This window comes from Balaenoptera ricei, chromosome 11 (genome assembly GCF_028023285.1).
Source record: "Balaenoptera ricei isolate mBalRic1 chromosome 11, mBalRic1.hap2, whole genome shotgun sequence".
In the NCBI taxonomy this organism is placed as follows: Eukaryota; Metazoa; Chordata; class Mammalia; order Artiodactyla; family Balaenopteridae; genus Balaenoptera; species Balaenoptera ricei.
In genome coordinates this window covers 39,502,807-39,626,355 of record NC_082649.1, presented here as the reverse complement: position 1 = coordinate 39,626,355, position 123,549 = coordinate 39,502,807, and the positions used below count along the sequence as shown (strand labels likewise).

Here is a 123,549-nt window from a genome sequence, read left to right as displayed (position 1 = left end):
GCTCCCCAGCCTCTCTGTGGCAGAGAGGCTGGGGAGCAACCTTGTACATACTGGGGATTGGGTGTAATTTGTTTTATTTTTTTTAATTCCATTTTGATAATTTTTTTTCCTGCTCTGGATGGTGGTGGCAAACGGGTGAATGAGTATTTAATAAAAGTTCCAAGTTTCCACCTGGGCCCCTCCCTCCTCCTCCCTCCTTTCAGCTTCGGGCCCTGGTGGCAGGGCTGGTCAAATCAGGCTCTTGGCCCTGTATCCCGGGCACAGACCTCACTCAGCCTCTGTGCCCGACTGGTGGGCCTGCCCTCCCAGAGACACGGGGAAGGAAGCCCTGGTATGAGAGAAGCCCTGAGGAGCTGCCGGTGGCTTCCTGCCCACAGCTGAGCAAGTAGGCTCCCGGTAGCCAAGCAAGACCAGTGTGAGCACTGCTCCCAGGCTCCGGTTGGGTCTCAGGCCTCAAGATGGGTGGGCTGGAGGAACTCTGTTTTCTCTACCTTACCTTGTGTTATGTCATCAGAGCCCCTCCACACACAGCACACAATCCACTGCTCCAAGTGGGCAAAGCCCCATGGGGGGGGGGGGCGGTGCCTTTGCCAAGGTACCCAGGGTCTCTGATGCCTCTGCTGCCTGGTGCTGAAGTCCTAGCTTTGGTACCCAGCTCTGGGGGTACCCACCTAGGTGTCTGGGGCCATGGAATTCCAAAGCCACAGTCAGACCCCACTGAAAACTACATGGTAGGACCAGACCAGCCCTGGTGGGAAGGAAGGGATGCAGGGAAAGGGACTTGATGGAAAGAACTCTTGGCTTTGACCCCTCCTGCATGGGAACATTGCAGGGATTGCAGGTGCCTCTTTTCCTCTCTCCCTTGTCATGGATGTGCCCCACCCTCTCCCCCAACGCAGACATCCTCTCCTAGGATGCCTAGCACACTCTTTTACTCTTGCCACCAGCTCCTTGGAAGCAGGGGGAGCTGGGACATACCCCCAGGGAGGGGAGTCTCAATTGCCTGAGCAGGCTCCTTCAACATCCAAGGCCACTGTTCGTGGCAGGAATATGCCCCAGCCCTCACAGGTATTGGATCTAAAGAAACGGAAGCACTGATGCGGAGGGCCCTGAATCGCCAGCCTCCTGCTCCCAGGCACCCCTGAAGCTGGGCCCCACCATGAGCCTCACCCCCATGAGCTTCAGAATCTTTAGGTCAGGGCCAGTGGGGCCCCAGAGTGGGCAATGCTTGGGGTGCCTTTTAGAACCAAAGCCTAGGGGATGGGGAGGCAGCCGATGATGTGCCAAGTCCTCCTGACCTGGAGAGGTGCCCTGGCCCAGTTCCTCCTCCAAGTTTGTATTGTTGCCTTTTGTTTTCTTCCACTTGGGAGGAGCCCTACCACCACAGTAATGTTAGATGGTCCTAAAAGAAATGTTTTATCCAATGCCTACTCTGTGCTTTTCATCCATTCTCAGACCTCTTTACAATCTATGAGGTGAGTATTTCTCCTGCTTTACCAATGAGAAACTGCTCAAGGAGGTTAAGTTATTTATCCAAAGCCTCCTACCTGGTAAGTGTGGAACTGGTACAGGACCTGCCCCCTTTTATCTGACTCCAAAGTCGGGATGGGCTTGCTTTTCCCTCATCAAGCTGCCTCTGGGAGCCCAGAAGGCTCCAGGAGGCTCTGGGGCTGAGGAGGCTTCTAAAGGGCCTCACACCCAGGGAACCAGGCTGATCAGAGTTGTGGCTCTAGCTCCCCAGGGCTTGGTCCCCAGTTCCCATGCAGGGAGTGGTGCCGCTGAGCACTGCAAGAGCAACAGGCTGGGTCCTGCCAGTGTGGGGAGCCCGCGAGAGCAGGCAGGTGGAGCTGTTGCTCCGCACCATGGCCCTTCTGCGGTCTCTGCAGCCGTTTGCATTTCCTGAAACCGGATCTTGGTGTCAGAGCCGCCCCTGGGCCGGGCGGGTGCCTCAGCCATGGCCCTGCGCAAGGAGCTGCTTAAGTCCGTCTGGTACGCTTTCACCGCGCTGGACGTGGAGAAGAGCGGCAAGGTCTCCAAGTCCCAGCTCAAGGTGAGGGGCACCCGGGGTGCAGGGGAGGCCGGCAGACACGTCTCATCAGCCCCTGCTGCCTGAAGCTAGACTTGAGCCCTGTGCTCCTCCTGGGGCACCCAGCTAGCCAGGGACCCAGGAGGGGCGGGAGGGCCCGTGCTGGGGAACTGGGGCAACATGGCCTAGTGGATGCTGCTGCCCCCTGTCCAGAGGCCCCAGTGAGGTGTGTGCAGGGCCATTGCCCAGAGCCCTGGCCCCCAACTCTCGGGAGAGTAGAGGTGCCATCATGGGGTTGTGAGGGCCACGGGCCAAGCTACATCCCAGACTCCATGTGATGAGCACACGTCTCCCCAGAGTCAAGCTTGGGCACACACCCTACTCCTTCCTGCCGCTTCCTCCTGGCTTTGAAGAGAGACAGTTAGCTAGTACTTGTCAGCCACTTCCTCTCGGAGCTGAGAGAGAGGGTTAGAGCCTCTCGCAGTCCCAAACCAGGCCAGCTCAGCCATCCTTCGCAGGAGAGCTGCTCCTCTGGACCTTGCCTCCCAGGTGGGACAGAGGTGGGAAGGGGCAAGGACTGAAGACCCCGTTATACTGCTGCCTGGCTCACCACCCTCCTCACACCTACACGCCAGGTTGGGAAACTTACCTTAGACCTTGAGAACTCGAGTAGGGAAGGGGTGGAATCTGAACCCAGGGAGGAGCCCCATCAGTGATTGCCCTGAAATTCATGCTTGGTCCTAGATAATTCCTGGGGGGCCGAAAAGTTTCTCTCCTTCTTTCCTGTAGCCCCGCATTAGTGCTGCCTTCACCCTAGTTAGTGGGGAAGAAACAAGGCCCTAGGCCATTGGAGCCAGGGAACGCAGGGAGTCAGGAGCAGGGTGGGCGTCAGCCCTCTGGGATGAACCTAGGGGTTCATTCATTCACTCTACAAATGTTTACTGAGTGCCAGCTATGTGCCTGGCATGAGGCTAGGCCATAGTATCCTGGCATCTCCCCTGCCACCCACCCCCCACAGAGGAGAAGTGCAGTCTCAAGGAAACCTCCATTCTAATTGATCGAGCTAGGAGGTGCCTGGAAACCTGGGAGAGACGGATGGGACAGATTAGGCATTGTACCCCACCCCGATTCCATCCCCCTACTTTTGAACTTGGACACGATGAACTTGGATGTCCCAAACTGGTCCTATCCCATAATCGACCCCTTAGCCAGACTTGTGAGCATCCAGTAAATGATTCTTGGCTCCCCCAGGAAGGAGAGTCCACTACCACTTTTGATCATCTGAGAGAATCTCCCAACAGACAGGTTCTTCCTTACGTTCTACTTAAATTGTCTTATTGCAGGTTATGTAATCTAGTGAGGTCTTCAGTATCGATAGAGGAAAAGCAGATCATCCAACATCCATGCTTGAGGAAACTCCATGTCCTACATCCACCTCCCACTCTGCCCCTTTAATATCTTTCAGGAACAATCCCAACCTCCATGGTTTGTTGTCTCCAAGGTTCCATTTTCTACCACTCCATTACCTGTGGCCCTGTGACACCTCCAGGCTCTCTAAGCCTTTCATACAGGGAAGATACAGCACTCCGTGGCTCTCTGTTTCCTGGGCCAATCAGGCAGTAAGCCTTCTTAGTTTAAGCCTCTGTCTTGGCCTCTAACTGGGCGGATGCCTGTTCCCCACCCCCACAGGTTGAGTATTTGCAAGGAAGATCGCCTGGGGAGCTTGCATACTTGAACCATCTGCTGTCTTTGTACCACGTCGCAGCTCACTTTGAGCCCACTGCCAGCAGCCTCTGTGGTCCCACAGGATCAATGGTAGATTTCAATCCACTCCACAGAAAACTTGTCCACTCTGGGAATCTGAGCTAGCAGTGGGAGCCTCAGGCCCGGCGGCAGGTGGGACAGAAATGGCAGGGCCCATGTCATAGGAGAGGAAGATAAGGAAGGCAATTCTCCCTCAAGCCCATGGTGCTAGATACTGGAATGGGAGGAAGTAGTGATAGTGTTGGGGGTGGGGATGCCGGAAAGGCAAAAGAGCAATAGAGAAGTGGCCAGAAGGCAGAGGAAGAAGCAGATGAGAGAGACAGACCCGCAGGGCACACTCCTTCCACTGAAAGACTTGGTGAGAAGGGAAGAGATCGTGGGGTTAGCCTGTCCTTGCTAAAACTGTCTCTGGCCTTGGCGTCCTCAGTTGGGAAGAGGCAGGAGACCTGCACCAGCCCAGAGCAGGCTATGTCTGTCTGCAACAGTCACCACTTCTCCCTTGATGTGTTGGTAGAAAGGCTGCCACCAGCTGTCCTGGGCAAAGCCGTGATGAGGCCAGAAGGAGGAGGAGGAACAGCAAGTCCTCTGAGAAGTACCCCCAAGGAGTCAGGATTGTTTTCTCTGAAGAAGAGTAGGCTTGGGGGAGAGATGAGATGAGTTTTCTTCTCTGAATTCTTATAGAAAGTACAGTAGCCTTTGTCCAGGTGGGTTGAGAAAAATAAAAATAGATCAATAAGAATGGCACTTCTGCCCAGAACGGATTTAGGTTGAACACAAAGTTTCTCAGGACTGTGAGCTTTTGCAGGGTCCTCAGAATCTCCCTCTCTAAAGAGCTTTAGGAGTGAGTTCCCATCCTGACAGAGGGCTGCAGGGAGGGGAGCCTTGGGAATGATGGGTTTCCTAATGGCCATACCATCTTCCCTCTGGGAGCAGCTTTGGCTTTAGGCTTCATGGATGATCAGCTAAGAATTTGGCTTCCTCACTCCCTGACTGCCAGGGCTGGGGTGAGGGGCCTGAGATTGGGCTCATGGTTGGAGCAGTGTGTCTCAATGAGGATCCTAGGAGGCTTACCACTTCCCCTTGACAGGCAGGAGAAGGGGGAAGGCAGGGAGGGTGAACTAGGGCCTTCCCTACTTGGCTCTGTCAGGTCTCCCAGGCTCCTGAGCCTCTCATTGGCACTCAGGGCAGTCCTGGGGCCCAGGGAGGGTCTCTTGCCCACCGAGAGCCTCTGAGCTTTGGGCTGTGTCTCCTCTGGAGAGGGACAACAACCTTCTCCTCGGAGAAGGAGAGGAGAAGTTAATAACAACTCTAGTCCAGGAATCTGATGAGTGGGGTCTTCAGCTTTGCCCTGACCCCTGCCTGCTGTTGGTCTCCTCAGTCTAGAGTGTGGAGGAAGGGGAGGATGATTCAATGATGTGCAGAGCACTTGACTCAAGAGCTGTATAAGCTGAGGCCTATGTTGCTGCCCAGTAGGGTGACCTTAGGCAAGTCACTGCCCATCTCTGAACCTCTGGTTTCTCATCTGTAAAGCCTGAGGGCTGAACTGGGGATCACCAAGCTCTCTGGCTAGCCTCTGAAAATAAATTTTAACAAAGTACCTCAGGTAGGTGAAATTGATCCTTGATGCAGCCTCTCCTCTCCCTTTTCTGAGCCTCTGTCTTTCCTTTGATGCTGACAGCCAACCCCTCCAAGCCCCTTCTTGCTCTCAGCAGGCACACAGCTAATCCAGAGATTCCCACCTTTTAAAATTCCTGGTGCTACTTCCTCATGATAGTTTTGCTTTAGTACCCCACTGGTTGAGAAAAATACATTCAGTGACTCTTAAAAAGGATCTGTATATTTTAAAAGAATCACTTAGCACCTAGATACATTTAAAGACTATAGGCCATCTAAAAAAGAGAGAGAGAGAGAAAGAAAGAAAGAAAGAAGGAAGGAAGAAAAGGAAGGAAAGGAAGGAAGGAAGGGAGGAAGGGGGGAGGGAAGGAGGGAGGAAGAAAGACTATATAGGCCATATAGGAGAAAGAAATTAGTCATTCTTTTTGCAGTTAGTGCTTGGTACTTTTATAGATTCCCAAACCCTCTGTATCTGCGTCTACTCCTGAAGTCTGCAAACTACAGGACCATGGGCCTGGCGCCCATCGCATCGCTGCACCGGAGTTTTTAGGGAACTCCCAAGCCCCCAGGGGAGAACCACACCCCCACATGCCTCCAGAGGAAACAGTGAATAAATGAAGCCTCTCAAAGGTCAATGGCTGCCAACCCAGAGGTCAGGGACTGCTTGGGTGGGTGGGGGAGACAGAGAATCCCCTCTGGGGGAGCCCAAATGGCAGCTTGTGAAAACTACAGACACCTGGACCCCACCCCTGGAAACTCTGAGTCAGTAGGTCTGGGCGGGCCCCAGCAGATTTCAGTTTCAGCCAGCTCCCCAGGTGATTCTGATGCTTAACCTGAGCCAATGTAGCAGAGATCTAGCGCAGGGCTTTAGAGTCAGACTCTGAGCAAGAGGACACTCCACCTCTCTGAGCCTTGGTTTCCTCCTCTGTAAAAGGAGGATAATGAGAGCCCTGCCTCCAGGGCTAAGGATTGATTGAAATCAGCAGGTGGGTTCCGCAAGCCAGCGTCCACTCCTGCCATTTCCTTTCCAGCATGACCCTCCTCTGGTCACACTCTCTCCCCACCCCCGGCCCTTACCCGCACCCAGGCACAGGAAACCTGGCAGTCTGAGGTCAGCTGAGCTCTCTGGGGGGAGGCCCTGAGCCCTCAGTGTCTGGAGCCTTTAATTCCTCTTTGTCCTGACACCTGATGGCTAACAGGGTCAGAGCCTCTCTGCCCTGGGCTCGTCAGATTCCCCTGGCAAAAGGTACAGGTGAGGAAAGTCTTAGAGGACAGCGTGGGCCAATGAACCAAAGAGAGGAACAGCTCAGCTAACTGTATGCTGCTGGGTGGCAGGTTCTATCCTGGGGTGGGAGGGGATTTGTACATTATCTCCTTGAACTCCATTTTTAGAAATGTGAAAACTCAGCCCCAGCGAGGTTCATGTGCTCAGAGAGATTCAGTTCATGTCCTTCTGACTTTTGTATTTTTCCTACTTTTCCCCTTGAAGCACTTCGGTTCATTCAGTAGATATTTATTGAGTATCCATTATATGCCAGATCCAGTGATACAGCAGTGAGTAAAACAGACAAGACACCGCACACTTGTGTTGCTAACGTTCTAGTCAGAAAACACAGATGATAAAATAAGTAAAAGTGCGTGATGCATGACATGGAGGAAAATAAAGCAGAAGATATCCCTATCCTTACTGTGGGGGGTAGAGGGGATAGGATTACAGATTTAAATAAGGTGGTCAGAGAAGCCCTCCCTGAGAAGGTGACATCTAAGTAAAGATCAGAAGGAGGAGAGGGTGTGAGCCATGCCGTGACCTGGGCGAAGAATGTTTCAGGTTGAAGAAATATCAAGTGCCGAGGCCCTGAGGCAAGAGTGTGCCTGGTGTGTTTGAGGAATGTCAAAGGGGCCAGAGGGGCTGGAGAGAAGTGAGCAAGAGGGATGAGGTCAGAGAAGGTACAGAGTAAAATCTCTGGAAAGACTCTGAGATTTTACTCTGAGAACCTTGGGAAACCACTGCAGCATTTAAGTTAGACTTGAGGAGTTAGTCAAAAACATTGATTAACACAATGTGGGAGACATTGTGTTGAGCTCTGGAGTCAGGGTTGAGATTAGAGTCCTTGCTGCCCTCAAGGAATGTGGAACACCCAGAAATGCTCACACCAACAGGGAACAGCAAAAGAACATTATTACAGAGCAACTTAATAGCAGGGTACATTAATAACAGTGGTTAATGGCACCCTTTGTTTTTTAGCTCTATAGTTTAAAAATTTTGTCATGTAAACAATATATGCTCCTAGTTGAGAAGAATATAATTTTAAAGAAGTTGAAATTTACTAGAAAAGTAAAACATGTTTTACTGGTTAAAAAAATTGAAAGACAAAAATAGTGTTAAAGAAGGTGAAATTTCCTCCCCTCCTTGGGGAAGAGTGGTAGGGTGATAGCTGTTAACAGTTTGCTGAGTCTTCTAAATTTTTTCTATGTACAAATAAACTTATTAGGTTGAACTATATGAAATTGCTGATGTTTGATTGTTTTGACCTACTAAAATAGCAGTTTAATATGGTTCAGCATAATCTTTGCACACATATTATTTTACAAATATTTCATTCTACAGCTTGCTTTTTTCCACCTGCCAGTATAGTATGCATATCTTTCCATGTCTGTTCATACAAATATAATAATAAAAATAGCTCACAACTTTTATTAAGCAATTTCTATTATTCTACTATGTACCCGGTGCTGTGCTAAGCTCTTTGTTCTAAAACACCCTGTGGAGCAGGCGCCTTATTTTCCTCAAAGAGGAGGAGACTGAGGTCTTGGAGAAGTTAAATCACTTGCCCATAAGTACACGTGGCAGAAGTAAAATTTTCAACCACACACAGGTCCATGACTTAGGTGTACCTGTCCCCTCTTTTTTTTTTTTTTTAAATATTTTACTCTTTTTTTTAAAAATAATTTTTTATTTTATTTATTTTTATTTTTGGCTGTGTTGGGTCTTCGTATCTGTGCGAGGGCTTTCTCCAGTTGCGGCAAGCGGGGGCTGCTCTTCAACGCGGTGCGCGGGCCTCTCACTATCGCGGCCTCTCTTGTTGCGGAGCACAGGCTCCAGACGCGCGGGCTCAGCAATTGTGGCTCACGGGCCTAGTTGCTCCGCGGCATGTGGGATCTTCCCAGACCAGGGCTCGAACCCGTGTTCCCTGCATTGGCAGGCAGATTCTCAACCACTGCACCACCAGGGAAGCCCCTACCTGTCCCCTCTTGAAGGAGCCTTGGGCTGTCTCCAATGCCTCATTTATTCTCTCTCTCTTTCTTTCTTTCTTCCTTCCTTCCTTCCTTCCTTCCTTCCTTCCTTTCTTCTTTCCTTCTTTCCTTCCTTTCTTTCTCTCTTCCTTTCTTCCTTCCTTCCTCCCTCCCTTCCTTCCTTCCTTTCTTCCTTCCTTCCTTTCTTCCTCCCTCCCTCCCTTCCTTCCTTGCTTCCTTTCTTTCTTCCTCCCTGCCTCCCTCCCTTCCTCCCTTCCTTCCTTCCTTCCCTCCTTCCCGCCTTCCTTCCTTTCTTTCTTCCTTTCTTCCTTTCTTTCTTCCTCCCTCCCTCTCTCCCTCTCTCCCTTCCTCCCTTCCTTCCTTTCTTCCTTCCTCCCTCCCTCCCTCCCTTCCTTCCTTCCTTCCTTTCTTTCTTTCTTCCTTTCTTCCTTTCTTCCTTCCGCCCTCCCTCCCTCCCTCCCTTCCTCCCTTCCTTCCTTACTTCCTTTCTTCCTTTCTTCCTTTCTTTTTCTTCCTCCCTCCCTCCCTCCCTTCCTCCCTCCCTTCTTTCTTTCCTCCCTTCCTTCCTTCCTTTCTTCCTTCCTTTCTTTCTTCCTTTCTTTCTTCCTCCCTCCCTCCCTCCCTTCCTTCCTCCCTTCCTTCCTTTCACCATGCCGCAGCTTGCGAGATCTTAGTTCTGGGACCAGGAATCAGCCTGTGTCCCCCACAGTGGAAGCGCAGAGCCCCAACCACTGGACTGCCAGGGAATTTCCCAATGCCTTTTATTCTAAACTATGCTTCAGTGAGCATTCTTGTACAGGTAACTGTTCTCTTGAGCATCTATAGATTGGATGATTAAAAATGCTGGGGTCATGCCCAATTTTATGTTTGATACAGTCTTGCCCTCCAGAAAGACTACCAATTCACATCTCAACAGTGGGGCATTTGAGTCCCCATTTCTCCACAACCTCCTCAATACTTGATAGTATCAGTCTTTTGCATCTTTGCTAATTTGTTAGGTAAAAAATTGCACTTTCTATATGAGAAGGGAACTTATATTTGTTCTGTGCAGAGCTAACTCTCACTCTCTCTATATATATATATCTCACTCCATCCTCATGGCCCCTCTGCGTGGTGGATATTATCCCCTGTTTTACTGATAATGATACTGAGGCTCAGGGGGTGAAGGAGTTTATCCAAGGTCTCATAACTAGAAAGCGAAGGTTCCTGGCCTTCCATGTCCCCCCGCACGCTTCACTGGAGTGTAGCCATTTGGCTGGGCTATGCAGGAAGCTTCCTCAAAGAGGTGCTTTAGGAGGCTTGAAAAAAGATAAAGACATGGGTAATTTGAAAAGAGGCCAGGAGGCAACAGGTAGAAATATGTGAAACTCTTAGGATAACACCTATCTCTTCAGAAGTGGGTATTTCTCTTGTGTTGGTCACCCTGAATTTTAAGTGCTAAGCATTGAGTGGTGGCACCTCTTAAGAGTGTGGATTAGTATCCTATGACCACAGATGTATTAATCATGTCTTCTCTGGATATAGGTGGTAGAAACCAAACTCAAAATAACTTAAAGGAGATGTTATAGATTGGCTCACATAACCAAAACTCCAAGCATAGTATTGGCTTCAGGCATGGCTGGATCTAGGTCCTCAAATGATGACTTTTTATACCTTGACTCTGCTTTTTTTCACTGATAGCTTTATTCTTAAGCAGGTACTTCCCACACATGGACAAAAATGTCAGCTACATCTATCTTCTAACAGCTTAACTCTTTCCATGTATACCCATGGGAAAGAGTACACCTCTTCTCCACTAGAGGAGGCAAAAATCCCAGGGCTGATTCTCATTGGTCTAGATTTGGTCATGTGCATCCTTGAACCAAACACCACGACTCCAATGTGCCCACCCCTGCAGCCAGCTGGGGTAGGGGTGCAAATGGCCAATACCACAGATATTGAAAATGGGGGAGAGTAACTTCTCAAAGGAAAATCAAGGCTCTATTACCAAAATAAGGGAGGGGGGCAGAGTTCATCAGGAAGAAACTTCAGATGTCCTTTAGAACAAGAGTAGGCAAAACCAAAGATGGCACATGAGATAATTTGAAGATCATGAGAATGAGGATTGGGGTGGGGATCAGAGATGGCTGTCCAGAGGGAAAGGAGGGAAAAGAGAAACACCAACCCCTTGCTGGGCCCTCCAACTTCCCACTTTGCTGAGTTGAACCTGAGGCCCAGGAGAACATTGGGAAGAAGTCTCAAGCCCTTCTCCCCCTCCTCTCACAAAAGAGAATAAAGAAATGAAGACTTGGTATACACGCCATCTCTAGGATGTTGCCAGCTTCTGCCTCAGAGCAGCTGATTCCAAGGTGGACTGCTGGTGGTGGAAGCAGCCCTTAAATACAGCATTTATTGACTGCCTTTGGTGCGCAGAAGAGGACATAGGTGCTGTGAAACATAAAGATGAACAGAGACCTTGCCTCCAGAGTTCACTATATAGTTGGGGAATGAGGCTCAGGGTCAATATATATATATTTTTTTTTGGTTATAAATTATTTATTTATTTATTTTTGGCTGCATTGGGTCTTCATTGCTGCGCGCAGGCTTTCTGTAGTTGTGGCGAGCGGGGGGCTACTCTTTGTTGCAGTGCGTGGGCGTCGCATTGCGGTGGCTTCTCTTGTTGTGGAGCACGGGCTCTAGGTGTGCGAGCTTCAGTAGTTGTGTCTCGTGGGCTCTAGAGCACAGGCTCAGTAGTTGTGGCTCATGGGCTTAGTTGCTCCACGGCATGTGGGATCTTCCCGGACCAGGGCTCAAACCCGTGTCCCCTGCATTGGCAGGCGGATTCTTAATCACTGCGCCACCAGGGAAGCCCCAGAATCAATATTTTAATGGGGAAGCAGCCTTCAGAGCCGGGAACAACCAGTTGCAACCTCAACTCTGCCACTTACTCTTAACCTCTCCAAGCCTCAGCATCTTCATCTGAAAAACAGAGATAATAATGTCTGTATGTCACAGTTGCAGACATTAGATGTGGGGTATAGAAAGCACCTCAAACAGTGGCTGGCACATAGTAGGTGACAATTTTTAATCATTCACGCTGTCTTTGATAAGTGCTATAACAGAATTACCCCAAGACAATTTTATTTTTTTCCTGATCTCCTTGTTCAAGCTTCAGCCTCTTTGTTCTAATATCATGGGTTTGTTAACCAACCCATTTCCCCTCTGTACTCTCATGGCCGCCATCCCTTTTAGCCTTGTCCTCCACATCCCACAGACCATTTTTCGTGCCCCTTCTTTGCTCCCTCTCCAGCTCCCTTCCATCTTTAAAATTTATTTATTTATTTATTTATGGCTGTGTTGGGTCTTCATTTCTGTGCGAGGGCTTTCTCTAGTTGTGGCAAGCAGGGGCCACTCTTCATCGCGGTGCGCGGGCCTCTCACTATCGTGGCCTCTCTTGTTGCGGAGCACAGGCTCCAGAATGCGCAGGCTCAGTAATTGTGGCTCACGGGCCTAGTTGCTCCGTGGCATGTGGGATCTTCCCAGACCAGGGCTCGAACCCATGTCCCCTGCATTGGCAGGCGGATTCTCAACCACTGCGCCACCAGGGAAGCCCCCCTTCCATCTTTAGAAGAGCAGTGACTGGAACTGCACATGCCCTCCCTGGAGCAGACACACTGGACTCTAGGCACACTGCAGCCTGAGTCTCTGATGGTAGATGTCAGGCTTCTGCCCTTGAGCTTTGGGATCTGCAGAGCTGGATTTGAATCCTAGGCTCTTGCTCAGGGTGGGTCCTTGGGCAAGTTATTGAGTCGGTTGAGCCGCGGTGTGCGGTGTCCTTGTCTGCAGAAAGGGCACATACCTGCCTGACAAAGAGCATGGCTGCCTTGGTTTGAATCCCAGCTCTGTCAGCCCTGTGCCCTTGGGTGAGTTACTTAACGTCTCAGAGCCTAGAGGTTTTTTTCATCTGTGAAATGAGGATATAAACGCTTGTTATGTGGGTTAAGTGAAGTATATGTAAAGTGCTGAGCACAGTGCTTGGTGCATAGCAAGTGTACAAGTTTTAGTTTTTTGGATTTTATTGAGGTATAATTGACATTTTAATTTCAGGTTTACAACGTAATGATCCTGTATTTATATATATTTTGTGAAATGATCACCACAGTAAGTCTAGTTAACATCTGTCACCATACATGGTTACGCAAAATGTTTTTTCTTGTGATGAGAATTTTTAAGACCTACTCTCTTAGCTACTTTCAAATATGCAATACGATATTGTTAATTATAGTTACCGTGCTATATATTATATCCCCCCCAGGACTTTTTAAAATTTATTTATTGTATTTATTTATTTAGCTGTGCCAGGTCTTAGTTGCTGCACGCCGGATCTAGTTCCCTGACCAGGGATCAAACCCATGCCCCCTTCATTGGGAGCTCAGAGTCTTAACCACTGGACCACCAGGGAAGTCCCCTCATGACTTACCCAAAGTTTGTACCTTTTGAGCAACTTCACACATTTCACCTCCCCACTCCACACCTCTTTCAACAGTCTGTTCTCTGTATCTGTGAACACCTTTTTTTCCCTTTTTAAAATATTCTACGTATAAGTGAGGTCGTATGGTATTTGTCTTTCTCTATCAGACTTATTTCACTTAGCATAATGCCCTCAAGGTCTATCCATGTTGTCAAAAATGGCAAGATTTCATTCCTTTTTTAATGACTGAATAACATTCCATTGTGTCTATATATACAGAAGCTTTAGTTATGATTGAATTGAATAATGTATGCAGAAGACTCAGCCAGGATGGGGGTGGGGACAAGTGGGGAGGTGGGAGCCGCCCTTTGGCCCAGTTTTGGTTGGGGTTCAGGAAGGCAAATTGCCCTCTGTCTCAGGTGCTGTCCCACAACCTGTACACTGTCCTGCACATCCCTCACGACCCTGTGGCCCTGGAGGAGCACTTCCGAGATGACGACGATGGCCCTGTGTCCAGCCAGGGGTACATGCCCTACCTCAACAAGTACATCCTGGACAAGGTGGGGCCCCTCTAACCTCTCCCCACTTCCCAACCTGACCAGCACCCTAATACATTGCCACCCCAACTCCTCCCCCTATGAACCCCATTTCTGTCCCCTCTGTCCATCCCTGCTCTCCCATCTCCATCCTTCACCTCCCAGCCACTTGCCCCCTCCTGGCTCCCCTTAACTCACTCTCAAGCTTCCTCCTCTCTATCCTAGCCTCCACCTTTCCCACAACCTTCCACCCCGTCCCTGCCTAGGTTCCAGCTGTCAATTTTACAAAAGACTCTCCAGTTTCCCCCAAGTGCCGTCTCCCCTGCTCCTCCCAGCTGTCGCTGTCTTCTCAGGTTCTCCTTGACTGTCCACTCCCTCCTGGGCTTCCCCTTCTTTCTCCCTGGGCTGAGGGACCTGAGTGAGTTTCTCTGTGTGCAGGGGATTTGGGGGCAGTGGCTGTGAGGGAGTGGTGGCAGTAGCAGGGCTGGGGGCTGGGGTCAGGCTGGTTGGTCAGCTAGTTACCTGATCATCAGCTCAGGGATTCCTCAAGTTAGAGCCCCAACATAGCAGGGTAGGGAGCAGGGGAATAGATGACCCTAAGAAGCCAGCTGGAGCCTAGTTGGGTGGTAGAGCAGGGACGGGGCAGCCTTCTCAGCTGACTTGCCGGCCTGGTGGCAGGTGGAGGAGGGGGCTTTCGTTAAGGAGCACTTTGATGAGCTATGCTGGACCCTGACGGCCAAGAAGAACTATCGAGTGGATAGCAACGGGAACAGCATGCTCTCCAATCAGGATGCCTTCCGCCTCTGGTGCCTCTTCAACTTCCTGTCTGAGGACAAGTACCCTCTGATCATGGTTCCTGATGAGGTAAGCCCCAGGGACTTTATCACTTGGGGACAGACCTTAGCAGAACCATGAAGGAGGCCAAATTGCCTCCGTACTTTCCCACATCCCCTTTCTTCTTTATCTCCCCACCCTGGGACCTGTTCACACCCATCTGTCTCCAGATGCTTAGAAGTGTCCATATCAGAACAATTATGCCTTCTCCCAGGAGGTCAAAAACTACACTTCCTTCAAGACTCTGCTAGCCCTCACAGTAGGGAAATGATCTGCAAATTCTATTTACACAGAGATGTGAATGCCTGATACATTACTGGGCATTTAAAAATGAGAACATTTAAAATCAAATGGCAGGATTTTAGGCACTGTGGCAATCTGAGAAGGATGCTATTATTAGGGGAATAGAGACCTTCCTGGGATATCTCTCCAGTTACTCCAAGTGGGCAACCAAGTCTGCCCCTGGTTTCAGATTTTCTCTTCCTATCTTCTACAATATAGGGGAGAGCCAGGGAAGACTCAGCTCAGGGCCCCAGAGAAGGCATGCTGGGAGTAGAGGCCTAGAATCCAGCCTCTACCTCCTCAACTCATGGGTGAAGCCAGGGCAGATGCCCCCCCTTTTCCAGTCACCCTGCACCCTCCCTCTACTCCCCCTCCTCTCTCCCCTGTCTGTTCAGCCTTCTCCTGACCCTTTAGACCTTTTGGTGGTTGTGAAGATACCAGGGCGAATTTAGGTCTTTAGAGTAGGGTACGTGGGGGAGAGATCCACCGTATTTGCAAGAAGTCCTGGCACATCTAACTGTGCTCAGATTCGTGCCCTTGCCTCTGTTTGTGGGAAGAGTGAGGGGTGCCCCGCCCCACTCCCAGCGGAGACCCAGTAGCCCCCAGAGTGAAAGTCCTGGAGAGAGTTTCCCAAGAAGCTGCTGGGGCAGTCGAGGAACACGTGTCCATCTGTATAGACACCTGGCTGGCTGGGCATCTTTGTCAGACACCTGCCAGTCAGGGCGAGGTGGCCTCTCAGAGGTCAGAAAGCTGCTTGCTACTGTGATCAACATGCAGTGTGAACCAAGTGCAGCAGGAGGTACCCCAACCACCACTTCCTTTTCCTCTGTAACGGGTTTCCTGTCCCTGCTCTGCTTACTCCACCTCCAATCCCCTTGCCCTCCCATAGGGGAAGGATCCCTAAGGTTCGGGCTTGGGGCTTGGAATAAGGACTCATGGGATGCGGATCTGAATTGAGTTCTGGCTGCTACCAACTTGCTGTATGATTCAGAACAAGTCACTTCCCCCTTTGAGCCTCAGTTTTGTCACCTGCAAAGTGAGGATATTGGATGAGAGGGCCCTTGTTCCCCTGTTGACATTTTCTATGACTTGCTGTCTCGACCTGGCCCTTGGCCCCCTCAGCTCCCACCTCGCCCTGCCCTTAAGTCAAGGCAGGAAGGAGTGGGACTGGAGCTTGGGGAGGGGATGCCTGAATTGAAGTTGGGGTTCCAGGATCCCCTCCTACGTCTCTACTCAGGTGTCCTCCAGCGTTTAGTTGTTTTGTCCTCTGACCCTACTCCCCATCCTGTCCCTGGTCACTTCTGCCCAGGCTCCGGGTGCCTGATGGGAGCGCCCCCTGGTGTTGGCACCAGCGCCACAGCCTGCTGCAGCCACCAAACCTTCCCTCCCCCCCTCCAGGTGGAATACCTGCTGAAGAAGGTGCTCAGCAGCATGAGCTTGGAGGTGGGCTTGGGTGAGCTGGAGGAGCTGCTGGCCCAGGAGGCCCAGGCAGCCCAGAGCACCAGCGGGCTCAGCGTCTGGCAGTTCCTGGAGCTCTTCAACTCAGGCCGCTGTCTGCGAGGCGTGGGGCGAGACACCCTCAGCATGGCCATCCACGAGGTCTACCAGGAACTCATCCAGGACGTCCTGAAGCAGGTCAGGCCCGGCTGGGAACTAGGGGAGGACCCCGAGGAGGGTGAAGTGGGTGGGGGGGGCGCCAGTGATGCCTCTGACTTTGCTCTGGCTGGCAGGGCTACCTGTGGAAGCGAGGGCACCTGAGGAGGAACTGGACAGAACGCTGGTTCCAGCTGCAGCCCAACTGCCTCTGCTATTTCGGGAGTGAAGAGTGCAAGGAGAAAAGGGGTACAATCCTGCTGGATGCGCAGTGCTGCGTGGAGGTGAGGGGGACAGTTGAGGGGGTAGAGCACATCTCAAGGCTCAGAGGGGCTCCAGTGCAGTGTGAAGGCAAGGGGGTCAGGAGGAGGGTAAATGGGAAAAGCCACAGTGACAAATTCCCGCTTAGATGAGTGCAACCCAAATACAGTTCACCCTTGAACAACACAAGTTGGAACTTATATGTGAATTTTTTTCAATAAATAAATTCAGGAGTACAGCGCCATCAGCAGTTGGTTGAATTCGCAGATGTGAAACCAGGATACTGAGGGCTGACTTTAAAGTTATATGTGGATTTTTGACTGGGCAGAGGCTTGGCACCCCTAACCCCTGCATTGTTCAAGGGTCAGTTGCATACCTGGGTACCTCAAGGCTATTCTCAGCCATGGCAGCAATTTTTTTTTTCTTTTAGAAAAGTAACACACTTTATTTTTTCTTCCAATTTTATTGAGCTATAATTGACATACAGCACTGTATAAGCTTAAGGTGTACAGCATAATGATTTGACTTACATACATCATAAAGTGATAAGCACATAAGTTTAGTGAACATCCCTCATCTCATATAGATACAAAATTAAATAGAATAAAATTGTCTTGTGATGAGAACTCTTAGGATTTACTCTCTCAGCAACTTTCCTGTATAACATACAGCAGTGTTAAATTAATTTATCATGTTGTACATTACATCCCTAGTACTTATATATCTTATATCTGGAAGTTTGTACCTTTTTTTCTTTTTTCTAATTTATTTTATTTATTTTTTGGCTGCGTTGGGTCTTCATTGCTGTGCGCGGGCTTTCTCTAGTTGCGGCAAGCGGGGGCTACTCTTCGTTGTGGTGCGCGGCCTTCTCATTGCAGTGGCTTCTCTTGTTGTGGAGCACGGGCTCTAGGGCGTGTGGGCTTCAGTAGTTGTGGCACACGGGCTCAGTAGTTGTGGCTCGCAGGCTCTAGAGCGCACGCTCAGTAGTTGTGGTGCATGGGCTTAGTTGCTCCGCGGCATGCAGGATCTTCCCGGACCAGGGCTCGAACCCGTGTCCCCTGCATTGGCAGGCAGATTCTTAACCACTGTGCTACCAGGGAAGCCCTGGAAGTTTGTACCTTTTGATGACCTTCATCCAATTACCTTCCCCCCATCCCCACAAAAACCTCCCTCCCCACCTCTGGTAACCACAAATCTGATCTCTTTTTCTATGGATTTGTTTGTTTGTTTTTGAAGTGTAATTGACCTACAATACTATGTTAGTTCCTGTTACAAAACATAATGGTTCGGTATTTCTATATATTTCAAACTGACCTCCACAATAGGTCTAGTTATGATAGGTCACCATACAAAGATAACTATGTAATCACAGTTATTGACTATATTCCCCACACTATTCATTTTACACCCATGACTCACTTATTTTGCACCTGGAAATTTGTACCTCTTAATCTTCCTCAACTTTTTCCTTCCTCTCACTACGCCCCCTACCCTCTGGCAAACACACCTGTTTGTTCTCTGTATCTATAACTCTGTTTATGTTTTGTTATGTTTGTTCATTTGTTTTGTCTTTTTTAGATTCCATATGTCAGCACTTTTTAAAAAAAAAACAAACTGCAAATCAAATACTAAAGTCATTGGTGAATAATGTGGACTTTGCTAAAGATTTTTCAGAGGAGATGGCTTATGTCTCACTCTACCCAGCAAAACTTTCTAAAAATCCTCTTTGAAGTTCTTTCTCCTTCACCCAAATTCCATTCCCTTTGGCAACTCTCTTCCTCCCTATTCTTTCTCCCTTCCCATCCCTTTTCCTGCCTTGACTCTGTCCATTATTTTAGAGGCTTAAAACAACAATTTTAAAAACTGTAGTGAAAAAATATACATAACATGAAATTTGCCATTTTAATTCATTTTGTGTTACAATTTTGTGTTACAATTCAGTAGCATTAAGTATATTTTGTGTTACAATTTTGTAACAATTTTGTGTTACAATTCAGTAGCATTAAGTACATTCACATGTAACCATCACAATTATCTATTTCCAAAACTTTTTTATCATCCCAAACAGAAACTCTGTACCCATTAAGCAATAACTCATCCGCCCTTCCCTCCAGCCCCTGGTAACCTCTATTCTGCTTTCTATCTCCATGAATTTGCCTGTTCTAGGTGCCTCATATAAGTGGAATCATATACTATTTGTCCTTTTATGTCTGGCTTCTTTCACTTAGCATAATGTTCTCAAGCATGTTGTGGCATGAATCAGGACTTCATTCCTTTTTATGGCTTAATCATATTCCATTGTAAGGATGTACCACATTTTGTTTATCCATTCTTTGATGGGTATTGGGTTGTTTCCATCTTTTTGCTATTGTGAATAATGCTATTATGAACATCCAGGTACAAGTTTCTGGGTGGATATATATTTTTTCTCAGGGTACGTACCTAGGAGTAGAGTTGTTGAACCATACATTAATCCTATGTTTAATTTTTGAGGAACAGCCAGACTTTTCTACAGTGGCTGCACCATCTTCCATTCTTACCAGCAGTGTATGAAAGTTCCAATGTCTCACCAACACTTGTTATTTTACATTTAAAAATGTTATTATTATAGTCATCCTAGGCTCTGTCCATTTTTGTCACATAGGGAAACAGCTGTCAATGTGGAAACAGCACAGATCTAGGCAGAAATCCAGCTCCACCACTAATAGGCAGTGTGAATTGGGCGAGTTCCTGGACCTCTTAGAGCCTCAGTTTCTTTCTCTGTAAAGTGGAGCTAATAATCCATGCCTGGTACAGACTCTAGAACACATGAAGCTCAGTAGGTGGTAGCTATTATTTTCCACTAGAATGTAAGCTTAGGGAAGGCAGGGATTTGGTCTGTTAGGCACATCTCAGTATCCCAAATGCCCAGAGCAATGAGTGGCACTCAGTAGACACTACAAAATATCTGTGGAATGAATGAATGGAGAACTTTCTCAACAGGCAGGGCTTTGTGGAAATGAACGGTCTCGATAGTGAGGACCCTGTCATGGGAGATGTTCCAGCGTGACCTGCATAAACACTGAGTGATCGCTCTGTGCTAGGCCCCATGGGGAGATACCAAGAGAACAGTCCCAACTTCAAAGAGCTGTAGGCACACAAGTATCCCCATAACTAACCTTCAAACCGGGCCACGCAGGCTCCTGGCAGAGTGGGAGGGGTGCCCGGGGAGGATGGTCAGCCAGCGGGGGTAGGGGCTGGAGCTGCAGCACCCCTGGGGCAGGTGTGGCCCTGACTCCAGTGAAGCCAGCCTGTCTGGGGCCATCCACCCTCTCCCAGGTGCTGCCCGACCGAGAAGGGAAGCGCTGCATGTTCTGTGTGAAGACTGCCTCCCGCACGTACGAGATGAGCGCCTCAGACACGCGCCAGCGCCAGGAGTGGACGGCTGGTGAGTGCTCGCTGGGTGGCCTGGACCTGGCTGGGCCTCAGTCGCCTCATCTGTGAAAAGGGGGTGATAGCACTTTGCCCAGCGGGAGGCAGGGCACTGGACACGGGCAACTCCTAAGGCCCCTTTCTGGCGGTGGGTCACCTCGAGGCTGCCCTGCCCCCGGCCAGCCCCTCCCGCTCCCTCCGCAGCCATCCAGACGGCGATCCGGCTGCAGGCCGAGGGGAAGATGTCGCTGCACAAGGACCTGAAGCAGAAGCGGCGCGAGCAGCGGGAGCATCGGGAGCGGCGCCGGGCGGCCAAGGAGGAGGAGATGCTGCGGCTGCAGCAGCTACAGGAGGAGAAGGAGCGGAAGCTGCAGGAGCTGGAGCTGCTGCAGGAGGCGCAGCGGCAGGCCGAGCGCCTGCTGCAGGAGGAGGAGGAGCGGCGCCGCAGCCAGCACCGCGAGCTGCAACAGGCGCTCGAGGGCCAACTGCGCGAGGCTGAGCAGGTGGGGCCGCACAGCTCTGGAGGCGGTGGGCTGAGGGGTGTGTTGCGGTCAGGCCTGGGAGCTGAGCACTGGGGGCGGGGCATGGGGCGGAGCCTTGGTCGAGGGCGGAGCCACGCATTGAGGGATGCAAGTGGAGGCGGGGCTTGTCTTGAGGGATTTTGGGGACAGAGCCTGTGGGCTTGAAGGATGGGTATGGGACGGGGACTGTGCCAGGAACAGGGCCTGTGGGATAAGGAACCTGGCCGAGGGATGGCTTGAGAGGAGAGACGGTAGGGGGCGGGGCCTGAGCCTACGAAATGGGAGGGTCGGACCTGAGTGCTAGGTGTAGAGTGGGACCTGGTTCAGAAACCTTGGCTGGGGGCGGGACTTGGACAGAGGAGCTGCTAAAGACGGTGTGATTGGGGATGAATTTGGACCAAGCAAGGCTGGACTAGGTTGGACTAGACTTGATCTGAGTTTATAATGAAACCAGTTTGGGGAATGCAGGATGGGAGGAAGGCAGGATGAATGTGGAGGCAGATTAAGCCTGTAGAGGCAATTAGATTTAGGATTTAAGAGATCTAGATCTGGAGTCGGACACTGTGGATTCAATCCCAGCTCTGCCTCTTAGGAACCCTGTGATCCCAGGCAAGTTACTGAGCCTTTCTGTGCCTCAGTTACCTGTGACATGTTGATGCCAATAGAACTTGGCTTATAGAGTTATGGAAAGGAGGATCAACTAAGGAAACACTTTGAGTTATAATTGTTATAACAATTATAATTATAGTCATTCCCTTCCAAGCACTACCCTAATTATAATTATAAAACGTTATATTATAATGTATAATAATAACTATTAAGGCTGGTGCTGAAAAGGGGATGACTTGAGCCCCTTTCCACCATGTAGTTCACCGATCATTATCTGAGTTAGTCAGGCTTGCTGAGGAGATCAGATCAGGAAATGTTGACATGAAGGAACTCCCCAGACCCTCACCCAGAGATAAGCAGTTGGGCTGGCCTAGCAAAGCCCTGGGGGAAGGAGCAGCATACTTGCTGCCTCTCTCCCCCATGCCCCCATTGACCTGGCTCCATTTCCCGAGCAGGCAAGGGCCTCCATGCAGGCTGAGATGGAGCTGAAGAAGGAGGAGGCTGCCCGCCAGCGGCAGCGCATCGAGGAGCTGGAGGAGATGCAGCAGAGGCTTCAGGAGGCCCTGCAACTGGAGGTGAAAGCTCGGCGGGACGAGGAGGCCGTGCGCCTAGCCCAGACCAGGTAGAACTGAAGGGGCCCCTTCTGCTTCCCCTCCCTGACTTCCCGACCCCCCACCCCCGACCCCGCACCACTTGCCGAACACCTGCGAGGTGCCTTGGCTCTGGAGGTGACACAGTGGATGCCTGGCAGACTGCTGGAGGAGGAGGAGGAGAAGTTGAAGCAGCTGCTGCAGCTGAAGGAGGAACAGGAGCGCTACATTGAGCGAGCACAGCAGGAGAAGCAGGAACTGCAGCAGGAGATGGCCCTGCAGAGCCGCTCCCTGCAGCAGGCCCAGCAGCAGTTGGAGGAGGTGCGGCAGAACCGGCAGCGGGCCGACGAGGACGTGGAGGTGAGGCCCAGGTTGGAGCAGGTTGGAGGCTGCCAGGTGAACGGGGGTGAGTGCGTTAACGCACAGGCTCTGGAAACTTCCCTCAAGCTCTATCCCTCAGGCCCCATCATTGCCTGGCTATGTGACCTCTGACAAGTTGCCTAACCTCTCTGAGTTCCAAGTCCCTTATCTGAGAAAGGGGACTGCTAAAAGCATTGCTATGAAGATTAAATGAGATAACACGTGAAATTAAGTATGTAGTAAGCACTGAAGAAACCTTAGCTACGACTTTTACCATTGTTATTAATCTGGGCAAAAATTTTTCCTCCTACTCTTCCAGCCCCTACTTTGCTATCCCTGTACTTTGGCTCCACTCTTTGGAGCCTGAATCTCCATAGAAGAAGATTTTTTTTTAAACTTTTGATTTTTTTTTTTTTTTAATATTTATTTATTTATTTATTTATTTATTTATGGCTGTGTTGGGTCTTCGTTTCTGTGTGAGGGCTTTCTCTAGTTGTGGCAAGCGGGAGCCACTCTTCATCGCGGTGCACGGGCCTCTCACTATCGCGGCCTCTCTTGTTGCGGAGCACAGGCTCCAGACGCGCAAGCTCAGTAATTGTGGCCCACGGGCTCAGCCGCTCCGCGGCATGTGGGATCTTCCCAGACCAGGGCTCGAACCCGTGTGCCCTGCATTGGCAGGCAGACTCTCAACCACTGCGCCACCAGGGAAGCCCTGATGTTTTGTTTTTATTAATGTTAATTATTTTATTTTGCTTTGTTGGCCTACATGGTCATTGTAAAAAATTCAAACACAGAAATAAGTATCAAAGAAAGGGAAAGTTCCTCTATGATTCCCCACCCCACAACCACTGCTAACGGCTGGGTGAACACTGGAGCAGAGGCTTTTGCATTAGGTCTTGGGAAGGTGGTGTAATGCAGTGGTTCAGAGCTCCATGTATGTCCCTGGGCAAGGCACTTAACCGCTTTTGAATTTGTTTGTTGTTAACTTCTGCTCTGGAAGTTAAATAAGATGTTAGTGCATCTTAGCTGCTTAATAAGTGGAAACTATGATTATTTCTGACCCTTTGAGGGCCTGTGAGTCCCCTGAAATTGGATGCCAACTCTGTTCACATACATAACTCTTTATGAACATACATGAGTTTTTCTGGGAAGATGATCAATAGCCTATGTCAGATCCTAAGGGGCGTGTGAACCTGAAAAAGGTCAAGACTCTCTGTCTTGGAGGGTGGCTCTGACCCACTCCTCCCTGGTCCTGCCCCGACAGGCTGCACAGCGGAAGTTGCGCCAGGCCAGTACCAACGTGAAACACTGGAATGTCCAGATGAACCGGCTCATGCATCCAATTGAACCTGGAGGTGAGAAGGGTTAGACCCTGGAGCTTTCCCTGGAGTGAGGAGGGAGAAGGGAGGGTGGAAGGGATACCCCCAGATCTACAGAACCAGCACAGAACTGAAGGTCAGCGGGTTCTCCTTTCCCCCAAGGGCTGAGGCAAGGCCCCTCAACTTCTTCCCTTTGCATGCACCTTGCTCCTTCCTCATACCTGCTTTTTTTCTGCCAGACAAGCGTCCCACCACCAGCAGCTCCTTCACAGGCTTCCAGGCCCCTCTACTCGCCCGCCGTGACTCCTCCCTAAAACGCCTGACTCACTGGGGATCCCACGACAACAAGACCCCCTCACCCAGCAGCAGTGAGCAGCAGAAGTCCCTCAGTTGTGGGGAAGAGGCGCCCATCTCAGCTTCCGCCCCTCAGGAAGATAAAGTGGACCCAGCACCAGAAAACTAACCTCTGCTAGCCTCTTTCCCCCAACCTCATGCCTACTAGGACCTGGCCACAGCTGGCCTGTGGGTGACACCAGCCCCTGCAGAAGAAGGAGCTACAGTCCTGGTGCCAAGGGCCCAGGCCCTCCAACCACGAAACAGTCCAGAATGGAACCTGGTTCATTTTTTTTGCACCAGCCCCAGGCCCCAGACCACTGAGGCTGTCAGGGACGTTGATCCTTGAGAACTTGACCCTGTGCCTTAACCCCAAGGACTCTATGCCCTAGGCTGGGAAAGAGAGTCAACAAGCAAGCCAGGGGCCATCTGTCCCCAGACTGCCACCAAGTTGTGGAGGCACATTTCCAAATAAAATCAGCTCTTGGGATAAATTATGCATCAGGTCTATAGTCTGTCTCTTCTACCATTTTCTCTCTTCTTCCCTCAAGTCCAGTTATATGTCCCAGAAAGAGTAAGGTATAATGCAGTGGCTAGGGAAGTACACTCTGCCACTTTCCAACTGGGTGACTTTGGTCAAGTTTCTTCACCTCTCTGTGCTTCAGTTCCCATGTTGGCAAAATAGGGATAGTATAGTACCTACCTTACAGGGTTGTTCTGAGGATTAAGTGTTCAGCACGTGAGCAAGCACTATTATTGGTATCACCCCAAAGTGTTTATTGAATGTATATTCTATGCCCTTGCAATTTCCCAGTTTATTTAATTCTCGTGGCAATGCTGAGAGGTGGATATTATTATTCTCATTTTACATGTGGGGAAACTGAGGCTCAGAGAAGTCAGGTAACTTGCCCAAAGCATTTCAAACTTGCTTCTCTTCCCATATTGTCTGACTTACCTACCTTGTTACCTAAGACAGAGATCTGGGAATCTAGGATGACTTGCTCCCTCCCTGCCATCCCCCTCATGAAAAACCCATCATTAAATCCAGTAGATTCTCTCTCCTTCATGCTCTCATATCTACTGCTCCATCTCTATCCCCATGGCTAGTGCCATGGCTAAGGCCAAAATTTTATCCTCCACCTGCATGCTCACCTTTGACTCCTTCACCATCTTGCCCCATATCTAATCAGTCTCCAAGTCCAACTGATTGGATTTCCTTGGTCACTCTCAAATCCACCCCCTTGGGGCCATGTCTCATGGCTACTGCCTTACTCTGGCCCTTGTCACCTCCCAACTGGACTAGAACAGTAACCAAGTCTCCTTGCTAACCCTTCTCCCCACAGCTGCCTGGATAGGCTTTTTTTTTTTTTTTTTTTTTTTTAATATTTATTTATTTGGCTCTGGGTCTTAGTTGTGGCACTCAGGATCTTCGCTGGGCCATGAGAGATCTTCAGTTGCAGCATGCAGGATCTTTTAGTTTGGCATGCAGTATCGAACCCGGGCCCCCCTGCATTGAGAAAGCAGAGTCTTAACCACTGGACCAACAGGAGAGTCCCTGGATAGGCTTTCTAAAATGCATATCTATCCTAGATTCTTTCCACTTTCCAGTCTCTCAGTGGTACCCTGGATAGTCAAGTTCACATTCCCATATGGGGCATACAAGGCCCTTGACGATCTGGCCCCGGAGAGCCTCCTATGCCTCTGCTTTATAGATCTACTAGCAGCTCCCTCCTTTTTCTTCTTCTGAGCCTGCACACTGGCTGTTCTTTCCATCTTACTTCATGTAACAGCCTCCATAACTAGATGCTTGAGATCCTTGAGGGCAGGGACATATTTTCTTCAACTTATGTCCCCAGTGCCTAGAACAATGCTCTACTCTTAGTAGGCATGCAGCAAATGTTTGTTGAATAAATTCATGAATGAATAAATTCTAATATGAATGACTGGGTGTCACCCAGCTTAAAAGTGATGAAGTAGCTGAGATTCCAACTCAACGCCATTCCTTTATTCAACAAATTTTTTTTTTTTTTTTTTTTGGCTGCACGACATGTGGATCCTATTTCCCTGACCAGAGATTAAACCCGCGCCCCCTGCAGTGGAAGCCGGGAGTCTTAACAACTGGACCACCAGGGAAGTCCTATTTAACAAATTATTTAATAAGCTTTTATTATAAGCCAGGTATGGGGCTAGGTGCTGGCTATATGGCACAGAACAAAATGAACAGAATCCCTGCCCTCCTGGAGCTTATATGTTATCTGGTATCAAAGTTCATGTCTTTTGCAAGTACACCAAACTCTACTGCAATGAACTTCACTACAGTCTATTTAAAGTGTCATGAAGCTGCCAGGATAACATGATGCACATTTCAGGGATGGAAAGTAAGGTTCAAATTCTAAGTGTGGTAGGAATTCAGAAAAAAGGAAGTGTTAGGTATGAGGTGGGATTTGATATGGCCCTTAAAAACTTTTTTTTTTTTTTTTTTGGCCATGCGGCTTGCAGGATCCTAGTTCCCCAACCAGGGATTGAACTCGGGCCCTGGCAGTGATAGCACTGAGTCCTAACCACTGGACCGACAGGGAATTCCCTTATTAAAAGGGAAGGAGAGTAGAGAACATGGGAACAATGCAAGTATTGATAGAAAGAAGCATAGCACTTTTAGGGGCACAAGAAGTCTGGATTCTGGATATTGAATGGGAAGATCAAGGGTTCTCTAATTGGAGTGGGGTATCTCTAAGGTATGAGGAGTTTTAAGAAAATCAATTCACAGATCCTCAACTTCCAAGTGTTCTCTTTACCAAAACTGCTTTCTTCCTTCACAGTTCCACCTCCTCTACTTGCAGTGGCAAGCAAGGTTCACCACTCACGCATCCAGTATCTTTTAGGAGTGGACAATCCAGAGGGGTCAAATTCCTGAAACACTAAACATAGCAACGATTCGAAATGCTAGTGTAGGACTATGGGTGCTGAGAAAGTGAATGGCTCAAAAGTTAGACAAAAAATTCCTTTCGTTTTCAAGTCAGCAGGTTTCCAAATCTTTGCTTCCAAAACCTGGAAGGAGGGGCTTCCCTGGTGGCTCAGTGGTTAAGAATATGCCTGCCAGTGCAGGGTCACGGGTGCGAGCCCTGGTCGGGGAAGATCCCACATGCTGCGGAGCAACTAAGCCCGTGTGCCACAACTACTGAAGCCTGTGCACCTAGAACCCGTGCTCCGCAACAAGAGAAGCCACCGCTATGAGAAGCCCGCACACCGCAAGGAAGGGTAGCCCCCGCTCACCACAACTAGAGAAAGCCCGCGCGCAGCAACGAAGACCCAATGCAGCCAAAAATAAATAAATGAAAATTAAAAAAAAAATTGAAGTATAATTAATTTACAATGTTGTATTACTTTCAGGTGTACAGCAAAGTGATTCAGTTATATATATTCTTTTTCAGATTATTTACCATTATTTAGGCTATTACAAGATATTGAATATAGTTCCCTGTGCTATACAGTAGGTCTATTAGTAGGTTTATCTATTTGTTCATGTATTTTTTAATACATTTATTTATTTATTTTTATTTATTTATCTTTGGCTGCACTGGGTTTTCGTTGTTGTGCGTGGGGTTTCTCTAGTTGCGGCGAGCAGGGGCTAGTCTTCGTTGCGGTGCGTGGGCTTCTCATTGTGGTGTCTTCTCTTGTTGCGGAGCACAGGCTCTAGGCACGTGGGCTTCAGTAGTTGCAGCACGCAGGCTCAATAGTTGTGGTGCTCGGGCTTAGTTGCTCCGCGGCATGTGGGATCTTCCTGGACCAGGGCTCACACCCGTGTCCCCTGCATTGGCAGGTGGATTCTTAACCACTGCGCCACCAGGGAAGCCCTGTTCATGTATTTTTAAGATGGATGATGGTTAGCATCAAATTGCTATGTGTGCTGAGTCTTAGTCAATACATTTAAAAGGGTAATATAGTAGTTTTATATTAAAATATTAATGTTTATAAAATAGTAGAAATAACATCCATACTCTGCAACTACTAAGTTTTAAACTAATATGAAATATATTAGATGTCACCTTAAAAATGTACAAGGAGCTGCATTAGTTCTTATATATTCTTTTAGGGGTAGCGGGGCAAAATTTTTGAGGACTACTAACTATGAGGTAGAATGAGGCCTGATTAGAGACATTCTTGGAAGCCAGGTAGTGTTTAAACTTGAGGTGGCAAGCCAATTCCTAAGTCTCGGTTTCCTCATCTGTAAATGGGGTCCATTCCAGGTTTTTTAACATTCTATGATGGGACACAGGTGGTGTTGCTGGTTGCAGTATGACAGTGAAAGGAAGATCACCCTGAATCCACATCGGGACTGGCATGAGAAGCTGTCAGTCTGGTGGGACATTATTGGGGGCAGAAGAAGGTATTTTGCAGTCTTTTAATTCCAGGGTTAGAAAAGAACTCCTTTGTCCTTACAAACATCCTGGACAAAGGAGAGTGTATCCAATCTCTGATGCCTTCAGAGATACCTATAAACTCTGGGGGCCATGTGGAAAATACAGCCACTGTGGCCTCAGGTCACCCCTGAGGGTTGGGGAGGTCGGGCAACTGGCTGGAATGTAAGTGGTTTGTTGCAAACTGTTGCCAGGATATGCAAGGCGCCTCTTCCTCAAGCCCAGTGTCTACCCAGGCCGAAGAGGTGCCAGCTGAAAGTTGCCTCTCTGGCCCGTGCTGTAGGTGAGAGGGGGAGGAAGAGGAACACTGAGGAGGCCGTTTTCAGGAGGCTAAGGAGGCCTCCACCTGCTGGCTGGAGCTTGAAATGGCTGTGGAGGAGACCGGATCTAATTCAAAGCAGGTCTAGCCTTATTCCACACTGTAGGTTATTGTTCAGTTACACTGTAATTGGGCATCCGAGCAGGTTTTGGTAGGTGAGCTCTCTGGCTGGTCTGAAAAGGGTTGCAGAGGCTTGGCAGGGACCAACTTTTCCCACTGTGAGCTGTGCCTGTGGGCAACTCTAGTCAAAATGAAGACTTGGGGAAGCTATGTTAGTCTGTTTTAGATTCAAGTAACAGAAACTAACTGATTTAAGTTTAAAATATATGTATATATTTTTATATATCCTTTTAATATGAAAATGAAATGAGCTGAAAAATGTAGTATTTTAACAGTGCTCCCAGAATTTCCTTTAGGGAAGGAGCTGTCTTTATTAGGGGAAATGAGACTTTTAGGGGGGAGAAAGTGAAATCTCCAGGGCATGAGTGTTGGCAGGAACTCTAGCAATGAAGAGATGTGCCTGGAAAGTGGGAAGGATTTGTTTTCTCTCTGGAGAGAATGGGATAGAGGAGAGAATGGTGGGGCAGGGAGGAGAGGTAGTAATTTGGGAAAAGACCAGGCTCTAAGGAGTGAACAGACAGTCAGAAAACCTCAACGCCGCCAGTGCAGAAAGGACTTTTAAAAAATGTCAGCTGTGTGAGTTTAAACTGTTTGCAATGCATCACGTGACCCTTCCCCAGGGCCCACAGCATCATAACATCTATACCCATGAATGTTTTGTGTGGGAAGAAGTGTGGGCAGTCCTCAGGAAGGGCTGAGTTTCACCTCTACATTTCTGAACTGTGTGACTGCAACAGCCTGGCAGAAGCTGGAGCCTGGAGGCAGAGAGATTTAGGAGAATATAAATCCCCGAGAAATTTGCAGAAATCTTAGGGATGGCTTTGACTTCCACAACCCATTCTTTCTTCCATCTCAGAGGCAAGGAGGTTGACATCTGAATTACAAAAGTACTGCGCAGGGAATTCCCTGTCGGTCCAGTAGTTAGGACTCTGTCACTGCAGGGGTTACGGTCCCTGGTAGGGGAATTAAGATCCACACATGCTGCAGCAAAAAAAAAAAAAAAAAAAAGTACTGCACATTCATTTCAAAAAGTAGAAAAAAAAAGAGAAGCAGAAAGAAAAAAAAAAAAGCACTCATAGTTCTACTATCCAGATATCTAGGAGTGTAAGAGAGGGGGAGAGGTAATCTTTATTTTAAAGATGTTGGAAAGGAGGAAGTTACCCATTGATCATACACCTATAGAGTCAAGTTTTGTTCATTGCCAGATGGCAAACCCATCTTCTTCTCCCATACTGCCCCCCAGCTGCTGGGTACCTTTTCATGGTATATCTGAAGGTTGGGATAACACGTCCCCTCCAGGTCCTAAAGACCTGGGTTAAGAAGCGAGAACAGAATTTTCTACAACAGTAAGGAGGGTGCTCCCCATTTAGGTGGGCAAGTGTATTAGATAAATAGGAAGATAGGTAAGAAATCCAAAACCATAAATTTCTAGTTGCAGAAGCCTCTTGAGGGAGCAAAGCCCTTTTGTGAAAATTACAGGGAGCACAGTCTTCTCCAGTGGAATTTGGATATCCAGGTTCTAGCCTCAGCATTGCTTCTCACTGCAAGTCACGCACCTTTTCTGGGACTGTTTCTTCACTGGAAGTTTGAGGAGACTGTACGAGATGATCTCTAAGTTCCCTTCCAGCTTTAAATTCTCTTTTGTGATACTTGCCAGATTTGCTTCACTGGCCCTGGAGCTTCCTCCTCAGCTCCTCCTTGAGCTGCCGCGTCCTCGTCCCGCACCAGAGGGCGCTGCAGGCGGGCCCGGGGCAGCGTGCTGGTGGGCGGAGGGGCAGAATCAGGGGCGACTCCAGGAGGCGCGGTGATTGGCCGCAACCGGGGCGGAAGGGGGCGTGGAGAGAGGGGCGTGGCGGGGCGTGACTGCGGGTGACGTCACTCTGGCGGGGGCGGGGCCAGGCCGCGCAGCGTGTGACGCCGCGGCCGCCGCGGCCGCCGCGGATCTGGGGATTAATGGGAAAAGTTTTGGCAGGAGCCGGAGGATCTTACGGAGCCTGCGGGACGGCGGCGGTGGCGCGGAGGGCAGCTAGCACAGGTCAGTCCGGGTCCGGGGAAGCGGGTAGGCAAGCAGCGGAGGGAAGCAGCGGGCCCGGGCTGAGGCGGGCAACGCGGCTGGGGCGGAAGGCCCGGCGGGGAGTGGAGTGGGGAGAGTCGCAGGGGTCGGCGGACCGAGCGGCTGCCGCTTCCTGTCGCTCTGGCCCGGGCGGGTCGCGGTCGTCCGTTGCTCTCCTGGCACCCCGCCCCGCTTCCCCTGCGCCCCCAGCCTTTGGACGCCCATCAATATTTGAGCCCGAACCACGGGCCTCCCCGCAACCCCCAGACTCTGTGCCCCCTTTTGGGCCTCGTGTCTCCGTCTCCTCCCAGTTCTGTGTTCTGAGAGCCCGATCTCAGGCTCTAGGTCCTCTCCCACTACCCACCCTTGCCTCTGATCTCTTCTTTCATATCTTTTCTGGTGTCCCCAAATTCATTGCCCTCTCTACCCAGGGTCTCCTTGGAGATCTTCTCTGTCCCCCTCGTTATCCTTGTCTCCTGTCTTCGTCCTCCCATCCTTGCCCTGTGTCTTCTCTCTCTTTTCCCATCCCTGTCCTCTCCTTCCCCCGTTGCCTGGCCCCTCTCAGTATCACCCCTCCGCATCATCTTCCTCGCGATGTTACTGGGCTTTTTCAGCCCGTGCCTGCAATCCCTGTCTACCTAAGCCCCTCCTACCCAGGTTCCCCCCAGAAGCCCTGTTTTTGCCCCACTCTCTGATTTCTTTCCAATCAGCCATGTCCTCTGCATTCCTGTCATCCACCTCCCCTTCCTTCCCAGTTCCTTGCCTCTGCTTCTGGGAGAAGCATTAGCTGCAGACACTACTTTGCTTTCCCATGACCCGCAGTTGAGATACCCGTGGAGTGGGCGTGTGGGTGGTCAGCCCCTGACTGAAGTAAGGCGCTGAATGTCTGAGGTAAATAGCAGGTAATGTTTGTGTGGGAGAATTTACTGGGGTGTTGCATCAGGGATAATGTCCAATTTGTAGACCATTCTTCCAATCTCAGCTTTAGTACTTCCCCTTTATGGGTCTGTTGACTTCCAGGAACCTTTGAGAAGAGACCAGCCGCTGAATTGGGTGTATGCCAGGGGTAGCTGGAGGCCTCATCCAACTCTTTTCCCCTTCCAGGAAACAGGGCTTTGTGGCTTTACACTCTGGATGTACTGTACACATTTAAACCATGATACCCCAGCCTATCTCTGCCCTGATTCCCACCCTCCACCCTATGTCCTATCCCAGAGAGCTAAGAGAAGTCTCCAGAATCTATGCCCCAGAGAATGCCTGTGGTCCTCAACCTTTTCCTCTCTACTGGCTCCAGAACCTTTTTTTCCTGTTTGAGTTTTGAAATAGATTGCCAGCCTGATAGCCCTGGGGCTGGCAGGTACCTGTCCCTTTTGTTATTGGTGGCTCGAACCACCTGCTGATTTTTCCCTCACGCATCTCTGAATGTGTCTGGGGCTTCTGATGTCGATCACTGAGCAGGTTCTCTTGAAGGTTCTTCTCCCTCTGTTTTCCTTGGGAGCTTCATTTCCTGTGGCTCTAAGAGAGAGAGGCTAACACTGAAGTCCTGTTCCCTTTGCCCAGGAGTAGCCAGTCAGTATCTGCCTGGACAGGTTGTGGGGCTGCATTAGGAAGATGGTGTCAGGAACTTGAGTTGCTTCCAGTCACAGAGAGGGATCATCCTCTCTGCGGCTAGAGAACCCACCACCTTCACGGTGCGTCTGGATTTTTAACCTTCTTGCCAGGCTGAAAGTTCTTTACAGATGCGTTCAATTTGAGCTCCTTTATTTGGCGTTGGTCCCCTAGAGAGATCTTCAGGAAATAACATATCCTCTGTTTCTGCCCAATCTGATTTTGGAGGATTCTGAAAGCGTGACCCACTCTCAGTTCAGAAATGAAGGCCTGTTGTTTCACCGGGCTCCGGGTTTCTAGGTCTCCTCTTTTGAGGATCGTGCTCTCTGTCTTTGAGCCAGAATTGGACACAGAATTGGCAGCCTTCAGGAACTGTGGTAGAGAGCCAACTGAAACAGCCAGACCAGACTTTAAAGTTTTGGAACCCTCTTGTGCACAGACCCTTTTCTGTGAAAGGAGTAGGGTCGTGGATGGCTGAGCCAGTGCCCTCTCCACTAACCCTTTGAGCCCTCTCCTAAGCAGCACTTGGGTGGTGGGGGGAGTAGGGCAGACTGGACCAAAAGGGGTTCCTTGTTCCAATGGAAAACATCCCTTTGGGGCTTTAATGGGTCATTCTGATGAAGTTGGGGTTGTGTATTTGGTGGTAATTTAGTCCAGCCTCTGGCTCCCCAGGACTGTACCTGACTCTTTTGAGCCGTTTGCTACTCCTCTGTCTGCTTACCCATTGATAGTGTTCTCTACTGAGGCAGCAGGTGAAAAGGGCTTGAGAGGACGTCAGGACCAGTCCTTGGGGAGCAGCTTGGGCACCAGAAGCTCTGGCCAGATAGCTTCTGCAGTTTGTCCACCACGTCATCTTCCCCGTGGGTAGTCATGATCATCAATTACCAAGTGCCCATTCGGTGACTTTTGCAGAGCTTGGGTCGGCCTGCCTCTCTTTTTCAAAGGGGTGGGCAGACAGGCCCCTGACATTATCCTACAGATGGTGTAGCCCATTAACTCCTTAGTTTAATGAACCGCTCGTTTGTTTGGCTGCCTTTCTCCTTGCTTTCCTCCTTCTTTGTTGTGTGCCTCCACCCACTCAGGAAGAATTGCCCTCACTCAGCCTTCCAGCCTCACCTGTGGTCCCTCAGACCCCATCCCCCTGGGCCTGGTGAGAGGACAGCCATTGTTGGGCGCTGGCCTGGGAAGCTGGTAGGCCTCTTCTTTGGATAGAATGCAGATGTCCTGGCTGTTGTGCAAACTGTCCTCAGGGCCTGTGGCTCCTGGCATGTCCTGGGATGGCGCAGCTTCTCTCAGGAGGGGCTGGCCCTGTCGCTTCTAAAGGTTTCAACTGTATTCTGTCACCAAATACAGAGGCCCACCTCCTAGGGTGTTACCTGCGGACTGGGAAGCTAAACTACAGGCCCTCCTCTGTGCCTTTGGATCCAGAGGGAGGAGCTACTTGCAGCTGAGTTCTGTGGTGTCAGGAGAGCTAGGCACTTGCTTGAGCCTGGCAGGGAGGAAATGGCCCCTTGTATCAGGTTTCACATATGTGGGTCTTCTTCCTAGGCATATGGTTCTTGGCCTTCACAGCTCAGAGGCTGGTGATTAGGATGTGACTCCAGTGCCGTCTCCACTGGGCTTTGGTCAAAGAACAAGCATGACTCAGGGCGTCTCCATTTAGGAGCTGCCACCTGTGGGGGGGTGTTGGGCTCCGGCTTCTTCTTCACCTTGCCAGCTCCTCCTGCCCCACGCTGATAGAATCAGCAAAGCCGGTGTCTGCTTACTTGGAAATGAGCAGACTACTTCCAGGGTTGGGAAATATTTGCTGACTCAGGCTCAGAATCACAACATCTCTGGGGGGTGGGGGGTGTGGGGGTGAGGGACAGAGGAGGAGCCAGCTTGCCTTAGGAGCACTCTCTGAGCCCTGATGTTTAATTATAGTGTATCAGAGCTGCTTTTCTGACCCCTGGTGCCTCTCAGCTAAAGTTGTTGGGTTTCTTTCTATCCCGCAGCGTTGTGTGGTGTTTTGGGGTATGCACGTGGTACTCACACAGTGGCTTCTGTTCACCGACAGATGAGGACAGATGCACCAAAGAGGTAATCCCATTTTCCTTACCCAGGGGCCTCTGACAACTGACGGACACATCTCAGATGAAATGGTTTCACTAGCGCTGAGTCCCAGATCCCAGGAGCCTGTCACTGCATCTGGTACTTGCACATAGTGGGCACTTATTAAATAATTATTGAATCTATGGCTTATGTGGTTTTTTTTGAGGAGCATTAAGATTTTCACCTTTACACCCACTGAAACATAGACTCCATAATGGCGGGGACTTATTTTGTTTCCTGTTGTGTCTAGGACAGTGTCTGGCACAGAGGAGATGCTAAGTATTTGTTGAATGAATAAATGTACAAACTTTCTTCTCTGCCCATATTATTCAGGTGCCAGGCCTCAAAGATAGTGTCCATTATTTTCTTTCATTTGTGTAACAAACATTTTTGAGTGCCTGCTATGTGCCAGGTACATTACTAGGCACTTGGAAAATGATGATAGTGAAAAACCAGATTCTGTCCCTGTCTCATGGGTCTGTAGTTTGCTGGCATGTATGAGAGAGAGCTGGGCATGATACACGGAATTGTTTCTTCCATCTCTGCTGGGATATTGGGTCCTCACGAGAGTCAGAACAATGCTCTGTGCTTTGCGTTGCTGTTTCCCTGTTTGCTCTCAGGATGCCTGGCAGGTTTTGTAAACTCTCAGAAGGGGCACTCCAGGGAATTTGATTTTCGTTGTCCCAACTATCTGGGAAGCCAGGCCATGGTGGGGTACCTGCTGGGGGCCAGGGGAAACGTGGGGCTCCTCTCTGATTTGCTTTAGTCTCTGAAGCTCAGTGGTTCTACTAGCTGTTTATGGGCTTCACTTCCCTTTCTCTGCCTTTAACACCCCGTGAGTTTTCCTGTTGCCAAACAGGGTGCTGAGCCCATGTGTCTGTCAGTCTGCGGGGGTCGGGTTGTTTGTGGATCTTGCAGGAAGGCCTGAGGCGGGGGCCCCTCCTGTTCTCAAACCCATACCAAGTCCTTTCCTCTGAAGGAAATGTGAAGGCGGAAGAAGGAGGGTTTGGGAGGCTTCTGAGGTTCTCTGAGAGGAGACGAGAGAGAAGTTCCCCCTTAGCAGGGAGAGCTGCTGCGTTGACTCGATTCGCTTTGTCATTTGTTTGAGCAGCAGCTAGCCACAGTGGCACCTATGTCCATGTCCAGGGTTGGTTGTCCAGTTCATCCCTTAGCTTTGAGCTCCCAGCCCCAGCTAGAAGTTTTCTTTCTTAGTTTCCACTGGCAAAGATGAGGCTATAGCTTTATCAGATTTTTTCAGTGTTAATCTCAAAAAACTGGTGTTGTCATCTTAGTCTTTCCCATCTGAGGCACTTTTGTGGGCCAGGTGCTGTGACAGATGGTTTCAGACGTAGTCCTTGGCTGTCCCCATGGCCCAAGTAAGTGGAACCTAGTTGGTGAGAGAAGACATATGCACAGAAAGATTTTTTAGACATTAGAGACTCAGTGGGTACTAAAAACATGGTGCTGTACAAGGATACTCATTTATAGGAGCAAGTCATCCCTGAGGATTGGCTTTGTCCCTGAAGAAACTGGGTGTCAGATTGGCCACCTTGAAAGAAAGCTGGTTTATTTTGAAGTCAACTTTATGCTCTTAAAAATTGTTAAGTGGGCTTCCCTGGAGGCACAGTGGTTAAGCATCCGCCTGCCAATGCAGGGGATACGGGTTCGAGCCCTGGTCCGGGAAGATCCCATGTACTGTGGAGCAACTAAGCCCGTGCGCCACAACTACTGAGCCTGTGCTCTAGAGCCCGAGAGTCACAACTACTGAGCCTGCACACCTAAGGCCCATGTTCTACAGCAAGAGAAGCCACCGCAATGAGAAGCCCGCGCACCGCAACAAAGAGTAGCCCCCGCTCCCCGCAACTAGAGAAAGCCCGCATGCGGCAACAAAGACCCAACGCAGCCAAAAATAAATAAATAAATAAAATAAATTTGTTTAAAAAAACTATTAAAAAAAGATTGTTAAGGACCTCAAGAACTTTTGTTTACCGTATTAGAAATTAAAACTGAGGCAGTTTTAAAAATTACAAATTTATGAATTCATTTGATATAATAATAAATCCATTACATTTATCATAAATGACATTTTTAATGAAAAATAGCTATTTTCCAAAACAAAAATGTTGAGAGGAGTGACATTGTTTTACATTTTTACTAATGTCTGGTTTAATAGAAGAGAACTGGATTCTCATAACTGTTTCTGTGTTCAGTCTCTTGAAGTACATTGTTTTAGCTGAAGGATATGAAGAAAATCTGGCTGCACACAGATATGTAATTGAGAAGGAGAGGGATATTTTAATAGCTTTTGCAGATAATTGTGGATATTCTTCTTTGTTACTATACCAAAACTGGATGAGTGGTAGTTTCTTAAAGGTTAGTTGGAATGTGGAGTCTGAAATCTTACCAACAAACTTTTCATACTTTGTGGCATTATAATCCATTGGCCCATCTTGCACTTTGAATGGATCTTTTACTTTGAATTGGTCATTGAGAAATAATTGGTTTACTGAGTTATATAGATCTAAATGTTGACATGCTTCATTTTACAATGTCAGTAAATCATATTAAGACCACTGATCTCATCAGAAAAGCCTTCAAGTATTGGGAAGCTGTGGAGCTCACAGTGGTGGATACAAGTTTTCCATAATTTGAATTTTCTCTTGAAAGCTTGATTTTTATTGTTGGTAACATACTGTCAGTTTCTTTTCTTGAACTGACAGTCTCACTTCATTCATTTTCAAGAGAAAGTTTGTCAAATACCCGATCTAAGTAATCATAATTTATTTGTCTGTTATTCTTTTCTTTCAAGTAAAAATGGTGTTTCATGAAAAAACGTGGCTAGTTTAGCTTGCAACTCAAACAACTGCACAATTGCTTTTTCTTGAAACAATCATGGAACTCCTGTTTTGTTACATAGGATATTTAAAAGACATGTACTCCGGGGACTTCCCTGGTGGTCCAGTGGTTAAGACTCTGGGCTTCCACTGCAGGGGGCACAGGTTCAATCCCTGGTTGGGAAACTAAGATCCTGCATGCTGTGTGGCATGGCCTAAAAAAAATAAATAAATAAAATAAAAATAAAAGACATGTACTCAAGGGTCATGATTTTTTTTTTTTTTTTTTTTAAATATTTTATTTATTTATTTATTTGGTTGCACTGGGTCTTAGTTGTGGCATGCTGGCCCCTTAGTTGCAGCTCCCTGGCTCCTTCGTTGTGGCATGCAAACCCTTAGCTGAAGGGTCATGATTTAATAAAGTTAGTTTTTATTGGCTCATCTAGGACATTCTTAAGTGGAATTGGCCCTTTATTATTTTTCATGATTCTGTGGGTTGACTGGGCTCAGCTGGGCAGTTCTCACTTGGGGTCTCTCATGTTGTTGTAGTCAAGTGGAGGCCAGGGCAGGAGTCATCTGAAGGCTCAGCTGGGCTGGATATCCACACTGGCTCCCTCAAATGGCTGGCACTGATGCTGGCTGTTGACTAGGGTGCCTACATGTGGCCTCTCCATGTGCCTTGTGCCTCTCACAGCATGGCAGCTGTTCTGAGCAGAAATATCCCAAGAGGGGGTGTATTGAGAGATCCAGGCATGAATAGCAAGGTTTCTTATGACCTAATCTTGGAAGTCACACAATGTCACTTTGTGTTTTCTTGGTCATAGGACCGGCTCAGATTCAGGAGAGGGCTACACAAGGGTATGAACAACAAGAGGCACGGTTCACTGGGAGGGAGAGAGGCCTCCTTGGAGACCAGCTACTACTTCTTTTTTGCATCCCTTATGTGAGATAACCTGGCCTGTATATGGATACTTCCAGGAGAAAAGTGTTTTCTCACAATTTCCATTCCTGGAAACCACTGTTAGGAAATTCCTAGTAGGTTGATAGAAGCCATTTAATGCCAGGTGAGGGAATTTGTACTCTGTGTTCTTTGGGCAGTGGGTAGCCATTGATGGTTTTAGAGCAAGGAGTGATTATGTTAATAGTGCAAAAAGGTGGATTAAATGGAGAAAGAATGAAGGTAGAGAGATTAGGTAGGAGATTACTGCAGTAGTCTAAGTATGAGGAAATTCTTCCTCATATATAATCTGAGTTCCTCTGGTTGCTGTTAAAATTAATTGATTTTGAGCTGTCAGCCACACTGATTAAGTACCCAGAGCATGGGTGGAGTGACACACACACGCGTTATTTAGGGATGCCGCTACACCAGAGGGCTCACAAAAATAAAAGGGCTCACAAAAATTAAAAGGCAACTAGGGGCTTCCCTGGTGGCGCAGTGGTTGAGAATCTGCCTGCTAATGCAGGGGACACGGGTTCGAGCCCTGGTCTGGGAAGATCCCACATGCCGTGGAGCACCTAGGCCCGTGAGCCACAATTACTGAGCCTGCATGTCTGGAGCCTGTGCTCCGCAACAAGAGAGGCCGCGATAATGAGAGGCCCGCGCACCGCGATGAAGAGTGGCCCCCACTTGCTGCAACTAGAGAAAGCCCTTGCACAGAAACGAAGACCCAACACAGCCATAAATAAATAAATAAATAAACCCAAAGTTTAAAAAAAAAAAAAAAAAGGCAACTAAATTTAGGTTTTATTGTCAAGACACATTAAAAAGTCAATCATAATTTATCAAATAAAAAGTAGGAAAAATAAAGCTTCATGTAACACCACTGACAGTGTTTCAAAAACACTTCAGTTTCAGTATCATAGACCATGAGGAAGTGAGGAGAAGAGTGAGAAGAAAGAAGGGGACAAATGAGAGGATGGTGGGGAGAGGGATAAAGAGGAGGAAAGAAGGGGGTCGAGGGGGAAAACAGCAAAAAGAGTGATGGAAGATGAGGCTGGAGGAGCTGCTTGAGACCCAGCAAAGCCTCTGCTCTCCGCGGGTCTCCAGCCTTAGCGTGCGGCTGGCTGCTCCTGCGGTTCCCGGGGCCCTGCCTGCCGGGTTTTAGCACCTCGTGCTCCTGCCTTGTCTCTGTGACTCTTTTTGTCTGAGAAGATGCCTGGGGAAGCGCAGGAGCTGCATTGCTGTTGGGCAGACCTGGGTGTGACTCTTAGCGCTCAGTGAGTGGGGTCGTGACTTAGAGATCTAGGCACCTCGGTAAGTGCTGGTTTCACGGAGCCGAGGCTCTGGGGTGCTGAGCTCAGGAGGAAGTGCCTTCCTGCACTGGTGCCCTCCCTGGTTGACACCGGGCCATGGCACTGGAAGCCCAGCCTGAGCACGGGGAGTCTTCATCTGCTGCTCAACAGTTCCTGGGGTTCCAGGCAGTGCGTGGCCCTTCTTTTTCTTTCAAGTCCCGTCTGCCAAGCCTGACTTCTCCCGGGCCTTGGCGTCATCTCAGCAGCTCTCCCGAGACCATCACTGAATTATCCACAGCTCATAGCCACGCAGCTTCGAAAGAGTTCTTCCATGGGGAGGATCCTGAAGGGAGAGGCTCCCAGGTGTTATGGGGAAACTACCTCATGTTTAAGTTCATTTCTATATTATTATATTGATAGGTACCTAAAAACAGATTTTCGTTTCTTTCATTTGTAATCTGCTGTAACTCTTTGATCCTTGTCACTGCTTTTGGCACTTCCCTCATCCAAGAATTGTGACCTCAGCGGCGTGGAGTTTCTTGGTCACCGCTCTGATGGAAGTACAAGCCAGCTCTGCTCTCCTGGTGGCAGCAGGAGCCAGGCAGGCTGCCCTGCAGACACAGTCGTCTGCGGGCCCACTCGCCTCACAAACAGGCTGTCCTTGAACTTGCCAGAACCCAGAGCTCACTGATCATCCCTTTTTCCAAACAAGCAGGCAACCCAGATGGGTTCTCAGAACCCTCCACCCCAGGCAGGTCTCATGGGAAAAAGCTTACCTGCCATCCCTGAAACCGAGCTTGTTCGTCTGACCCACACCATTTCTTTGCAGCTTCCTCTCCTTAAAAGCCTTCAGGACAGTCCAGAGATCCTGCTGGGTTCCCCTTGACCCTCAGCATGTGCATCCCGGGATGGATTTCTGAGTGGTCCATTGGGGACATCAGGTTGGAGAAGAGAAAACTACCCTTCTCTTCTAAGGAGGCCTTCCAAGGACCAAAATGCTCAGTTGCATGAAAATAACTCCCTGCTCCCTAGTTACAGCAAAAGAAAGACTCTGGCCCAGGACCTTGCCAAGGCTCCCGATCTGACTCTTCTTTCCAGTGGACCAGAGGTCTGAACTGTGTTTCTCCCAGACTCTTGGCTCCTGTCTTTCATGGTGGTGGACTGGGTAATGGCCCCCAAAGATATCCAGGCCGTAAGCCCTGGGCCCTGTGGATGCTGCCTTGTATGGCAAAATGGACTTTGCAGATGCAACTAAGTTAAGGAACTTGAGGTGGGAAGATTATCCTGGATTATCCTAGTGGGCCCTAAGTGCAATCACAATTGCCCTTTGAAGAGGGAGGCAAAGGGAGATCTGATACAGAAGAAGGCAGAGTGGCTACTGCAGCAAGATCTTCTGGCTTTGAAGATGGGGGAAGAGGCCAAGGAATGCAAGGAATGCAGCTCTGTACGCTGGAAAAGGCAAGGAAACAAATGCTCCCCTAGAACCTCTGGAGGAAGTGCGGCCCTGCCAATACCTTGATTTTGGTCCGGTGAAACTAATTTTGGATTTTGACCTTCAGAATTCTAAGGGGATAAATGTTTTGTTTTAAGCCACTAAGTTTGTGGTAATTTGTTACAGTGGCAACAGGAAACTACTACAGGGGTCATCCGCCTCCAAGCACAGGTGGTGACTTGGCTGATCCTTGTTCTTATTTTAAGGCAGTCTTAGAGCATCCCTTTCATGGCTATGTTGGAGATTCTAGGTCCAGACTTTCTGCAAACTAATATTTAAGACAATATGCTCTCTGGGGGAACCTTTTCGGGAGTTCTCGGGAGCAAAAGAGAAGGCTCAGATAGCATCTGCTCCTTGCTTTTGGAACTCCCCCACACCTTCACTCAGATGGTAATAGTTTCTTTCAGATTGTTGAGGATCCAGGATTAGCTTAAATCTGACTCCAACTCCATCTTTCTCTCCACTCTCCTTCCTTCCATTCATTCAGTGGCTATTTATTGGGTACTTCCTACATGCTAGGCTCTGTTCTAGGCACTAGGGATGCAGGAATGAACAAAGCAGATAAACAGATCTGCTCTCATGGTAGTTGTGCTGGGGAAAGGGGAGGGAACCAGAATTAAGTAAATAGCATGTCAGATGGTGAGAAATGCTGTATGGAAAAATAAAGTAGGAAAGAGGTCATGGCAGTTTTATTTATTTATTTATTTATAAAAATTTTTATTTAGTTATTTTCATTTACTTTTGGCTGCGTTGGGTCTTCGTTGCTGTGCACGGGCTTTCTCTAGTTGTGGTGAGCGGGGGCTGCTCTTCGTTGAGGTGCACGGGTTTTTCATTGCGGTGGCTTCTCTCGTTGCGGAGCACGGGCTCTAGGCGCGCGGGCTTCAGTAGTTGCGGCGCACGGGCTTAGTTGCTCCGCGGCACGTGGGATCTTTCTGGACCCGGGCTCGAACCCGTGTCCCCTACATTGGCAGGCGGGTTCTTAACCACTGCGCCACCAGGGAAGTCCAGTTGCAGTTTTAAATAGAGGGCTTGAGGAAGGCCTCGCTGAGAAGGTTATATTTGAGCTGAAAGAGGAGAGTGAGCCATGTGTGGGAAGAATCTTAGAGGCAGAGGGAAAGCAAGTGCAAAGGCCCTGAGGCAGGAACATGGCTGGTGTGTTGGAGGAAGAGTCAGGAAGTCAGGTGGCTGGAGCAGTGAGGGAGGAAGAGAATGGGAGATGAGGTCAGAAACGTGATTGGGGACCAGATCGCCATTGACCCTGAAATGCTGTAAAATCTCTCTACATGGCCCATCCTTCCTTCTTCCCTCCCTCCCTCCCTCCCTTGCTTCCTTTCTTCCTTCCCCTCTCCCTCCTTCCCTCCCTCCTCTCACCACCCTTCTGCCTTTATGTTTGTGTTCATCAATCCCTTTCTGTAGAATATTTGTCACGTGGTACCTATGGGGTATCAGCAGGTAAACATAGGCAGCTTAAAACATTAGAAGAGGGGAAAAAAAAGCACCCTCCTTTTTCTGATAATAAAAGCAGTTCCACTGTCAGTGCAGGTATGGAGCTGTGTGCCTAGAAAGACAGCTCTGGGGTGGTTTCTGGGGGTCCTCACTTCCCTCCCCCTCCTCCTCAGCCCCATGAGGATCTCCAGGCCTCGAGGCTGCCCCCGCCCCCCTCCCACCGTCTACCCAGTGTGGCGCCCACTGTTGCCCACCTAAAATGCTTTCTTAACAGCCCCCTCGTCTCCCTGCCCTTCCCTGCCCGGAGCAGCACCACAGCTTGCCTTCATCCCTACACTCAGCCAGGTGCCTGGGGACTGCCCGAGAAAGGAGGAGCACGTGAACCGGTGCCACTGCACGTTTGTGGCCGTCACCTAGGCTCCCAGCATTCATAGGCCCCCCACGTCCCTGAGCCACTGATTCTCTCATTCCTGGGAGTGACCCTTCCAAACCTCAGGACTCTTGCTCTTCTAGGTCCTCACAGTATGGCTGGGATTTCTAAGAAACAGATTCCAAAAGGTCAAGTAAGTCCAGCTTGAAAAGCCACTCTCCCTGGATAGTGACCCCATGACAGTTCAGGTGCTCTGGCAAGCTTCCAAAATGACACTTTGTCAGCTTCATTGTCATCTAGGGGCCAGGTACAGATTGTCTCCATGGATTAAATCCTCCATGCCTATGTCTCCAATTTTATAGTTAGTCCTAGGTGACTCTGTCCAGAGCTTGTTTTAAATAATGGCACCAAATAGATTGTCATTGAAAACATGAAAAATCTTTGGTAATAAACAAAATGACCAATAATAATTTCGATCTCCCAAGTGAAAATCACTAGGTAAATAAATTCCCAAACTGCAGACTGCATCCAATCAACATTGTATTAATCTAGCCCTGCTTATATTCTATTATAGTGTGTGATTGCTGTGACTTCTTTTTGGCCTCTTAACACCCCAGTGTATTTACAGCACCTACTTACAGTTTGCCTTTCATAATCCTTGCAGTGTGTCACCTTTTAGAAAAATATTTTGTCTGTTTTCTAGCCCATTCCCTGATCCAGTAAGCATATCTGCACTCAGGCCCAGGCCTGCCTCTGTCCCTGGCAAGCCTAGGGTGGCCTCGTCCTCTGCACTACCAGGACCCTGTGTTTTGGACTCACTTTTGTATCCTCAACCTGGCACCTTGTAGATAGCCAGGGGGTACCTCTCATGAGCTGGTTCCAGCTCTCCCAGGGCTTCTGCCCATGTGCTGCTTCCTCTCCGTGGACTGAAGCCTAAACCTTGCCTTCCTTTCTGCTTCCTGCTTCCGTCTTGAGAAAGAACCAGTCCATCCATCCAGTGTTCTCTATGAGTCAGAGACCTTGCTGAGTCACAGGGGAGCAGCCTGCCTTGCACAGTCACGTCCTCAGTCCTGAGGGGTGTTCATTAGCCACCATCAAAGTTCTTCTCCCTAGAAACTGGCTCCTTGAGGGGCAAGTACCTTGTGCAGAGAGGCTCGCCAAGCACTTGTTGGATGGAAGGGTGGCTAGATGGCCAGCCTGAGTGGCCCTCTTCCCACAGAGTGGCCCTGGCACTAGCCTACCCCAGAGCCATCTGGGAAGTTGTTTCATGGGGAACAGTCAGAAAGCTGACGTGTTCCCTCTAGGACCCCTTCCTCAGTTGTTGCCCCTCCCTTTGGTTGAAGCTCAGTGGAGACAACTGAGATTTTTGGCTTTGGCAGTTTTTCTCAATTGCCTCCTTCTCCCTGCTTCCTCCACTGGGGGTCTAGTAAGGCTCCCTTCTCACACCTCTGGCTTGGCACCTGCTGTGGTATATTATGGTGTAGTTACTGCCTGCATGCTAGCCTCCGACATCAGACTGTGGCTTCTTCAGGAGCTGGGCTCACCTGTATCTAATCCCCTTTCCATCCCCTGCAGAAGTCAGTAGACACCAGTAGCTGAGTAGAATATGGCTCTCATGTGTTGAATGCACTGTGCTAATCACTTTACATGCATCACTTTGTTTAATCCACACACCCTGAGAGGTAGGAATCATCGTACCCCTTCCACAGATGAGAATGCTAAGGCTCAGACTGGTTAGGAAAGTCGCCTGAAGCTGCACAGCTAGTAAGTGGCAGAGCTAAGATTTGAACCCAGGTGAGTGAAGCCCGCTTCTTTGATCGCCATACAGCAGGGCCTCCCCACAAAGGGGTGGCTGGCCAAATCCAGTTCTTCCAGCTTCGAAAGTACCTGCTTGACTGGCCAGACTAATGTTGGCTTCAGAGAACACTCCCTGCTTTCAAGCACAGCGGAGTCTCTTGTTGGCCACTGGGCAGAAGCAAAGTGTTGGCAGGCTTTGGGACCCCCTGCAGAGCCTCATTCCAGGTCAGGAGGCAGAGGAGGCCCTGAGAATGACTGTGCTTAGTGGCTCCCTGGATCTGCTCCAAGGCAGTGAGCAAACCCCCTAGAACCGTAAGAAAAAACCAGCCAACTGGTGGGCCAGGCATGTAGGGTGGGAGGGACTTGTAGGAGCAGAAAACAATCACTGCTCCAAGTGATTAATCAGCCCGCTTCCAGCCTGGTGAAGGGAGAGGAGAAAGAGAAGATGGCCCAGGTGTGCACATATGGAGAGAAGGGGGGAAGGGAAATTGCCTTTATTCACATTCTCCGTTGGGCCAGGCATTACCCCATGGAGGAGCTCACTCGCCCTCACACCAGCCTGCAAGATGTGGGTATTGGATGAGGAGGTATAGGATCAGAGTTGAACAATTTGCTCAAGTCACACAGCTGACAAATGACGGAGCTGGGGTTGAGCCCTTTGGAGCCCTTGTTCGTCTCAATTCAGTGACTCTGCTCTCCCTGCTCATGTCCCCTTAGCCTGGGCTTTCCAGGCATGTACGAATGGGTGCAAGTAGGCATCCGCAGGCTGTGAGCAGAGGCAGTAGGAGAGTCGGGGCTCTTGGCACCTGTCCTGTTCAGACGGGCCCTACCTAGACCAGCAGGACTTACTGGGCTGAAACCAGCAGTGGCATTACATTTTTCTCCTTTCTTGTACCTTGTCATCCCTGGGTTATTTTTGGAGAGCTGTATTTATTTCTGCTCCCACTTCCTCACTGGAGGCAGGGGTTGGGGTGCAGAGAAGGTATTGGGAATCAGAAGAGGTAGGCATAAGGGACATCTCAGTGGGGGCCTTGCCTGGGCTCTGGGGGCGGTTATGGCCTCTCCTCCGCCCAGCTGTAGGCGCAGGGGCCCTGTGCCAGGATTGTGGAAATCTGGGAAACTCTCTTTTCTGGGATGTGGATCTGGTACTTGAGCACAAGAATTTCCCTGTGTGTGGTTTTTAATTTATTTTAATATGTTTTAATTTTATGAATAGTGGTTATTCATTATAGACAATTGGAAAATACAGATAAGCACTGAGAAGAAAATAAGTCATACGCCCAGGTACCTGAGGTCAATTAATCCACGACAAAGGAGGCAAGAATGTACAATGGAGCAAAGACAATCTCTTCAACAAGTAGTGTTGGGAAAACTGGACAGCCACATGTAAAACAATGAGATTAGAACATTCACTCACACCATATTCAAAAATAAACTCAAAATGGTTTAAAGACCTAAATGTAAGACCTGAAATCGTAAAACTTATAGAAGAGAACATAGGCAGAATACGCTTTGACGTCAATCATACCAGTATGTTTTTGGAATAGTCTCCTAAGGCAAAAAATAATAAAAGCAAGAATAAACAAACAGGGCCTAATTAAACAGCAGAGGAAACCATCAACAAAACGAAAATATAACCTACGGAATGGGAGAAAATATTTGCAAATGATATGACTGACAAGGGTTAATACTCAGAATATATAAACAGCACATACACCTCAATATCAAAAAACAAACAACCCAATCAAAAAATGGGCAGAAGACCTGAATAGACATTTTTCTAAAGAAGACATACAGATGGCCAACAGGCACATGAGAAGATGCTCAACATCGCTGATTATTGGAGAAATGCAAATCAAACTACAATGAGATGTCACCTCATGCCTGTCAGAATGACTATCATTAAAAAGTCTACAAATAACAAATGTTGGAGAGGAGGTGGAGAAAAGGGAATCTTCCTACACTGTTGGTGGGAGTGTAAATTGGTGCAGCCACTGTGGAAAACAGTATGGAGGTTCCTCAAAAAACTAAAAATAGAACTACCACATGATCCAGCAATTCCACTCCTGGGAATATATCCAGAAAAGACAAAAGCACTAATTCAAAAAGATACATGCACCTCAATATTCATAGCAGCATCGTTTGCAATAGCCAAAACATGGAAGTGCCCATCAACAGACAAATTCATTAAGAAGAATGGTATACATTTACAATGGAATATTGCCCAGCCATAAAAAAGAATGAAATTCTTCCATTTGGAGCAATGTGGATGGACCTAGAGAATCTTATGCTTCGTGAAATAAGTCAGACAGAGAAAGACAGATACTGTGTGACATCACTTATGTTTGGAATCTGAAAAATAATACAAATGAATGTATATGTAGAACAGAAACAGACTCACAGATATAGAAGACAAATTTGTAGTTACCAAAGGGAAGAAGGAAGGGAGAAAGGACAAATCAGGGGTATGGGACTAAAAGATACAAGCTACTGTGTATAAAATAGATAAGCAACAAGGGTATATTGTATAGCATGGGGAATTATAGCCATTATCTTGTAATAAATTATAATGGAATATAATCTGTAAAAATACTGAATCATTGTGCTGTACACACGAAACTAGTACAATATTGTAAATCAACTATACTTCAATTAAAAAAATAAATTTTAAAAGTCATACATAGGGAATTCCCTGGCAGTCCAGTGGTTAGGACTTGGCGCTTTCACTGCCATGGCGTGGGCTTAATCCCTGGTCAGGAAACTAAGACCCCGCAAGCCACGTGGCATGGCCAAAAAAAAAAAAAAAAAAAAAAATCATACATAATCAACGCCATCTATAAGCGACTGCTATAAATTTTGATCTGTGTTCATTCATTCATTTATCTATCAATTAATTGATTATTATTTTTTGGTGAAGAATGTGGATAACGATCTCACAAGCCAAGGACTCTGTTCTTTTAGATTTTACTATGACTGTGTATACCTATTCTTTTTCTTTCAAAAATGGTATATTTTTTAGTTTTGTGACCTGCCTTTCCCAGTTTTCAGGTGGTTTCATTATGTCTCTGTTTACTCTCTGACCTTCCTTGCCTTTTGTGAGTGAGCAAAGAAAGGCATTTTGCCCAAAGAGAGGCATTTGGGAAGAGCCATCTGGTTATTTCTTGGTGTAGTTTCTTAAAGGGTGGACGGCAGAGAGGTGCATGAAGTGTGTGTCCGCCTCTCCCCTTCCATGTTTCTCGCTACCTGTCTTCCATCTGCTCTCCCTACCCACCCCTCTGCCTTTTTTTTTCCTTCCATACAAACCCAGGAAAGGATACTGCCTCCAGTCTGAAGGTTTCTTTTCATGGCTTTTAGAGAAAAACCTCTCAGGAGCTCAGAAAAAAAGGTACACAGAGTGGAGATGGGAAAGGTCGTGCCTAAGCTGGGGTGGGGTCTTGGGAAGGGTGACTAAGAGGAGGGCCCAGGTCCCTGGCTCTGTCTTGAAGCAGTGAGAAGAAACTGGGTGTTAGGTTTGGGGGGGATAGCAGGTGGCTGTGGGGCCTTCTTGCAGAGACAGCGACCAAGATGACCAGGAGGAGGCCTGGAAATTATATAAGAGGCCTGGATATAGGCCGGAAATAGGGGACAAGGAATTGTGTCTTGACAGCATATGCTCCTCCACCCAGGCCCTGCTCTTTCCATGAACCTCTGCTGGTCTGCTTTCCCTACCTGGCCGTGGCCAGGCCAGGTGGCTTGACAGGTCTGGCAGACCCAGCCACCATGCCCTACTGACACCTCTGTGCCAGCAGCTGCTCCATGGCCCCTCCCTGGCCAGTAGGTAGGGATCTGAGCATGTAGTCAGGCATGGGGAAGATGTTCCCAGCATCCTCAGAATTGGCAGCTCAGATTCCATTCTAGAAAAACAGCTCAGAGCCAGGGAGAAAATGGAAGCTGAGGTGGTCTGGGAGGAACAAGCGATGCCTCCCCTTTACTTCTTACCGAATAAAGTGGGGTCTCTGGCTGTAGGTGAGGAGAAGGCCTCTGAGCCCTGAGGATGAGTGAAACTTGGCATCTCAGCTTTTTTCTGGGCTACTCTGGTCTGCACGGAGGCTTGTGTTTCATGGCGGCGCCAGGAATTCATGCTTCTGAACAGAATGATTTCCATAAGCTGTGTGTTCCTCACTGGATCATACTTGTTTTCCTGTGGATCCCAGTGCTGGTGAGACCTGGCAGCCACCCGCTGGGCTGCAGAGCAGGGTAGCTTCCTGTGGGGCCCCTCGAAGCCTGCACTGCTCCTCTCCCTTCCTCCACTCCTGAGCTATAATTAAGTTCCTATATGAAACCGTATCCCTCAGCTGACACACACTTGTAACCGCAGTCCCGGTCACTGGGCAGCTCCTCTGGGGTGACTCCAGGGGCTGGTGTCTCAGCCTCCAGACAGTCTTGGGTAGGTCTGAGTAGGTGGTGGGAACCCACCAGGAGAGGCGTGGGTCCAGTGAGGCAGGAGCAGGCCTTGCCCAAGAGGCAGAAAGTGGGGAGTCAAGGGGGAGATGAAGGGCTGGTGAGCAGCCAGAGTGCAGGGCACACCGAGGTGGAGGCCAGGACAGGCAGCCTTGCAGGGCAGGAGGGCATGGACAGGGCCAACGTTCTGAGTCACCGAGCTACGAGGCAGAATGTGATCAATCTCTTTTATTTTATATTCTGCGTATTTCTGTAGCATTGTAAAATTGAGATATACTTCCCATAATGTAAAATTCACCACTTTAAAGTATACACTTTAGTGGTTTTTGGTAGATTTACTGTGTTGTACAATCATTGCCACTATCTAATTCCATAACATTTCCATCACCCCCAAACAAACCCTGTACCTATTAGTACTTAGTCCTAATACCATCTTCCCCTCATTGATTCCCTGGCAACCACTAATCTACTATCCTTCTCTGTGGATTTCCCTATTTTGGACATTTCCTATAAATGGAATCATACAATATGTCATCTTTTGTATCTGGCTTCTTTCACTTAACATAATGTTTTCAAGGTTCATCTGTGCTGTAACATGTTGTGGTACTTCATTCCTTTTTATGGCTGAATAATATTCCTTTGTATCATTTGGGTTGTTTCCATTTTTTTGGCTTCTATGGACACTCATTTACAGGCTTTTGTGTAGACATATGCTTTAAGTTCTTTTGGGATTATACATAGGAATAGAATTGCAGGGTCACGGTAACTTTCTGTTTAATATTTTGAGGAACTACCAAACTGTTTTCCAAAGTGCCTGCATCATGCCCTCACTCACTTATTGTTTGTTTGTTTGCTTATTACATTTATTGGCTATTTATTTTTAATTATAAAACATATATAACATAAAATTTGCCATTTTAACCATTTTCTAAATGTACATTTCAGTGGCATTAAGTACCGTCACATTGTTGTACAACCATCACCACATCCATCTCCAGAACTTTTTTTCATCTTGCAAAAATGGGAATTCCCTGGCGGTCCAGTGGTTAGGACTCTGTGCTTTCAATGCTGGGGGCCCAGGTTCAGTCCCTGGTTGGGGAACTAAGATCCCGTAAGCCACGTGGTGCAGCCAAAAAAAGAAGAGAAAAAAAAAAAAAGACCATCTTGCAAAAATGAAACTCTGTACCCATGCTTGCTTTGGCAGCACATATACTAAAATTGGAATGATACAGAGAAGATTAGCATGGCCCCTGCGCAAGGATAACGCGCAAATCCATGAAGCGTTCCATATTTTTAAGATGATACAAACGGAGAGATATACCATGTTCTTGGATTGGAAGAATCAACATTGTGAAAATGAATATACTACCCAAAGCAATCTACAGATTCAATGCAATCCCTATCAAACTACCAATGGCATTTTTCACAGAACTACAACAAAAAATTTCAGAATTTGTATGGAAACACAAAAGACCCAAATAGCCAGAGCAATCTTTTTTTTTTTTAACAGATTATTTTTTAAATTTATTTATTTATTTATTTATGGCTGTGTTGGGTCTTCGTTTCTGTGTGAGGGCCTTCTCTAGTTGTGGCAAGCGGGGGCCACTCTTCATCGCGGTGCATGGGCCTCTCACCTTCGCGGCCTCTCTTGTTGCAGAGCACAGGCTCCAGACGCGCAGGCTCAGCAATCGTGGTTCACGGACCCAGTTGCTCCGTGGCATGTGGGATCTTCCCAGACCAGGGCCCAAACCCGTGTCCCCTGCATTGGCAGGCAGACTCCCAACCACTGCGCCACCAGGGAAGCCCCCAAAGCAATCTTGAGAAAGAAAAACGGAGCTGGAGGAATCAGGCTCCCTGACTTCAGACTATACTACAAAGCTACAGTAGTCAAGACAGTGTGGTGCTGGCACAAGGGCGGAAATATAGATCAATGGAACGGGATAGAAAGCCCAGAGATGGACCCACGCACATATGGTCACTTTATCTTTGATAAAGGAGGCAAGAATATACAATGGAGGAAGGACAGCCTCTTCAGTACGTGGTGCTGGGAAAATTGGACAGCTATATGCAAAAGAATGAAATTAGCATACTCCCTAACACCATACGCAAACATAAACTCTAAATGGATTAAAGACCTAAATGTAAGGCCAGACACTATAAAACTCTTAGAGGAAAACATAGGCAGAACACTCTATGACATAAATCATAGCAAGATCCTTTTTGACCCACCTCCTAGAGAAATGGAAATAAAAACAAAAATAAACAAATGGGACCTAATGAAACTTAAAAGCTTTTGCACAACAAAGGAAACCATAAACAAGAGAGGACAGCCCTCAGAATGGGAGAAAATATTTGCAAATGAAGCAACTGGCAGGGGATTGATCTCCAAAATATACAAGCAGCTCATGGAGCTCAATATCAAAAAAACAAACAACCCAATCCAAAGATGGGCAGGGGACCTGGATAGACATTTCTCCAAAGAAGATATACAGATTGCCAGCAGACACATGAGGGGATGCTTGACATCACTGATCATTGGAGAGATGCAAATCAAAACTACAATGAGGTGTCACCTCACACTGGTCAGAATGGCCATCATCAAAAAATCTGCAAACAGTAAACGCTAGAGAGGGTGTGGAGAAAAGGGAACCCTCTTGTACTGTTGGTGGGAATGTAAATTGATGTGGCCACTATGGAGAGCAGTGTAGAGGTTCCTTAAAAATCTAAAAATAGAACTACCATATGACCCAGCAATCCCACTACTGGGCATATACCCTGAGAAAACCGTAATTCAGAAAGAGTCATGTACCACAGTGTTCATTGCAGCACTACTTACGGTGGCAGGGACGTGGAAGCAACCTAAGTGTCCATCGACAGATGAATGGATGAAGAAGGTGTGGCACATATATACAATGGAATATTACTCAGCCTTAAAAAGAAACGAAATTGTGTTATTTGTCGTGAGGTGGATGGACCTAGAGTCTGTCATACAGAGTGAAGTAAGTCAGAAAGAGAAAAGCAAATACCGCATGCTAACGCATATATATGGAATCTAAAAAAAAAAAAAAATGGTTATGAAGAACCTAGGGACAGGACAGGAATAAAGACGTAGACGTAGAGAATGGACTTGAGGACACGGGGAGAGGGAAGGGTAAGCTGGGATGAAGTGAGAGAGTGGCATTGACATATATACTCTACCAAATGTAAAGTAAATAGCTAATGGGAAGCAGCCGCGTAGCACAGGGAGATCAGCTCCATGCTTTGTGACCACCTAGAAGGGTGGGATAGGGAGGATGGGAGGGAGATGCAAGAGGGAGGGGATATGGGGAAATATGTATACGTATAGCTGATTCACTTTGTTATACAGCAGAAACTAACACACCATTGTAAAGCACTTATACTCCAATAAAGATGTTAAAAAATATATCAAAAAAAAATTAAAAAATAAAGTTACTTAGGTCAGTTCCTTATACCTTTAACCACTTCAGTGAAGTGGTTCAGTATATTTGTTGTATACAATTGATTCTTTTATCATATTCTGTCTTTAATCCTGGGATTTCCATACGGCCATTTAAAAAAAATTATACATTAAGGTTTACTCTTTGTGTTGTACATTTAAATGGGGTTTGAAAAAGGCATAATGCCATGGATCCAGAGTTATAGTTTCATACATTTAGTTCCATTACCTTAAAAATTCCTTTGTGCTTCAATTATTCAACCCCCCCCACCCCCCGTTTCTAGTTTTGCCTTTTTCAGAATGTCGTATAATTGGAATCATACAATGTGTAGCGTTTGCGGACTAAATTCCTTAACTTAGCGATATGCATTTAAGAATCTTACATGTCTCTTCATGGCTGACAGCTCATTTTAAAAAAATTACTGAACAATATTCTTTTGTGGGTATGTGCCACATTTTGTGTATCCATTTACCTCTTAAGGCTATCTTGGTTGCTTCCTGTTTTGGGCCGTTGTGAATGGAGCTGCAATGAACATTCACAAGAAGGTTTTTATCTGGACATAAATTTTCAAGTCTAGGTAAACCTAGATAGACACATGACTGTGGATCATATGATAAGACGATTTTTAATTTTGTAAGAAACTGACAGGCTGTCTTCCTAAGTGGCTGTATCATCTGCATTTTTACCAGAAAGGAGTAAGAGTTCCTGTTGTTCCACATCTCACCAGCATTTGGCTGTTAATGTTTTGTGTTTTAGACATTCTAAATATATGTTTAGTAGTATCTTGCTGTTGTCTTGGTTTGCAGTTCCCTGATGACAAGTGATGTTGAGCATTTTCTCGTATGATTATTTGGCATATGTAAATCTTTGGTCTGTTCAGATCTTACGCTCATTTTTCAAGTGGCTTATATATATATATATATATATTTTTAAAAGCCTCCAGCTTGAGACCTGTAATGCAAGTATTTCTTCTTCTTCTTTTTTTTTTATTTTTTATTTTATTTGTTTATTTATGTTTGGCTGTGTTGGGTCTTAGTTTCTCTGCGAGGGCTTTCTCTAGTTGCGGCGAGCAGGGGCCACTCTTCATCGCGGTGCACGGGCCTCTCACTGTCGCGGCCTCTCTTATTGCGGAGCACAGGCTCCAGACCCGCAGGCTCAGTAGTTGTGGCTCACGGGCCTAGTTGCTCCGTGGCATGTGGGATCTTCCCAGACCAGGGCTCGAACCCGTGTCCCCTGCATTGGCAGGCAAACTCTCAACCACTGCGCCACCAGGGAAGCCCCGGCTTATATATTTTATTATTGTTCAGTTTTAAATATTTTTTGTGTATTTTTTTAAAAATTTTTTTTAAATTTATTGATTGATTTTTGGCTGCGTTGGGTCTTTGTTGCTGCGCGCGGGCTTTCTCTAGTTGCGGCGAGCGGGGGCTACTCTTCGTTGTGGTGTGCGGGCTTCTCATTGCAGTGGCTTCTCTTGTTGCAGAGCACGGGCTCTAGGCGCGTGGGCTTCAGTAGTTGCGGCTCGTGGGCTCAGTAGTTGTGGCTCACGGGCTCTAGAGCACAGGCTCAGTAGCTGTGGCGCACGGGCTTAGTTGCTCTGCGGCATGTGGGATCTTCCCGGACCAGGGCTCGAACCTGTGTCCCCTGCATTGGCAGGCGGATTCTTAACCACTGTGCCACCAGGGAAGGCCCTTGTGTATTTTTGATATAAATCCTTAATCAGATACGTATTTTGCAGATGTTTCTACCAGTCTGTGGCTTGCCTTTTCATTCTCTTAACTGAGTCTTTTACAGAGCTGAAGTTTTTTTAATTTAGTAAAGTCTAGTTCATCAAATTTTTTTTCATGGATTGTGCTCTTGATATTATATTTAAAATCTCATCACCTCACCCCAGGAGATGGTAATTTTCTCCTGTTTTATATTTAAGTTTATGTTACATTTTAAGGTAACTTTTGCATAAGGTCTAGGCTTTTATATGTATATATGTATACATATATGTATGTATATGTGTATATGTGTGTGTGTGTGTGTGTGTGTGTGTGTATATATATATATATATATATATATAGTTCCAGACACCATTTGTTGAAAAGACTATTTTGTCCATTGAATTGACTTTGCTTCTTTCTCAAAAGAAGTGTTGACTATGTTAGTATTGGTCTATTTCAGGACTTCTTACATTGTTGCATTGATATATGTATCTGTTCTTTGCCAACACCACACTGTCTTGATTTCTATATTGTAATAAATATTGAAATCACAAAAAAAGGGGAAAAAAAGAAATTCTGTACCCTAATTAATAATTCTCCATTCCCCAACCCCCCAAGGCCTCTGGCAACCACCATTCTACCTTCTGTCTCTATGAATTTGGCTACTCTAAATCCATCGTAGGAGTGGAATCATACAGTATTTGTCCTTTTGTGACTCGCTTATGTCACTTATAATGTCTTCAGGGTTCACCCATGTTGTAGCATGTGTCAGAATTTCGTTCCTTTTTAAGGCTGAATAATATTCCATTGTGTGTATATACCACATCTTGTTTATCCGTTCATCTGTTGATGATTCATTCATCTGTTGCTTTCCCCTTTTGGCTTTTGTGAATGTACTGCTATAAACATGGATGTACAAATATCTGTTCACATCCCCTTGTTCAGTTCTTTTGGGTACATACCCAGAAGTAGAATTGCTGGGTTGTATGATAATTCTATTTTTAATTTTTTAAGGAACCACCGTACTGTTTTCCATAGTGGCTGCACCATTTTACATTCCCACCAGCAGTGTACAAAGGTACCCATGCCCTCCCTCTTGATTGATAGCTCGGTTGAATATAGAATCAGAAATTTGAGGTTACTGTTCCATGTTTCAATATGAATAATGAAGTTAGTTGGAATCTAAGTCCTTTGTAAGTAATCTGTTTTTTCTTCTCTGCAAGATGTAAGAATATTCTTTATTCTTGGAGTTCAGATATATCACCAGGATGTATCTAGATATTTGTCTTCTTTCCTTAATTTCTGCGGAGCCCTTAATTGCTAAAGACAAGTCTTGGTATCTCCAGGAAATCTTCTATTTGTTTTCCTTCATTGTCTCTATCCTCTGCTTCTAGGACTCTTATTAGAGAGACTTTGGACTTTTGGACTTATTGCTTCATTGCTAGTGTGTAGAAATATGATTAAATTTTATATATTCATCTTGTATACTTCAGCCTTGCTGAACTTATTTATTAGTTCTAATAGTTTTTTTTTAGTGGATTTCTTAGGATTTTCTGTGTATAAGACCATGACTTCTGCCAATAGAGATAGTTTTACTTTTTCCTTTCCAATCAGATAACTTTTATTTCTTTTTCTCACCTAATTGCCCTGGCTAGAATCTCCAGTACAACATTGAATAGAACTGGTGAAAGTGGACATCCTTGTCTTGTTCCTGATCTTAGGAGGAAAGCTTTTCCTTAGGAGCTGCTTATTTTTGAATTGAGAATTCTTGACGTGCCACAAAATTCAGAGGTATTCCTTCTTTCCCTGCCCCATCTCTCAGCCGCCCAGCCCCCCGGTGGAGGCAGCCCCCTTAGCCACTCTTGTTTATGAGCATGTACCTCTTTTCTGTTATGACATTATGACTTTCCAGGCAGATGACTATCTGCCGCGCTCACTGGTCTGCCTCTCGCTTCTCGTAGTGTGTCTTGTCCATGTGGCATCCAGTGCGCCTGGAGCTTCCTCATTCTTTTTCACTGCTCCCTCCTCTCTTTTATGTGTGTGCCACCCCCCTATTTATTGATGGGCGTACAGGTGATTTCCAGTCTTTTGCTAAGTGAATAACCTTCACATGTATCATTTTGCACACAGATATAACAAACAGATTGATAAGGATACAATGCGACAGATGCCGTGGCGGAGATGTGTGTGGGAAAACTGCCGGGAGGGAAGGAGGTAAAGGCTTTCAGAGGGGGCTGGTTAATGGAGCCGTAAGAAAGGCTCGGGGTGAGCATTTGGCATCTGGGATGGGCCTCGCAGGCTGGGCAGAATTGCAGCAGGCTGAGATGGTGTAGGAAGCACAAGTGTGAGTAAAAGAGCAGCAGCTCAGATGTGATTGGGGAAATCAGGAGTATTGTTTATCTATTGCTTCATAACAAATTACCCCAAAACTTAGTGGCATAAAACAGCATTTATGATCTGGCAGTGTCTGTGGGTCAGGAGGCAGTTACACAAGGGCCTGAATATTAGGAGGCAGGTGTTTTGCAAGCCATTTTAGAAGGCTGCCTCCAATAGCAAGTTGTAGTGAGGATGGGATTGACTTGGAGCCGGCTGGAGGTGGGGTGGAGCCATTAATGGAGGTGATCTTACATGCTTGGCTGGGAGGTTGGGATTGATGTGAGAACATGGGAGCCACGGAAGGCCTTTGAGCAGGAGAATAATGTGATAGGCGTTATCTAGGGCAGTTAATCTGCTAGGATTATACCAGATGGGTCAAAATGGAGAGTGATACACAGGCAGAGACTTAGATCAGGAGAGGTCTGTATTAACCGAAGTGAAAAGTTTCTGGCCTTTAGTAACAGTTGCTACACATGGAGCACCTTCTCTGTACCATGTAGTTTGGCTGTGTTTTCTCAACTCTTCTGTCTTAGAAACGACCACAAAAAGAAGGTATTACTGATGTATATTGTTTGCAGCTGAGAAAACTAAGCCTCTGAGAGGTTAAGAAACTTGCGTATGGTGCACAGCTAGTAAGTTGCAAAGCGGCACTCAGGTCTGCCTGGCCTTTAGGACCGTGCCTTTGGGTGGCAGGGCGAGTGGAAAGGTGGGAATGACTGTGGAGACAAAGCCTTGGCCCTTCCCTGGATGCTGAGGGGAGACGGAGGAGTGTGAGAGGTTGATTTTTTGAACCTAGGTGGCCAGGACAAAGATGACACTGTAACAGGAAGAAGAGAGGCCAGTGGGTCGCTGCTGTGGTGGGGGAAGGTGAGTCATCCTGGAATACTGGGTGCTTGTTGGCAGGGTCCTTCCCAATTATAGGGGATCGTAAATAGTTCCCAGACTTGGTGTATGAAGATGTGCTTTTGGCCAAAAAGGGCTCTAAAAGTGGGAGCTTCTTGGTCAGAGGGTTCTGTGAGGAGCTTGTTTGTTTGAACACTGGGTTTTCGTGTTCCCTCAGCAGTCTGAGTGGGGCCTCTGCCACATTCTGCTGGTCAGAGCAGTCCCTGGACCAGCCCTGATTCAAGGAGGGAGGAGTAGCAAGGGCAGCCGTCTTTAACCCACTAAGGGCCAGTGATGGAGAGCAGGGATTCGAACTCACAGCTATGTGACTCAGGCCCAGGGCTCTTTCTGCCACACCACCCTGCATTCCTTTCTGCTTCCGACTCCTTGGGGCCTGTAGAGCTTGCTGGCTCACGTGTGTTGTTGAAGGGAACTAATTTTTATTTTGGCCTCCCAGAGCAGAAGTTGCACTAGTCACCTCTTTTTCACAGGTTAGCCTCCAAGATCACCTGAGAGAACCTTCCGACATTGGCTTTGTCCGGGGGATCTGCTGGCTGTCCCCCAGGCTCTTTGGCACCGATTGCCGAACACACCTGGAACTTCCCCACTGAGTTTCCCATCTGCACTTAGCGCTGGCCTGCGGGATCCCTGCAGTGCTGCAGCCGGATGTGCAGACGGGCCCCATTGCAAGTTGTCCCAGGTGGTGTCTAGTCCAGTGATTCCCAGGCAAGACTCAGCTGACAGATTCACCAGGGAATTCTGGAAGAAAGGTAGTTTCCTCGGCCTGGTCTCAGGCCTCTCGAATTAGAATTTCCAAGAATGAACTCCAGGAATCTGCGTTTTAAAGCTCCCCATTGACCTGAGGGGGCAGCCTGGTTGGAGAACCACTGACTTCTCTGAAAGGTGCCTTTGAAGTCACTGATCAGAGTTCAAGTGGGGCCTGAGAATGACTGTCCTGAGGGCCTCACACCTCACAACCAGGAAGTGACTCCTGAAAGCCTCCAGGTTTCTGACTGCATCTGCTCAAAGGATGCTCTTTTGCATTTTTAAAAAATTTATTTTATTTATTTATTTTTAGCTGTGTTGGGTCTTCATTGCTTCGTGCGGACTTTCTCTAGTTGTGGCGAGCGGGGACTACTCTTCGTTGCGGTGCGCGGGCTTCTCATTGCGGTGGCTTCTCTTGTTGCGGAGCACGGGCTCTAGGCACGCGGGCTTCAGTAGTTGTGGCACATGGGCTTAGTTGCTGCATGGCATGTGGGATCTTCCTGGACCAGGGATCAAACCCATGTCCCCTGCATTGGCAGGCGGATTCTTAACCACTGCACCACCAGAGAAGTCCCCATATTTGGTTTTAAAAGAGAGAGCAAGAGTGAGAGTGAGAGAGCGAGAGAGAGAGAGAGAGAGTGTGTGTGTGTGTGTGTGTGTGTGTATGTGTGTAATTTTGAATGAATCAAAATGTAAGGATACTGATAAATTTTGCCAGATTCCAGAAAGTTACACTAATTTACCCTGTCTCAGCAGTATGTGAGAGTTTCTGACCCCCTGTTCCCTTGAATCTGAGTTAACTTATAAAGGAAGTCCTGTGGTCTTCTGAAATGTAACACTCTCTGACCTGGGAACCAGTTAGTTTGGAGTCGATGCTCACATTTCCCTTTCCTTGGGCCACCAGGGTCCTGCGTGTTGGGTGAGACAGTGGTGTCTGGGAGCTCTGACCTCCTCAGTCCTCACTGTGGCCCCGTGGTATTGCATCATTTCCTGTCTCCCTTAGGCCACGTGGCATTCTCTGGCCACTTACCCTGTCACGTGTGGAGGTGTTCGGGAGTGAGTAAAGTTGGGTTGGTCAAGTGTGTGTAAGAAGACGTTGGTTCGTGCTTCCCTGGTGGCGCAGTGGTTAAGAATCCGCCTGCCAATGCAGGGGACATGGGTTCGAGCCCTGGTCCTGGAAGATCCCACATGCCGTGGAGCAACTAAGCCCATGAGCCACAACTACTGAGCCTGTGCTCTAGAGCCTGCGAGCCACAACTACTGAGCCTGCGTGCCACAATTACTGAAGCCTGCACACCTAGAGCCCATGCTCCGCAACAAGAGAAGCCACCGCAATGAGAAGCCTGCGCACTGCAACGAAGAGCAGCCCCCGCTCGCCACAACTAGAGAAAGCCTGCGCACAGCAACGAAGACCCAACGCAGCCAAAAATAAAATAAATAAATTAAAAAAAAAAAAAAAAAAGACGTTGGTTCCAGCTGCTGATTTACATGCCTTCTGACGTCATCAAGAGAGATGTCACTCTGGAAGTTGCATGTCTTCAGAAGTAGAAATGAAGAAACGCTTCCAGGAAGCCTGACACAATCAGCCCAACCCTCTGGAGATGGTGGGCACCCACGCAGCTGGTAAACGCTGCCTGAGTCACCACTGGCCACAGTTCCTGCTCCTGTCCACACAGTTCCTGTCTGAGAGGACCTGCCCAAGACAGTGGCCAGGGACGCGGTGTAGGTCTCCCCAGGTCATGGTGGCAGCCTCTTGGCTCTGGTTTTACAGCAGTTCTTTTCTCCAGAGATGAGTTGTGGTGTCTGCCATTTTTTTTGGATAAGTCTGTGGATTGTACACTTGGGATTTGAAGGAAGAGCTGGATGGCCAAGGCAGCGCTTTTAGGTAGCAGAGCTGTATCCCTGTGTGGAGTCAGTTAAGGCTCTCCAACAACAGCTGGCTGGTTATCCTTTTATTCATCTCTCATGATTTTCGTGTCACATTCTCCTTGGAGTTTGGTACAAGCCTTCTTCCACTCACCCCCATCCCTCTCAAGAAGATGCTGCCTCTTGTCACTGTGGAGATCACAGGCGTTACAGATGCCGTAACTTCTTTCCTTGCATCTCAGAGATCTCTCGTGTTTGGGCCCTCACATACTTGTTTGTTTTATTATTACTAATGCAGTTACCAAGTGCCTGCTTTGTGCCTAGTACCTTATTAGACTCTGGAAAGATGCAGCAGAAAAAGATTGGCCTTGCCCTCTGGGAGATGAAACATCTCTTTTCTCCCTTCCTCTCTGACTGTGCCTTTGCTGCCCTGGTTCCTCTTCCTCTTTCCCCTGCCTGAGTGTGAGCATCTGGGGGCTCCTGCCCCTTCTCTGCCAGACCTGCTCTTCCCACAGTCCCCACCTTAATGGGAGCATCCCCACCCCCCTGGTCACCTGATGGTCACCCTTCATGTCTCTTTTAATCAGTCACCAGATCTTGTCAATTCTTCTTCCTTAATATCTTTCCTGCTTTTTGCCTTAAAGTCTGATGACACTAGTGCTACCCCAGCTTGTGGTTGTTATTTGCCTCGTATTTTCAACCTTTCTGTGTCATCATGTTTTAGGAGTTTCTTTCATAAACAGAACGTGGCTGGATTTAAAATTTTAAGTCAGATCTGAAAATCTGCCTTAAATGAGTTTAATTTATTTACATTTTGGGGTTTGACTTAAATATATTATCATGTTTTTGAGTCCTTTCCATATACTTTCCTTTTTTGCCTGTTTTTCTCCTTTCCTGCCTTCTGTTCGATTGATTGAGTTTTCTTTATTCTCGTTACTGGTCTGAAAATTCTACACCTCATTTCTGTTCTTACTCCTACATTTTCTCCTCTTACCCCCCATCTTTTTACTTTGGAGAAAACATGAAAATAATATAGTGAACATCTGTATTCTTTTTACTTACACTTAATGCATTTCTCTCTTTATATACTTTTGTTTAGAACCATTTGAAAGTAAGCGTGGACTTGTTTTTCTTTTTCTTCCTCAGGATTTGGTGTGCTACTTCTATCGAGAGACTCACTTAAAAAATTTTTTTTTCTATTTTGGAATAATTTTAGATAAATTTAGATTTAGAGAGTTTCTGTACACCTTTACCCAGCGCTCCCTAATATTAACGTCTTACATTTAATTCTTTTTTAAATTTTGGGAAATTCTCAGTCATTCTCTTTGGTTCCCTCCCATTTTTTGTACTCAAGCCTCCCGGAATTCCTCTTAGACATCTGTTGACCATTCTACCATCCAGGTCTCTTATATGTTTTTTCTGTGCTGCTTTATCTCTTTAACCATCTAAATCTTCTCATTTTGTCAGCCCTTTCAGATTATTTTATTATTCCTGATTCTTGGGATGCTTCCTCCCTTTTTGTGTCTGATGTTGTCCCTCTTGGTGGTTTATTTCCGTGTAGTTTGTAACTGGGTTGTGAGCTCATCTTCAGGAAGGACTGTCATGGGCAACTTTTGTGTCCTGGGGTGTGAAAGTATCCCTAAGAACAGTTGGCATCTGGTGGGGCCGTAGGGTTAAAGGTCCTGGCTCAGTTTTTATGTTCATTTCTCAGTTTGGCACCCCTTCACCACTCTCTTAGTGTAAAATCAGATTCGTATCCATGGGTGGGGCTAGCTTAGTAGTTGAGTTTCTTATGGGTGACTTTCACCCTTCCACAGAGCCTTGGAGAAATGGCCAGCTCCTTATTGCTTTCCTGTACTGGGCAGCCCTTTGAGGTTCTCATGTTGATATCTGGGCTCAAAGCCACAGCCAGATATTATAACTACTTCATGTGTGGGTTCAAAAGTCCACAGGTCATTCTGGTGTCAGTCCCACTTATTGTTCATGTTTCCCTTTTTCTTGTCATTTCTGGCACATGGGGTATTTTTCTTTCAAATTTGGCTGTATGTTTAAGGATATCATTTATCTTATCTAGTATTTCTATGACTGTGACCATAGTGGGAAGGGGAAGCTCTTTCGCATTAATTCAGTCCATTACATTGCTGAAAGTTCAAGTCCAAATCCTTAGCATAGCGTATGCAGCCCTTTGTGATCCAGCCCCCATCTACCTCTCCTGCGTAAACTTAGCTTTTAAATTTTACACTTCAGCAAACGGAACTATTTGCACACCACAAACTGTAATGTTTAAAAGCTCAAGTTTTAGAGTCCAACTGTTTGGTTTGGAACCTGTCTTCATCCTTTCATAACTTGTGATCTTGGACAAGGTACTTATTCTCTCTGTGCCTCAGTTTTCTCCTCTGTAAAGTGGCAGCGTCTGGCATATAGTAAACCTAATCCCTGTTAGCTCCGTCCGTGGCTGCTGTCTCCAGGAGGCCACACCCTCAGGCTTCTGCACCTTTGCACATGCTTGTTCCTCCCAGGAAGTGCCCTTGACTGCCTTCCTTGATCCCTCTCGACAGAATGGCTTTTGCTCTTTCTGTGCTTGGTGTCTCTTTCTATAGTAATTATCACTTGGTAGGTCATTGTTTGTTTACGTTTCCTTTCCTTCCCAGATGCCAAGACCCCTGAGAACAGGGCCTTGTTTTTCTTGGTGCTTGAAGCTCCTGGCATTCTCCCTGTCACTTGGTGGCTGCTCAGTGTGGCCTGTTGAGTTGAATTGCATTGAATTTCTCTGGTTGAGTAGAGGCAAGGGCTTGGGAGTGGTATGAGACCCAGATGCAGGGAGAGAGAGCAGGGAAGATTTTTTTTTTGGCACGTTTTGTGCCAAGTTGATGGAAATGTGGCTGGGACACAAGGTAGCAATTCTCAGTCTAGGTGAGGGTGCCAGAGACTTAAAGCAAGCCAGTGGCCAGAAAAAGCCACTAAAGCCTGCAAATTAAAGTAGTTTCCGGCCTTAAGAATGCATGTCCCACTTTCCATCCCCAAACTCAGCTTCTCTGAGTGCCAGGCAGAGGAATACAAACTAATTATAATCCCTAGTGGACACTGAGAACCTATAATTTTAGAATAAGGCTGCATTTCTGAAAAGGACAGTTGCTCTCGGAGTAGATGATTCTACGTGCTGGGGACCTCGAAGGAGACCAGGGTGTGAAAGTTCAGTAGCCAGCTGTTCAGAGCTAAGTGTCACCCACACCCACGCCTGTGCAGTTAAGGTTTCTGCCCCACTGAGATTTCAGCAGCCAAAAGAGGCAGATTGGATAGGCCTGGGCAGAGCTAAACGGCCTGTGCCATCCCTCCTCAGCTCCACCTGAATTCTCTGGACTCTTGGGATTCTATCACAGGAATAGTCTCAGAAGAGAAGGGAAGTTGATCTTTGAAGATGCCCAGAGGGTGTCCGTCAGACAGTAGTCTGTTGGGAGTGGTGAACAATGACAGCACCGACTCTCAGTCCCCTTGGCTGGGATTTCAGGACTCATTTCAACTCAGAGGTAGGCACAGGGCCTGAGGTGGCGGACAGCTTGGGCCAGTACACACGGTTCCCAATAGTTCTTTCCTGACGACTCTGGGTGTTCACTACTGTGCTGGGTGCTACTGCTGAAGATACCAAAATAGTAATGCCACAGTCCCTCTCCTCAGCGAGGAGAGCTTGCCGTCTAGTTGGAGAGAATTCCTAGCGCACAGGAAGCTGCAGCCTGTTGCCCAAGACAGTAATTCTGTGTGATGCTGCTGTGTGCAGATGTGCCCCTTTGACAGCCTGGTGCTTTTGCTCAAAAGGAGCTCTTCTTTTTCTGAGGTTTGACCATCAGTTTATTTTTTTTCTTGGATGGTTTGCGAGCACCGTTAAAGACTGGTCCGAGATTATTAGGACCACCTTTTTTTGTTACTGAGGATGGCCCCGAGTGTGTCTTTAGGAACTCCTCCTGGAATTCTCTGGTGGCGCAGTGGTTAAGAATCTGCCTGCCAATGCAGGGGACACGGGTTCGAACCCGGGTCTGGGAAGATCCCACATGCTGCAGAGCAACTAAGCCCATGCACCACAACTACTGAGTGTGCACTCTAGAGCCCGCGAGCCACTACTACTGAAGCCCGCGCACCTAGAGCCCGTGTTCCCCAACAAGAGAAGCCACCGCAGTGAGAAGCCCACGCACCACAACGAAGAGTAGCCCCACTTGCCACAACTAGAGAAAGCCCGTGCTCAACAACGAAGACCCAATACAGCCATAAATAAATAAATAAATTTCTTAAAAAATAAATAAATTTATAAAAAATAAATAAGTGGGGAAGAAAAAGAACTCCTCCTCTCTTCCATGTCTTTAAATAATGATAGGTTTACGGTGTCACTTGCTGATTTCCAAGGTCTCGTCTTCTAGGGGCAGATCACCAGCTTGCTGCTTTTGAGGCATCAAGATTTTTCCTGTGGGCTCTTGGATCATTTCTTTTCCTTTTCTAGTCTGATGCCATTTTTCTAGAAGAGTGATTGCTAAGTCAGGCTCTCTGGGAGTGGGTTTTGGAATCTGCTATTGAAGATCAGAGGAAAATTGAGCAAAGTGAGATCTGAAACAGTTATGGATGGATTTATGGATGGGGACTCCAAGTGGCTTAGGTAATCTTTAGTCTCAGGCAGTTGTGAAAGCTCCACTAGGTTGTAAAGGACCCAAGTTCCTTCCAGTTCCCTGCTTTGTCATTCTTAGGGTGTGGCTGTTGTTCTTATTGTCCAAAATGGCTGCCATGGATCCAGCTATCACACCCACATTCCAGGCAGCAGGATAAAGAGAGAAGGGGGGATGATGTCCCCCCACCCCAAGGGTGACTCAGGAGAAGTTATTTAATATGTCAGAGCCACAGTTACCTCAATTTTTAATTAATTAATTTATTTATTTATTTATTTATTTGTTTTTGGCTGTGTTGGGTCTTCGTTGCTGTGCGCGGACTTTCTCTAGTTGCGGCGAGTGAGGACTTCTCTTCATTGCGGTGTGCGGGCTTCTCATTGCGGTTGTTTTTCTTGTTGTGGAGCATGGGCTCTAGGCATACGGGCTCAGTAGTTGTGGCTCGCGGGCTCTAGAGCACAGGCTCAATAGTTGTGGTGCACAGGCTTAGTTGCTCCGCGGCATGTGGGATCTTCCCGGACCAGGGCTCAAGTCCGTGTCCCCTGCATTGGCAGGCGGATTCTTAACCACTGCGCCACCAGGGAAGTCCCACCTCATTTGTTATTTATTTATTTATTTATTTATTTATTTATTTTTGGCTGCGTCGGGTCTTAGTTGCAGCACAGGGGATCTTCCCTTGCGGCGTGCGGGCTTCTCTCTAGTTGTGGCATGCGGACTTCTCTCTAGTTGTGGTGTGGGCTCCAGAGTGTGTGGGCTCTGTAGTTGCAGCACGTGGGCTCTTTAGTTGTGGTGCGTGGGCTTAGTTGCCCTGCGGCATGTGGGATCTTAGTTCTCCGACCAGGGATCGAACTCGCATCCCCTGCATTGGAAGGCAGATTCTTTTTTTTTTTTTTTAATGTGATGATGCATTTATTTATTTATTTATTTACTTATTTATGGCTGTGTCGGGTCTTCGTTTCTGTGCGAGGGCTTTCTCTAGTTACGGCAAGTGGGGGCCACTCTTCATCGCGGTGCGCGGGCCTCTCACTATCGCAGCCTCTCTTGTTGCGGAGCACAGGCTCCAGATTCGCAGGCTCAGCAATTGTGGCTCACGGGCTCAGTTGCTCCGTGGCATGTGGGATCTTCCCAGACCAGGGCTCGAACCCATGTCCCCTGCATTGGCAGGCAGACTCTCAACCCCTGCACCCCCAAGGGAAGCCCAAGGAAGGCAGATTCTTAACCACTAGACTACCAGGGAAGTCCCATCCTCATTTGTAAAATGGGCATGATAATACTTACATCAGGAGGATGAGGATTAGAGAGAATGGTACAGAGTATCTGGCACTGTGCCCAGCCCACAGTGAGTGCTCTCTAAATAGTGACTGTTGCCAGAGGACACTTTAACTCCATTCCCTTTCCCTTCTTTCCCCATCATCTCTCCTTGGTTTCCACCTGCCCCTCATCTTCCCCTTTCCTTTACTCTGGCACCCTTTGCCCTCTCTTCCTACCCTGCCTTCCCCCCACGTCCCCTCTCTTGTCTGCCCCTCATTTTCCCACTTCCTCTCCTGCTTCCATCGCTCATCATCTTCATCCTCTACTTCTCCACCTTGTACTACCTCTTCCTTGTATTGCTTTTGTCCTTCCATCTTCCTGATGTCCATAATTAATGGAAAATTATCATTATATTACAAGGACCAGAGGTTAGAGGTGGTGACTGGCCTTTGAACTGCAAGTCAGCAGTGAGTAATTTAAGAAAACCAAGTTTAATTGGTTTATTCATGAATTCATTAGGAATTACATCTGGCAGCCAGTAAGCAGAGACCAGAAATAGCAGTGGCTTAAACCACTAGAAGTTTATTCTCTATTAGGTTTTTAAAAGAAATCTGGGGGAGACAATCTAGGTATGCTCTCTCTGCTTTGCCATTCTTAGTGCATGGCTTCCAACCCCGGGGTTGCATATGGTCTAAGATGGCTGCTGGAGCTCCAGCCATCATGTCAAGTTCCCAGAAAGATGTGGGGAGAAGATAAAAAGGACATATGCTAACTGTCTCTCCCTTAAGGAGCTTTGCTGGAGGTCCCACCCAATAGCTCCCACTTCCCTTCATTTGCCTCCCATAGCTGCAAGGGAGGCTGAGAAGTCTTTTAGATGGACACATTGCCAACTGAAATAAAATTGAGATTTTGTAACTAAGGGAAAAGAAGAGAGTAGATATTGTATAAACAATTTGCAAGGTCCACCACCATTTCAGCGTTAATTTAGCACCTCCCGTCTGCTAGTTATTAGGACCAGTCAAGGAGTCCCCATTCCAGAGAGGAGACATAGATAAGCAAACAAATACAGTACTGAGTAAGGGTAAGTGGGGCAGAATGGAGGAAGGCATGAGGAAGCACACCTCACCCACCAGCCAGTGGGCACCCGAGCAGCCTCCGGAATTTATCACACCAGTGTTCTTCTCTGATGTTCAGTTCTCCTGTGCCCTCTCCTCTGCTCTCTCCCTTTTATCGTTATCATCATGTTTTTGTGGTTTTGCCCCTTCATTCTAACCCCAGCAATAGTCCCCTAGAACCTGAGGAAGTGGGAACAGTTGGCAGCTTAGTGGGAGTCTCTTGGATGGGAGCCACGTGTTTGAAGAGCCAAGTTCCAGACCCATAGACAGTTAGAGACTGGTGGCAAGAGTGCAGCCTGTTTCTGGACACGCCATGGCACTGCCAGGAGATACTGCTCCAGGAATGGGGTTGTCATTGGGAGGGATGTTTCTGACCAGGCACCTGGCATCAGCTACACTGTGCTGTCCCTGGCAGCTTGTAACAACGTGAACCTTTGAGAGTAGTAAAATCCTTCTCCTGTAAAATTGGTCCTGTAAAATTGGTATGAATATTTGTGTACATTGATTGATCAGGAATCTCAGGATGCTGTAGTTAATTGTATGTAAAGAAAATACAACTTCCGTTTACTATAAAATTTCTGTACCATTAAACATTGATATTCCTTCTTGGAACTAAAAGGAAATTTTAGGAATAATTTATAGAACCCGCAGTGTCTTTGATTTCAATCTCAGAAACACCTGTTGCCCTCTCTCCTCTTCCACTCCTCTCCCTTTGCGAGGTCAGGGAGGCAATGTGGAGCCTGCTGCAAAGGTTTTTTTTAAAGGCATATCCCAGCCTTAAAGATTTAATCTTTCAGGGAAGGCTGAAGGATTAAAAGGTTGTTAGTTCTGACCCAGGACACTCCTTATGAGTTTGGACTGTGACCCTGGGCAAGTTACTTAACCCTCCTGTCCTTGGTTTCCTCCTCTGTCAAATTGTAGTCCTGATTATTATAAGGATTAAGAGGCACGTGGGAAGCACTTGGTATATGTCAGTTATTTTCGCTGCTTTTTCCCCACTGTGGTTGGACTGACAGGTTGGGGCCAGAATGTGGGAGGCCTTGGATACTGCATTTAAGGAGTTGGAATTTTATTCTTTGGGCACAAGAGAGCTGCAGAGATTTGTAGGCAGGGGTGTGACAAATCATGCCTGGGCTTAGGAATGTCACCAGCAGGAGTAGGGAGGTTGGACTGGAGCAAGAGAGTGTCTAGAGGCAGGTCCAGGTGAGAGGTGGGCAGGGCCTGAGCCAGGACAGCAGCAGAGTCAGGGGAAGGGGACAGTGGATGGTTGAAAAGTCGGTGGTGAGGAGGGACCCGACGGTGCCGGTGTTTCAGCCTGTGTGACTAGGAGATGGTGTCCCATTGACGGCACAAGGAGCATTGGAGGAGTCACAGGTGGAAGGTGGCAGGAGAGGAAAGAAGCACGTGGTGATCAGCTCTGCAAACACAAACTGAGCACATGCCACCTGCCAGGCACTGCTGGGCACAAGGGTCAGGGATGCCTGAGGCCCGACACAAAGATCACCGATTGCATTTTGGATGCATTAGGAGGCCCTACGAGGCCTCCGTGGGGTGTTGAGACCGTCAGTAGGAGAGCAGCCCAGGACGGAGATGGAAGATGCAGTCACAGTTTGCGAAAACCCCAGTGGGTGGTTTGTGCATTGAGAAGGGAAGCCAGCCAAGGACAAACCCAGGGAAAGGTGTGTGTAAGGGCGGTTTCAAGGGTGGGTAAAGTAAAAGCAGGCAGCAGAGGGCAGAGCGCCTGGAGGAGAGGGCTTCAAGAAGGTGGTGGCAGTGCTCTTGCACTGTGAGATGGAGGCAAAGGACCTCATAGATTGGTGGGCAAGAGGAGGTGGTGGGGAACCTTGGAGAGCCAAAGGCAACTTCTCACTGGTGGTTGTTATACTCTGTATAGTACGCAACAGTTTGCCCTGAGCATTCATTGTCATGCCCTTTCACTAGCCTGTCAGGCAGGGGTGTGGCCCCATTTTATGGCTGAGAAGCTGAAGTGAAGCCCAGCCGACACACCTGACCCCACTGGGCGGGGTGGGGGTTGATTGCTTCCTAAAGGAGGGGCTTCCTCAAGGACACCACGGACCTGGCTAGGTGAGGCAGGGGGCTGACAGTACTTGGTCAATACCACCCACCCTGCCAAGTGGCCCAAATGAGTCTAGGCCTGGGAGTGGCCTGGCTTCCCCGCCTCCGGACAAATATGCAAACCCAAGGTTGGGAGAAGCCACTGGAGGGAGAAAGCAGAAGGACAAGGACCTCCAAGGAGCTGCTCTCTTCCCGGCTCCACACAGCACAAGGCAGGGCTTCCTGGGGCCAGAAACAACCATGTGCTGGACATGGGGAGAAGGACTGCAGCAACCTGTCTGCAGGGGCCTGTCTGTCTGTCTGTCCATCTCATCTCCAGGGCTGCCCATTCTGAAGCCTCACCCTGGACTTTGAGGAGTCACAGGACCTTCAGGGTCAACCAACAAACTCCTGCAGCCAGGTGACAGTGTGGTGGATTCTGCTGTTGCCTTCCTGCCTTATGTTTGGGTGGATCCTGGGTTGGGGTCTCATTCTTGAAGTTAGACTCCTTGAAGCTATCCCCTCATCCCCCAGTGTCTCCCCAAGATCCAAATAATCCAAGTACCAAATGAACCAAGTACTGTCATCCAAGTGCCAAACACCTCCCTGACCTACCCTCTTCCTTTCTCATCTGAATTACTCCAAAGTCTCTCAGAGGCCCCCAGCTTCCATTCTTTGCCCCCGCCCCAGTCTGCAGCCAGACCACAAATCTGGTCACATCTACTTCCAGGCTTAGGACTCTTCAAAAAGTCCCTGCTACCATAAAAACCCAGACTCTTGGTTGTGCTATCCAAGGCCCTTCCTGATTTTACTACTTGCAAATGTTCACGTTGTTACAAGCTGCCAGGGACAGCACAGTGTAGCTGATGCCAGGTGCCTGGTCAGAAACATCCCTCCCAATGACAACCCCATTCCTGGAGCAGTATCTCCTGGCAGTGCCATGGCGTGTCCAGGAACAGGCTGCACTCTTGCCACCAGTCTCTAACTGTCTATGGGTCTGGAACTTGGCTCTTCAAACTCGTGGCTCCCATCCCAGAGACTCCCACTAAGCTGCCAACTGTTCCCACTTCCTCAGGTTCTGGGGGACTATTGCTGGGGTTAGAATGAAGGGGCAAAAGGCCATATACTTATGATTCCATTTATATGGCATCCTGGAAAAGGCAAAACTACAGGAAGAGAGAACAGACCAGGAGTAAATGATAAATGATGTGAGCAGGTTTACTACAAAGGAGTGGCACAAGGGAATGTCATTGTCTTTAGGGGGTGATGGCACAGTTCTTTATCTGGATTATGGCAGTGGTTAATCACTATGAGTTTGCCAAAACTCACAGAACTGCACACCAGAAAGGGTGAATTTTAGTGTCTGGAAATTTAAAAATAAAAAATTTTAATTTCGCTTTAAGAATAACTTTTAAATATTCAATATTTGTGGTACTATCCTTAAATCATTAAATGATTTTTATTTTTTTCATTTTATGTTAATGTTTTCTTCATTAACATTTTCTATTATCAAATATCTATATCAGGTAGAGATAACTTTTACATGTTAATAAAATGTGTAATCCTGTCACATTATATTGTTCCTAGTAATAATAAATTATGCATGCATTTACTACTATATGTTTTTATTTTCTTTTATAGTAAAACCTCTGAAACTTTTTCACAGAAAAATAATTCAGTTTATTATGATCTCTCATTCTTATTTAAAAACTCATAAATAAAGTGTTATGAAAGTTATAGAGTAATTTACAATTTTGGGAATTCCCAGGAAATTCTATTCCTCATTCCCGAATCCTGAAAGTTAATAACTGTCGGGAATTTGGAAGCACCAAAGTCTTGACACTTTCCCAGGCAGCCTTTGCTATGATCCCCCGTGGCACCCTTCCCCCTCCCTCTAGCCAGAGCCTCATTCAATTAAAAAAATCGTTTATGGGATTGATTTGGGAACTGACTATGTACAACTGTCCCACAGGGGAGATGCCAAAAGGAGGAAGACAGAGACTGCCCTTGAAGAGGGCGAGGGTACAGCTAGCTGGGTGATGGAGGCCACACAAGAGGTGGCCACTTCAAAGGAAGAAATATTTCCAACTTGGGAGAAGCAGGGATGATTCTGGAGTAGGTGTTATGGCACTTCTTTCAGCCAGACCAGCAGGTTGGGAAAGGCACTCCCAGGGAAGGCCAAGGAGAGCCAGGCAAGTCGGCTGAGAACGCAGAGCCCATCTGGGAATGGCGAGCTGTCCCTTTCGCTGAGGTGTTCAGTTCTCTGAAGGACAGATAAAGGGCCTGGACGTGGGCAGCCTTGACTTCCTAGTTTCTAAGGGTGGACTTAACTCTGAGGCAAGGGGGTGGGTAGAATTAGAGCAGAGAAAGGCAGAGACTCACTGGTGGGCTTCTAAAACAACACAGTGAGAGAAGGTGAGTGTCTGAAATCGCGTCTCTCATCCCTTCAGAACTCTACACTCTGTTCACCCAAAACTTTCTAGCACACCAGGCACTGTCTGCCTCTGGGCCTCAGCACAGGCTGTTCTTCCCACCTGGGACATCTCACCCCCTTAACACCCCTCATCCTTCAAATCTCAGCTTATATCACTTCCTCAGATAAGCCTCCTGCAGTGTGCTCCTAAAGTTTCTGTATTTCTCCATAGCCCTTTCCACACTTTCTTGCTATTGCATTTTACTTATTTATTTAATCTGGGGATGTGCCATTTATTTATTTTCTTGCTTGCTTTATAAGGGGTATAACATACCACAGTTGGAGTGTGTAGTCTGCGTTAGTCTTAAGTAACTAAGACTAGTTACTTAAGACTAGTCTTAGTCTCACGTTTATATACTCCACAAAATCATCACCCAGCTGCAACCATTTCCAGCACCCCAGAAGCTGGCTTAACTTTTCATCCTCTTAATGGTGTCTTTTGAAGAGCATAAGTCTTTAATTTTGATGAAGTCCAGTTTATCAAAAAATGTTCTAATATGAATTGTGCTTTTGATGTTACATCTAAGAACTTAACCCAAGGTCACAAAGGTTTTCTCCTATGTTCTCTTCTAAAAGTTTATGGTCTTTTAATTTATATTTAGATTTATGATCCATTTTTAGCTTAATTTTTATAAAAGGTATAAAACATAGGTCAAGGTTTTCCTATTTTTATTTTTGCATTTGAGTTGTTTCAGTTGTTTCATCACCATTCGTTGAGTTCTCGCTATTGAATTGCTGTTCACTTTTGTCAAAAATCAGTTGGTCATATTTGTGTGGGTCTAAAATGAAATTTTAAAATACACAAAGCATGGGAATTCCCTGGCAGTCCAATGGTTAAGACTCAGTGCTTTCACTGCCATGGGCCTGGGTTCAATCCCTGGTTGGGGAACTAAGATCCCACAAGCCGCACGGCAAGGCCAAAATAAAATAAAATACACAAAGCATTAATTACCCTTTCTGATAATCTTGATCTTTGTTTCATGAAATGTTGTAATGTAGAAAAATTTTCCATGATATAGACAAGTGTTCCGAATGTAGAAAAATTTCTTTCATTTTGCGTTGATGTTGGTTGACTTGTTAAGGGTGTGTCCAAAATATCTTCAGGTTGGGCATGGAGGTACATGCTACATTTTGTATAAACTCATTTCCTTTTTTAGTGATGAAAACGCTTTGCTTGCCCCAGTTTTGGTTTAACTGTTGCTTTTTCTAATCAAGACTGCTTTTACTAATTCACATTTTAGATGTCTCTGATTTTGTGTCCTAGAATTCCACATACTCATCATTTCTTTGTATTTCTTCTATAGCAAATAGTCAAATGCTAGAAAATGCCAGTAAACATTATTGGGTAGTATTTTAATAACCTAACTCGTGGATCTCCTAACAACGTTAACAGTAGTACACAGAATCACGTGTCAAAATTGCCAATTTAAGGACTTACTTTGCCTCCAAACTTATTTCTTAGAATACCGCTGGGAGAATTTGTATATACTATGTATATAAATACGTTAATACATATTTGCAAGAATGACTGTTAGCAACAGAGCAGGCCAAGAATACACACTTACAACATGGCAGTGGCTTCAAGGAGGACTTGATTAAATTCTTGTCACTTCTTTCCTATGCACTCCTGTCTTGGTTCCCAAAGATGTTAGCCTTAACCTTCAACTCTGCATGTTAGTTTCTTGCTCTTGATTTGACTTGAAGCAGTGGATTCCTTTGAACCAGTAACGTCCCTAGGTTGATTGCTAGGCTTTAATTCTCACAAGAGGATTATAATACCTTTTCCCAAATACTCAATTGATGTTTCTCAGGCTTTGGGATTCAGTAATACATAAATTTCCCAAGAAATGTTGGGAAGGAAGTCTTGCATAGAAATACTAATCGAGAGATGTCACAAGGCAGGACTTGACAAAAGCCGAGCGTCATAGGGTTTCCTGGCTGGTGAGCTCCCCAGGGCAGCTGCTGTGTCTCGTACAGCACAGCGTCTCTGGGACCCCCTTAGCACTTGACCCAAGGTGGGTGCCTGGTCCATGGAGGGTGCTCCTTGAAAGTTGCTGGCTGAACAGATGGGTTTCCAACCAGTGGCTGGAAGCAGCGTATAAACAGCTTTGGCTGACCAAGATGATTCAGGTTGTAGAGGCTTGTGGAAGATGAGCTTGGAAAACTCTGAGATCTGTGTTGTGCTAAGCCTTGAACGACATGCAGAGAAGCTTGGATTTTTATATTCCGGACACTTACTGGGGAGAGAATTGAACGTGACACAACTGAGTCTTCGTTGGCTCAGAGCCATGCGATGAGCTGAAAGCAGAATAGCCTTTTTCCTTTCTATTTTTTATTTTAAAAAAGGTCAAAGCTACAGAAAAGTTGACAGGATAGTGCAATGAACTTTCGTATTTCCTTTACTGAGGTTCACCAGTTGCTAACAGTGTTACGTTTGCTTAACATTATGTCATAGATCATCCACATTCCATATTTGTTCTCTGGTTTCCCTGTGATCAGGTTGCGGTTAACGTTTCTTATGGGAGCCCGCAGAGGTGATGAGTGCTTCCTGTTACTTCGCATAGGAGGCATGATGATGCCAGTTGCCCCTGTAAAGGTGATGCTGACTTTAGTCACCTGGTAGGTTGGTGTCTGTGAAGGCTACTTTTGTTTTAAGGCAGAGAACTTTGGAAGGAACTTTTCACTGACTTTTGGGAATAACTGACAGCCATGTTGGGAAAGAGACAATTTCTCTGTCAGTTGCACCTGCTATTGAGAAACATCTTGGTGTAGTCAGAAAAGCCCTGAGAGCCAGGAAACCGGCACTGGGAACCCAGCTCTACAACCATCTCTCCCCATGACTGTAGACAAGTTATGTCATCTCTCTGGGCTGGGCGATTGTACCTATAAGGAAATCGTCACTCAGAGAAATGAAGCAATTTGCCCAAGGCCACTCAGCTAGTGAGTGGCAGAGCTGGGGTTCAGACTCAGCTCTAGCTGGGCCAAAGCCCTGCCCTTGCCCTTGCCCTCACCCCAGTCCGCCTTGTCTGGCGTGGCTGGTCACTGTTAGGGTGGCACCAGGCACTAGTGCTCAGAAGCAAAAGAACACCAGCACCTGGAGGATGTGGGGAGAGAGGGAAGAGGGGGTGCCTGTCCCACCTGGGCTCCTCTCCGCACGTGGCAGGCGGCTCTGTAGGAAGGTCAGTGGGCTGTCGGGCACTCCTCCACCACCCTTGGAATAAAGGCTTTCGCATGGGTGTGACAGAGGTGAGCTGCAGGTGCCGGTCCGGCCCCGCCTGTCCAGGGAGGGAGGTGCGGGCCTCAGGTCACTGGCCTTGGCCCATGTTCGGGTTGCTGCCCAGGATCCCCACATTGGCCCATAAATGCCCAGGACGGTCCGGAGGGATGGGGGTAGGCAGTGCCTCAGCCTGCCTGGGTGCCTGGGGGCCGGGGTGGGGGACAGGAAGTATTGATGGGGGAAAGGTGCATAGAGCCTTGCCAAGCAGGTCACTGTGGGTGGGGAGACACCACGTACTTACTCTGGTCGCCTCAGGATTGGGGCGGAGGTTCTGGAGCAGGCAGCTAGGGAGAAGGGCCGGGCAGCAGCTCCAGAGTTCCCCAGGACGGCCCCTGCCGGCCCCCCGGCCTGTCACCTTCCCGGTTAGCGCCTCTCCCCAGGCAAGTAGCACCTGCGTGCTCGGTGAGTAGCGTCTGTCCTCACACTTTAATGGTGTCCTTCCCCAGAGCAGTTGTTTTGAGGAAAACAGTGGCTCCAGCTGAATCCGGACATGGTTTGTCAAGGCCATGTTTTCCTGTTGCTGTTAGAGCTGAGAGTCCAGGAGAGTCAGCCTCCCCGAGTTCCAGCTGCTTCTCCCTACATTGTTCATCCCCACAGGCCTCCAGAGGGAAGAGACCGAATTCAGGACCTGGGCCAAAGCAGCCCAGCAAAGAGCAGGCCGTGCTGTGTGGGCCCTGCGGGGAGTTCTGGGAAGTTCTTCTGCCCCTGGTTCATGGCCTCCTTGGGCCCTGCCTTTTGGAGGGACCTCCAGGGCTCCGGCAGCCGGGCAGGCAGGGGCCGAGGGGGCCCTAGAGAGCGAAGCCCGGAGGGAAAGCGGTGTGAACAGATCCCCCACCTCCGCTGGTTGTAACACTCAAGGAACAGCAGCGGTGCTTTACATGATTCTTTTGAGGGAGCCCCTTCTATCCTCCTTCCGGGTGAGGCTGGAACCCTTACTGGGAACCTGACATGACCAAACGTGTGAGGCCTTCCGCTCCCTGAATGAATTCCCCAAGTGTCATTACTAAATCACTCAATCTTGGAGTTTCTCCATCTCGTCCCACACACCCCTCCTCCTGGCTCCTGAGTCTTAAGGAGTGAAATTGCAGGGTTTTGACCAGTTTTCTCCCTCAGAGCTCTTGCAAGCTGTCATGCAGGTGTAAAATCCGGAAGCTGCTGTCAGAATATTATGAGAATTGGAAGGTGAGGGCATGGGCCATTCTTCTGACTCTCCAAGGTGCTTCAATGTTTAAAAAGTCTGTTCTGGGCTCCCTGAGATTTGATAACTCTTGTTTTTTGTCCTTTCACCCCCTCACCTCTGGTTCTCCCTTTCCTCTTTGGGAGACTTCATGCTTTCCAAATATTTGTTAACTAGGCCCTTATCTGGGACTTTAGAAAGCAAACAGACAGGTGTGCACTCGAATCGGAAAGGGAGAACAGAAAGCAAGTACTGAAAATGCCTTTGAATTCACCACCGGGTGAGCTTCGCTTTGCTTTGCTTTGCTTCCTGCTGTCAGTACTCACCCTTAGTTCCTGAGCTGATTTCTCTCAAGTGAGGCCCAGAGCTTGTGTTAGGGAGAAAGCAAGGCGTTTCTGAAGGAGACTCCTGGCTTTTCTACTCAGCTTCATTACAAAAGACATTGATGCTTGTTTTAAAAACAACTACAACTACAATCGTGTAAAGACTGTTGGTCTCCCCACCATCACACTCCTCCTTCCCTCCTTCCCATTCTAAACCCTCCACGGTTGTTTATGTTGTTGGGCAGGCGTCTGTCAGCTCTGTGTTGCAGTCCCATAAAATGGGCGTGAGGCAGACATGCAGTTCGACTACTCGCTGTTTCCTCCCAGCCGTGTGTTCCGGCCGTCCTGCTGTGGCACCACATCTGTGCCACCTGCAGGGTCGGCGGAGGATCCCATGACATGCATATGCCAGAATGTTGTGTCTTGAGGTAGACTTCCTCAGCTTTCCTGCTTCATCTTGCTACTCTCTAAAATAACAATATCTCATGTTTGTATCATGCTTTTAAAACTTTTTCTTTGCTTTATTTTGCTTACTAAACACAGCACATATTCATTATAGAAAAACCAGATAAGCAATAAGGGAAGAAATCAAAATTACCCCTAAGGGATAACTATCATTAACATTTTGGCATAGAACTTGTATAATACAAATGTTTTTCATATTTAATGTCTCCTCTGAGCTTGGCTGCTTCCATTCGGAAGGCATGTGGATATTAGTTCCATCTTACAGATGGGATAACTGAGCCACAGAGAGGTTAGAAGGTTGCCCAGAGGTACACAGCATAGTAAAGACAGAGCTGGGAGTATACTTGTCATGTAGTCCAGCACCAGTGCTTTCTCCACTATGTCCCACTACCTTCTCACCTCCAGATAGAGAGGAGTCATGCTGGGGTCTGGATTTCAGCAGGACCTGGGCAGTTGCTATCATTTGTTGAATTGCCTTATCCAAAGGTTAATAAACGCCTAGAGGAAAGCATCTCATGACACTTTGGCCCCTCACTGATTTAGGAGAAAAGAGAGAAGGAAAATGTGCTCCTGATATTTAAAGTGTTACCCTTCCAGCACTTGGCTTCATCACCTTGATTATTGGGGGTTTCAGGAGCTGCACAGGGAGAGAGCATGATAAACCAAGGAGGAGGAGGGGTCGAGAAACCTTCCAATGACAAAGCTGCAGTAAGGAGAGGCTTCGCTTCGTCTGGAGAAGATGGCTTTGGGGAGGAGGAAGGTGCAGGCTGAGACTTGGTGACCAGAGGTCAGACAGGACAGGACCAGGAATGGAAATTAGTTGGATGGAGGGTCCACTCCCCAGGATACGGGAGACTGTAGCATTAGAGGGCTTCAGGAATGGAAGTGAGAAACAGGACCCTGGAGTGGTTGAGAGCTCCCACCCTGAAGGCAGACCAACTCCTGGCCTGCATCCTGGCTTTCCCAGCCTTTTCCGGTCCCCGCCACCCAGCTCTGCTGTGTCTCTCTCCACCCCCATCTCCTGGGCCTAGGAGCCTGCATTCCCCCTACCTAGAACACCCTACCCCTCAGCCTGTGTAAACAAAAGCCATCTGCCCATTCCTTGACTTTACTTTTTTCTCTGAACCCTTAAGTGTTTTTTCTAATGAGCATATTTTACTATTAAGATCATTTCTGGATAACCCAGCTCTCCTTGGCCTTGACCGTTCCCTGAGGCCTCCAGCAAGAGACCATTTCCTCCCCAAGGACTCAGCCGCCCTCCTCCCCTTCCCCTGTTTGTGTGCAGCCTTCCCCAAGGTGGTTGCAGGTACTGGTTTTATCTTCCTCCTGGACTGGAGTGTAAACACGTTAAAGGCTCCTGAGGATTTGTTAACTACCTCCCTACCCCTGCCCTAAGAGGAGCTGAGGCCTGTGAATGGCCTGGGCCTCCCTCCATTGGGTTGTGCTCTCTAGGTCTACCCTGTGCGAGGATTTTAGAGTCAAAGTGTGTTGACACGCCCAACACTCCTTCCTCATGGGGACAATGGAGCCAAGAAGAATGAACCATCTCCCCCAAGGTCACCTTGCAGATTAGCAGAAGAGCTGCCGGGACCACAGCTAGGCCCCCTCAGCCAGCTGCTTCTGGACTCTGTGTTTTCCCCTCCACCCATTTCTACCAATTGATCGTAATCCTGATAAGCTCCTCTTTTGACTGGAATGGTCTGGAGAGCAGCCTCGAATACCCCGTGAAAACTGAAGCCTGAGGACAGATGATATCCACGGCGCTACTTCAGGCTGGGCTGGGAACGAAAAGCTTTTTTCCAACTGTAAGAAGTTATCCATTTATTCAGCAAGATTTGTTGGACAATTACTGTCTGCCAGTCACTCCTCTCTAAGATTTGAGGATCAGTGTGATTGTAACAGATGAAAATCTCTGGCTCGTAGAGTTATATTCTTTTGGGGAGAGACAAGCAGTTAACAAATGAGTAAAAAAGTACACACACATATGTATAGGTACATACATACATGTATGTGTATGTGTATGTATATAAATATTTGTGTATATGCGCATGCGCATTCTCTCTCTCTCTTTCTCTCTCTCTCTCTCCAGATGGTGGTAAGAGCTACAGAGAAAATTGAAGCAGGGAAGAGAAATAGAAGTACCCAAGGGTGGGCTGGGGTGATTTTAAATCAGGTGGTCAGGTTGACTGTCACATTTGAGCAAAGTCCTGAGAGGTGAGGCAGCAAGCCATGGGGAAAGAACATTTTCAGCTGGAGGGGACAGCTGCAAAGGCCCTGAGGCAGGCTGTGCCTGTTTCGTTCAGGACCAGAAGGGAGGCCATGTGGCTGGTGCCTAGTATCCTGGGAGGAAGGTAGCAGGCAGGGGCACCAGTTCTGGAAGGCCTCCAAGCCAGTGTAAAGATGGGCAGGAAGCGCCTGGAGGGATGTGATCACAGGAGGAACAGAATCGGACTTAAAGGAATCGGTCTGACTGTTGTGTGGAGAGTAGTGGGGTGAAGCCAGAAGCAGAGAAGCCAGTTAGGAGGCTGTTGCAGTAATCCAGGCAAGAGATGATGTTGACTTGGACCAGGATCCTAGCAGTGGAGGTGATTAGATCCTGGGTGTTTATTAAAAGCAGAGGCAACCAGATTTGCTGACTCTTACATTTTGGCCTGATCATCTAGAAGGTTGGAGTTGCCACTTACTGAGATGAGAAAGACTTTAGGGGAAATGTCAAAGGCTTGGTTTTGGATGTGTTAGGCTTGTGATATCAATGGGCATCCATGTGGAGATCTCAGAGAAGCTGGGAATGGAGAAATAAATAGGGGAGTCAAGAGCATATTGAAGGTGTTGAGAGCCATGAGCCAGCATAAGATCATGCAGGGAGGGAATGTAGATGGAGAATGAAAGAGACCTTTAGAGATTGGGAAGAAAATTGCTGACTGGCACCAGCAAAAGAGATTGATAAGGAGCAGCCATTGAGGTCAGAGGAAAACCTGGGAGCCAAGTGAAGAAAAGACGTAAAGGAGAAAGGATCCAGCAATGTATCCCATGCTTTGGTGAGTCAAGTAAGATGACTGTAATACGTGTTCAGTACAGAAAGTTTTAAAAGTAGAGCAACATAAAAATAATAAATCACCTACCACCCTATTCGTACAAGGAAACTTCGTTCTTTCTCTAGCCTTTTTTTTTTTTTTTTTGGCTGCATTGGGCCTTTGTTGCTATGCGTGGGCTTTTCTCTAGTTGCGGCAAGCGGGGGCTGCTCTTCGTTGCAGTGCGCAGGCTTCTCATTGTGGTGGCTTCTCTTGTTGCAGAGTATGGGCTCTAGGCGCACGAGCTTCAGTAGTTGTGGCACGTGGGCTCAGTAGTTGTGGCTTGCGGGCTCTAGAGCGCAGGCTCAGTAGTTGTGGCGCCCGGGCTTAGTTGCTCCGCGGCATGTGGAATCTTCCCAGACCAGGGAGGGCTTGAACCCATGTACCCTGCATTGGCAGGCGATTCTTAACCACTGCACCACCAGGGAAGTCCCTCTCTAGTCATTTTTATGGGAACCATGCTGTCTCTGTAGTTTTGTATTCTGCTATTATTCACTTAACAAGTTATTAAATATTCTATGGAAACATGATTTAATGGCTGGATAATACTCCATTTTCTGGGGGTGCCCTAATTTATTATCCATTCCTTTATTATTGGACATTGAGTCATTTCTGTTTTCTTTTCATTATTAAAAATATTTTTTTGTTGTTATAAAAATTGATTTCATTATTGTAAATGGCATTGCATTGAACAGCCTGGTACAGTTTCCTGTGAGAGGAATTACAAGGTCAAAGGACATGATCACTTTTAGGTGAAATTTAAATTTGGGAGTCACAGTTTCTCCTGGACAGAACTTAGCTGTAGGGCTCTTCTGTGTCTCCTCTCCCCTCAGGGAGGTTCAGAAGTCACTCTGCCCTGCTGACCCCCATTTCTGCCTTCCTCCCCTCCAATTAGAGTTGGGCCGATCCGAGTTCTGTTCCCCCTCACTAGGCCTGGCCACCCCTCGGTGCGCTGCCCCTCACCTTGCCACCAGCCTCTGTCCCCTCACCCAGTTTGTTCATATGGCAGCAGGAGTTAGAGCTTCTCTCAGGCTCACCGGAGTGTTAGGATGAAATAGTCCAGTGTAGGTGCTCAACACACTAAGTGAGGTCATGTACATGAAGGCGTCTTGTGAACTTTAAAGGGCTGGCCCATGTCCCAGTCTCAGTTCTGCTTAAAAAGAAAAGGGTATGAGTAGCGGTGTCCAGTGCACGTCCCGTAACCACACCCCCCCCACAGCAGGGCCACTGAGGCACAGGCTGGTGTGCTGGCGGCGAGAGCTGGGAGTCAGAAGTTTGGGGGGCTTGGATGGAGTTGTCGGGCCCAGGAATGTGGGGGCTGTTTGTGTTAGTTGGCCTCCTGCCAAGCAGTGCCAGGCGCCACATTTGCTGCCCAGACGTGTGTGTGTCGCAGCCAGGAATCACTAAGACCAGAACAGTGCTGGGAGGCTGGAGCCCAGGCCAGTCAGAGCAGGAAGGGATCTTGGAGTAGCTAATCCTGCCCTGACGCTCTCCTCAGTGAGGACGCCAGTGAGGTGACAGGAGACGTACTCAAATCTGTGTAAGGGCCGCATCCCTCGGCTCCTCAGCCCGGATCCTCCCAGGAATGGAACAGGCGGCTGCTTCCTGCCCCCAGCTCTCCAGGGCTCTGGGAGATGGCCTTCTCGCTCCCACCACCACCCCAGCTGGGTTTGCTGTCACCCTGGCCTCTCGGCACCAGCTGAAATCATCTCCAGTTCGTTTCTAAGTGCTGCTCTCACCCTGCCCATCCTCTTCATAGCCCTCCTAGGCTCTCCATTGCCCTTCGGATAAATAGCCACATCCTTCACTCGCCCTTCGAGGCCCCAGCTGATCTCCAGCCTCAGCCAGACCGGCCGCCCCGTGCTCTCGGCACGCCAGCCGCACGGCCCTTCTTTCTACCCCTCAGAGGTTCTGTGCTGTCCTCCTCTCTTCTTGGGGTCTCTGTCCCCCCACCTGCCTGCCTCTTAGTCAGAGGCCACGTCCTCGGGACCCCCTCCCCGACCAGCCACACTAGGCTCACGTGGCGGTGTTGGCCTTTTGGCGCCCTGGTCATTGTTCACAGTTAGGTGTTTGTGTTGGGCACATGATGGTGAGTGCTTAACAAATATTTGTTAACTGAGTGAATGAAAACAGCTGGCAGCAGCCAGAACCAGAGGAAGAGCGGAGGGCACTGGCGGCATCAGCAGCTGTAGCTCCTGAGGTCCTCGGGTGAGAAGGTTCTGGAAAGGTCCCCGGCTGTGGCCCTCTGCCCGTTGGCACCCCTGCCCTTACCTCCAAAGCCTTCTCTGAGCAGGGAGGGTCCTCAGCTCTCAGGCTGCCGAGGAGAGGCCTGGCTTGCTTCTGGGCAGGCCCTTCTTTCACCTCCTCAGTATCTTTCAGTGTATTATTCAGTTTTCTTTCTTCAAAACACTTTTAAACGTATCTCCCTCTCTTCCCCCCATCATGAAAGCGTCCCATGCTCATTGTAAAGAATTTGAAGAACACGGAAAAATATAGTTAAGAAAATAAGAATCACCCCTCAGAGGGAAGCCGCATTAACAATTTGGGTCATGTCTTTCCGGTTTTGTTCCTGTGCATTATGTGCATGTTTCGACATCGCTGTGGTTCTGTTGTCTGTGAAGACAAGACTTTTAGTATCTCCTCAGTCCTCCGCCGCTGACAGTCAGTGGCAGCTCAGCGCACTGACCTGCGTGGGGGTCAGTGGCCGGAAGCCGGCCGCCCGTCAGGCCCCTCGCTGGTCCCAGCTGAGGAGCCCTCCTGCCCACTATGATCTCTTCTCTGGGCACGTTCTCAGTAGCTCCCTGAGGAGGTACAATGAAAGGAGGCCGGCTTTTCCTTCTATTGTAGCTTAGCTCCACTCCACAGGGCTGACAGGCTGGCTCTTGGTGGAATTGGAAGAATTCTAGAATGGGGGACGGGGGGAGGGGCTAGCAGACTTTCCTCTGGTTCCCATACTCTCTGCACAAAACCAGCTCCCAGGCCACTCCTGGGGTTGGCCTCAGGGGACCTGCTGGGGTGAATCCATTCCAAGGCCACACAGGCCTCTCACGTGCCCTGAGGGCAGTAGGGTGACTGAGATTGACAAATGAGAGCAGAGAGCACTGCGGAGCTGCTGGTCTGGAAACCCAGGGCACTGGGTCAGTACTGGGTTAATGACTGATAGGGAAGCTTGGGAGTGAGTTGGCCGGGCCCCACGCCCGTGGCCTCTCTGGTCCTGAGCACTCTTCTGCCCTGTATCCAGGGGCTGCTGCTCCTCATCCCCCTGCAGTGAGGGAAGGAGGAAATGCAGCTACTAGGTCGTCCCAAGGGGCGGGGGAAGGGGCAGAGGTGGAGAAGGGTCCAGGCCCATCTCTCTGAAAGAAGCGCAAACCCAGAGCGGGGCGCCCTGTCAGCTCTCCCTTCTCACGGTTGATTGTAAGGCAGGGAATTGGGAAATTCTGGGTTTAGGTCCCTGGAATTCCAAAGGCCGCCACATGTCCAGACCTGGAATATCACTTGTTCCATGTCATCCCCTAAGGCAAGCCAGGAGTGATGACAGTAGCAGTAGCCACAGCCCCATTTGTTAGGTGTTTACACCCAGCACTGTTAAGCATTTGCGGTGTGCCTATCTCATCTGCATGACGGCCGCTCAGGTTATGTGGTAGTAGGCCAGCTTTAGGGCTGAGAAACTGAAGGGTTGGTGTCTCCCCCAAGTCACAGAGAGGGAGGGACAGAGCCAGGGTTTGAACCCAGGCCTGATACAGAAGCCTGTGGAATGAACTTCTGCGGGGTACTCGCTGCATCTCAAGGGCAGTAATACAGTAATAGGTGAAAACTCATATAGTGACAACTGTTACAACTGGACACAGTGTGGCTGAGGTTAATGTTTTTAGCCTGTTTATTCATTCAAGGAGTGTACGTTGAGCACCCATTGAATGCCTGGCACCGTGCGAGGTGCCGGGGACCTACCTCTGCAAGATAGATAGAGGGCATGGTGTGGGAAACTGGTAACGTGGTGAGAACAGACCAGCTAACAGACGTTGCAGTTTGATGTGGTAACCGCAGATCTGGAGAGCCTGGGTCAGGGTTGCAGTAGGAAGGAACAGAATAGGACTAGTCAAGGGGAGCTTCCTAAAGGAGGCGGTGCAGGCAGGTCTGGAAGGAGAGTAGGCCTTAGCTAGTGGCGGGGATGGCATTCCAGGCTGAGGCTGGTGCGAGCCTCTGTGTTCAGAGAGTGATGCTGCACGTGAGGCGAGTGGGATGCGCTGGGGAGGGAGCCGAGGACCGGAGCCTATGGCTGTCTTTAGCACACAGCAGTCATTTTCTGGCAGGGAGTATTCAGAAGGGCTTTAACCAGGGTGTTCTTGACAGAAGCGGTTCTTGGCATCTAGACAGAGGATTCAGGGATGATGGCTCCAGACTGAGGCTAAGAGCAGCTTCCAGATCCAACAGGGCAAGGACTTACCAGCTTCTGGTCCAGTCTTACCCAGCACTACATGCAAGGTACAGCATAGTGATTAAGACTGGAGCCAACCTGCCTGGACTCAAATCCTGCTCCTCCAGTTACTGTGTGACCTTGACTCAATTACTTTCCCTCTCTGTGCCACAGTTTCCTCATCAGTTAAATGGAGATAATAAATAGCACCCGACTCTTAGGGCTATTGTGAGGATTAGATGTGTCAGTATACACACAGCTTGGTGTACTATAAACCCTTGGAGAATTGGAAGCTGGTACCTTTGTGATGGAGGTGGTGGACCCGAGGCTTGGAGCTGTGACCCACCTTAGGCTGTGGTGCAGGGAGAGGCCTGACAGGATGCATCACAGCTGAATGGGCCCTGACACAGAGTAACCCCACTCAGAGCATACATCCTGCTGCTGGGTGTCAGGGAAGCTCCATTTCCCGAGGATGACTAGACTTGGTGGAAGGATTAGGGCCCCAGGTGGCTTGGTCGCTCGAGCCCCAGACCAGGCCTCTCTGGAGCTCTGGGTCATTTGGGTTAAGCCCCCAACTACCTCTGCCCATGAAATCTACCTGCCCAGTGGGAAATGGATAGAGTCGTGCCCCTTGCCCAACTTTAGCTCCTAGAAGGGGCAAGAGGGTGGAATGCTTGCTTGGCAGGCTTTTGTGAGCGTGTATACACACAACACGTGTGTGAATGCCAGAATCAGAGTGGCCCAGGTGTTTGTTTTTGTAAGAATTTCTTTTGGTAGCGACTCCATTTTCTGTGCAAGGGCCGCAGAGCAGCACCCCTCTCGTTCTGGCTGCAGGACCCTTGTCCTGAGGACAGCACCAGCCCCTTACGTGGGGCAAAGCTGTGACACAGTCAGAGGGTTTCTGGCACTGGCACAGTGCTGGGGGGGGTGGCAAAAGCAAAAACCAAGGTTTCTCAGCCACATAAAGGTTAAACCTAGTGCCAGGTGCTATTTTTAGTGCCAGGACTGAAGGAAGGAAGAAGGGAACAGGGTGCACTGCAGGGAGAGTGGAGGCTGTGGTGGCAGCTACCTGTGAAAACCCAGGCTGTGGGCCGGCCCGGTGAGCGGGGGGGAGGGCCTAGGGAATAAAGCGGCTCCTGGCTGGGCGAGCTGAGACCAGCGGTGGGGGCAGGCGCTGGGGAGAGGGGCAGACCTCAGCTGTAGATGGAGCACCCAGGGCTGTGTGAAAATGGATGGCTTCCGGCAAATTGCAGGGATGGGCCCCAGCATGGGGTTGCATCTAAATAAGCAACAGGCCAAGGGATGTGTGTGGGTTTTAGAGCAGACAGACTGCAGCTTCCCTCCCCCTGCAGCTGCTGTCCTTAAGAGGTCGCAAACAGAAGGGACAGCTCGGGCTGGGAAGGAACATCCACCGGGAGTCCAGAGACCCTGGCCCCAAATCCCAAACTCTAGCCAGAGCCCAGCATCACATCTGATTTCAAGAGGCCACCACTTGCACCCCAGAAACTGAGAAGAGTTCCTCTGGTCGTGGTGAAAGAACGTTCTACCAGCTGATATGTGGAAGGGAAGCTGAGGCTCAGGAGCATCAGGTGTGTAAGGTGGCCCCGTGCGCACAGCTCCTCAGAGGCCGGGCTGGGCTCGGGCCCTGCGGTGTTTGCACCCCGTGGTCCTCTGCTGCGTCCTCTAGCGTGTTCTCTGAGAGACGCCTGTCAGGCCAGGCGGGCCTGAGCTTTTTGTCACTTTCCTCATCTGCCCAGGGGAGCCCACGGGGCTGGCCTTGTGGGGACTTGTGAGGATTGGGCGGAGCCTGCCATGCAGTGGGAACTCAGTCAGCTCCTGCCCCTCCCTCCAGGATTCAGTCCCAACAGTGACCTCTGTCCCATCTCCCAGGGTCACTCAGAGCGTCAGAGGATATGAGGGAATGTGTGAGAAAATATTTTGTCGAGTATCTGTACGGGGAAGTGTTGTTTTTCCTCCTCTGTTTCCTCCTGCCCGGTGTGCCTGCAGTCCTCACACCCCTCTCTCCCTGGCTCTCATCACCACAGCCTGTGTGATTTCCCTGTGTCCACTGACACCCAGGCTACACAGAGCCCCAGACAGTTTGTTCTAATCAGCCTCCTCCGCTTACTCCTGTGGTCAGTGCCACCACTGTGCCTCTGGCTCTTGGGTGTCCCATCATCTGCCCCTTCTGTCACCGTGCTGCCCATCCTCTTGATGCTGCTCCTCAGAAGCCTCCTGGAGCCCCTTCAGCCACAGGCCTGGCTGAGGGTCTCTCACCACTCACCTGCCCCTGCCTCCTCCACTTCCAGGCTTTTCAATTCTATGGAGCATGAAGAATCAGCGTCTGTGGTCCTTGTTATTTAGATAATCGCCAATTTTTGTAGAGCATTTTATACGAGCCACGACGGTCACACACTGCTCTTGGTGATCACCGAGGTCCTTTACAGTGCTGTCACCAACCCCCTCCCCACAGTCTTCTCCTCTCCTCTTTTATCCTGCTGCTATTTCAGTTAGGATTGTGTTCAACTGCACGAAACCGAAATCTGGCAAACAGTGCCTTGTGAAATAGGCATTTCATTTTTCCACCTAAGGACTTCCCTGATGGTCCAGTGGTTAAGACTCTGCGCTCCCAATGCAGGGATCCCAGGTTCGATCCCTGGTCAGGGACCTAGATCCCACATCCATGCTGCAACTAAAGATCCCGCATGCCACAACTAAGACCCGGCACAGCCAAATAAATAAATTAAAAAAAAAAAATTTTTTTTTCCCACCTAACAACTAGTCTGGAGACAGGCATTCTAGGGTTAGTTCAGCAGCTCCGTGATGCTGTGGTGACCCGGCTCCTTCCTCCTTTCTGCCCCACCCTCTTGACCTCTGTTTCCAGAAGACCTTCTAGTAGATTTCTTTTTTTTTTTTAAAGTCTTTATTGAATTTGTTGCAATACTGCTTCTGTTTTATGTTTTAGGGGGTTTTTCTTGGCTGCAAGGCATCTTAGCTCCCCGACCAGGGATCAGACCTGCACCCCCTGCATTGGAAGGCGAAGTCTTAACCACTGGACCACCAGGGAAATCCCTAGATTTCTGTTTACATATTGTTGGTCAGAATTGTCACATGAACACTGTAGCTGCCAGAGAGTTTGGGAAATTGAGTGTGTAGCTAGGCACGTGGCTGATCCAGAGAAAATGGGGACTCAGTGAGAAAGAAGGGGAATTGGAACCAGGTAGCAGCTGGAAGTGACTACCCCAGATGGCGGTTCCTCATTCCTAGTCAGAACCATGTGGCGGGAACTGCACCTCTGAGCATTTCCCTTGCTCTGGGTCTGGTGATTCCCAGGTTTAATGCTCAGGGATGATCAGGGATTGATCCTTGAGGAACCGATTTATGCTAACTGGACTCACATCCCTGCAAATGGGGACAGTTCATGCATCGTGAATGAGTAAAGCAGCCTAGGAGTAACAGCTGGAAGCAGTGAAGACACTGCCAGTGGAGAGCGCGATTCCAGGTAAAGGGGCCGCCACTGCCTAGCCCCTGGGTGGGGGTGGGAGGGGGCCAGGGGCATGCAGGCCAGGTTTGCCCGATTTTCAAGAGAAGCCAGGGAAGTCCCCTTGGCAGCCCAGTGGTTAGGACTCCACACTTTCACTGCCGAGGGTGTGGGTTCAGTCCCTGGTCGGGGAACTAAGATCCCACAAGATGTGCAGTGCAGTCCCCCCACCCCCCCAAGAAAGAAGCCAGAAAGCCAGATTTTTTAAAGCTTTTTTTAAAAACTCTATTTTGAAAAAAGTCTAGGGTTACCGAAATATTGTAATGATTACCAAACTTACCAAAGCTAAGAAATGAATGCTGGTACAACGCTATTAACTAAACTAAGCAGATTTTATTTGGAACTTCCCTGTTTTTCCACCACTGTCCTCTTTCTGTTCCAGGATCTAATCCACCACCCTACGTTGCATTTGGTTGTAATGTCTCCGTCTGTGAGACTTTCTCAGTCCGAAAACTAGAATTTTACATGACTTCTCCCAAGTTTTCCCATTCTGCTGCAATAATTTGGAAATTATACACTCTATTTACGGTGTCTTAGTGGTTACCTTTGAAATTTTTCCGTGTACATTTGACTGAACTGTAAAGTTCATCAACATCTCCAGTTGTCTCCTGAAAAATAAAAGGACTTGAGCAATTTAACGCTGATCATGCCCTCTCATCTTCCACATTATTGTTTGTAAGTTTTGCTTTTTTATTTTATTCCAATTTAAATTGTTTTTAGAACAGGTAACATGCCTATAGTTCAGAATTTAAAAGGTACAGTACTAATACAACATTGTAAATCAACTATACCCCAATAAAAATTTTTTAAAAATAAAATAAAAATAACAGGTACAGTGAAAAATCTCTGTCCCATCAGTGACCCAGACACTCAGTTCCCTCCCCAGAGGCAACCAGCGTTCCCAGTTCTTAAGTAGCCTTCCAGCGCTGTCTTACACATACACAGTCAAATCCAGCTTCATTGTATCTTCTTTGCACAAACTATAGCTCTTCACTTCATTCTGCAAATTGCTTTCTTCCCTTATTAATATATCTTAGAGATACTCCCAAATCAGTCCATAAACATCATCATTCTTGTTTATGGCTGTCCCCTGTTAATGGACATCTAGCTTGTTCCCCACACATACTGGTCAAGTAATACTGTAATGAGTAACCTTGTGCTAATACTTTATGTCACTGTACTTCAGTGGAAGGATAGCTGTAAGATACAACCGAGAAGTGGTATCTCTGGATCAAAGGGAATGTGTCCTGTAATTTAGATAGATGTAGCCAAATTACCCTCTTTAGAGGTTGTGCTAATTTACCTTTCCACAGGGACATGTGAGATGATGTTTCCCCACGTGCTTAGCCACAGAGTGTTAGCATCTGTTTTGGGGTTTTTTAAAAAATAAATTATTTATTTATTTAACTTTGGCTGTGTTGGGTCTTTGTTGCTGTGTGTGGGCTTTCTCTAGTTGCGGTGAGCGGGGGCTACTATTCCTTGCAGTGCGCGGGCTTCTCATTGTCGTGGCTTCTCTTGTTGCGGAGCATGGGCTCTAGGCGCACAGACTTAAGTAGCTGTGGCACGCAGGCTTCAGTAGTTGTGGCACGCAGGCTTCAGTAGTTGTGGCGCACGGGCTTAGTTGCTCCGCGGCATGTGGAATCTTCCCGGGCCAGGGCTTGAACCCGTGTCCCTTGCGTTAGCAGGCAGATTCTTAACCAGTGTGCCACCAGGGAAGCCCCATGAGTGTTAGCATCTGTTTTAATCTGATTGTAAAAAGTATATTTCAGTGTCGTTTTAATTTGCATTTCTCTTTTATGAATGATGTTGAGCGTTTTTTCATATGTTTAAGAACTAAGTGTATATACCTTTTCTGTGTATATTTTTTGTATCCTGGGCCCGTTTTTCTATTGGATTGCTGGTCTTTTACTTAATAATTTGTAGGAACTATTTTAGGGCAATTAGCCCTTTGTCTGATAAGCTGCAAATACTTTTCCCAGTCTATTATCTGGCTGTTTTTTTTTTTTTCTCTTATGATGGTTTTTTCACCTTGTAGTAAGTTTGTATTTTTTTGAAATCAAATTTATTAACTTTTTTACCCATTAAGCTTTATGGGCTTAGTATCCACCTTGGCTCTTCTCCCACTTAGCTTTTCAACACTTTTTATAATTCATGTATTTTTGTTTTAACTTTAAAACCTTTGATTTATTTGGACCTTGTCTTGGTATAAGATGTACAGTAGGGATCCAGATGGCTGCTCACTTGTCCCAATACTATTTATTGAAGAATCCAACTTTTCTTTTTGATTTGGAGTACCATTTTTATAACATTAAAGTCCCATATGCATTTGTATCTGTTTATGGACTTTGTGTATTCTCTTTCAATGATTATCTATTCATGTGCCAGTACCACACTGTTTTAATTACCATAGCCCTACTATATAATTCTTTTTATTTCTCTTCAGCTAATTCCCTATCATGTTTGCCAGAGTACTTCCACTCAGCCTCTTTGCTTTCTTCAAGTCCCATCTTTTACTCACAGTAGACCACCATTCCTCCTACTTAAGTTAACTAACAAGAGTGAAGTCATTCCCTATGAGCTGTAGCACACCGCCACCACCACCCCCATACACACTGCTGCGATACTTTGTATTTTCCTCATCCTGTGCCCTTGAATTATTCCTCTCCCATCAGTCATCCTGACCCAGCTTCCCCCTTGAATCTTCAGGCTGTCTTTCTCTGAAGACCTCTCCTTTAGCCACTGCTTACTTGAGCCTCCTCTATTCCAAAAAAAGTTTTCCTGGCTTTGCTACTTCAAGCTACATCCTCTTGTACATTCCTTTCCATGACATGTTCATTAAAAAATTAGTCTCTATTCATTGTCCCAGCTTACTTGCTGCCACTTATTCTTCAGAGCTCAGGTTTCCATCCCAACCACTTGGTTGAAATTTGTATAACAAGGTCAAAGATGACCTCACAGTCACCAGATTCAGTGGCCATGTGTCAGTTTATCACCCTTGAACTCTGCAGCATTTGAGATGGTTGACCGCCCACTCCTCCCAATAAACAGCCCTTCCCTTGTCTCTGAGACACCCGGCTGTCCCGAGTCTCTCCTGTCTCTGGCCACTGCCTCACTGTCTGCTCTGGTGCCTCTTCCTCTGTCCTCCCTTGATGTGTCACTTTCCTTTGGTGAACTGAATTCCTTCCTGCTCCTGTCATATCAGTGACGATCCCCCCCATGCCCCCGACAAATCTCAAGATCCCCAACTCCCCAGCTCTTAGACTCTAGCACTGAATTTCCAAACTGCCTTTAGGAGACCAATTAAGAGGTCATTGTGTCAATCCAAACAAGGGAAAATGAAGGCCTTGTGGAAAGGAATGATTAAGAGGGAATGATTTACCATCAGCTAGAAGTTGCTTTGCTGTGGCACAGTGGTTCTCAAGCTTAGCTGCGTGTTACAGTCACCAGGGGAATTAGAAATAAAAATCCTGATGCCCAGGACTTCCCTGGTGGTCCAGTGGTTAGGAATCCGCTTTCCAATGCAGGGGACACGGGTTCTATCCCTGGTCGGGGAACTAAGATCCCACATGCTGCGGAGCAACTAAGCCTGCACACTCTAGAGCCCACGTGCCGCAACTACTGAGCCTGCGTGCCACAACTAGAGAGAAGCCCACACGCCACAACAAAAGATCCCATGTGCCACAACTAAGACCCGATGCAGTGAAATAAATAAATAAATAAATAAATAAATAAATCATAGTAATTTTAAAAAATCCTGATGCCCAAGCTGCTTCCCAAACCAATCAAATGAGAATCCCTGAGGATGAGCCCAGGCATCCATATTTTTAAAAACTCCCCAGTGGAGATCGGTGCCTGCAGCGAGGAAGGCACTGCCCTGGAAGGGAAGGCTGCCGCCACCCCTGAGAGCAAGGAGCCCCAGGCCAAAGGGGCAGAGGGCTAGCGCTGCCTCCAAGGGAGGAGGCACAGAAGAGGCAGGGCCCCAGGGCTAAGAGCCATCCACTCCCTCGGGGCCGGAGAGTGGCCCTACACCAGCGAGCGAACAGAATGAGTAGCTGGGTGGGGGCAGGTGGGTGATCTCTAAGCTGCAAAAACTGTTCTGTCCTTGTGAGGTCACTGCCTGGACCTGATGCCCTGGCTGCCTTCCTGTGCCCAGAAACGAAGGGGCTGGTGCCCCCTAGCCACGTTCCCTCTCCTCCTCTCCCTCCTGTGGATTCTCCCATCATCCATCTGGTCTTCCTCTTAAGGCCAGTCGAAGATGGTCCCTTGCAGTTTCCCAAGTTAGGTTAGTGATGTGAAATGCTCCTGCCCCTGTCCCTGCCTCCTTCCCTGTCCCCACCCGTGCAGAAGGCAATTGCTGGTTTTCTTCCCAAATTCTTCTCCAAGTAGGTTTTGTTTACTCCCCAAATCCCTGAGCCAGAAGTGGAGGTGCCTACACTCCCACACCCTGAGTGTCCAGCCTTCCCCTGCTGCGTTTGTAGTCTCTTGTGCTGTGCCTAGTGGCCCCTGGGCTGGGGAGGACACTGCCCCTGTCTAGGTTTTTATAAATGTCTTACTCAAGTTCAAACCTCCAAAAAAGAAAAAAAAAAAAAAAACTCCCCAGTGATTCCAGTATAGCCAAGTGTGCAGGCCTAGAGCAGGAAGAGAGAGGGTGTGGAGTGTCAAATGATTCCCGCCTTCTGGCTTTGATAGGTGGGTAGTTGGGCATTTGGGTCACTAAAGTAGAGATTAGCAGAGGAAGAGAAGGGCGGGCTTAGGGCCAGATGGTGGCTCCTGTTTGGATAGGTTGAGTTTGAGCTGCCTGTAGAACATCCAAGATAAGGTCCCACAGATGCTTGAATTTCCCTAAAGCAGGTCTTTCCTGCTGTGAATCTTCCAGGCCTGCAGCACCACAGGACAGAGTCTAGTCACACTCCCTACGCCAGGGCATTTGAAGTGCTCATGCCTGGATAAAACCCACCTTCCCAGCCCGCCCTTCAAATCCTCTCTCCTACAGCACCCCACGCCTCAGCCAACAGGGTCCCTCACCACTCCACAGACACTGTGCTGCCTCAGTGTCTTTTCTCGGGCCTTATTCTTGAGAGGTGTTCCTTGCCGGGAGGACTCTCTCCCACAGCACCCATAGCCTTACCCCCTCTGACTGCAGCATCTGTGGACAGTATTTTACTTGCTGAGGGTTGGAACTGCCTCCTCCTGGGTGATGTAGGCATGGGGGTCACCACCCAGTAACCCAGATTCCAGGACAGAGTGCATCGCCCCTTGCCTGACGGCTCTGTATTGAGCGTCTGGTTGCAGATCTGCTGTCAGCTGTGAGTCTAGCGTGGCAGGGGCTCGTGTCTTTTTCCCACACCCAAACATAGGAAGGGTAGGATCCACTCCCTTGAAGAAAGGTGGCTTAGGAGAGCGATGATTCTTGGGCCTGGGTGCTGGTGGGGACAGGATGGGGGTTGGGAGGTCTGATGCATATCAGGATCTCCAAGAGGACTGGAAAATTTGAAAAAGCCCCTCAAGTCATTCTCATGTGGCTCCTGTAGGTTCAGGAGGCTCAAAGAGCAGGATGCCGGGAAGGGTGGCACAGGGGTGTATCACCCCATCTGGCTAACGGAAGCTGCTCTGAACCCCACAAACCTGCCACAAGAGCCCGGTGGGCAAAGGGTGGAGGGGCAGTGACCTGTGATGGCAGGATTAGAGGTTCGCACTGCAGGGATGAGTCGCTTCTGCTCTGCGGGACCAGGGGCAGCAGAAGCACCCCTCCAGTCCCCCCAGATGGTGGCCCTCGATCCTGCCCCACTCCATCCCCCTCTCGTCCTCTTCCCTGCCTCCCCAACCTCTCCATCTCTTCTTTGCCCAGGCTGACAGGAACTGCCCTGTAGAGGTCCATCTGTGTTCAGACCCAGAAGATGCCAGAGCTATGACCGGGCCTGCAGGCGTGGTGCCGAGGGGAAATCAGCCATGGAGCAGCCACCGGAGGAAGCCCCTGAGGTCCGGGAAGAGGAGGAGAAAAAGGAAATGGCAAAGGCAGAAGGAGCCCCAGAGCTCAATGGGGGACCAGGGCACTCACTTCCTTCTAGCAGCTATACAGGTAAGGGGGAGCAGGCAGGGGACACGGGGCAGAGAGAGCACAGATGGGGTTTGGGGGACAGGGAACCTGGCCCTCTGCTAACAGCATCATCATGGGGTGCAGGGCAGCAGGGTGGTTAAGGACTGGAGCCAGACAGCCCAGGGTCACACCCCTGCTCTGTTGCTCATCAACTGCAGGATCTTGGGCAAGTTGCACCCCTTCTCCCTGTAAAACAGACAGGGATTATAGGGGACGTGCACACGAGCTTCTGTGAGAATGGAATGAGTTAGCCTGTGTAATGCATGTTGTCATCATTATTATTCCACCTCTCCTACCACAAGGGATCCAGGACAAATGTGCATCAACAACATGCCAGAAAGATCATCTGTACCTGTGATTGTTAGGATCAGTCAGAACACACAACTCAATCTGGTACTAATTACACATCATCAAGGTGCATTGTAATTAGGCAAATGCTAAGCACTTAGTGAGAATGACTGGAATTAATCATACTTTTGTGCAGCCAGACAGATTTTAGCTTCTCTTGTCTAACTTGTTGGTTCCCCTTTATCTACTGCCAGCAGCAGTGTAGACGTTTTCCTCTGGTACCTTGTACTGTGGTGTCCTCATCTTCATCATCATCATCATGCTATGTCCACCTTCAAGGGCATCCAGACGCTGCACCCCCTCTCAGCCCCTGACTCTCCCTGCTGCTGCCGCCGCCCCTTCCCTGCTCCCTGCCCCATGGTCCCAGTTCTCTCCTGCTCCCTCCACCTGAGTGCCAGCACATTCGGCTGGTCCTTGCTCCCTTCCCTCAGAGGGTACTCAGCGTCATTAGAGGATGTGCTGCCGGGGGCGGGGGGCATCCTGATTTTGCTGCTGGCTTCAGCTGAAGGGGATCCTGACCACAAGTGGTGATTCGGAGCAGAGGAGCAGGCCTGCCCCACAAAGATGAGCTCTGGCTCCCTGTGTCTGCATGGGGAGAAGGAGGCAGATGGTGTCAGGAGTTAAGGCAGGGTGGGGGCTCTTGGGGTGGGACAGGCTCCTGCTTGAGCCTGCAGCTAAGAGAGGCCTGAATCCTTGGGCCTTGCTTGCTGCTTTGAACCTACAAAGCAGAGTCCCGGGATTTTGCAGAGGTTCTTCCTCTTCAGGGCACACGGTGGGGTAGGGTGAGGGGAGAGCCATCATCCAGTCCCTCTGATCCCACCAGACACCCTGGAACGACCAAAGGAGGCCCAGTGTGATTTCAGGGCTTGAGAGAAGGTATCCCCTATCCCCCAGGGTAACCTACTCCCTGTCGGTTGGCCGATGGCTTTGCAGACCCAACCTTTCTCAGGAGAGAGGAATGAATGCCTGACCTGCACACAGGACCTGCTCACACTGTCCTGAACTTGAGACAAGCGGGGAGGCCTAGGAGGCAGAGGGGAGACACTGGGAGCTAAGAATGAGCTAGAGTTGTCACTGAGGACACCAAGGGAGAGTGGAAGGGGAAGAGAGGGCCCTGGGATTGGTGGCCTTACTGCCTACCCTAGCCCACACTGCCCACACGGCTGGCCCAGGCACGTAGAAGTACCTGCAGTGTGGTGTCCTGTCCTGGGGTTTCCTACACACGCTGTGGGGACCGTATCCCCAAATGATAGGCTGCTTGCATGCAGACCAGAGTGTGGTAGCTGGTGCAGAAGCAGGCGAGGTGGGCATGGTGATGGCATCTCAGGGAGCTGTACTGGTGGGATTTAGGGCACGTGGGGAGATGTCTGGGGCAGAATTTGCCCAGCCAGTCTCACAGTGCTGTGTATGATGTTGTGTTTAATAGATTCCGTTTATCAATAAATGGATGAATTGGCGGTAGAAAGACTTACTTGTTCAGTAATTGAAATGGAGGGGGCTGTTTAACCTAATCAATAGGTGAAAGCCACAGTATGTAAAATTCTACAAGACAAGCCCCCCACCAGAAAAACAGAAGCAGGTAATTCACGGCAGGACAAACACAAATGGCCAGAAAACATGAAACATTTTTCAGTCTACTCAATAGTCAAAGAAGGAATCTTCAGATGAGGTGTCGTTTAGCCTGTCAGATTGGCAGCGAGGCCTGGGTTGGCCAGAGGGTGAGGACGTGGCCCTCCAGTAGTCCCTGAGGGTGGAAGGAGCAGCTGGGCAGTGCAGGCCATTACTACTTAGCGTGCAGTCCTTTGGCCCTGCAGATCCTCTTTTAGGAATGTATCCAGTGTAAATACTCGCTCAGCATGCACAGAGATTTCCACACTTATCTACAGGAGCACTGCTTATAATAGCAGAAAATTAGAAAGTGCCCATGTGTGGGGAATTAGTTATATAAACTGTGGTAGAGCCATACGGTGGGATGCTCTGCAGTCATTAGGTCTGTGTATACTGAGAGGGAAGTAAGTTCCTGACAACTTGGGGATCCCATTGTTTAAAAATCCTTATATATCTTAGAAGGCACTGGAAGAGGACACTCAAATAGCTAGTGAGGCTACTCTGAGGAGCAGGATCGTGGGTGGAGGGGATCTGTCAGATGCTGCCTGTGTGCCCTTATGTGTTTTTCTCACCAAGCCTGCAGTATTCTCATAACTTAAAAAGCAAATGCATTACTTTCTTTAAAAGGGTAAAATAAATTAGTTGTTGTTGTTTTCTTAAAAAAAAAAAAAAAAAGCCAGCAGGTGAGGGGCCCTGGAGATAGAGCTTCTTGTGTTGGGGATCACACAACCCAGGGCTAGAATCCCAGATCTGCCCCTGTGGACTGTGGTCCTTGCCAGTGCCCTCACCTCTCCAATCTCAGGCTCTTTGCCTTTTAAGGCTGCATCCTGGGACTTCCCTGGTGGTCTAGTGGTTCGGATTCCAGGCTTTTACTGCGGTGGCCCGGGTTCAATCCCTGGTCGGGGAAGATCCCACAAGCTGCGTGGTGCGGCCCAAAAAAAAAGCTGCATCCTGCCCATCTCAAGGGCCAGCTTGGTGAGGAGTCAGTGGTGGCATGTGACACGCCACAGGTGCTGGTCAGCACGTGCTGGCTCCCTGCCCCACCCCATGAGTCTATGACTTTGGCCTCTGGAGTCCCCTCAGGGACCCATGAGGATGAGGCACAGTCTCAAGCCCTGAAACAGCAGGAAGGCTGCACAGTTTGCTTTCCTTCTGACCCTCCAGAGGTTCTGCGCTGACCCTGTGCACCTCTGTACCAAGCTCAGCACCTGCCAAGCCCCTCCCCGCCCCCCCCACAGGAGGCGGGCAGGACAGGCCTCATCGTTAGCGCTCAGCAAAGAGGAAGCTCGCATGCCCGGGTCCCCCGGCTGGGCAGGGGCAGCTGAGCCAGCGTTCACCTCCCACTCCCACCCTCTTCCTGTCTTGCGTCAGTGATGAAGGTCCCAGTCACACCCAAGAAAGAAGTCAGGGGTCTCAGCGCAGGGCTGAGGAAGATAAAGTGTCCTTCCTCTTGGCCTTGGTGTCTCCTCTCAGTCAGCAAGTGCTTGGTGGGTGTCCAGCAGGGGTCAGCCATCCAGTGAAGGGTAAGGCTGAGTGCCTGCCCTGAGGAGCCCACAGTCCAGGCCGACAGGCCAACAGAAGTAAGGAGGCTGCTTGGTAACCCAGCCCCAGAGTCCTACAGAATTGGCCCTGACTTCAGAAGCTGTTTGCCTTTGGGGCTCTGCCAGCAAAGTAAATAGACAGGGCTGTTCCCTCTGGGCCACCCTCACAGCTATGACAACAACCTATCTCCAGGGATGGAGACTAGATATGCAGGAGAACTCTCGACTACACTAATGACGTGAATAAGGTCAATAGTGTCTGTTTGCTGAACTTGTAATCAGAGATGGTGCAACTGATACTTCACTCTCTGCGTGACAAGGGTAGTGCTTATGCTGAGTCCAAACATTCGAATAATGGCATAGTGTTATCCTTGGCAGTGACGCATCTCATCGTTTATCATAATCACGAACTGTTGATTAGTAGTAATGAACACACGTACACACACGCACACACACATATACGGAAAGTCAGAGTGCAGTGGGTTAGAGCTCAGCCCCAGGGGTTGGATGGTTCTGGGTGATAGTTCTCACACTGCCACTGTGTTAGTCAGGGTTCTCTAGAGAAACAGAAACAAGAGGAGGTGCGTGCGTGTGTGTGTGTGTGTGTGCGGAGAGAGAGAGAAAGAGAGAGGTTTATTTTAAGGAATTGGCTCATGTAATTGCGAGGGTTGGCAACTCGAAATTCTGCAGGCAGGCCAGCAGGCTGGAGACCTGGGGTTGTTGATAATGTAGCTCAAGTCTGAGGCAGCCTGGAGGCAGAATTCCTTCTTCCTTGGGGAGGCCTTGGTCTTATTTTCTTCAGGTCTTCAACTGACTGGCTGGGGCCTGCTCACGTTGTGGAGACTCATGATTTAAATGTCAGTCACACCTAAAAAATACCTTCACAGTAACACACTGGTGTTTGACCAAAAGCTGGATTCCATGGGTACCATGGCCTGGCCAAGCTGACATAAAATTAGCCATCAGAGCCACTGTCAGCATGTCACTTAGCCTTCTGAGCCTGTTTCCTCACCTATGAAACAGGCGTTAAGAAGACCTGCCTGAAGGGTTGTTTTGTGGGTCACGTGAGGCTAATGGTGTAAAGCGTCCAGTAGAGGGCCTGGAACACAGTAGGCGTGCACTAAAAAAGAGGTGTTAATTGCTTCAAACACACAGCCCTTGCGGGGACTCAGATTTAGGGTCAAATCCCAGTCCCACCACGTACTGGACAGGTAATCTCGGACAGATTCCATAACTTCCTGAGCCTCAGCGTCCTCACCTTTAAATGATGGCAGTTACTGTCTTCCAAGATGATTTGAAATGATACTAATGAGCATAAAGACACTAACACGTCCGGCACTTAGTGGGGGCCTGATAAATGCTGGTTCTTTCCCCTTCCCTCCCAGGACTGGTAGAGGCAGGCCCTCAGGAGGGGTTTGGGAGGCCAGGCAGGCAGGGTGTGGCTGGGGCAGAAGTTCAGAGGTGGGGCTCAGGGCCCAGATGATGGCCATCAGGTGAGCAAGGGCATCTCCTGAGAGCAGAGGAGGAGGCCAGGTGAGAGGACTGCCCTGGGCTGGCCCAGGAGAGTGGCTTTGCAGGCAGACAGCCCTCAGAGGGCGAGCTCAGGGTGTCTTCCATCCAGCATGCCTGGGGGTCCCTGAGGCAGAGGATCCCTGAGGCAGGGGCTCCCAGTGGGAGCGAGGGCCTCTCGGAAGCCCAGTCTCCTGCTAAGAGGTCATGGGGTGGGGGGACCTTCAGAAGCTGGTCCCTTGAATGGGGAGCATTCTGCCATCATTACTTTTGGGTAGGATGTGATGGTGATTGGAGGATAAAGTCTTAAGCCAGGTGGTCAACAAGGAAGAAAGAGAACCTTTATCTTTGGAAAACTCACCACGAAGTGATGGGATACCCCAACACACATGCACCCGACAACAAAACCTACCCCTGTAGGATACATACACTCCACCCGCCCCAGCCCCTCATCTCCCCTGCCTCTTTCTGCCTCGTGTGTCAGTTATTCGAGTTCTCTTATTCCCCTCAAATAGGCGGCGGGGGCGGGGGGGCCTTGTCCCATCACCCTTCCACCCCAGGCTTCCCGGACTACCTATGCCCGTCCACCACCTGGGGGGCAGGACACGCCCAGGGCCCCCACGCTGCCCTGGGTCTCTTTCCGCGCCCCCCGCCCCCAGTCCAGTTTGCTGCTCTTCCTGACTGGGGCCCCCCTGGGACACTCACCCTGGGCTTCTCCCTACAATCCAGAGCTCCGGCCGCCTCGGTGGTGCATGGGGCTTGGGCACTTTGGCTTCTTCCAGGGTGAGCAGGGGGCGGCGGCAGGCCAGAAGTGAGAGGAGCCTAGGTCTTGTTCGGGGCTCTCCCGGCCTCATAAGCAGAGGACCCTTCTCCCCCACCTTGGGTTTCTGTGAAGCCATGGGAAAGAAGAACAAGCGGCCAGAGGAAGGAAGAGGCACGGCCCCTGCCTGTGTGGGCACACGCTTGGGAGCTGCAGAACTGCAGCTTTCTGATACTAATAAGCCTCATCCTAACTTAAGCTGGTATTTCCACAGCACTTCCAAGGTCCAGGGACTTTCTCTGTTAACTCCTCTGCTCCTCACGGTGACTCTGAGACACATGCTTCTGTCACCTCCATTTGCAGAGGAGGAGACAGGCCCAGAGAGCAGAGTTGGGTTGTGAGCCTCAGACCCCCGACCTGAACTCAGGCTGTGCGGCTCCTGAGGCCATTCTCACCCCCTAGGCGGGCTGCTTCTGAGCACCTGGAAGCCAACTTGGGGGTCATCGAAGCCCTGACCTTTGAGCCCAGAGAGGGGGGCAGTCACCTTCCCTGACCACCTCACGCCCAGTCCTGCACCACGCTGCCTGCCCCGCCGCTGGCCTTGCCACTCGCTACCTTGTGTCCTAGTGTTCTTACCTCAGCTGGTTGAGGGCAGGGTCTGACTCCCGCTCTGCACACAGCAGGTGCTCGTCAAGTGTCTGTGGAATGAAAAGGTAGGGTGGCATTGCCACGTGCCGTACCAACAGCAACCAAGTGACCAGACACCTGCCAGGCCTCCAGGGCCACAAGGGGGACGAGGAAGGCACCACCAAGAGGTGGGAACAGACTGGGATGATAGGTCACTGTGGACCAGACTCAGTGTAGGAGGTGGCTTTTGAGATCCAAGGGGAATGTGAGTAGAGACGTGCAGAGTCTAGCAGAGGAGGCAGACGTGCAAACCACAAAAACAACACCGCTTACAAGAAGTGCCAGAAAGCAAGCATGCACACAGACCACACAGATCGGGGGAGGAAGTGCCGGAAACCCTCCCTGCCCGGCATCTGCGCAGGTCTCTACAGAGCGGTTTTACATGTTATCTCGTTTTCTCCCAGCAGCCGGTAATGTGAATTCCATTGCCCCCGCGATAACGCCGGCAGAAGCGGCGGGTCCTGCGTGGCCCCTCCAGCCCCCGGGCGCTGAAGCCAGGACGCCCAGGCAGCTTGAGGACCACTTAGTCCAGAGTCGCTGAGCGCCTGCCCCGCGTCCAGCAGCATCGCCCTTGTGGACAGAGTCCCTGCCCCGAGGCCCTTATGTCCTGGTGCGGGGCGTCCAACGCTGAGTGAACACAAAGGCTCCTGAGGAGACCAGAAGGGCTCGGCCCCACCCCCACCCCACAGGCTGCCGGCTCCCCGCGGCGCATGCGCAGGAGCCGAGGGCGCCCGCTCTCCCCGTCCCCAGGCTGAGGCGGGCGTGGTTACACCCCTTGGAGTGACTGAAGTTGAGAGCTAAAGCTCTGTGACAGGCCAGGCTGTTTCAGGAAGCAGGGACTGTGTCACCCCTACCCTCCCCAGCCCGGGGGTCTGGTGCTCGCGCTCCTTCCTGCTGGCGGGGTGGGGTGTGGCTGGAGGCTTTCTTGCTGTCACTCCTAGGACCCCAGGGGACACCGGGAGAGCTGGGAGGAAGGTGTGGGGGAGTGGAGTACGCTTTGGTCTGGGGGTAGCTCCATCGTGGGGAGTCAGGCTCTTGTGCAGTGACCATACTGTAGAGAGGGTGGAACGCAGGCCTGGAAAACCTTAAGTCTGGGCTGACCGCCGTGGCTTGGGTCTCCCTGCGGAGCTGTCTGCTCTAAGCCACTGCTCCTCTGGTCTGGGGATTTGGCCCCTGCCCCTGAGGAGGTTGTTCAGTCGTCAGGAAGAAAGCAGAGAATAGCAGGTTGGCAGGCCAGCCTGGCAGAGGCAGGGCAGGCAGCCCGTGGGGTCACACAGGGGCACTGGGCTGGGGGCAGAGACGGGCCCAGTCAGGCCCCCTTTCCCAGGGAAGGGCTCGTTTCTGAGCGTCCAGGGGAGAGATTCAGGAGAGACCCCGCAGCCATTCTTACTAAGTCACCTGAGGGCACAAATACCCTGAAGTCGCCTGTGGCCAACTGCTTTCCTCGCCGACACTCAACACGGGGTTCAGACGTCTGTACGTTTAACGGGAAAACACTCGAGGAAGTTCAGTCCACCGCCTGGTCATAGTGACTGAGATTTCTGCTTTTTCTGCTCTAGCAAGAAGTTTCGTGGGAATGACTTTGAGCTTCTTGAGAGATCCTTTGCAGCATCTCAGGAGTCCGTGCAGGAATCAGATTTCTGGGGCGGGGGCTGAGCTCTGCAGAGGCCTGCGCTTCTGTAGCCTCCACAAAACACATTTCACACAATCCCCTGTGGGCCCACACAGTGGAGTCTCTTAAGCCAGGGAGCCACTTCCTAAGGAGTCTAAAGAAAATCTCTCTGCTTCTTCCCTCTTGCTCCCCTCCTCCCAAAACACAACCATCCCCCGCATGCCCTCTCCCCGCCAGCAGTGAGCTCAGCCCAGGCAGGTCTGACTCAGCCCAGATAGTAAGCTGCCTTTCTGGAACACTTGCTGGGTGTTGGGTCTGGGGGAAATGCTTTGGACACTTTCGCCCTCCACCCAGAGAAGCTGTCATTGACCCCACATTCTAGATGTAGAGGCTGATCCTCAGAAAGGTTGACTCCCAGAGGTCACATAGCCCTTAAGTGGCTGAGCCAAGACTGTGTGATTCCCGCCCCGCCACCTGGGCTGCCCTGCGGGCTCTGGTCACCTCCCCAGGCCCCCAGGCCTGGCAGAACACAAAGCCGCCCCTGTGTTGTGTGTCTGCCGACCTCTCCCTGTGTTGTGTGTCTGCAGACCTCTCCCGGAGCTGCTCTCCACCCTCGCTGCTGGACCAGCTGCAGATGGGCTGCGACGGGACCTCGTGTGGCAGCCTCAACATGGAGTGCCGGGTGTGCGGGGACAAGGCATCAGGCTTCCACTACGGTGTTCACGCGTGCGAGGGGTGCAAGGTACGGGCAGTGGAGGGGTGGCTGCCCATCGGGGCTGTGATCACATGGTGAGTTGACCTGCCAGGAAGGCTTTCCCTGCTGCCGGGCAAGGTCCTGACCATACCCACTGTGGAATTCCTGCCTGGGAGGCAGCCAGGCCCTTGGGCCCATTCCAGGCTCAGCTCTGGGTCCTGTTGTAGAGGAGGGGTTCCCTCGCTGGGCCTGCCCCGCTGGGTACCGGTGGTGCCGACCCAGCCACTCACCTGGGCTCTCTGGGCTGCTGGTGCCCCCTGGGGACCTGACATGAGAAGACAGGTAGGACAGGATGAGGGTCTTGGGCTTGAGCCATCTTCCCAAGGTCAGGGTTTCCTGCACCTCAAAGCCCGAGGGGGCTCTTTGATAAAAAAGGAAACGTTATATTTCTTTTTCTGGTTTTGCTTTTGGATTCTTCCTCCTAACTGCACACCCATCAAAATTTCACATATTATTTTATTAAACAACTACCTAGAAAAGATGCAGAACCAGGTTGCATTTACGAATAAATCAAGTTAGCCACAGTACAGTTTTGTGTCACCGAACTAACAGAGAAGCACTTAAAATAAATATGCTATATTATTTCAGTTATTTTCAAAAGTTTTAAGAGTTGTTTACTTTCTTTCTCCCTCTCTCCTCCAATAATATTTCCCCCCCATTACTTCCAAAATTCAGGAATTGTTACATCTTGACGCGTAATCAAGCCCCCTGGCATAACCCAGCAGGCAGGGTTTTACCCTTTCTCCCTTCCTCATGGCTTTTCTCTTCCTCACCTGTCCACTGTCCCTCAGGGCTTCTTCCGTCGAACAATCCGCATGAAGCTAGAATACGACAAGTGTGAGCGGATCTGCAAGATCCAGAAGAAGAACCGCAACAAGTGCCAGTACTGCCGCTTCCAGAAATGCCTGGCACTGGGCATGTCGCACAACGGTGAGCCAACCTGAAACCAGGTTTCCGAGAGCCCAGGAACAGAAAGGGGGTGCCCTCAGAGCAGCGCCCAGCACACAGTCAGCACACGGGTCAGCTTTGACCTTGCTGAGGCCTGCCTTCCCAGATCGCCCAGGAGCCGCCATGCTTCCCAGGCCGGGGGCAGTTGCCACCTGTCTGCACCTGAGCCTCACCCTCTCTGGCCCAGAAGGGACCTGGGAATTGACCCTAACTCCAGTAGTGTTGGAAACACCACTCCCGGAACCTTGAGCCTGTCTTGGATGACCTGACAGGGTGTGAAAAGCCACTGCCAGGGCCCAGGATCCCCTCAGGTCTTCTTGGTTGTTGAGGGCAGGCAGGAGCCAGTGAGTGACCATGTGTGTCAGCTGCCAGGAGCCAGGCTGGAGTTTCCTGGAGGCCGGCACTCCCGGGAGACAGAGCCTGCTGGGCTCTGTGAACAAGACAGACAGAAGCCCTGCCCCTCCGGAGCTTATATTCTGGAGGGGTTCCCCAACATTCCAACTTGCTGGCTCTAGAGCTTCTATGGGCCTTGTGCTCAAAAAGTGTGTCTCCATCTTTGGCTTGTGTACCTTAGAGGTGCTGGCCCCTGCCCAGGCTCCTCCATGACTGTCCCCCTTCCCCGTGCAGCCATCCGCTTTGGCCGGATGCCAGAGGCTGAGAAGAGGAAACTGGTGGCAGGGCTGACGGCAAACGAGGGGAGTCAGCACAACCCCCAGGTGGCTGACCTGAGGGCCTTCTCCAAGCACATCTACAGTGCCTACCTGAAAAACTTCAACATGACCAAAAAGAAGGCCCGTGGCATCCTCACCGGCAAGGCCAGCCACACAGCGGTGAGTGTCACTGCTCAGCCTGGCAGCAACCCGGGCTCTGGGCCCTGCTGCCACCTGCCTGACTCCTGGGAGAACCAGGCCTCCTCCCTCCCCTCACTTCGTGGTACAGGCAAGGGGTATGGGGCACACATGGGCGGGGGTCCCCCGAGGCCTGGCCTCTAACGGGGCCTGGTTTTCAGCCCTTTGTGATCCACGACATCGAGACATTGTGGCAGGCAGAGAAGGGCCTGGTGTGGAAGCAGCTGGTGAACGGTCTGCCCCCCTACAAGGAGATCAGCGTGCATGTCTTCTACCGCTGCCAGTGCACCACGGTGGAGACCGTGCGTGAGCTCACCGAGTTCGCCAAGAGCATCCCCAGCTTCAGCGACCTCTTCCTCAACGACCAGGTGACCCTTCTCAAGTATGGTGTGCACGAGGCCATCTTTGCCATGCTGGCCTCCATCGTCAACAAGGACGGGCTTCTGGTGGCCAACGGCACTGGTTTTGTCACCCGTGAGTTCCTGCGCAGCCTCCGAAAGCCCTTCAGTGACATCATCGAGCCCAAGTTTGAGTTTGCTGTCAAGTTCAATGCCCTGGAACTTGATGACAGTGACCTGGCTCTCTTCATTGCGGCTATCATTCTGTGCGGAGGTAAGTGAGGGAGGGGCAGTGGGTCGGCCCCGCACAGCCAGCCCTCCTGGGGGCTGGGCCCTCACTGCAGGGGCCGAGCCTAAGCTCTGACAGCGTGAGGAAGGGTCCATGTGATGATGGCAGTGGAACATGTAAGGCACTAACTGTGTGTGCAGGACCAGCTCCATCTAGTATAGATGGAGATGAGATAGAAAAAAGACTGAAAGGAAATATACCAACATGTTGATGGGGGTTATTTCTGATAGTGGAGAAATTTTCTGTGTTTTACCTGCATTTTTCAAATTCCAACACAATCAATATAGTAAGACTCACGCTGACAGTGGCATAGAGCTTGCTTCATGCCAGGCACTGTTCAAGTTCCTTTTCCTAGATTATAACTCTTTAATCCTCATAACGATGCTATGCCAGAGGCACTTCTGTTATCCCCGTTTTACAGATGAGGAAACTGAGGTCCAGAGAGGCTGAGTGACCTGCCTGTAGCCTCATTGCTAGCCTGTGGTAGAGAAGGGGTTTGAGTCCAGGCAGGGAGGCCCACTGTTCCCAGGGCCAAGTTGCCCACACTGGCGGGGTTAGGGGAGCTGCCCTGCCCTTCTGAGACCCCGTGTGTGCCTGCTCCCTCCCACACCTCTGCCCTCTGTCCCCACAGATCGGCCAGGCCTCATGAATGTGTCACAGGTGGAGGCCATCCAGGACACCATCCTGCGCGCCCTCGAGTTCCACCTGCAGGCCAACCACCCTGACGCCCAGTACCTCTTCCCCAAGCTGCTGCAGAAGATGGCTGACCTGCGGCAGCTGGTCACCGAGCACGCCCAGATGATGCAGCGGATCAAGAAGACGGAGACCGAGACCTCGCTGCACCCCCTGCTCCAGGAGATCTACAAGGACATGTACTGAGGGCTTCTCTGTCGACCAGCCGCTGAGCGCTGGGCCTGGTGGCCGAGGGGGATCACATGCAGTCGGCCCGCCTCCCTCTCCCTTCCCCGGCTCCCTCCTTCTCAGCTCCTCTGTCTTCTCTCATTTCTTTGCTCTTTTTCTTCCTTCCTCTCTCTCCCTCCCTTTCTCTCTCCCCATCTCTGTGTCTGTCCCTCTTCCTCTCCCTGTGAGGCAGTTTGTGTTATTTCACCAGCAGCGCAGAACAGCACCTCTGCTTCCCCGCCCCGCGCCCCCCCACGCCCCCCCCAGCAGGAGGGGCCTGCCCTCTGCACCAACAGTCCCCTTCTCCCGTCTTCAGTCTTCACAGCAAAGGACTCGAGCCATCCAAAGAAACACTAAGCTCTCTGGGCCTGGCTTCCCAGGGAAGGTAAGCAGGGCCAGGGCTGAGTGCAGAGCAGCCCCTGGTCACCGGGTCCCTGGCGGAGGATGCCTCCCCCAGCAGGCAGGCCCCCACCCCGGACTGCGGCGGCTTGGCTCCCAGCAGGCAGCGCACACCTCAGCCCCACTGACGCCCGCCGCCCTTCCCTTCTTCTTTCCACCGGTCTCGCAGGCCAGTGTCACTGATGGCCCCCCTGCGCTGGCCGCTGGGGGACACCCGCCCAGCCTGGATAGAGGTGGGGTTCCCTCCAGGTGGGGGGTCCCTACACCCCCACTGATGAGGAGCGAGCTTAAAGAGAGGCGGAGGGAGGTAGGGGAGGTGGCGAGCCGGAGACTTGCTTCTGAGCCCAGGCCTGGGGCGGGTCCCCCATCAGCACCCCACTCTGTCTGCCCCTCTGCAGCAGCCACCGAGTCCTGCCTACGGGTGTCGGCACCGCGCTCCCCCGGCTCCCGCAGCGCCAGGGCCTGGCCTCACGCGCACCCCTCCTTTCTCTGGCCTCCGGGAGACACTGACAGTGGCTCCAGCCCAGCTGAAGCTCACGCCCCACACACACTCCCTCCAGCCCACACACCACAAGCACTGAAATCACTTTACCTGCAGGTTCCACACCCCTCACCCTCCCCTCCCTGAGGCAGGCGAGTGCCCAGAGGGGCCTGCAGGTGGATGGGCAGAGCTGTGCCCCTGTTCCCGAGGCTAGGCCAGATCCCTTGGTGGGCACGGGGTCCTGTGGACCCAGCCCAGCACCTGCCCACAGGGGAGGTACCGGGGATAAACTGATCCTGCTCGTTTGTGACACCCGTCTGTCCCAACAACTCTGCTGCTCTCCCCTTTTCCTTGTATTTGGCCCAGCTGGTCACCTGGAACTCTCCCTATACCGCCTCTGGTGACCAGGGACCTTGCTAGGCCCAGTCCCACTCCTGGCCCCGCCCCTCCCCCTCCTCCCCGTTGATAAGCACTCACCCCAGAGGAGAGACAGAAGCGCAGCTTGGAGCCATTTGAGCAGAGGACAGAGAGCCTACCCAGGCTGCTTCTCCAGGGAGGAAACGGGTCTGGAGGGGTGAGGGGCTGGCTGGCGTCTCTGAGAAAGGTGGCAGGACGTGGGGTTAGACCCCAGGCTTCCTGGGTCCTGTCTGGTCTTCCTTTCCGAGGCGCCTTTCCATGCCTGAGGATCACTCTCTACTGGCAAGATTCTTCCCTCCCCTCCCCCGCCACGCACCCCATCCTCATCCCCCTCCCCCTGGTACTGAGGATACAGCTCTTCTCAGTGTCTGAACAATCTCCAAAATTGAAATGTATATTTTTGCTAGGAGCCCCAGCTTCCTGTGTTTTTAATATAAATAGTGTATACAGACTGATGGAACTTTAAATAAATGGGAATTAAATATTTAAGAGTTGATTTAAGCTAACTCAGCTTACAGTGTTTTTCCTGGGGGCTGATGAGACCCCTCCCCCTCTTCCACATCCAGTGCACAGAGGGGGAGACTTGGTCAGGCAAATGAGACTGTGGGGTGCTGGCCGGGGTGGCGGGGTCGGTTCTGGCTTGTGGGGCTGCCCGTCGTTCCCCCTCACCTCTTGCTCTGCTCACCAGTCCTCAGTCAGCAAGGTTTGTGGAGAACTGAGAAGATGCCATCCCACCCGGATGGAGCATTTGGGGTGGGAGGGGGAGAAAGGATACACACCCTCTGAGAAGGGTGTGTGGAACCATGGCACAAACCAGGTTTGGGGGTGAGGGCGTCTGGGAGGGGCTAAGAAGGGCCTGGGAGGAGGCAAGTCCCCCTGGGCCTTGAGTGGATGTGGGACTTGCACAGGTTTTTGGGGTTTTTTTGCCACGCCACGCGGGATCTTAGTTCCCCAACCGGGGATCGAACCCATTCCACCTGGAGTGGAAGCGTGGCGTCTTAACCACTGGACCGCCAGGGAAGTCCCCGGGACTTGCACAGTTTTACCCCACGAGACATCAGGGCTTTCCTCTCCTTAGCTGACACCCCAGCTTTCTCCTTTACTTACAGTGGTGCCATCTTCACAGACAAATGAATCAAAAATTTAGACTAAAAAAGAAGAAAGCAACCTTAAGAGAATTAGAAGATACCGTCTTTGTGATAATTCTGTAAAACTTCTGAAACTTAAAAAGGTTTATTATTAAAGGAAGAAATGGGGTCCCAGGCTGGTAATATGCCTGGGGAGCCTGGAAGAAGCAGACGCAAAACCTTTCTGGAGGACAGACACAGGCAGTACAGAACTCCCACAAAATTACAAACATGAAGAGACAGCCTGCATGAAAATAAATAGAATAATCAGTGAAATTAGAGCCCCAGGACATCAAAAAGTATAGCTATTGATTATCATATAGGAGACAAATAAGTTTTATATTATTTAAAAATATAAAGATATGAAAATCATACGAAAGAAACAGTTTGCTTTTTAAGGAAAAAAAAAAAAGACAAACATTTTTAAAGAAATACCTGGAACTTCCAGAAAAAAAAATGAGTTAAAAAACAGACACAGCCAAAGAGATCATTTTTGCCCCTCAGAAAAGATCTGTAGAAATTATCCCAAAAGTAACATAGGAAAACCAAGATAGAAAATGTGGAAAGGAAGAATAACAATACAAATTCTCATATACTGCAGAAGGGAATAGAAGTTGATAAAATCAACTTGAAAAACAATTTGGCAAAATCTTGTAAAGTTAAAATGCGCCTGTGGAAGCTGTGAGGCATGACCCAGGTTCCACCCCTCAGAACCCAGGCACTGAGGTCCGTGGCTGCTGGGCTCACAGCTGAGTTCCTCTCAGGAAATTGCCCGCAGTGAAGGGGGCCACCTTGCCCAGGATAAGCACACTCCCTCCTCAGGGGCAGCCTATAGCCAACATGTGGGGACAAGCCAAGCCTCCTTGCCCCAGTTTGAAACAACGTGAAGAATTGTCCAGCTCCAGAACTGGGGCTTCTGTCCTAGGTACATTGCAGTTTAATTTCTCTCTCTACCCAATCCTGCTTCCTACAATTCCTTACAGGTGTTGTTCTCAGGAGCACTCCCCAGTGAGTGTCCTGCAAGTAAACCTCTAAATCTATTTCCTGGAGAAGGCAGCCTGACACAGTACCCTAGAGTGAAAGCCACCAAATTGCACTAAGACTCATACACATGTTCTTTACAGCAAGAGCAAAAATGTAGAAACAATAAAAATGTCTATCAACAGGAAAATGGATAAATTTGATATATTTATACAATGTTTAAGAAAAAAAAGACTAGAAGAGTGGGGGAGGGAAAAAACAACCTAGAAGAAATACATGGGGAAAATTATATATAATCTTGAAGTGGATAGACCTTTCAAAAATCTCTGTACACACAGAAGGTTCTAAGTTTCATGCAGTATACACAAAACGTAGAGTGTATAAAATAGATAAAAGATCTTACTACATCACACTAAAAAAATTTCTTCCAGTGGGGGGAACACAAAAAAATTTAAATCAACCATGTTAAAAAATGTGTGACATAATAAGACAGAGGTTAATTTCCTTAATATGTAAAGAGCACCTACCAAGCAATGAGTAAAATGTCAACAACCCAAATGGGCCAAGGATATGAACAGGAAAAGAAATGCCTCTAAAACATATGGAGAGATGCTTAATCTCATAGTAAGAGAAGTATAAATTAAAACTACAATGAGGGGGGGACTTCCCTGGTGGCTCAGTGGTTAAAAATCTGCCTGCCAATGCAGGGGACACAGGTTCGAGCTCTGGTCAGGGATGATCCCACATGCCACGGAGCAATGAAGCCCGTGTGCCACAACTACTGAGCCTGTGCTCTAGAGCCCACGAGCCACAACTGCCACAACTACTGACCCCCAGTGCCGCAACTACTGAAGCCCGCGTGGCTAAAGCCCGTGCTCTGCAACAAGAGAAGCCACTGCAATAAGAAGCCTGTGCACTGCAACGAAGAGTAGCCCCCGCTCGCCGCAATTAGAGAAAGCCCACGCACAGCAATGAAGACCCAACGCAGCCAAAAAAAAAAAAAAAAAAAAAATCTACGAGGGACTTCCTGACGGTCCAGTGGTTAAGACTCCACGCTTCCACTGCAGGGGGTGCGGGTTTGATCCCTGGTCGGGTAACTAACTACAGCCAAAAGAATTAAATAAAACTACAATGAGATACTGTTGTTTTACATAACAAATTAACAAATACTAACAAGTTTGATTATACTGTATTGGCAAGGGTGTGCAGACACAGGCACTCTCATACTGTTGGTGGGAGTATAATCTGGCACAGCCACCCCAGAGGGCTAATTGGCAGCACCTATAAAAAATTTTTTTTAATAATTTTGATCCAGGGCTTCCCTGGTGGCACAGTGGTTAAGAATAAAATAAAATAAATTTTAAAAATAAATAAAAAATAATTTTGATCCAGCAAAAGTTAAGGAAATAACAAAGATGTCCAAGACAATTTGTTTCCCAAACTAGAGTCTCAATTTACTGATAAATATAGGAAGCTGATTAAATTCAATTTAAAAATCTCTCCTTTAACTTTTAAGTGAATTCCTCTTATTTCGTCTTTTTAACTTTCCCAACTTACCTCCCACATGGGGCACTGCAGTCTAGTGGAGAGTACATGGGCTTTGGAGGATTAAGATAGGAATTGAGGGGGTCTTAGGAATAGTCAGAGCTGGAAGGGCTCTTAGAGCTCATGGTCCCCCTTCTCCTCACTCCCCATCATCAATGGGCCCAGTCCAATTGTTCTCCACAGTGCAAGCTACAAATCCAACAGCAATTTATATTGCCCAGGAGAGGCTCTGACTGGCTCATGTGCTATCATCCAATCTGGAGCTTCCTCATTAGAGCCTCAGACAAGCCCCCTCCTGGCCACCTCTTATGGTGGCCCTTGCTGAGGCCCTTAAAGTCCTTAAACGATCCCCCCAGTTTCCTCCAGTAATCATCTAGGGATCCCTTAAGGCCTTCATGCCCCACCCCACCCACATCCTGTAGCCTGGACAGGGCATTTGGAGCCCCCAGCCTCCTAGCCTTCCAGCCATCCTGCTTCACCGTCCATCCCTCCTCCTGCAGGCCGGGGGCCATGGGGAGGGGTGGGCCTGCCTGCGCAGCCCCTCCTCCCTTTGGCCCTGCCCGGAGAGAGAGGGATAAAGGAGCACCAGAGCAGCCCTGCCTGATTCTCATTAGGGGCCACAGCTGGGATGGACCCTGCGGAGCCGGATGGCGGCAGCCGAGGTGGAGAGAGCAGGCCCCGCTCCCAGCGACCACACAGGTAAGGGCCTGGGTTTTGGGAGACCACAGGGGAAGTGGGAGAAAATTCCTTGGGGTTCTGTCTGTCCACTGAAAGCTCAGTCTTTAAGAATTTGGGGTGCATCAGGTGGGAAAAGGGGCTTCCTAGCCCCCACCCCAATGCTGGAAGGGTCTGGAGACTATCTCTCACCCTTCACGGTTCAGAGGAGGAGACTGAGGCCAGAGAGGGGATAAGTCAGGGCTAGCTCAGGGTCTGACCATTTAGGACAGAGATTCGCCACTTGCCTTTTTTCTCTTCCACTCAACAAATGTTTCTCTGCCCAGAAATACTGTACAGCTCCCTGCAGTGGGATCTGGTCCCCTGGTCATCTTTGTAGCCCCAGTATGTAGCCTGGTGCCAGGTGTTCATAAGTGTGTGAATGGAAACACTTCAGGTTGAACATTACACCATTAGAGAGTCATTCTTTTGGGTATGTTAGCTCACTAGGCCTTCCATCAGGCATTCATACCTTAGCACAGATTCATTTTGCCAACAGATGGAAGAGATGAGTTCCCCAGAGAGAACTGAATATTGGGTAAAGGAGGGATCATTGTAGACCTTAGGGTCTCAGTGTGAAATGGTTTTCCCAAGCTGGGAAGAAAGGCAATCTGGCAGCAAAAGGAAGGCAAAAAAAAAGAAGACGGACATTTACTAAAGGAGATTTTCAGTTGTTCCTGGTCCTGCCCAAAGCTCAAGAAGGAAGGTGGCATGCTAGACTAAGTTTGGCCCTCAAGTTTTAAGAATCTTGGTCAGGGAGCTCATTTGGCAGGTTCCACCTCCCCCTCACTGCACCCAGCCCCACCTGTTCTTCTCTGCACACCCTGTGTTCACCCAACAGGCCAGTCCTGATTACTGCTCAGGGGTCCACTGCTCTGGCCTCCCAGCCACCCAGCTGCTTTTGCTGCCTCCCCAGGCCTGGATTACCGGTGACCTCTGGCTGTTCTGTCCCCAACCCTTGGCCTCAGAATTTGGCTTAAGAAATTCCCTAAATCCAGCAGCCCTCACCCCTGACAAGTCAATCTTGGTTAACTAGAGAAGTATTGTGCTGAGTGAGGACACCTGGGTTATGGTCCTAACTCTTGTTCCAAGTCCCAGGCCAGTTACTTGACCTCTCTGAGCCTCAGATTTTGAAAACAAAAGATGACTCCTGACTTTTAAGGCTTGTTTTGAGGATTAAATGAACTAATTTGACAGTACCCCGAACAAAATGTGTTTTATTGGTATGTTAAGGCTGTGTGGGTGGGTGGAGGGCAGGACTTATCAGAGCATTTAATATGTTCATGTATGGTAAGCAATATACAACATGACTCTAAAAAATATAGAAGGAGGAGTTTCTCAAATCAATTTGATCACAAAGCCCCTAGCTCCTGTTGCTCTGGCTCGTCTGATGGTCTAAGAGCACCTCTGGACATGCTGGGAGAGCTCTGTTGTTGGATCTCTCAGCTTGTGAAGGAGCTAGTATGGTGGCCTCTTAGGCAGTCCTGGAGGTCAGCTTCATTGGTGGTCTTTAGGGAAAGCAAAGCCTTGGGGACTGGGGACAGGAGGCTTTCAAGCCCTTCCTTTGAGGGCCACTGGCTCCTCCCCTAGGGGGTGAGAGGCTCCTCCTCTCAGGTCACCCACCCTTTCTCCAGTGACTGTCATTTCCACCTCGCCCCTCACCCCAACCTCCATCCACCTTCCATCCTCCCTAACTTTGGCTGTCACCACTGATCTGGTCCCTCCCCCACTGCAGCTTCTTCCTATCTACTCCTCATGTTATAATTGGGAGCAGAAACATACCAGGCCAGGCATCTTCTATAAACCTAAAAGAAATTTGAAAAAACATGTATCCCCTCCACACTCCAAGTTATCTAATGGTATTCATCATAACGTAAATTGTTGCAAAGGTTAAATTTATAATGTATTCTAAATAGTCCCACTTTAAAATAATACAATTATTCTTTTTTAATTCCAAAAGAGAGTTTTAAAAGATGTTTTTAGAGTAGTTACATCATTAAATCGAATGCTTTTTACCATTTCTGAATCTTTCTTCTCCAAGGCTGGCACTTCAGGCAAGATTTTGAGGGATGTGTTCAAAGCTCTCAGCCCACAAGAACTTGCCCTCAATCTTCCTGCAGGAGCCTCTCAATTTTTCCAAGCCAGGCAGTGAGAATGATTGAAAGTCACCATGGGGTACTGGGCTGGGGCTGGCTGTAGCTCTGTGCAGAATTTCAGTCGAAGGTATTTCGGGCTGCTTGCTTTGGGACCTGCCAATGAACTTGCTGTGTGGGCAACTGAGCAGCAATGGCAGGTGAGCAGGGTGGATTTGATTAAGTACATTATTCTTTTCATGCATCCAGTGGCATCTAAATATCAGAGAGATTTAACATATACTGTCATCCATTTAAAAGTATATAAAAGCAGGCTTTTACAGTTTTACGTAACTCCTTTTTCTCCTTGAATGCCTATTCTACTTCTCCCACAGAATTTTACCAATACAAATATTTTTCTTCTCAGAAGTCTTTCACTGATCACGATATTATCTGTTCCTGCAAGAAAAATATTTGTGAAACGGAAATATGATTTTTTTCTAGATTTAGTTATTAGTAGTACTCAACTGATCAAAAGAAGTAAATTACACACTTTTTTTTTTTTTGGCCATGCCATAAGGCTTGCAGGATCTTATTTCCCCCACCAGGGATCAAACCCAGGCCCTGGCAGTGAAAGTGCTGAGTCCCAAACACTAGATTGCCAGGGAACTCCCTACACACTTTAACAATTAATTACTAAATAACAAAATTTTCATTAGAAAATTTAGATGAGATTGTTGCTTCCCCCCCACCAAAAAAAGCTCATGTATCCATGGATAAACATTACTTATTACTAGAATAAGACAGGATTCAACATCAGTTTCTTTCTTTTTTGGGGGGGAGGGGGTTTGTCTGTTATTCAATTTTATTTTTTAAAATTTTTATTGGGGTATAATTGATTTACAATGTGTTATCAACATCAATTTCTATTTTTAATATTTATGAATGGAAGCACTGAGAAATCTTGTTCACATAAATAAGCAAATGGAAATGAAAGGTTATTTGTTATAGCAGGGGCACTCAGTTCTTTGAATTTCTTCTGAATTAAACCAAAAATGTCTGAATTAAAATCAAAAGTTACCGTTTAATGATCTTATATTACCCTCCTGGCCCTCACAACAGCTTCCATAAAAATAACAAAATAATAACAACTACAGTTATTATAAGTATTATATTATGTAATAATATAATAATAATCGTTGTAATAAGGACCATGTGCCCGACGATCTGGTACCTTCACCAACAAGACTGGGTGCCTGTCACCCATCCTGCCCTTCCTCCACCTGCTTCTCTGCCAGGGCCTCTCTTGGACATTCTCTGGAGAATGGTGGGGGCCACTCTATGGCAGACCCCCAGCATCAGCTGGCAGTCTGTGTCCTCTTGGGACAAGAGTCCGGCCTCTGTCCCCGTCCCTGCTGCCCTGGCCACTTCACATGTGGGCTTATTCCCACTCCTGGCAAGGAAGCACACGACAAGAGCAGAGGTCCCCAGAGCCCTGGCTCAGGCCTGGACACATAGTAGATTCTCAATAAATGTTGGCCCAACTTGGCCTCCTCCCACCCTTCCCACCTCACAGGCTGACCCTCTAATGTCCCTGTAGTAATGGTGATGATGATGATGATAATGATGACAGCAGAGTGATAAGAACAGCTAATATTTATTGAGGGCTTGCTATGTGCCAGATATAGTTGGCCATGTGTATCTGTGGGTTCCGTATCCGTGGATTAAACCAACTGCAGATTGAAAATATTTGGGAAAAAAAATCCCAGAAAGTTCCAAAAAGCAAAACTTGAATTTGCTGCGTACCAGCAAATATTTACATAGTATTTACATTGTATTAGGTGTTATAAGTGATCTAGAGATAATTTAAAGTATACAGGAGCATAGGCATAGGTTATATGCAAATACTATGCCATTTTATTTTTTTTTAATTTTTATTTATTTATTTTTATTTTTTCTATTTTTTGGCTGGGCCACGTGGCATTCGGGGTCTTAGTTCTCTGACCACAGATTGAACCTGTGCCCCCTGCAGTGGAAGCACGGTGTCTTAACCACTGGACCACCAGGGGAGTCCCTATGCCATTTTATATAAGGGACTCCAGCATCCATGGATTTTGGTGTCCATGGAGGTTCTGGAACCAACCTCGCATGGATACCAAGGGATAACTATGCTTTACATACAATATCTCATTTACGTTTTACATCATCCCATAAATTAAGTACTGATAACTTACAAATGAAGAAACTGAGGCATGGAAAGTTTGTCCAAGCTCATACAACCAAGAAGTAGTGATACCAGGCAGAACTGGCTATATAATTTGTGGGACCCAGCACAAAAAGAAAATCAGGGTCCCGTGTTCAAAAATTTAATAATTTCAAGACAGCAACGGCAGAACATTGAAGCAAGTGTGGGCCCCCTGCGTGACTACACAGGTCTGTGCCCATAGAGCAGGCCCTGGTTCCGGAATCTGAACCCAGAATTCTGAATCCAGAGCCCACAAGACTCTGTGCTTGGAGAAAGTAATAGGAATCACTATGATTTACTGAGCACCTGCTATGTGCATTGTGTGAAATCTAAAAAAAACTTCACGACAACCCTGAGGTAACAGGAGGCGTTGTTACCCTCATGTTTCAGGGGGAGGAAACCAAGCTTTAGGGAAATTGAATTACCACCCAGGGTTGTCAAGCGGAGTCAGGATTTGAACACAGGACCAAGCCTGGAGCCTGAGTCCTCATGTCACACAGCCTCTTTCTAGAAGGATCACAAAGGCAGGAACTCAAATGGGGCTGGGCATGACTCAGATGTTCTCTTAGGAACTTTGACCGAGGGGCCTGTCACTGGGGGTCCAGCCGCTGCTTCGCTCAGGACCGGAAGGCATCCCAGGTCTGCAGATATTTCCAGCGAGGCTTCTGCTTCCATGGAGATGGATGTAGGTAAGCGCCTCTTCTCCTCGAGTGGGGAGCGGGCTGGGAGACTCGGGAGGAATCATCCTTCATGGACCATGCATCTTCCCAGAGCCCCTCTGCCCTCAGCTCCAAGTACTAGGCTGAGCTAGCTCTGAGCCCTGGAGGAGCTATCCCTTTCTCCTTACCCTTCTCTTCCTCACGACAGCTACCAGCACTTGCAGCCTCCCCGCCACCTTGAGTGGGGCCGCCGCCATTCGGAGCCACACGTCACCCTGTCAGGCCCCCCGCAGGGACTGACCCGCAGGGGCTCCGAGCCCTCCTACCTGCCCTCTGTGACTGTCGGATGGGGTTGGGCCGGGGCCTACCAGGGCATGGAGCCTGGCCTGGAGGATTTGTTCAGCAAGACTGAGGACATTGGTGGCAGCTCCTGGAAGTCCCTGTCCCTATCATGTGAGTCATCAGGGGTACTGCAGGTGGGCACAAGTGAGATCTGAGACCAGCGTTCCTGCTCTGTCTCTGAGCAAGGTTTATATTTCCTTCCACCCTCTCCCTCCTCAAGATTCCCAGCCAGAGGGAAAATTTCCTCTGGCTCTGTTGCTTTCTGTGTTCTAGAAACAGAATACCATGATGCCTGTGGAGTCAAACCACCTAGTTTCAAATGCTGGCTCCACCACTTAGGAACTGTGTGACCTTGAACAAGTCACTTAACCTCTCTGAGCCTCAACTGCCTCATCTGCTAAAGGGCACTGATAATAGCACCTACTCACAGGGTCTTGATAAGTTCGTATATGTGATATGCATAGCACAGTACCTGGCACAGAGTAAACACTAAATGTTAGTAGTTATTTTTAAGATTATTGCTCTAATTCAGTGCTGTCCAACAGAATTATGTTACATATGGAATTATTTTTCTTAACATCTTTATTGGAGTATAATTGCTTTACAATGGTGTGTTAGTTTCTGCTGTATAACAAAGTGAATCAGCTATACATAAACATATATCCCCATACCTCCTCCCTCTTGCGTCTCCCTCCCACCCTCCCTATCCCACCCCTCTAGGTGGACACAAAGCACCGAGCTAATCTCCCTGTGCTATGTGGCTGCTTCCCCCTAGCTATCTGTTTTACATTTGGTAGTGTATATATGTCCATGCCACTCTCTCACTTCGTCCCAGCTTACCCTTCCCCCTCCCGGTGTCCTCAAGTCCATTCTCTACGTCTGCGTCTTTATTCCTGTCCTGCCGCTAGGTTCTTCAGAACCATTTTTTTTTTTTAGATTCCATATAATATATGCAATTTTTTGTATCAGCTTTATTGAGATATAATTCACAAACCAAAAAATTCACCAATTTAAAGTGTACGATTCAGTGTAATACAGTATATTCAGAGTTGTACCAACATTAGCACTGTTTTTTTAAATTAATTTTTATTGGAGTATAGTTGATTTGCAATGTTGTGTTAGTTTCTGTTGTACAGCAAAGTGCATCAGTTATACATATACATATATCCACGCTCTTTTAGATTCTTTTCCCATATAGGTAGTTACAGAGTACTGAGTAGAGTTCCCTGTGCTATACGGTAGGTTCTTATTAGTAGCACTATTTAATTCTAGAAGATTTTCATTACCCCAGAAAGAAGCCCATTAGCAGTCACTCTCCATCCACAACCCCTCCCAGCCATTGGTAACCACTAATCTATTTTCTCTCTCTCTGGATTTGCCTATTCTGGACATTTCATATAAATGGAATCATACAGTATATGGCCTTTTTGTGTCTGGCTTCTTTTATTTAGTATAATATTTTCTAGGTTTATCCATGTTGTAGCATATAGAAGTACTTCATTTCCTTTTATGGCCAAATAATATCTCAGTGTATGGATATATACCACATTTTGTTTTATTCATTCACCAGTTGATGGATACTTGGGTTGTTTTTGCTTTTTGGCTATTATGAATAATGTTGCTATGAGCACTTATGTACAAATTTTTGTGTGGATGTATATTTTCGTTTCTCTTGGGTATATACCTAGGAGTGGAATTGCTGGATCATATGTTAACCCTATGTTTAATATTTTGAGGAACCGCCAAACTGTTTTCCAAAATGGTTGCACCATTTTACAATTCACGCATGTAATTAAAATTTTTCTAGCAGCTTCATTTTAAAAAAAGGAAAACCAAACAGGTGAAATTAATTTTAATATTTAACCCAATATATCAAAAATTACATATCCAATATCGTTTCAATATGTAATTAATATAAAAAGTTAATAATGAAACATTTTAGAGACTTTTTGGTATTCAGCTTCAAAATCTCATGTGTATTTTACACTTACAACACATCTGAATTCAGACTAGCTCCATTCCAGGTGTTTGATAGCCACATGTGGCAGGTGGCTATCGTATTGAATAGCACAGGTCTAAACAGTTGTGTTAGAGACATAATTCTGGCTAGACTCTGAACTACTGGTGGACAGAACTTTACACACCCTCAGGGCCTTGCATGCAGCAGACGCTCAGGAGATACCACATGAATGAGTAAATGAGTGAATGGATCCAGTTTTCCCCAACAGCTGCTGATGGTGATCACAGCTACTTCCCGAAGTCTCGGCCTATGTCAGACCCTGTCCAGGAGCTCCTGGCCCCACTTCAGAGCCTGGACCTTGAGGTGCAGCAGGTAATGGAGGGGGAGGGGAAGAGGATGCCATGCTGGACCTCTGGGTTGCCCAGACCTGCTGGAGGAGGGCTCTGTGTTCCCTGGGGCTGTATTTGGGCTGGCAGTGTGTGTGTGTGTGTGTGTGTTGGCGGGGTGGGGGCTGAAGAGAGGATGTGCTCTGACCCTGCCCGTGGCTGCAGAGGGTGCAGGACAGTCGGGACATCATATGTGGCATCTGCATGGACAAGGTGTGGAACAAGCCAGAGGCCAAGCGGATTTTTGGCATCCTGCCCAACTGCAGCCATCCCCACTGCCTGGGCTGCCTGCGCACCTGGCGGAAGAGCCGAGGGGACTTCCCGCTGGGTGTCATCAAGTCAGTGTCATGGAGGGGCCAGCAGGGAGGGAGGGAAAGGTCCCACAGAGGGGTGGGCTCAGAGACAGGCCGATGGGCTTGTGACTACTCCTCTCCCACCTCCCACCCCATCCCACCCCGCAGGGCCTGTCCCCAGTGCCGTGTCCCTTCCAGCTACATCATCCCCTGCAAATTCTGGGTGAGCAAGGGGCCTGAGAAGGAGCAACTCATCAGGAACTTCAAGGCTCGGACCAGGTGAGCCTGGCAGGGGGACCATGACTCAGGTTAGGAAAGAGGGGAAGCAGCCCCTGATTCATACCCTCTCAGCCGTGGTTCCCAGCATGGCATCCCCCAAATCCTGCAAGTGCAGAGTGACCAAGACGGCAGGTGAGGCTGTGAGCTATTTCCACTATTCCAGAAAGCCCAGTGAATAATGGTGAGTGACTGAGACAGTCAAGGCCAAGTTTCTCTTCTAGCCTGGCTCAGGATCCACGCAGGGAAACTCTGGTTCTCTCAGCATGATGGGAAGCCCTTCTTGGCTTTTATTTTGGATTTTTTTTTTTAAAGCAGGAAAGTATAGGAATTCCTCGGCAGTCCAGTGGTTAGGACTCGGCACTCTCACTGACGGAGCCCCAGGTTCTATCCCTGGTTGGGGAACTAAGATCCCACAAGCCACCATGGAAGTAGAGACTCTTACTGTTATCACGCTGTAGAAGGAGAAAGTGAGGCAAGGTCTATGGGGCTTAAGTAAGGAAGTGGGTTTGAACCCAGGCATTCTGACTCCTAGCATGGACTACAAGGAACCATGGGGAGGATATTGACTTGAGAGGAAGAAGGGCCATACCTGGGTAGCCAACTGACCATGAGGTTGAAAGGAAACTGTAAGATGATTAATGTTTCCAGATAGACGGCCACAGGACTGGTACTGTCACGTGAGAGCTGGGTGAGGGAGGCTGATGGAGAATCTGGTCAGGTTGAGTGGGGTGGTTTTGGATGCTATCTGGACGGAGGGGTTCCTGATGCCAGGTTTGGTCAAATGGTAGGAAGAGGAAGAGGGACAGTCATTTTAGAGGGATTCCCAGGCTTCCAGCTTGGTGGTCAGCGGGATCCTCCATTCGCGCTGGGACTGCAGGAAGTGGGAAAGACTCAACTGCGTTGGAGTCAAGCAGAGAGGTGATGATGCAGGAAAAAGGAAAAAGGCTATAAATATGCGCTTTATCTTTTTCTCCCTCTCGTCCATCTTTCTGTGCAAGAAAAAGCTGTTCCTACTTAAGCAGATCACACGTTGCCCACAAACCCTTCCTGTATCTGACCTTTCACAGAATGAAATTTGAAATCTCAGAAGTGGGAAACTTCTTAATCAATTTCATTAGCTAGGAGTTACCAAATCAGAAGACCACCCCTCAGAAGAGGGCATTGTTCTAACCTGGTTACAGAGACACATTGTAGGGTTATCTGCTCTCCCTCCTCCTTTGGTGGTATTACTGAAACTTAGCTCAAAGAAGGAAAGGAGATTCCCAGGGTCACTTCTGTCCCAAATAGACTTTGTGGCAATTAAGAGAAAGATACCACTTAAGACACTTTACTGCCATCTGCTGGGAAATAATTGTAATAAATGTAACATCTACACTTGTCTATGTGATCCTAGAGGTGCCAGCATAGATGTGGTGCCTTTGTGCTGTGTATAACCTACCCAAACTTACATGTCGGTCTTGAGTGCCCCTTGTTCCTGGGGCAGCTGGGCTTGAAGGTGATGGTCTTCTATCCTTCTGCCCTCTCATAGCCAGATTCGATGCCGGTTCTTCATGCGGGGGAATGGCCGCTGCCCCTTCAAGTCGGACTGCATTTACCTGCATCAGCTCCCAGATAAGGCCTCGAGTTCTGATCCTTCCTGGCCCGGGAGTATGCAGCTGGCCTCTGTGAGTGAGGTGGTAACAGCAAGGATAAGGGGTCGGGGAGGCTGCTGGCCATGGTTTATAATAAATGTCTGTGATAAATGTAAAACCTATGTATGATGTCTATGACATTAATGGTGCCTGCTTAGATGTGGTGCCTTTGTGCTATGTACAACCTGCCTAACCTTATGCGTCAGCCTTGATTCCCCTGTACCAGGTACAACTGGGGTCGAAGCTGATGGGTTTTCACTGATTTCTTTTTCTACTCTCAGGTGGTGGGCAAAACAGCGTTCCTAGGGGGCACCGAGCCAGAGGAGGAAGTGTTCTTCATGAACTGTGCCCTGACCATGGCCTTCTGGGGTTCAGAACTCTTCCTGGACCCCAACAGTTCTTACCACTGCCTCCTGTAACCAAGATCAACGTGTGGGGGGATGGGGCTGAGGGGCAGGGGTTGCCAGGTGGTAGGTCTTTTCCCTTTGGAGCTTGGTGGGGGACGAAAGTAGCAAGTGCTCCACCCCCATGAACCGCAGCAGTGACACAGCTGGGGAACATGGGGATGGGGGATGGCTCTCTGGAAAGAGGAAGGGTTCTCACCCTCTTGCCAGGGACTTGGTTTTTAACTTTGCTCTTTTGTAGAAGGATTCTGAAAGAAAACCAATAAAGTGCACCTAAGCCATCACTGCTGGTGTCTGAAGAGTGTCTGCTTATAGCCCAGGTGCACCCTCACCCCTACCCCCACCAAGGGTTTCTTCTGCATTTAATCTGTTGCAATATCACCTGTCACTTAGCCTTTGGAAAACTTCATTTTATGCTCATAAGGGAATGAGAACAGAAAGGGCAAATAATGTAGGTATTATAAAAATAGTAATGTCAGAGATCCCATGAAAGGGTCTCAAGGATTCCCCCTTGGAATCCTTGTGGATTCCAAGTATGGTTCTTGAACCACACTTAGAAGTTTTCTCCCTTTTCTCCTTCCCATTGGCTAGAACGCAGACCTTGGTGGGAATGAACCAGAGCCACCATGATAAGGCTGGCAGTTGAGGATGGGCAGGGCATTGAAGGCTGTTTAGCATTCTTGGCCCTGCCCACTACTTATCAGGGCCTCCACCCCTTTGCCCCCAACATCATTTGTTCATTTGAAGACCAAAAACATCTCCTATGAAGTTAGAACTGATAAACTGAGATAGAGGTTCCTGGAAGAAACTTCTTTCCTACTATTTTGCCCTTTGCAAAGCAGGCACTATCTAAGACAGAGGTCCCCAACCCCTGGGCCACGGACTGATACCAGTCCATGGCCTGTTAGGAACCAGGCCGCAGAGCAGGAGGTGAGCAGTGAGCGAAGCTTCATCTGTGTTTACAGCCGCTCCCCATCGCTCATATTACCACCTGAGCTCCGCCTTCTGTCAGATTAGCGGTGGCATTAGATTCTCATAGGAGCTCGAACCCTACTGTGAACTGTGCATGCGAGGGATCTAGGTTGTACGCTCCTTATGAGAATCTAATGCCTGATGATCTGAGGTGGAGCTGAGGCTGTGATGCTAGCGCTGGGGAGCAGCTGCAAATACAGATTATCATTAGCAGAGAGGTTTGACTGCACAGAGACCATAATAGATCAGTTGCTTGCAGACTCATATCAAAACTCTATCAGTGAGTGGCAAGTGACAATGAAGCTGCATCTTACGGAGTAGACTGGACATAAGCAACACACTTCGGGTGTCACTGTCTCCTGTCACCCCCAGATGGGACCATCTAGTTGCAGGAAAACAAGCTCAGGGCTCCCACTGATTCTGCATTATGGTGAGTTGTATCATTGTTTCATTATATATTACAATGTAATAATAATAGAAATAAAGTGCACAATAAATGTAATGTGCTTGAGTCATCCCCAAACCATCCACCCCACCCCCACCCCCATCCGTGGAAAAATTTTC

General features: G+C 48.9%; 3 protein-coding genes and 1 non-coding gene across 7 annotated transcripts; all 4 read left to right on the top strand.

The window, feature by feature from the left end:
* The first annotated feature begins 1,928 nt into the window (after window positions 1–1,928).
* DEF6 (DEF6 guanine nucleotide exchange factor) lies at window positions 1,929–24,241 on the top strand. 2 transcript variants are annotated; one of them, XM_059938869.1, is made up of 12 exons: window positions 1,929–2,050; window positions 3,716–3,841; window positions 13,529–13,669; window positions 14,324–14,509; window positions 16,160–16,396; window positions 16,492–16,638; window positions 19,934–20,042; window positions 20,231–20,529; window positions 21,612–21,778; window positions 21,908–22,106; window positions 23,371–23,461; window positions 23,665–24,241. In XM_059938869.1, exons 1-12 carry the CDS (start codon window positions 1,955–1,957, stop codon window positions 23,886–23,888), a joined length of 2,022 nt encoding a protein of 673 aa, XP_059794852.1. In that variant the 5' UTR covers window positions 1,929–1,954; the 3' UTR covers window positions 23,889–24,241. The 2 variants fall into 2 exon arrangements, with proteins under 2 accessions (XP_059794852.1, XP_059794853.1); XM_059938870.1 differs by lacking the exon at window positions 3,716–3,841.
* Window positions 24,242–30,497: 6,256 nt separating this feature from the next.
* Window positions 30,498–107,864, top strand: PPARD (peroxisome proliferator activated receptor delta). 3 transcript variants are annotated; one of them, XM_059938857.1, is made up of 9 exons: window positions 30,498–30,650; window positions 34,271–34,355; window positions 78,903–79,851; window positions 93,688–93,918; window positions 102,589–102,743; window positions 103,547–103,685; window positions 104,331–104,533; window positions 104,713–105,163; window positions 105,810–107,864. In XM_059938857.1, the coding sequence occupies exons 4-9, from the start codon at window positions 93,789–93,791 to the stop codon at window positions 106,055–106,057; spliced, it is 1,326 nt and encodes a 441-aa protein (XP_059794840.1). In that variant the 5' UTR covers window positions 30,498–30,650; window positions 34,271–34,355; window positions 78,903–79,851; window positions 93,688–93,788; the 3' UTR covers window positions 106,058–107,864. The 3 variants fall into 3 exon arrangements, with proteins under 3 accessions (XP_059794840.1, XP_059794839.1, XP_059794841.1); XM_059938856.1 differs by lacking the exon at window positions 78,903–79,851; XM_059938858.1 differs by lacking the exons at window positions 34,271–34,355; window positions 78,903–79,851.
* LOC132375533 (U6 spliceosomal RNA) lies at window positions 50,171–50,273 on the top strand. Its single transcript, XR_009506077.1, has one exon. It is a non-coding gene; the product is annotated as a U6 spliceosomal RNA (small nuclear RNA).
* Window positions 106,384–122,034, top strand: LOC132374752 (E3 ubiquitin-protein ligase makorin-1-like). Its single transcript, XM_059938859.1, has 9 exons — window positions 106,384–106,463; window positions 111,643–111,727; window positions 116,629–116,748; window positions 116,927–117,171; window positions 119,289–119,392; window positions 119,572–119,744; window positions 119,868–119,978; window positions 121,507–121,642; window positions 121,891–122,034. The coding sequence occupies exons 2-9, from the start codon at window positions 111,657–111,659 to the stop codon at window positions 122,026–122,028; spliced, it is 1,098 nt and encodes a 365-aa protein (XP_059794842.1). The 5' UTR covers window positions 106,384–106,463; window positions 111,643–111,656; the 3' UTR covers window positions 122,029–122,034.
* Window positions 122,035–123,549: the final 1,515 nt, after the last annotated feature.

Coding starts and splice junctions, on each gene's coding strand:
- DEF6 (XM_059938869.1), top strand. CDS start 1,955: ATGGCCCTGCGCAAGGAGCTGCTTAAGTCCGTCTGGTACGCTTTCACC. Junction 13,670..14,323: donor ACAAGTACATCCTGGACAAG/GTGGGGCCCCTC, acceptor GCCTGGTGGCAG/GTGGAGGAGGGGGCTTTCGT. Junction 20,530..21,611: donor AACTGCGCGAGGCTGAGCAG/GTGGGGCCGCAC, acceptor TTTCCCGAGCAG/GCAAGGGCCTCCATGCAGGC.
- PPARD (XM_059938858.1), top strand. CDS start 93,789: ATGGAGCAGCCACCGGAGGAAGCCCCTGAGGTCCGGGAAGAGGAGGAG. Junction 102,744..103,546: donor ACGCGTGCGAGGGGTGCAAG/GTACGGGCAGTG, acceptor ACTGTCCCTCAG/GGCTTCTTCCGTCGAACAAT. Junction 105,164..105,809: donor GGCTATCATTCTGTGCGGAG/GTAAGTGAGGGA, acceptor CTGTCCCCACAG/ATCGGCCAGGCCTCATGAAT.
- LOC132374752 (XM_059938859.1), top strand. CDS start 111,657: ATGGACCCTGCGGAGCCGGATGGCGGCAGCCGAGGTGGAGAGAGCAGG. Junction 119,393..119,571: donor TGGACCTTGAGGTGCAGCAG/GTAATGGAGGGG, acceptor CCGTGGCTGCAG/AGGGTGCAGGACAGTCGGGA. Junction 121,643..121,890: donor GGAGTATGCAGCTGGCCTCT/GTGAGTGAGGTG, acceptor TTCTACTCTCAG/GTGGTGGGCAAAACAGCGTT.